Here is a 120,036-nt window from a genome sequence, read left to right on the forward strand (position 1 = left end):
GGGCTGGCTGGGCCCGGGGCTGAGCTCCCCAGCTGCGGCAGCAGGCAATCGTGGCTGCAAATTGGGATCAGATGTGGGCAACCTCCCTCTCTAAATGCAGCACTCCGGGGCTGCCGGGCTGGTTTAGCTCTGCCTGGGGAGGAGGAGGAATAGGAGGGTGTTGGTGGGCTGTTTTGGGTGTTGGTGGGCTCTAGGGTGACTGCGGGGACCTCCAGAGTGTGGTGCTCCCTTGGGAGAGCTGTGTTTTCCTTGGGGAGTGTCCCTGCCAGCCCTGGGAGCTGCTTCCCTGCCTCTTTCTCTGCCTGTGCCAGGCTGGAGCGGGCTCTTCCCGGAGCAAGGGATGATGCAGGAGCTGGTGGCTGGTGTGGAGAGGATCAGGTTTGACTCGGAGGCTGACGTGGAGCAGCAGCGAGGAGCTCGGCCCCTGCCCTTCCCGGGGGTGGACAGTAAGCTGGGGACAGCGTTGCGGGGGCTTTTGGGGTTCTTCTCTTGCTGCCCTCGCACAACACCCGGGTGGTTTTTGTCCTGGCTCCGGGCGTTGTCCCCTCAGGGGTGCAGCCGGCGAAGCTGTCGGGGGGGCTGCCAGGGTCCCCCGTGTCCCCGTGGTGCCAGCAGCGGCGGTGGCAGCTCTCTGCCCCCCGGGGCTGTGGGTGCAGTGGGGACAGGCTGGCTGTGACAGGGCTGTCCCAGGCGTGCAGGGCCGCCCCCGGCACGGCGGGGCCAAGCCCGCGGTGTGCAAGCATTGGCTGCGAGGGCTCTGCAAGAGGGGCGACGGCTGCGACTTCCTGCACGACTACGACGCCACCAGGATGCCCGAGTGCTATTTCTACTCCAAGTTCGGTGGGTGCGGGGCTGGGCATCCCACGGAACCTCTTCCCACCCCTCCCCGAGCCTCTCCCGTCCCAGCGCTCGCGTCCCTCGGGCCTGGCCTCGAGCAAGCGGCTGATGCCACCTCCTGACTGCGGGAAGAAGTGCCACTGTCACGCAGCCAGGGTCACCGTCCCCCCCCCCCCCCAAACCAAACCCCTGTTCCCAGGGCACCCCAATTCCTTCCATGCAGCCCATCCTTGAACCATTCCCGCCGCGTTTGGCTCGAAGGAGCATTGTCCCAAATGTCCCACCCCTTCTCCCGCAGGTGAGTGCAGCAACCAGGACTGTCCCTTCCTGCACGCCGGTGCCACCGCCAGCGCCGTGGGCTGTCCCTGGTACGACCGTGGCTTTTGCAGGCACGGTGAGCTGGGCCAGGGCTGGGTGGGCAGGGGGTGCCCGGTGGGGATTTGGGCTCGGGGCTGCGGGGAAAGCGGAGCTCCCACAGCCCCGCTGCGAGGCCGTGTCCTTGTGAGTGTCCCCTCTGCCTGGCAGGTCCCCTGTGCAAGTACAAGCACACGAGGAGGGTGATGTGTGCCAACTACCTGGTGGGCTTCTGCCCGGAGGGACCCAAGTGCAAATTCGTGCAGTACGTACTGGGCAGGCTGGGAATGGGGCTGGGGGGGAAAATCCCCTCTCTGAGGCGGCTGTGGCCCTTGCAGGGTCAGGGACAAGGACCTGAAGGGTCTGAATTAAGCAACCCCCACACCCAAGCTGTGCTGGTGACCTCAGGGTCAGCGGTGGGTGGGCAGGGGACAGCGCTGGTCCCCATGGAGGTGCCTGTACCAGCTCCAGGATGTCCCTGAGGGGCTCAGGAGGATTTGGGGGCAGCACAGGGAGTAACTGCCCGTCCTCTGTGTCCCCTCCAGCCTCAAGGCCGGGCTGATGGTGAGCAGCACAGACCCATCCAAGGTGAAGCTGTTTTCCCTGTGCCCGTGGGGGTGATGCCCCAGCTGCTCCCAGCTCCTGTGGGGCAGCAGCTGCCAACTGCCCCTCCTGCCCCGTTTCCCCCAGGAAGCTGGATGTCCATGGGGGCTGGTACAGCGGGATCTGACTGCTGCAGAGGAGAGGGGAGGTGAGGACGTGCCACCCAAGGAGCCACCTCCACATGTCACCCAGCACCTGGCAGCTCATCTGTGGGACACCAGTGGGTGTCCCCCGAGCCCGCAGAACCTGCTGGAAGGAGGCACCTGCTCCAAGGTGAGAGATTTTTGGGAATGGGAGGGCTGGGAGCAGCGGTCTCACCTTGGAGGGAGGGTGAGGGGCAGCAGGTGCTGTGGGGATTCCCGCAGTGCTCCCAAAACAGCCTCCTGGACTGGAAATGTCCTTTCCCTGTGTTATTTGGCCATGTTCCCCCAGAGCTGGGGTGGGAACCAGCAGGGAAGGAGGGATGTTTTGGGACTGAAACAACCTGACTGCAGGGTTTGAGTGATAATAACCAACGGGAGAACCCTGGGAGCAACAAACCCCTCTGGGTCAGAGGTTTGGTGTGGTTGGAGATCTGGGGGTGCTGTTTCCATGATCCCACTCCACTGGAAATGGGATCAAAACGAACGTGTGGGAACGTGGCAGCGGCTGATGCAGCCCAAACCCATTCCCTGTGTCCCCAGAGAGGATCAGCCAGTCCGTGCCGGTGAGAGCGGGAGGACTCCGCTGGAAATGCTGCTGGGGAAGTGACTGCAGTGCTCCCACACGGACCAGGGAAGGAGGACACCACACAACATGACGGAGACGGCACCGGGGCAGCGGCTGGACTAGAGAAGCCAGCGGGGTTTGCCCAGCACCAGCTCACAGGCTGCACAGAAATCACTCCATACAATGGGAATCGGGACTTCCCACGGCTGGCTGCTGGCTGTGGGCAGGCTGGGACAGCAGCAGCAGCATTCCCAGGGTGTGAACAGGGGCAGGACTGGCTGGTGCCAGGATCCTGGGCACAGCGGTGAGGGTGTGCTCATCCCTTGGGAAGGGGGCACAAAGCACCACGTTTGAGATCACAACCCAAGCAGGAAAGGAAAACCCACACAGGTTTTTATTGCTGGTGAGAGAGTTTTTGGTGCAACACCTCTGTCACGGCACTACTGCACTCTGCAGAATAAAGAGCTCAGACTTTTAATTCTTGGCTTTTCTTCCATGCCTGCAACGTGACCAACCCTTTCCCAGACACGTCTGGGAATGGCAGGCTCCAACTAGCACTCCTGACTGTCCTGGTTTGTCTGCTGCAGACACGGGTTTGCCCCTTGGGCACAACAGCTCATCCCATGGATTTTTCTTCCCTGGAATTAGGGTGCTGTGGTCTGAGCTGCTGCTCCAGTGCCTTCATACAGGTCCTGGCCAGTCCCACCAGCACCAGGGGTGAGTACAAACTGGGCTGGGCCAGGCACAGCTCTGAATTTAAAGGGAATGGGTGTTGGGGTTGGAGTCCACCCTGCCACAACCCTCAGTGCCCACACTCAGCTACAGCAGAATGACCAAATACTCTCTAATGCCAGCTCAGGACAAGGCGCTGTCCCATGTCCCAGTCAAGGGATGTGGGACTCTGCAGCCTCCAGGAGCTCTGCTGCCCACACAGATCTCTCAGGGTGGCTCTAAGGCTTTCTTACCTCACTACTAAAAGCTGCCTGACCCACAGAGGAGTGAGCACAGGCTGGCCCTGTCACCTCTCTGCTACACGAGGGGACCTGCAAAGCGGCCCCTCCTCAGCTCCAGCCCCAACCAGGCCTCTGCTGCTGGGAATTCCTGCTGGGATACCGGTCCTGGGTGCTTCTGCTGCCTCCCAAGGAGCCGTGGCTGTTCCTTGGGTGCTGCTCCAGCTCCTTCAGTGGTATTTTCGCCAGCGGTGCTGCTCTGAAAAAACAGGGAGAAAACCATTCCAGTGAAGCACAGGGATCTGTTTGAGGGCTCCAGCTGGGATGAGGAGCCCAACTGCAGCTTCTCTGTTTATGTGCTGCAAGGGGCAACCACCCAAACACCAGCAAATCCCTTGTCATTTGTCAGGGAATCCAGGGAACAGGAGCTCCTGTTGGAACATCTCCTCCCTCTGCTTTGAGCAGGCTTTTCAAAGGGCTCCTGACAATCCTGGAGCTCTCCAGGGAGGAGCTGTGAGTCAGCAGCTGTTATCAGCACTTTTATTAACCAAATTCCTCTGCCCACCTAGAGAATCCTGCTCTCTCAGCTCTGGGATTAGGCTTAAATGGGGGGAGTATTTAAATTATTCCAGAGCTTTAATTAACTAAAGCTAAATAGACTTTCCAAGTGCTGCAAAAGGAAGAACTCCTGAAACAGAAGACCCCAAGGAAGTCTTACTGAGGTGCTGATAGTTCCAGCCATAGCTGAGCAGGCAGTACCCAGCCAGGAGCATGGAGATCCCAGCGGGTCCCCCCCGCCTCACGTGGATGTATTTGGCACAGTAACTGCTCCAGGCTGTTGGGAGAGAAAGGAAAGGGAGAAATCATGGGCTGGTCTTGGGAATTCACTGTTTCCATGCAACTTTCCAAAGCTAAAATGTTGGGGATGTTTGTTTATTCCCAGTTCCAGAGGGCAGGGATGGATGGGATGTTGGGAAGGAATTGTTCCCTGGGAGGGTGGAGAGGGCCTGGCACAGGGTGCCCAGAGCAGCTGGGGCTGCCCCTGGATCCCTGGCAGTGCCCAAGGCCAGGCTGGACATTGGGGCTTGGAGCCCCCTGGGACAGGGGGAGGTGTGGGGGTGGCACTGGATCATCTTTATGGTCCCTCCCAACCCAAACCATTCCATCACTCCATGATTTGTGCCTCGTAAAGATCCGGGCTGGACACTTGGACCAATAAAGCACATCAGGGAAGTGGGATGAATCTGCCCCAAAAGCCAGGAATTCTCACCTTTCTGCACTGCTCCCAGCAGCCCCTGGGGAGAGAAGTTGCAGGTGCTGATCCAGGTGTGCAGCTCCCCCAGCCTCACCTCCATCAGGGGCCTCTCCGAGAGGGGACCTGCGGGGTGACAAGTGACAATGCTCACAGCGTGGTGTCCCTGCTCCCTGTCCCTGCTCCCTGTGCTGGGTGGGGAGCAGGGAGCTGGGATACGACGTGGAATTTGGGCTTGGAAAAGGAGAGGGAATCAGCTCTCCCACAAAGCCTGGGCTCCACCAGCCCAAACACGCAAGAGCCTGACTCCAGCCTCCATAAAAACATCAACCATTGGCTTTGCAGGCTGGAGGAGGCGCAGTTAAACCTCCTTGGATTCTCCTGGATCCTTTCCTGGGTGAGCCCAGCAGCTCAGCATTCCCTACCCCTCCTCTCCCATTCCCAGCTGCCATTCCAGCAAATCCCAGCACAGAGCCTTTTGTTTACCTTGTTGCCCCTGCGAGAAACCGCCCCTTGGTGTCTCCACTGTGATCCTCACATCTTCTTGGAAACGCTTCCCTGGAAAAATCCTCAGCCCTTCATAATCGGGATACAAGTCTGGAAACCACTCGAAGCCCCTGGCGCCGGCCCTGGTGCTCCTGCCAGAGGCCTGGCATGAACAGGTGGGCTGGATTTTGGGGGCGTGGAGCAGAGCCAGCCCCGGGTCTCTGCCCAGGCTCAGGATGGGCTCGGACACTCCGTCCATCTGCTCCCCGCTGTCCCGCGGCCCCGGCAGGCTGCTGAGCTCATTCTTGGATGTCCCCCGGCCGTGAGCTCCGAACGCCTCCGTCAGTGACAGATGGAGGTTCTTGGGGTGCAAAGCAGACACGGGGGCTTTATGTCCCACCCCAACTTCCAGGTGCACCTGCTCCTCCTCTCCTGCCGTGGGTTTGTCTCTCCCCTCCTGCCGGACGAGGTCACCGGGGCTATTTCTGCTTTCAGGGGGCTCTTGAAGTACCTTTGTTGCCTTTAAACGGCTTTTTTCTTCCTTAGAGCTCCCAGCCCCGTTCCCCACGGCTCCCTGGCTCCGAGTCTCCTTGCGCTTGGATTTTGGAGCAGTTTTGGGGCGCTGCGGGGGGGGAGCAGGACCGGGATCCGTCCCTTGTCCGGGCGCTCCGCGGCCTCCCGCTGCCCCTGCCCCGCTCCCGGGCTCCTTCTCCCGGAGCACCCTGGCACGGTGCTTCCGGATCACCACCTTCAGCCCCTTCTCCAGCTTCCCGGGAACATCCTCCACCTCCTCGGGGTGCAGATCCAGGCTCCTGGCCACGTCCTGCACCGCGGGCTCCGCGCTTCCCTCGCTCCCTCCCGCCGCCGCCGCCTCCCGGGGCTGCCCGGGGCCGGAGCCGCTCCCGGCGGCGGCAGCACCCGGACCTCGGGCGGTACCGGGGGACGGGCCGGGACCTGGCGCTGGTGTGGGCCCCGGCACGCAGCCGGCGGCGGGGGAGGGCTGGGGGCTCGCTGCCGGCGCCGATCCCGGTGCGCTGGCGGGGGCCGGGCGGGGGCTCGATCCCGGAGGCGGCGGCGATCCCGGTGGCGGCGGCGGGCGCGGCGCGGCCTTGCAGTGCGGGAGGTGGGCGCGGAGCCGCTTGAAGGGCCGGCGGCAGTGCGGGCACAGCTCCGGCCCCGCCGCCATCGCCGCGCGGGCCCCCCCGCCCCTCACGGGGCCGCGCGGTGACGTCACAACGGCGCGGCTCCCCCCGCCGCCGGCGCGCGCGGCGCGCTGTGACGTCACAATGGCGCAGCCCCGCCCGCGCGGGCGCACGCCGTGACGTCACGGGGGCGAGGCGGCCGCGGCGGAAGCGGCGGTCGGGGCCGGGCAGGGCCGCGCTGCCGCCCCTCACCGCGGCCTCCGCCCCTCACCGCGGCCTCCCGCGGCCTCCCCGCGGCCTCCCGCCCGCCCCGCCGCGCTCCGACCCGCCATGAGCTGCCGGCAGCCGCTGCCGAGCGAGCGGGGAGCGAGACAGAGGTGGGCGAGGGCAGCGCGGCCTGAGGGCGGGGGGGAAGGAGGGGCTGGGCTGAGGGGAGGGGGCTCGGCCGCTCGGAGCAGCCCCGGGGGCACCGCGCGGGGAGGGCGGGGGTTGGCTTGAGGGGGGTGCGGGGGTGGGGGGTGGGAAAGGGGAGAGCGGCCCCCGAGCGCTGGGAGGGATTAAATGGGGCTGCGGGGTGAAAGGTTTCGGGCGGGGAGGTGCGGTGCGTTCGGGAGGTCGAAGGGACGTCGAGGATGCAGAGGGTTCGGGGGGGATTCTCGGCCTGGTGGCGGAGGAACCAGAGGGATCATGGAGCGGGTGGGAGCTGGGCCGGAGCTGTGAGGCAGTGGGGGATCATGGAGTCAGGGAATGGGGTGGAAGGGACCTTAAAGCCCTTCCCGTTCCACCCCTGCCGTGGGCAGGGACACCTTCCGTAGCCCAGGGTGCTCCCAGCCCTGTCCGAGCTGGACTGGAGGTGTCGGGGTCACTGCAGGTGTTGAGGAAAGGAAGGATCCAGAGGCAAAGGCGGGGTGAGGGGGGAATGTCCCTTCCGCAGAGAGCGTTCCGGGCCCGGGGGCAGCCGGGGGACAGCGTTTGGTGCCTGTGCTCGCAGGGATGGCGAGCGGGGAGGCAGCGCTGGGCTGTAGGCGTGGGCCAAATCCTGGCAGCTGAGGCTGCTGCACAGCCTGGCTGTGAGAAAGGATCCAGTTATAAATACCTCCCTCGGTCTGTTTTGACTCATTCGAGCACGGATTAATTTTAGGCACCAAAACAGCTCCGTCCTGTGTTTTGGAGGCTGCTGAGATCCTGGCTGACTTGTCACATTTGTATGGTGGGGGAAAATCGTTTGATGTTGGTGTGGAAATTCTGTGGACAGGGATTCTGGGATGCTGCTGGGGATCAGCTGCTGTGTCGATGTCAAAGAATCGCTGAATGGTTTGGGTTGGAAGTGACCTTAAATCTCATCCAGTCCCACCCCCTGCCATGGGCAGGGACACTTCCCAGTATTCCAGGTTGCTCCAAGCCCTGTCCAACCTGGTCTTTGAGGTCTTCCCTCTGTCTCCTCTAATCTGGGAATATTAGCACCGCCCCCCTCCCATTATTCTCCTCCAAACTCCGCTTTGCCTTGATGTCTGCAAAGATTTGGATAAAAATTAGGTTAAAACTTGTACCTACCAGGCCAAACAGTACAAGATGTCACGAGAGGGTGGCAAATACATCAGAAACAGGGACGAGTTTGTTTTCCACGAGGTGTTTCCTGACAAAACCTTATTTCCACGTGGGAAATATGATTGTTTTGGAATGTGGCTTGACTCCAAACACTGTCAGAGTTTGGAGAGACTAAAGAAAGCCCTTGTGGGGTGGTGTGAGCAGGTGAATAATTGGGTGTTCATTGAAAATGTGGTCACTGCCACTTGTCCTGGTGCTGTCCCCGGCCTGTCAGGTGTCACTCCGAGCGCAGGGATTATTTTTAGATGTGCAAGGCTGACAATTGTTAAACGAGTTTATTTAGAAGGATGATTTTAATGTGAGTCCACGTCCCTTAAACTGACAGGAAACAGCTTGTGAGAAACAGGATCTTTTTCTCTGTGCCCTTAGGCAGCAGCTAAAAGGGGAATATGAGAGTCCACAGCACCTCGGGGGTCTGGATGCGTCCTGCATTAATTTATCAAGTGTTCCTGCTTTTTTGGGTGCCTTCAGAGAACAAACCAGAAGGTAGATCAGCGAGCTGATCATTTATTTTCCCCCTGAATTTCCTGTAGGAAGAGGAGAAGGAATGGCAATGAAGATGATGGTCACGTTCCCCAGACAAAGCGTAGCACCAGGAACACTGTCCTGCAGGACTCGTGGGACACTGAGGTGAGAGCCTTCCCAGGCAAATCCACTTGCCTTCCGTGCTGCATTTCCACAGCAGCTGGAATATCTTGTGCATTTTTAAAAATTTTTATTTCTTAGCTATGTGTTTGACGTGGTGAGGTTTGACTTGGTGACATCAGAGGCTGAAATCTGTAAAGGGCAGTTTGGAAATCAGCATTTCCAGTGAGCCTGGTTATCCCTGGTATGAATATTTCTGGGAAGAAATTCCAAATCCTGCTTTGCAACACCCAGGGAAATAATTCCCTGCCATGTCTGGTTTTGCTGTGTGGGATGAGCTGTGACCAGAGCTGAGGGGATGGTGAGGGTGGATGTGTCCCTGTGCTCGCTTTGCCTGACCATCAGCTCTGCCTGTACTTACAGTGAGGTGGTTATTTGTGGGAGAAAGACAAAACACATTCCAGGCAGGCCTTATCTGATGTGGAAAAAATGCTCTGATAGAGCTGCTCAGCTTAAGCAAGACTTGTTCACAGCCAGAACACTCAGACTCAAACGATTTGGTTTTGTCTCATATTTTCCACGATTTTTTTTTCTGGATGTGGGATAAACTCTGTTGTTTTCTTACCCCTCACCAGACAGGTGTTCTCTTGCTGCAGTTTGAGATTGCTTTTCTTAAAAAAAATTCGCTGATTTCCCAACTGCTGCCAGATTTCCTGAGATGTCACCTGTGTGAATCACCTGAAAGTTCACTGTGAGCAACGTCCTTGTGTTGCAAAACATTCGTGGAGAAGAGGGTGCAGAGCAGAGGCCCCCTCCTGGTCTGCATCCCTGGAAGTTAATGAAATTAATTTCTTTGAAGGTTTTGCAAATATCCTTGGTTTTTTAGAGCCTTTTCTCTTTGAAGGTGGACTGTAATGAGCAATTACAGTCTGAATTATTACAGAATTAACTGGGTTATTCAACTGTTAATTATACTCCGCAGAAAATATTTAATTGCTGTGTAACTTTGAGCTCTTTTATAATCTGGAAATGGTTTCAAATGTATATTAATACATTGCTGTTGTGAGGGAGACTCTTTTAACCTATACAGGTAGATTATGTGATAGGACACTGCTGGAAAATGCTTTAGGAGCTGCTGCCCATCATGAAGGAATTCTCCAGGATTAGAACTGCCCTGGTTGCTGTGTTGCTGTTTTTTCAGGAGGGAGACTTTGCATTTTGGGGTGTGATGGGGAGAAGCAGCCCTGGTTTGTTGCCATCTGACACTGAATCACTTGTCCAACAGGTCAAACCCCTCCGTGTGTGTAGAGTAGTTAAAGGCTAAAGCAGCTTTGTGGCGGGAGGAGGACGGATTTAGTGTGGAACGAGGGATTGAAGTAGGAGTAATGAAATTAAGGATATCAGGAAAACCCTCGATGGTGAGTGGCAGAAGCACCTTTGCTTGTCGTGTGAACACCTGGTGTTTGGGCAGAGCCACTAAAAGCAGGACTGGCAGTGGGTTTGTGGCCACACAGGAGGGGTGACCTTAACCCTGGCCTGGTTTCCTGGGTGCTGCGAGGGAACAGCTCGGGCATGGCTGACCCAGGGCAAGGTCACTGCTCAGCCTAACAGAGACTCTGCTTCTTGCATGCACTTGCCTGGTAGAAGTCTGGTTTTAACACATTAAACCCTGGTGGGAGGCAGGGAGGAGCTCTCACTGCTGAGGAATGTGGACACAGCTTCCCAAACACCACCGGCCCCGTTCTCTGGGGAACAGAATTCCCAGTGTTTTCTCCTGATGAATGGAGCTTTTTCTATCTTTTTTTTTTTTTTTTGGCTTGTTTTCTTGTCAGATCCCTGAACTGAGCATGCCCAAAAATTCAAGCCACGAGATTAAATCTGTATTATTCCAACATTTGGTTAAGGACTTCCTGTGCCAAAGGGAGAAATCCTTGTGCTCATTGTGCATGAGTGCTTCCGATTGGTGTCGCTTGGAAAGTCTCAGCCAGTTTGTAACACTTGTATTTAGTTTCCTGATACTTTGCTGCCTGCAAAGACACCTCTTGCTGGTTAAAAATCCCCACGGGTTTTGGGGTATTGACTGGGAAAGGGGGAGCGGGAGCAATTTGTGACTTCCGAGAGCACGTGAGAGTCGCTTTTCATCGCAGGGGGTTACACACCTGCTTTCTGTGGAACATTACCCAAAGTCCTGATTCCTGTGGCCTGTTTGAGTTCAAATTGACTGTTCCCTCTTTGAGAACAACACAACCTCAGGGTGGCAATCAGGCAGCTGCACTTTAAACAGGACTTGGCTTTTGGCAGGATCTCTTCCCTTTTTTTTTTTTCAGGATCTCTTACACATTTTGCTCTGCAGAATGAGGTGAAGGGAGGTTTTTCCTTAGTGGCAGTTCAAACCTGGGCTGTTTTGTGATGTTATCCCTCAGTCCCTCACTTTGAATCCCACTGCTCACCGAACCAGATCCGATTCCAAAGGATTTGGTGTTTTCCCCCACTGCATTATCCTTTCACCCAGGACAGGCAGCACCCCTGACTTCAGCTTTCACAGGATGGAAACAGATTCCCTTCAATCTCCATCAGTGCTGCTTTTTGGCCAGGTGCTGTAAGGATGTGCCATTCCTGCTGCTCCTGGAGAAGCCACTCCCAGGTTACAGCCACCCTGAGGGTGACAGAAACCTCAGCTCTGGGGTTCAGTCCGTGGACAGGCACAGACACGGGGCTGGAGCTGCAGCCAACGTTAAACATTAGCGAGGCAGAGCCTTGGCCACGGAATTTCACTTCCTGTTCAGCCTGTCCTCCCTTTTCCAGGAGCTCAGCTGTGTTGTTTGCCCTGCCCTGGGATTTGGGTAGAAATCCATTGCTTGCCCCCAAATCAAGCCAGGAGAAGTTGTAGTGGATCCTGCAAGGGGAATCGCACTCACAGGAATGCTGAGATTCCCAGTTGTGCTCTGCAGCCTGGGGAATCACCAAGGAAAACCCTTTGCTCTCATTTTCCCAGGGAAGGAAGCGAGTCCCGAGTGTTCTGGCTGACCCTTTCCTTCCTGAATAACTTCTGCAAACCCGAGTTTCTCGTAGTTCCTCTTTGTTCTGGCTGGTGCCAGGATTGAAGCACCGCCGGGTTCTTGGCAGAGAGCAAATCAAAGTTCTTGTCCCCCTCTCTTGCGGGAAGGGCTGGTCTTCAGTTCTAACTAAAACCAGATCGTGGCTCTGTTAAACTCACCTCGGGAGATGCTGAGAGCAGCGGGGGCTGAGTGGCTCTCTCCAGTTCCTGTCAGGAGGGATTGGCACAGATCTGCACATTTAACGGGACATTTGTTTGTTTTAAAACTTAAAGTGTGATGTTAAGGGTTAATGAGCCCAGTAAACCTTGAAGATGCCCTTTTGATTATTTTTAAATGTCACTGGGCTGCTTTGCTTTGCCCCTGTAAAGCTTTGTTGATGCCTGTCTTGCTGACTTGATGACTTCAAGGATTCTTTTCTTGTCTGATTGTAGTCCAAATGCGTTACAGAATGCGCACCACAGCCTGGGGACATGGTAGGTGCTCCATGTGATTTGGGCAATGACAAAGGGGTGCCAGTGCTAGTGAATCTTTGCACAGAGAACTGGAAATAAAGAGGGTCTGACCAACCACATCTGTCACCAGCCTGAGGTGTCAGAAGCACGTCCCAGGACACTCTGCCGGCTTTACAAACCTCCGAGATGCACAAAATAATCGCTACTAACAGCTGGAAAATGTTTGTTGAGACGTGAAACGCGAGCAGCAAGCGAGGCCAAGTTCTCATGCGCGTTTTTACCTTGATTTGCAGAAGGTGGCTGTAACGAAGCTCACTAAGGAGCGCAGACTAAAAGGAAACAAAGTGTCCTGTGCGGTGGGTTTCTCTCCAAGGCTGCCCTGACCCCTCCAGCATCGCGTGTGACTCTTTGTGCTGCTCTGCAACAGCAGCTGGGCTGCCCAGCACCACCCCCAGCTCCTCCCTGTCCTTCCGGGGCTCTCTCCCTCTCTAGATTTAGGAAGAGGAGCTGGTTGCTCCCGTGGTTCCATTGTGCTCCCTCGGGAATGACCCCGCTGTGTGCTTCTCTCTCCTCGCAGCCTGGGGCCCTTGGCTTGGCTTGCTGTGCTCCCTCAGAGCTGAAGCATTTTTGGTGCTCAGCAAAACAAAGGAATTTGTTAGGGTTGGATGGTCGGGATCGATGGCGGATCAGGGCCGGGGGGAGGGTTGTGTTCCACCCCAAAGAGCCACAGTGCCTCCCTGGACACACTGCTGGGTGCAGTTTGCACCATTCCTGAGTTACTCCGGGCACTGGAAGTGGTGCTGACTGGTAAATCCCTGAGGATTTCTCGAAATTTGTCCTCCTCTGCTGTGGCCACAAAGCTTTGACTTCTGTGGCTTAATGCTTAGAAAAATGTAGGTTTTTTTAGCTGCTGTCACTTACTCTGCTTTTATGAATCATTTATGGGACAGCAGAGTAGCCACTTGCTGATTGACTCACCCAAATATTTGCAGGTCCTGACCAGCAGATCACACAGAACTAAAATATTCCAGCTGGGACTAATGGAACCTTTCCTTAGCAGCCCTTAAAATGGTGTGAGCCAAGCAGTTTTATGTCTTTGAATCCCTTATGATGACGGCAAATGCTCTTCCAGCCATTCCCATGAAACGCGGTTATCCTAAATGCTGGCAGATGAGCCCTGGCCTCTTATTCCAGTCCAATGCTGAGTTCTTTTTGCTGCATGAGGACATCTTTGGTGCCTGTTGCTCTTTCACTGTCACGTCAAGTAAATTGGTATGGAATTGCTATGGAACACTTCCAGTTAGCACTGCCATGGAGTGCTTAACTGGGAGAGGAGTACTCGATGTCAGGGTGTTCAGAGACTTCGAATGGGTGTTGTGTGCGTTGGTTTCTAACAGCCTCTTGCTTTGGGTGCTTCAGGTGTCACTTTAGGATTGCCTCCTAGGAAAATGCTTGCATGGTGCTTCCCTCAAACCTCTGCTAGAGCAGGTGTGCCAAACCTGCCCTGCCTGCTGTACTGACACGTGCAGCTCCCTGGGAATGCTCTTTATTTTCCAATTCTCAGATGAATCCAGCAAACTTCACTAGTGCTAACGTGGGGCTGGGGGCAGAGCTGAGGGGTTTAACTGGGAAGGATTGAAATCCAACATCCCAGAGGTCACTGAACCCCGGGTGAAGGCTTGTCCCTTCAGCTCTGTGACACGGGTGTGGGCAACAACAGCCTCTCCATGCCAAGGTGGATTTATTCAGTCCATCAGGCTGGAAATGTGGAAGGGAGGGATTTCTCCTAAAGGTTTGCTTCCGTGGGGTGAGGAAGAAATGTCTGATGTTGCTGTTCACCCTCTGTGTGTCCCAGTCCTCCAGCAGTGACAGCGGGAGCAGCAGCAGCAGCAGCTGTAGCAGCAGCAGCATCAACAGCCCTGACAGAGCAGAGTCCAGCCTCAACCCCAGGATTGCAGGATCCAGCCCTGTCTCATCCCAGCCCTTCCACGAGCAGTCTGCACTAAGCCAAGGTCCTTACTTCCACATCAACCAGATCCTGAAGGAAGCCCACTTCCACAGCCTACAGAGCCGGGGACGCCTCCCTACATGATGACCCAGCAGCTCCCTGCCTTCTGTGAAGGGACAGCACTGTGTAGATTTGATATTTCAACTTCAAAGTTTGTTAAAATGGAATTGCACAAATTGCCTGTTGCCTTTTCAGTCTATATTTGAAATAACAGGTTAACAGGAGATTGTTTACTTGTGGTTTGCTGCACTATTGCAATGCAAAAGGGGCTTTGAAGCAATTTTTATAGGATTCTTTTTGGGGTGGTTCTAAAGTACGTGGCAAGAGGAGACTGAGGAGTCCACATGTGTGTTATAGGATTGCAAACTGTCCAATTCCAATCGACTGCCTAATCTGTTTGTTAGCAAGTTGTTGCTTTCTGTAAAGTTCTCTTAAGCGTTCCTCTTCAGTTTTATAAGTCCTTTTTTAATTTCAATAAACTAGTTAAAAAATGATTTGGCACCATAATTTTTTGAGCATTTAGAGCTAGTGAGAATAGGAGCAGTGAGTGCAGGTCCTTAGGCCTGTGAGCTGTGAGCTCCCACCCAGCTCAGGGTGATGAGGCTTCTCTCATGAGCTTCACTGCTGCAGGACTGGAAGGGAAATGTGAATTTAGACCCAGGACAGGTCGGGCAGGTGCTGCAGGGGCCACTCAGAGCAGGGTGGTGGTGCCTGAAGGGCATGGGAGTCCTACCCGGCTCCAGCATCCCTTTCCAGCTGTGAAATGTTTTGTTTTCTGTTAGTGTGTAGGTTGTTTTGGCATTTTTTTCTTTAATTTGACTTTACAATGTAAGGATAGGAGGTGAAAGAGCAGCTCCACCTCCGTTCCAGCAGCCAGGGGACAAGGACAATCCAAGCTGTGCCTGGTTCCCGTGACACGCCCTGCTCTGGCTGAGGATGGGAAGTACTGACAATCCCGGAGGTGTCACCGCTCCTGCCAAGGGGACACAGAGATCTCAGTGAAGACAAACACCCAGAGCAGTTTTATTGGTTGCTGCCTCACTTGGTCATGCCCGAGAGCCAGCCCAGCTTGAAGAGGGACGGTGCCACCGTGTCCTCGTCCTCGGTGACGAGCTGCCGGAACAGGGAGCCCGGGCGCGCCGCCTCATCCTCTCTGGGCAGCACGGGAGCTGCAGCCTGGCCCTTTGGAAAGACAAAAGTGACTCTGACTATCACAGCACCCCCCTGGCTCCCTCCATACCCTCATCAACAGGAGCTGCAAGGTGGAACCACGGCACAGCCGCTGTCCCCAGGCAGCCGGAGCCGCAGCCGGAGCGGCGTCACTGCTGGCGTTAGTGACAGACACACACGGGGCCACGGCACAGCACCTCACTGCTGTCAGCAACAGGCGCTTGGCAGATGTCACTCACTGCTCATGAAACCCCTGAACGCTCCTCAGAACCCTCTGGGCAGCAGGGTAGGGGCTGTTGCTCTCAGAGCAAGGGATCACAGCGTGGTAGAAGCAGAGCTGGTGCCCTTGCAGGAGCTGTTCTTGGAGAACTGCAGATTTTCACCTCTCCAGAAGGGTTTTAGCATTGAAGAAGGAGCAAGCATCTGTCAGGGATCCTGGGAAGTGTGGCTAGCACAGGACACAGGTGTGCTGAGCACAGCACAGCAGCTGAGGGGAGTGACAGAATGAGCCAGACATCGCTGCACACTTCTATGCTCTACTCCAACTGAGCTGTGAGAGGTAAGGAATACCTTCATTGGGAGGTTCTGGGCTTTTAAACACCCCTTCTGCTGGGTCTGATCCTTAATGGTTCTGAGTAATGGAGAAGGAGAGTTGCAAATTGAACATCATCTCAAATGACACTGGTAAAACCAGGCCTTTAACTCTTGTCTTGGCTCTTGTCAAGACTCAGCAACTTGTCCCACTTGCCAAGACCACCACAGATGGATTGGGCTGGTAGTAACCAAAGGAAACATTAATTGCTGCTTCCCACGGCAGTGAGGTATTCCTTGGCTCTCACCCAGCACACAGAGCTCCATCTAAGCAGATGTTTTAAACTGGGCGAGATGGAGCAACAGAAAGATTGGCTGCTACAGCTCAGCAGCAGGGGAGCAGCAGGACACTCCTCACACAGCTGGGGTACCTGGCCAGGCCTCCTCGGGGGTTACAGGGCAGCATCCCACTGGAAAGAAGTTAAAGCATTAGCTATTGTCCTTCGGTCTTTCTTGCAGCCCTATTTAATGAGTTGTCTTTGATGCATTGCCCTCATCCGTGTAAATCCCCACAGCCTCTGCAGGGTGGGTGTTGCCTGCTCTGCCACAGAGCAGTGGCCCCAAAACCACAGGGGCAAAGGGAGGGGGGGTTTGGAGGATCCTGGAGAAATCCAACCCATCTCCTGCTGTGCTGCCGTAATGATTCATTTTACTGAAAATAAAAATCAGGTGAAATAATGCTTGGCTACTTTCTTCTTTCCCCACAAGCTCGAGTGTTGGGGGGACAATGAATATCGGGAAAATATTCCTATTTTTACAGCTCAGTTCAAACACCAACCTGGACTCTTTCTGTGCTCCTGGCAGTGGACTTGCTCTTCCGGGAGCTTGACATGCTCAGTGGCAGAAGTCCAAACCTTAAGAGATGGAAGAAAGAAATGTAGGAAGCAGCGCTTCCAGAGCAGCTTCCCAGAGGCAGGAGAATGCCTGCAAGAGCTGGGTGCCTCACCTGATCTGGCTGGACGCTAAGGGCAGGATGTTGTGGAGCTCCTGTGAGCTCAGCGCGCTGCCCCTGCTCATGTACTGGTTCTCTGTCCCAGTCAGCAGGCCAAAGAGAACCTGGAAGGCACAAGGAGCCGCTTGGATTTGGGGAAGAGAAGCTGGAAGGCACCAGGATTTCGGGTTCCTGCAGAGCTGACCCCGCAGTACATGGTGAGTCCACGGGCACACCATCAGCGCCGAGTTTGAACATGAAGTGTCTCCCTTTCCCCTCTTAAGTCTTGTGTTTAATTATTCCCACAGCTGAGTCCCAGACCTGTTTCAGCACTACTTAACTCAATTAGTGTTGCACAGGCTCCAGTGAATCCTGTTAGATAAAGTTCAGCCAGCCCCACACACAGCCGGCTCAGCCAGCTCCTCTTATCTTCAGCTGGCACCGAACGCTCTCCCCTTGCCGCGGAAGTGCCAGTGTTTATCTCGAGCATGACGCAGTTCCAAGGCACCCCAGCTGCCCTGCTGAGGGCATTCTGCAGCCCTGCTCCCGCCCTGCTCCCTACCGAGGTTCTCTGCACCAGGCGGTTCAGGTTCCCGTTCAGGTGTGGGGTGAAGACATCCAGGTCGAAGGGATCGATGTGTCCCTCCAGGAAGTCAATGACCTTCTCAATCCTGCAAGCAGAGCAGAGGGCTCCTGTCAGGGCTGACAGCCTGGTGATGCCAGCTCTGAAGCAGCCAGGGATTTCCTGTCTGGGGTGACTGGGCAGAACAGGAATTACTCAGCAGAACGGCAGCTGACCCAAGGGTTCCCAGCTCTTACACAACCCCAGCAGCAGGAACCTGCTCCCGGTGGTACCCCCGCAGAGACGCCTCAGTGCGCAAGGCTGGAGCTTACACAAGCTTTAACTCTTGGCTGGAAGCTTAACTGCCCTCTCTGGGGCATCCTCTGAGGGTATCCCCATGGACACGAGGAGGGGGGTGCCCACTGCCTCAGCCCTTGGCCACAGAATCCCAGCCCTCCTCTGTTCTGAGGATGAGCTCAGTGTTTGTGCACTGTTTTAGGGCCCCCCAAAGCACTGCTGAAGGATGTGAGCCCCAGAATGCACCATACCCGGAGTCCTGCTTGATCCTGCTGGGTTTTGTGTCCTCACTCTTGGCTGTCAGGATGATGCTGAGGTACCTCAGGTCGTAGAGTAACTGCAGAGCCCTGCTCTGGGTCAGGGGGAAGCTGTCCGGCCTCTGCAAACAGGACAGGCAGGAATGGGGCTCCTCCCTGGCACAGGGGAGGCTGCCCAAGGGAGAATGCTTGAGAACACCAACCCCAAGGCACAACCAGAGTGTGAAATCTGGTGTCTGCTCCCCTTCTGCCTCAGTTTTGGGGGAGGCAGGGTGAGGGTAAGGGTGTCCCCTTTCCAACTGTCATGGACAGGCATTTTCTGTTCCAGGAGCTGGCTGTGTCCCTGCCTTCCCCGCCCTGCTCCCATCCCACACCCCGGTACCTTCTCCTGCTTCTGCTCCACCAGCTTCTCATAGGCAGCGAGCACCTCTGCCAGGCAGCTCCTCAGCAGCTCCTGCAGGGTGACCTTGGGCAGGGTGTGACCACCGACCCTGTTCACCTCCTGGCACAGGCTGAACAGGAGGCACTGCACGTGCCACGAGGGCTGGGGAGAACAGGGTTTATTTGCACGTGGTCTGTAAGCTCCATTCCCTTCCACGTGCCTTCACATGGGTGCTGGGGGTGTCCCACCTCCTCAGCAGCCACAAAGCTCTGCCCCACAGCTTGGCTCGGGCATCTCACAGGGTCTGATTTACTGACACCCCAGATTTTGGGTTACAGCAGCTTCTTAAGTCCCCAGAAGACTTTACCAGACACTGAGTGCAGTGAGAATTGCTTGTGCCTCTTCTGTCAGCCCAGACCCTGCTCTGCCCACCCACCCCCTGGGGCTGTTACTCCCTCCCTCATCTCCTGGGCCTCCCGGGTTCCCCCCCAGCTGCTTTTTCCCTCAGATCCTCACATTCCAGATAGAATTCTCTGGATAAGGTTCACTGCATTTCCCCATCCAGCCCCTCCCATGCTGTGCAAATACAGAACTCACTCCAGGCCTGACCCTCCTCGCCACTGCCACCTGCTCTGTCCCTGTGAGCTCCTTCCTGTGCCACCACCACACCCTTGGGAAGCCACACGCCTCAGTTCCCTGAGGATTCCACAGTCCCACCGCTGCAGCCCTGTCCTTCAGTGCATCCAACTTCCATGAAATCTCTCTCCTGGGACCTCTGTGTTTAAATCAGGCCTAAGTCCTCCTCTGGCTCAGTTGTACAGGATCTGGGCCAACCTTACTCATAAGCAGTGACAATGACCTATTTCCTTCCTCTGACCTTTGTCCTCACGAGGTGAGTGTCTCAAAGAGCACCAGAGAGTGTCTGGTCCTCTGCTTGTGACACCAAACAACCTCCCCAGCAGCTCAGCAAGTGGTTCTGGCACACAGTGCTGGGCTCCTCCCACAGGCTGCTCCTCATACCTGCACAGGCAGCCGGATCTTTGACGTCACGCTGCTCCCAGACTCGGTTTCCTCCTGGATTTCAATCTCATCCCAGTTGGTGGCCGTGGCCAGGACAGACCCAGCTGTGTCGAGCAGCAGCGTGTGGGTGAAGCCCTGAACCAGACTCTGGAGCAGGAAAATGAAAGCCCCGATCACAGGACAGCTCTGACAGGAGCAAGGCCAGCCAGCCCACCCTGCCTGTGACCTGCTGCATCCCTGCACCTCCCAAAGCGAATCCTATGGAGACCATTCCCCTGGAGCCACCCCCAGGGAGCTCTCGGCAGCCAGCGCTGCCCCAGTGAGGGAACCCCTTCCCAAAAAGCATCTCTGAGGAGGGAAACAGCTCCTTACTTTGGTGACAGCTGAGCTCCAGAGCTGATAAGCCAACAGGCTCTGCTGCAGGAGCTCTGCCTTCACCCCCTGCCACTTGGCCAGCTCGGGGGACACTTCCTGGGCTTTGCCCTTGCCCAGTTTCTTGGCAGAGCGCGGTTCCTTGGGTGCCAACTCTGCGCCGCCTGCCTGGCCCAGGACACAGCGCTGCAGGTGCGGGCACAGCTCGGGCAGGGCCTGGCACAGCCTCGCCATGAAGAGCACGGCGTTGAGCCTGGCATCCCCAGGGGGGCCCAGCTGGCTCTGGGCACTCTGGAGCTGCTCCCGGACGCAGCCCAGGAGGTGCTGGACGCAGGCGACGCAGTGGTCACGGAGCAGCGCCTGCACGGTGCCGGCGTCGGCGAAGCGGTCGAAGGCAGAGCGCGGCGGCCCCGCGGGCTCCTTGGGGACAGAGTCATCCGTGGGGAGGTAGGACAGGACATCCTCCAGCCTGGCCTTCAGCTTGGAGTCCAGCGTGGAGCAGAAGCTCTGCACGCACGGAGTGAGCGCCTGTGCCTTCATGGCCAGCCCGCTCCTGGCGAAGGGCCCGCGCTGCCCCACGCTGACCCACGCCGCGTCCCCGGGCAGGTCCCCGGGGCTCTCCGACCACAGGAACAGCGCCACGTTGTGTTCCAGCTGGATCTGCTTGCTCAGGGCACAGCTGCCGGCTTTCACTTCCAACTCCTGCAAGGCTAAAGCCAGCAGCTGCTTGGAGCTGCTTGAGATGGAGTCAAAGCCTTCTTTGGTCAGAGTCTGCAACACAACGAGGAGGAAAAAACCAATTCCAATGTGCCACTTCAACACACCCTCAGTGCAGCGTGGGCGGCGTGAGACAACAACTGGGGGCACAGCACAGGGCTCCCCACAGCACAGCACCCACCTGCAGCCTGTCCAGGAAGAGCTGCTGCAGCAGCTCCTCCCAGAAGGACACGGGCCTGTCCAGCAGGCGACGGCACACGGCCTCCCAGCTGTGGCTGCCGGACTCGCTGGACAGCAGCTCCCACACAGCGTCACGGATCCCTGCCAGCCCCTTCATGCTCTTCACGTACACCAGCAGGGTCCTGACCCCTGTCCTGATGTCATCGCTGCACCTGGAGGCAAAGTTTCACCTCTGTGAGGGGGGTGAGGCCCTGGCACAGGGTGCCTGGCTGCTGGATGCGCTGTGCTGCCTCTGGCTGCTTAACTGAGGGCGAAGGATGAGGAGGATGAGGGGATGAGGAGGAAGTCAGCCAGGCTGGCATTGCCCTGTCCCACTCACATGGTGATCCACTGCTGCAGGGTCTCCCTGAGGTACTCCTGGCTGATGGGGTGTGCCAGGGTCCGCAGGGTGGGCTGGAATTCCACCACGGACTCAGGCAGGTACTTGAACCAGCTGCTCAGCTTCAAATCCTCCTCCAGCACCCCTCCTCTCCCTGGAATCACAGTCAGGGATCAGCCCAGCACGGTGCACCCTCCTGCCTGCACACCTGGGCAGCTGCAGGGCTCACCTGCGGGGTTCTGGCCCGTGGTGCTCTCCAGGGTGGAGAAGAGCAACCCACAGGGCAGGGCTGGATCCGGGGCCATCCCCTCGGGCACGGTATAGAAGACAGCGTGGGCCTGGTACAGGGTGGTGGTGAGCAGCTCCATCAGGGAACACACCTGAGCTTTGATACCTGCACCTGCAGAGAGGTGACTCTGAGCCAAGGCAGCCCTTCAGCACAGGTCAGTGGCACCGTCTTCCAAGGCCTGCGGTCCCTTCCAGGTAAGGGCTGGAGGGCAAAGGACTCATCCTCGTGTCCCCCTGCTTCCCCATTACCGCTGGGCTTGGCCTAAGCCCCTGAGAACTGTTAATTTTTGTGGCAATCACCCATCCCTGCTCCGGGGGCAGGAGGAGAGGAAGGGAAAGCTCACCCCGACCTTCCCAAGGAGCGGCCCCGTGGCACTGACCGTGGTGTGGCTGGTTGAGCAGCTGCTGGATGGCCAGTTTCCTGGCCAGCAGGAAGTCGGCCAGGGCCTGGCGTGGGGAGCTGTCCTCCAGCAGCATGATGGCACACAGGGCTTCGGCCACCGCCTGGTCCGAGCCCGTCGGGCAGCGCAGCAGGGCCTTGCTCTCCTGCAGGATGGTGGATCTGCCATGGGAACCGGGAGTCACCGCCCGAGCCACGCGTTCAGGCGTGGCTGTGTGGGGACTACCAAGGCAAGGGGGTTGCTTTCCCCACACTGTCCCACTTGTAACTGGGTGTTACAGGACTGGTGAGATGGTTTCCGTCCCAAGCTCGTGGAACGGTTTGGATTGGAAAGGATCTCCCTAAATCCCTGTTAGTCCTGTCCCGTTACCTGACGGAGCCCCCTGGTCCCTGTCAGCTGCAGCCCCCAGGATATTCCCTCACATCCCTCTTTTCCCGCCTGCCGGCTTTCCAGGGGCATTCCTGGAGCACTGTGCTCCCACCTTTGACACCTGCCACAGCCCGGGCATCCTGCCAGGGGCTCTCCTGTGCCATCCAGGTGCAGCTGCCTCAGGCAGAGCCTCCTAGGACCTTGCTGCAGCTGATTTCTGTCCTGCCTTCCCTGGGCCGTGTCTGAGGTGAATCAGGGAATGGTTTGGGTTGGGAGGGAACTTAAGGATCACCCAGTTCCAAACCCCTTCCCCTAGACCAGGTTGCTCCAAGTCTCATCCAACTTCCAGGATGGGGCACTAGGACACTTCAGGGGATGGGACAGCCACAACTTCTCTGGGTAACCCGTGCCAGGGCCTCACCCCCTCCTCATCCAGCCCTTCCCGTGCCCCGGTCCCGGCACACCTGAGGTGGCTGGCGGCCGCCACTTGTCGCAGCAGGATGGGGAACCGGGCGAGGATGGGGCTGGAGCGGGCTCGGGGGGTGTCCAGCTGGAGCTGCCGGCGCAGGTGGGCCCCGAGCAGGTGGAGCCGGGCCGCGGGCAGGTACCGGCCCCCCTCCACCGCCCCCCAGAGCTGCTCGGGAACCTCCAGCAGCAGCTTCAGCTGCGCCACCGCCCCGTAGAAACTCTGGTGAGCCGGGGGGCGAGCCTGGAGAGGGGACACGGGTCAGAGGAGAAAGAGAGGATGAGGGGAAAAGAGAGGGGCATAAAAGAGGGGGCAAGGGGGGAAGAATAAGGGATGAGTGGAGAGAAGACGGGATGGGGAGGAGAAGAAGAAGGTGGGAAAGGGGGCGAGAGGACGAGAAAGGGGGGAAAGAGGGGCTGAGAGAGGGGAGAAGGGGCCAGGCAGGGAGATGGAGTGGGGGAAAAAGAATGGGTCGAAGGGGGAAAGAGGGCACGGGGGACTCGCTGGCCGCCCCCCGCCCCTCACCGTGCTGGCGGGGCCGGGCCGGGCCGCGCCGCCGCGCTGCAGCCCCCGCACGGCGCCCAGCAGGCGCTCGGCGCTCCGCCGCATCTCGGCGATGGTGTCGGCCGCCTCGATGAGGTCGCGGTAGCGCTCGCCCACCATCTGCCGCAGCTCCTCCCGCTTCTGCTCGATGCCGGCGCGCAGCCGCCGCTCCGCCGCCCGCAGCTCGGCCGTCGTGTGGGCCTCGAACAGCGCCTCGGCCTCGGCGCCGCGGGCCGCCATCACCGCCACGGCCCCGACACCGGCACCGGCACCGGCACCGACCCCGGCCCCTGCCCGCGCCGCCGGGGCCGCCGCCGCCGCCATCTTGGCCACGGGAAGGGGAGGGCACTTCCGGGCGTCTCCGCGGGGCGCCGCCGCCATCTTTGTGCCGGGCACAGCCGCACCGGAGCGCCGTTACCATGACAACGCCGCCATCTTTGTGCCGGGCACAGCCGCACCCGAGCGCAGTTACCATGACAACGCCGCCATCTTTGTGCCGGGCACAGCCGCACCCGAGCGCCGTTACCATGACAACGCCGCCATCTTTGTGCCGGGCACAGCCGCACCCGAGCGCCGTTACCATGACAACGTCGCCGCCATATTTGTGCCGGGCAGAGCCGCGTTGCCTTGGCGACGGGGCCTGAGGGAGAAAACGCCGCGTTACTTATTGTATTTAGTTTGTTTATTTATTTAATTGCAGGGTTTTTTTCCTTTGCCGTTTCCCGGGGAAACGGGTCGGGCTCCGCGGCCTGCGGGTGCCGCTGTCACTCCACACACCCCGGGAGGTCTCATCCTCGAGGTCCTTTGGGTTGGGGGGGGCTTGGCTCGGACAGGGCTGGGGGTGTTTCCCGATCCTCCCATTCCAACAGCACCGCTCTGAGCACCGGGATATTCCCCCAAAATCCATCCAGGATGGGGTGGAACAGGACTGAGCTTTAAGGTCCCTTCCAAGCCCGAAGGGAGAGGCAGATCTGCAGCCAGGCAGGATCCAGCTCCATGGGAGATGCTGGCGTAACCAGAGCGTGTGGGCTTGGGTGTGAGGTTGTTGTACTCAAATCCGATAACCGCCCGTTTGTGTTGGAAACTGAGACGGGAAGAAAAAGAATCACAGGTGTTTGGGAGTGATCTGGTTTATTTGCGTGGACAGTGTTGGTGTTGCTGGGCTGTGCAGCTGCTCAGAGCCAAACTCACAGTTCCTAGGAGTTGATAACTCTGCTTCGAGGGAACGAGGGGCAGGACGACACGAAACTGCCTCAGTTAGTGCCAGGGGAAGTTCAGGTTGGACATCAGGAGGAATTTCTTCATGGAAAGGGCTGTCAGGCATTGGAAGTGCCCAGGGCAGTGGCAGAGTCCCCATCCCTGCAGGCATTTAAAGCTGTGTGGATGTGGCACTTGGGGACATGGTCAGTGGTGGCCTTGGCAGTGCCAAGGGGGATGGTTGGACTCGGTGATCTTTGAGGGCTTTTCCAACCTGAACAATTCTGGGATGCTCTCCCAGGGAGGTGTCCAAACCTGGGTCATGTCCTGCTGCTTCTCCCAGCTCCAACACACACAAACAGCCAGAAACTGTAGGAAAACTCTTTTATTTCCCTCCCGCACCATCCACAGCCCCCTCCCCGTGGCACAGACCGTGGCAGTCAGGAGCCTTCGCTGCGGGAAGGCCCAGTCCCACACCAGGACACCGAGGAACGATTGCTGGGGAGGAAAACAGGTCTGGGAGCAGGGACACGCTCTCGGCATGTCCTGGTCACAACGGATCCACGGGCACTGACAGAGCACAGCTACGGACACGGGGGGGATGGACGGCGCTGCTGGGGGGCCCTGGAGCTCTGCAGGGAACAGAGACTAAACCTCAGCTCCCTGGTCCTGCAGAAGTCACCTGGCAGAGTGGCCGCAGCCTCCGTGGTCCCTCCCGGCTCCTGCACGGTGCCACCAATCCCCTGGCACACGGGGAGGGTGAGGGGGAGCCAAGGCCCCCCATGGGGCTGTGTCAGTTATCAGAAACCCCCCTGGGCACATCCAGTATATACAATTTACATATATTTACAACCAGCCGTCCCGTCCCTCCTCCCAGACACGGCGTGGGGTGGGATGCATGGATGGATGGATGCATGGATGGATGGATGCATGGATGGATGGACGGATGGATGGATGGAGTGGCCAGGCTTTGCATCCCTCAGTGTCTCCTGGTCAGGAAACAGCTGGAGGCAGGATGGCTCTCCTGTCCTGGCTTTTCACAGTCCAGGTCTTGCAGCAAGCAGGGAGTGGAGCTGAAATCCTTCACAGAGGTGCCAGGCTGGGCGTCAGAGGCTGGCAGGGCAGGGCAGAGGTGTCCTGGGGCTGGAAAGCAGCAGGTCCCATTCCAGGCTGGCAGCAGGAAGGCAGGTTTGGGATCTGCCGTGTCCTTTGCTTGTGCCTCGCTGGAGATTCCCCCTTGGAGCAGCCGCAGGGAGGGGATGGAGACTCTCCGTGAGCAGTTTGGAAACAGCTCGTTCACAAGGCTGGATCCGAACCTGGGAGCTCTCCTTGCTTGGGATGGAGCTGGATGGGGACCCTGGGCAGGTCTGGGAGGGAAGCGACCTCTCGGTGGAGTCTCCAACAAAGACGAGGCTCTTCCCATGGTGGCAGGGTCGGGAAGCCCTCTGGAGACACAGCAGCACAGTTCAGGAGATTATTTCAGTCCAAGGCAGCACTGGAGCCAACACGAGGAGCTGCAGAGATGCACCGGGAAGGCTCCAGGTCCAGCCCCAGCCTCTCTGGCCCATCCCAGCAGGATCTGGCTCTGGAGCACTGGGGGTCACTGGCCACCACAGCTCCCGGAGCCAGGCTGGGTGCGAGGGGGATACGGGTGGATGCCCAGCCCAGCCACAGCCCCGGCTCCGCACACGAGGGCTGAGGAAGGGCATAGCAGGGATGTCTCCATGCAGGTCGATCCTGTGGGATCGGGGAGCTGTGGAGCCGCCCCTCAGCCTCACTGGGGGAACCAGTGGTGAGGAGGAAAAGGGGAATTGGTTCCCACAGGCTTTGGAGAGGCCACACTGGGACTGGGAGGCTCGTGCAGAGGTGACCCAGCCCCTAGGGGACAGCCCCAGGTGAGGCAGCAGGGGAGCCTTTGGCACACCCCGACCCGTGCTTCCCATCACCTCAGATGTGGGATAACGCCGTTCCTGCCGCTCCAGGCGGGAGCTGTCACTCACCCCTCCTGCCCAGGGCCAGGCTGTGTGTGAAGCACTCGCAGGTTCAGTCTCTTGGCTCCGCAGTCACCGGCAGAGATTCCTCATCCCACTGCCAGCAGCCCTGCGAGGCTTTGCAGAGCAGATCCAATCTGAGGTCAAGTTCCCACTAAAATCAAGTGGCTGGGAGGGAAAACTTCGTTACTGGCAGCAGCAGCAGCAGCGGTGCTGATGTTTATTAGTCAGCAATGAACAGCAGAAGGTTTTGTTTTGCTGCATTTACAGCCAGCGCTGGGCCGTGGCTGCAGCTCCCTCCCGGCACTCCAAGGCAGCACATTTCACTTTCCTGCCCTTTTTCCTCAGTGAGCTGTGGGAAGGTGGCCACGGAGAGCTCTGGCAGCCCCTGCCCTGTTACATCCTGCCTTGGTGGCCTTTGGGATGTTGGTGGCAGCGCCCCACGCCCCTCATTGCTCACCTGCAGCCCCGTTATCCCCATCCCAGCAGAGCCCCTGGGTGCGAAAGGGGGACACATTTCAGATCCCAGCCCTGAGCAGCCAGAAGTGTCACTGCCTGGGGGGTTGCCAGGACAAAGCTGACCTGGGCGTGGGTCCTTCCCAGGCCTAGGAATTCCCAGGATTTCCATATTTCCATATCAAACCAGCGCAGAGAGGGGGTGATCCCAGCTGCAGGCTCCTGCTGGGGACTCCTGCAGGGGTGCAGCTGGGAACAGGTGTCCCCCCCTCCATCCATCGGGATTTTGGTGGCCGGGCTTGCACAGACACGGCTGGGATGGAGTCAGACACCGGCAAATCCGGGTTTGGCCTGGCTGCAGGTGAGTGCTGGGGGCTCCACACACCCCCGTCCCCATTCCACGCCCGCTTTCCACGCAGACACCTCCTCCACGGAGTGCCCACGGCTGCACTGACGCATCACTGCGGCTGTGACACGGAGCCTCATCCCGTCGCTGCTCCCAGCCCTCCCCAGCAGCGCTTCCCCGAGCCGTGACCTGCTGCCGGTGCTTCAATTCCTGCAGAGTCAGCAGGGAACCGCTCTGCCCCGGAGCCCGGGGTCAGCCTCACTCCCCACGCCACAGCCGGGCTGTGCCCGGTGCCCAGCGAGGGGACAGGGAGGTGCCACACGGTGCCCACGAGCACCTGAACGCTGTCGCTGTTCCTCGGAGGAACAGGAAAGAGTTAAAAGCAAACAATTGCTGACAATGCTTTGCTTTGTCTTGCAGAAAATGCCTGAGCCGTGCCCTGCACAGCCAGGAGCAGGTACCCAGCCTGGCACTGAGCCCTGTTGGGGGCTGGCAGGGGTGGCACAGCAGGATGGAATGCCCCAGGCTGGGATTTGCTGCAGGAGCTGGGCAGAGCCATGGGAAAACTTCTGCCAGGGCTGGTGCTCTCGGCTGGAGCATCGCCTGGGGGTGCATGGCGGAGCAAGTGGAACCCCAAAGCGGGTGGCACCTCGTGGGCAATGCTCAGCCTCACCTCCCTCACTGTTTGTAGTGCCAGGTGACGGCTCCGTGTCTGCTGGCGACGGGGACACCAGGCTGGGCTGGGAAAGGGGAGGGTGTCCGAGCCCCGGCTGTTTCCCCCACCGAACCCCCCACGTTCCCACGGCTCGGGTCTGCAGCAGGAGCCTGTGAACAGATCCGGCCTCTGGCACTGCAGCTGCTCCGGGTGCTCCGGCAGGAAGCCGGCACTTCTCCCTCTCCCCTGGGCTTTCCCTCGAGCTCCCGCTGCGCCGGCCAAGGAGGGGCTTTGCTGGGGGTTCAGGGCTCCAGAGCCGCGGTCTGTGCTGAGCTGGGAGGGCAGGCAGGGACAGGGACAGGGCCGAGCGCTCCAGGACAGTCTTGAGAAGCCAAATACGGCGGATGTGGGGCCAGCCCCGCCACCCCTCACGCTGTGCAGGACCCAGGGGGATGGATTCGTGCTGCCCTGCTCTTCATCCCCAGCTGCTGGGAGCCCTGTGGTCTGCTCTGCCCGGTGCCTTCGGCTCGGACGAGGGCGGGGGCCGAGTCCCCAGCACCCCCCTTCCCGTCCCCATCCTCTCCGTCAGCCCTGCCTCCAGCGTGACTTGCCTGGAAGGAGCGGGGAGGTGCCACCCCAGAGATCCTCGGAGCCGCGGCCGGACAATCCCCGATCTCAGCCGGGTGCAGTGGGAAGTGCCCGTGCCAGGCTTCTCCAATGCGTCCCCGCTGCTTAAATACTTCCAAGGAGTTCCCAGCAGGGAGCGGAGCCGGGCGCCCGTGCCGCGGGTGCTCGAGCAGCGATCGCGGCTGCCGGCGCAGCGTGGGACCGGCCGCCGGCAGATGCGGGCGGTGGGAGGGGCAGCGGCTACTGGGGAGGGAGAAGGGGGAAATTCTCCATCCGAGGAGAAAATCTGCGGGCAGGTGACGCCACGGCAGGGGCCGGGAAAGGGCTCTCCAGCAGCGGGACCTGGCAGGGCTGGAGGAGGCGGGGTGGGATCAGAGGGGCTGCTGCGGGGCTAGAGCTGCTTCCCGTGGGGAGGTCACCTCGGTCGTGGCGTGTCCCCTCCGGGCAGGGCGGCCGCTGCAGTCACACAGCACGGGGAGGCTGCAGGGCGTGCGCCGGAGTAACGAACAGCCCCGGGAAAATGCAATCCCGAACATCCTGGTGTCCTGGGAGAGAGACTCGCCGGGAGCTCCCCGCAGCTCGGTGCGTCCCCGTGTTGTCACACACCCGTGCCCTCGGCTCCTCCTGAGGTCCCCCTGTGTGTCCAGGTGCACCCACCCGTCGTGGGGCAGAGCCCCAAAGGCAGCCGGCCCCGAGGGTGGCACGGGGGACCCAGCAGAGCCGCCCCGGCCGTACCTGTGCCCGCGGTGGCACTTTGGTGCCGAAATGCGCCGCGTCGCCGTGAGTTGTCTTTGTTTTCCTGGCGAGGCAGCTCCTCCTGATGCATCTCCTTCCCAGCGCTCGAAAGCCAACCCAGCAGAGAGGAGCCCAGCAGAGAACCCTCGCGCCCATCGGGTGCTCACAGCCGTCCCCTCAGGTGGCATTCCTGCCTCGACACCGTAGTGCCACCCCTCTGCTGCAGCCGGGAGCCAGCGGGGAGAGGAGGGCGCAGGAGGGACGAGCCCCGCTGTCCCCTCAGATGCTCGTCTGCAGGTCACCATTGAGCAGGGTCCTCTGGGTTTCCGTGGTCTCGTTGAGCCGGGATTTGTCCTGCTTGCTGTCGCTGCGGTCGGCCTCGTCCATGCCACTGACCTTCACCAGGCACAGCACGTTCTGAAAGCTCTTCTTGAAGTTGTCGGACAGGAAGGCGTAGAGGATGGGGTTGGCACAGCTGTTGGCATAGCTGAGGACCACCACGAAGTCGAACATGCCCTTGAGGACGGGCGTGGGCACGATCATGACGGACACGGAGGAGACGTTGAAGATGTAGAAGGGGAGCCAGCAGAAGATGAAGACAGCGACCACGATGGACACCATCCTGGTGACTTTCTTCTCGGACTTTTTCCTCTTGGAGGAGCCCACCCTGATGCCCGAGGACTTGACTTTGATGATGATGAACAGGTAGCAAAGGCAGATAATGGTGAGAGGCACCAGGAAGCCCAGGATGAAGGCGTAGATGATGAATCCCGTGTACCAGGCACCCGACTCTCCCGGCCAGATGATGGTGCAGCTACTCCTGCCGTGGTTGTGCTGCACCCCAGCATAAATCATGATGGGCATGATCACCAGCAGGGAGACGCCCCAAACGGCCATGTTGATCATTTTGGCTGTCCTGGGCCGCCTCCACTTGGCAGATTTGATGGGATGGACGACAGCCAGGTACCGGTCAACACTCATAACCGTCAGGCAGAAGATACTGGTGAACTGGTTGATGCCATCCACCGTCATGACAATCCTGCAGAGGGCTTTGCCAAAGGGCCAGTGCACCAGGGCCACCTGCATGGCCAGGAAGGGCAGCCCGAGCATGAAGAGCTCGTCTGCGATGGCCAGGTTGAGGATGTAGATGTTGGTGATGGTTTTCATCTTGGCATAGCGGAGGATGACGTAGATGACCAGCGTGTTGCCGCACAGCCCGATGATGCAGACCACGAAGTAGATGAAGGTGAGGATGGCGTTGCTGGTCAGGTCGAAGTGCTGGCCCGTGGCGTTCTGGGAGGTGTTGGTGGGCGCCTCCAGGGAGAAGTTGTCGAAGGGGGACGCCGCGGAGAACCAGAAGGCGGTGGCATTGGGCAGCTCGTACTCCAGCTCCATGGCTCTGCCGCTCCCTGGGCACTGCTGCCTCACAGGAGCCGAGATGTCATCTTCCCTGGCTCTGGGGAGAGAGGAGAAGATTCTAGAAATCAGGGAGTAAATAGAAATGAAGGGATTCCTGGGGAGGATCTGTCCATCCTGCTGCCGAGCTCAGCGGGAGAGAGGCTCTCTGGAGGGGGGGTCCCCACCCCACCTCCCCATGTCCCCTCCCGGAGCAGCCTGCCCGGCCACGCCGCAGCTCCTCCTGGCTCTGGCGATCCCGGAGCCTTTACGACTCCGCAAATCCAACCGGTGCATCCCAGTGGGTGCTACTGATGGCCCGGGAGCACCGAGCGCCGGGGGAAAACCTCCTCCTCTCCCGGCCGCTCGGCGGGTGCAGCCCCTTCCCTCCGAGCCGGCACCAGCACCCCGAGCCCGGGCGGCTCCGGTGGGCGACGAACTCGCGGCGGGGAGCGCCCCACCCCCGGCCCCGTCCCTCCGCTGCGGAGGGCACCGGGCGGTGCTGCCCCGCCGCTCACCTGCTCCCGCCGCCGCCGCCCGCCCTGGCCCGGCCCGGCCCGGCCCGGCGGGCACCGGGGAGGCGCCGGCAGCGCCCGTGCCCCGCTCGGCTCCGCTCGGCTCCGCACCGCTCGGCTCCGCACCGCTCCGCGCACCCGCTCCCGGCGCGGCTCCGCCGCTGGACCAGCGCACCGGCTGCGCCCCGCCCCGCGCGGGGCGGCTCTGCGGGGCCGGGGCGGGGACAGCCCGCAGCGCCCTGCGCTGCCCATCCTGCCGTGCCCACCTTCCCCGCACTGCCCGTCCTGCTCTGCCCGTGCTGCCCACCCCGCCTGTGTTCCCTCTCCAGCCGTGCCCACCCTGCCTCCAGCCCTGCCACCCCGCTGCCCAGAAACATTTTGGTTCCAGCCATGGGCTCGGCTTCTCCAGGGCCACCAGGAGATGGACAGGGAGGTGACAGCAGCGTGATGGCCACGCTGTGACCCCAATGGAGGGTGTCCCAAGAGGTGTCTGAGAGTCCCAAAGTTTCCCTGGAACGCTGGGAATGCCTTGGCCCCAGGAGTTTGCACCTTGCCTCCAAAGGCAAGCCAAAGCAGGTCCTTGCTGGTCCTCCCCTCTGGAAGCGGTCTCAAGGTTATGCCAAAATATTTGGGGTCTCTGGGGACTTGTGCAATACAGGCGGCTCCTGCCACGGCCTCTCGCTGGAGGAGAAAGACCAAAAAGGAGAGGTTTGGGGCAGATAACGTCTGCTCTGGTTTGTTTGGAGTCTTGAGAGCAATTAAATCATCTCCATTCCTGCCGCTCTTTCCATCACTTGTCCAGGAGACAATGGAAAGCAGGAAATTAGGAGTGACTGTGAACAAAGAGCCCCGTGCCGAGGCTGCTGAGTGCGCCGGGAGCCTCTCGTTTGCACTTCGCGATCCACTTCCCAAGGCGGATCTAAAGACATCAGGTCCTGGAGCACCGGCAGAGTCGTTATCAGCCTCATTAATCTTTAGGAGGCAGGAAAAAGCTGCTTCTGCTGAGGATGATGTGGAAATTAATGTCCCAGGAATAGTGGGAGAGGAGGGAGGCTGGGACGGAGGTGTTCGGCTGATGTGAGCGGGGGATCGGATCTCTGGGGTGCTGCCGTCGGGGTGTCCCGAGGGATGGCTGTCCCTGGCTGGCTGCACCGGCCCCCCGGTCCTGTCACCGTGCAGGGGAGGAGGGAGCACGGCCCAGGAGAGGGGGCTGGTGCCTTGCGACCTTTTGAGAGCTGTTTTATCCTCTCCTGGCTGGTTCCCGTGGCCAGGAGCAATGTCCTGAGCGTGCCCTTCCCTCGGAGCAGCCTTGCTGTGTGCATTCCCAGCGCTGCACCCTCCAATCTCTCCCCAGAACAGGTGCCGCTGCCACGCCCCTGCCCTGGGTTCCTCGGTCACCAAGCCCTGGCACCGAGACCACCCCCAGCCCGGGCTGGCACGGGCTTCTCGCAGCTGGAGAGAATCCGGGGGCGGGAGCAGCAGGGCAGGGGAGCCCAGGGATCCCGGGGTGCTTCCAGCTGGCTGGGGCTGCCTGAGGAGCATCAGGGCTCCAGCCTCTCCCCGCCTTTCACTTCCACCTCGCTGGGAATCTGGGGCCGGGGAGCTGGGGGAATCCAGCCAGTTCAGCCTGGCTGAACCCAGATCTGATCTTCATTAAAAACCCCATAAAATTAATGAAATGATGGCCCGGTGGGCATTGAGGAGCTGATCGGAGCTGATCTCCATCCAGGAGGAGGGCAGCAGCAGCTGGCTGAGTCAGGAAGCCATCCTTGAGCCTTTTGAAGGGATTTTTTTTTTTTCATTCTGCTTAGATTTGGGGTTGAATTAAAGCCTAGTGCAGAGCGTGCTCTGCGTCCCTGGGTGGTCCCTGGTTCGGAGGGACGCTGTGCCCAGCAGCTGGTTTGGTGCTGGCAGATAAACTCCTCTTTGTCCTTTTGCCTGGGAAGCATCCACTGTGCTGAAAAGCAATTTACTGGCAGGGCTGGAGAGAGGAGGAACACACAGCCCCTTCCCACACGGCCAAAATAACCCCTGGGAGAGGGGCACGGGGGTTATGTGACCACAGAGAGCCTTTAAAAGCCCTTCCAAGATTTCAGCCATCCATTCCCAGCTGTTCCGCAAGAGTCCCTGTGGAAAACAGCGCGTTCGACCCCTGTCCTGGAAATGAGTGTTGTAAGGAGCTGGGGCCGGGATGCCAACGGAGGGGTAGGGTGAGCTGGCCTTTCTCCTGGATCCATGGAGCAGGGGTGAAGGAGGCTGTGTTGGGCTGGACTGGGCTGTGAGGGGGTGCAGGGGCAGCTGCTGTTCCCCAGGTGTCAGGAGGGGAAGGATTTGCTCCCGTGTGCAGCCAGCCCGGGGATCCCTGAGGATCCCTTGGAGATGATGATCTCTCTTTGGAGAGCCGGCCCTGAGCAGCGCTGTGTCCGTGCTGGAGCAGCCGTGCCCCAGCCCCCTCCTCGCCAGCACTGCCCTCAGAGGGACCCCGCTGTCCTCCGTGGCCGTGGGGACAAGGCCAGCAGGGATGACCGTGGTGTTTCTCCCCCAGGGACACTTCGGCTGGCACTGCTCTTTCCCTGCCTTTCCCCTTCCCGGCTCCAGCCCAGCAGCCCCGGGCGGCTTCGGTGGCTCTGCTGATTGCTGCCCGGAGGCGGCCTGGCCGCGTTTCAGGGATGGTCGGGCTGAGGGGAGGCTTTGCTTTCTGCTAATTAGCCAGACAAACAGTCTGGGTCATGTCCTTGCACCCCGAGGCGCGGCAGGACCCGGCTGGTGGCTGCCAGATCTAATCGGGAGCGTCTGCAGCGCTGATGGATGGCGAGGAAGAGGCGCTGGCGCCTTCACCTGCGCCCGGGGCAGCATCCCGACCTGCCGGGATCCAGGGCAGCATCCCGACCTGCCGGGATCCAGGCAGCATCCCGACCTGCCGGGATCCAGGGCAGCACCCACACCCCGCGGGATCCAGCGCTCTCCGCACCCCGCGGGGGTCTCCCCTCCACCCCCCGCTCCGGCTCCTGCTGCTTCCAGACCTCCCCACAGCCGGTTCCTTCCTCCCTCTCCCGCCCTCCCCTTCTCGCCCTGCCGTTATTTGCCTCCGTAATTGGTTTATTGATCTCTGGAGGGGCCGGGGCAGGGCTCGGCCAGAGCGGCCGCTCGCGTTCCCGGTGAATCATATCCCGGAGCCCCCGACACTAATGAGCCTTTGGCAGCCACGGCCCGAAATCCCGGCTCCTGCCTGCGCCTCTCCCCGCTGTGCCTGGCTCATTGGAGGGTCCTGCGCATTAAATCGGGGCTGAACAGCCTGGCTTTGGCAGCCGGGCTTTGTTCCAGCTGGAAATGTCAGGGCTGGTGACAGCGCGCTGCCTCCTGCTCGGAGCAGCTGCTGGAACTCCGCGGTCCCCCAGCCTTGCAGAGGGTCCCTCGCGTCCCCCACGGCGAGCCCAAAGCCAGAGCAGAAGGACAAAACCGGTCCTTTGTGCCCTGTGACAAAGAGGTGACCTCAGCTCGTGGGATGGGACAGTGACCCCGCCTGGCCCTGCCTGCGCTGCCCGGCTGCTCGCCGGCCCCGTCCTTGGGGACGGCCCTGGATGTCCTCATTCCCTCGTCTCACCATCCAGGCTGGCTCCAGCCGCCGCCCCAGCCTGACACAGATGGATTTGGGTTGGGAAAGAGCCCGGCCGTGAGCCCAGCCGGCACGGAGGGGACACAGGGACACGCTCGCCGTTCCCAGGGGTACCTCCAGCCCCGCCTCAGCCGGCGGTGCCTGGTGCCATCCGTGTGCAGGATGTGCCTCTCTGCCCCAGACAGCACTGGGGCAGTTCTATGGCAAAAAATCCCAAGGGATTTGGGTCCTGGCTGCCCCAGGGCTCCCTGGAGCTGCCCCTTGTGACATCTCGTTCACCTTGATGAGAGATGGTGCCAGATTTGTGCCCCTTTTGTTGTTTAAAATGCATTTTTGGGGCTCTGGGTCTCCCCCTTCCCTGCTGGAACAGGCAGGGCCCGGGTGGGAGCTCCCAGCCCTCCTGCCCAGGGCTGTGACATTGAGGGGACAGCCAGGGCCGTGACACTGGCAGGGACAGGCAGGGCTGTGACATGGAAGTGTCCCTGCACACAGAAATGACACCGGGGAACGGGGCTGTGAGTTGATTTTGCTGATGCTTCTGCACAGAGCCACCACGACTGTCCCCATTGCCACCCACAGGTCCCCATCGCTGCCAGCCGCCCCCAGCCCATGGCAGCGTGTCAGCCGTGTCCCCAGGGCCAGCCCTGCCGGGTCACCAGCTGTCCCCAGCCCCGCCAGCGCTGCCGTCACAGCCGGCCGGGGATCCCGGGGGTGGTGGGGGAGCTCTGTGTGTCTGTCCCCGTGTCCCTCCAGCTGGCACCTCGCCCTGCATCTGCCTGGCCTTGGGCGCTAATGAGGGATGCAGCAATTACAGGGCGAGATTGATTAAATCCTAAATCAGGGAGGTTTTGGGTGGCCCTGACCTTTCCGAGCTGGGGCAGCGGGGGCCGATCTGAGGCTGTTTGAGATAAACTCACGAGGATGTGTCCTTCTGCCACCTCCTGCTCCTCTGGCGTGGCACAGGAGGGGACACCGGGGCTGGCCTGGCTCTGTGGCTGTCACTGAGAGCCCCTGTCCCTTGTGCCAGCACGGGGAGGAAGCGGTGACAGAGCTGCCTCTGCCCCCAGCCCACCTGTGCCCTGTGGCGACACTTTTGGGGACATCCAGGTCGGACATCAGGAAAAGGAAAGGGTTGTGAAACACTGGCAGGGGCTGCCCAGGGAGGTTTGGAGCCGCCATCCCTGGATGCGGCACTCAGTGCTCTGCGCTGGGGACAAGGCGGGCATCGGGCACAGCCTGGGCTCGGTGACCTCGGAAGCCTTTTCCAGCCTCCATAATCCTGGGATTCTGTGACATCCGTGGGTGGGCTCGGACGAGTGGCTCTGGCTGCACCTTCCGAGTGACAGGGACGGCTGCCAGCCACGGAGCGGGGTCCGCTGGCCCCCGTGAGCTGCCCCGGGCTGCCACGTGCTGCTCATTAAGGAGCCACCTCTGGCTGTTAATTAGCGGCGCTGATTGCGGGCGGCAGCAGCGCGAGGGTGGCACCGAGGGGGGCTCTCGGGACACTCGGGTGGCAGCAGCAGCAGCAGCAGCAGGAGCTGCCCTTAGGCTGCCAGGGGAAGCGGTGCCCGGGGGTCTCTTTGCAGCGGGGGGCGGCGACAGCGACACGACAGCACCAAGGACAGCTTGTCGCGCCCGCCCGCGCCGCCCGCCCGCCTCGCTTTGTGGCCGTTGCGCCCGCGCGAACCGCAGAGCCGCGGGCGGCCCGCCCCCGCCGCGCTGCCATTGGCTGGGACGGGCGGGGGGCGGGGCCATCCCCAGACACGTGTGCGGCACCCGGAAGCGGCGCCGGGACCGGCCCGGGTTCGGGGCTGCAGGTGCGGGGCGAGCGCGGGCCCCGACTCGCCCGGGGCTTCCGGCTTTGGGGCGTGAGGTGTTCTGGGACCGACCGGGGGCTCCAGGTTGGAGGGAGGCCTGAGGTCGGCCGGGAGCTCCGGGTTTGGGGGGGGTTCGGAGATCCTGGGGCTGGCCGCGGTATCCGGGGGCTCCGCGTTTGGGGGGTTTGGGGGTCCTGGGATGGGCCTGGGGCTCCAGGTTTGGGGGGTTTAGAGGTCCTGGGATGGGTCAGGGTCTCAGGGGTGTCCAGGTTTGCGGGGTCCGGAGGTCCTGGGTCTGGCCGGGGGGTTCTAGATTTGGAGGGCTCGGGGTCCGGCGGCCTCAGTTTTGGGGGTTTGGGGGCTCTGGGACCGGCCGAGGGATCCAGGTTTGGAGGATTCGGGGGTCCTGGGACCGGCCCCGCGGCTGGCGGGCCCGGGGGTGCGGGGTAATAGGGGGGAGTGCCCGGTGTAGGGTTGGGGGGTGATTTGGGGGGTGTTTGGGGCCTCCTGGATGGGCTGTAGGGACCCCCTGTAGAAAGGGGGGCGCTTCCTGGGGACCTGGGGGGAGTCTGAGCCGGGAAACCAGCGGGGCCTGAGCTGGGCACGCACCTGCGGGGCTTGGGAAGAGCCTTGGGGCAAGGCTGGGGGCTGGGAGAGCCTTTGAAGCTGGCACTGGTGTGTGTATTTCTTAGATATTTGCATTTAAATCCATCAAGCCCGGTGTATTTGATTATTCACGTGTGAACGTATCCGTGCCTGCGTGTGTTAGGGATTTGTGCAGCCGTGTTTCCACACCTGTGTGCATTCCCATTCCCAGTGCTCCCTCCCCATCCCTGCGCTTGGTTCCCCTTCTCCCCCCTTCCCAAGGTGCGGGAAGCCGGGTGCTGTGAGGGTGTTGGCCTTCCACACCGGGAACACCGGCCTTGGGGCACACAGAGGGGGCACCACGGAGCGGGACGTGGCCTGGGCGAGGTCTGAGCGCCGTTTGTGCCAGGCTGAGCCCCAAATCCCGGCGGTTGTGCTCCAGGTGGGATGTGCTGTATCCCATCCCCGCTGCTCCACCGAGCTCGGCTTAAGTTGCAAAGCCTCACCTAAGGGGAGAGAGGAGCTCAGGGGAGGGTGGTCGAGCTGAGCTGGCTCTGATTCCTTTGGTGGAGGGGTTTGGGTGGGCTTTGGGGGTTGTTCTCTGGCTGTGAACACCTGGCTCTGTTCCTGAGGCTGCTCCTCTCTCCTAGGCCAGCATGATCCTGGGATCTGGGCCGGTGGTGCAGGCGCTGCTGGGGACGTTCCTCACCTGGGGGCTGACGGCAGCGGGCTCGGCGCTGGTGTTTGTGTTCTCCAGTGGGCAGGTGAGTGCTGGGATCAGCTTCTCGTCCCTGGGATCCCAGCAGGATCCGCATCCGAGGCCTGTGCCCTGCTCCTGGCTGGGTTGGGCTGCCTGCTCCCAGCTTTGAGGGGCTCAGCGTCACTCCTGGGGCAAGAGGAGGAAAAATCCAGCTCCTTTCTCAACACACCAGAGGGGAGGGAAATGAAATTGCTGAGCCTGGGCTGTGGAATGTGCTCCTGGGGCTCAGGAGCCGCAAGCAGAGCTCTGTGTTGGCAACAGCAGCTTCCCTGCCTCTAACCTGGTTTTGCTGCCACGTTTCCAGGGCAGGATTTGGGTCAGTCCGTGCTCAGATGGAGCAAAACGCTGAGCTTCAAGTCACCCTGGATCCAAAATTAGAGCCCCCCTCACCAGGGTGTTCCAAATTGCCCAGATGGATTTATTATTCATGCCTTGGTCTTGTGATGGTTTATTCAGGAGGTGGCTGCAAAGTGAGGCTCCCTTTGGAGGAGCACTTTGGTTTTCTTCCTTGGGGAGGGAGGGACAAAACCTGCCCTGGGAGTGAAAGGGGCAGGATTTGTCCCCCTGGGATAGGGCAGAGCAATGGATTTGTTTGGAGCTGCCTGGTACTGGAGGGATGAAAGCCTTCAAGGAGGGAGGGAAATGCAGGGCAGCTCATGCAGAGGGGCAGGAGAGCCTCTGGTTTAACTTTGCACAGGCTTTGGCCTGGGCTCTGGATGGGCAGGGAGGGAGCCAGGAGGCTCTGTGGGATCGTGGGGATGCTGCCCCCACAGAATCCCAGAATGGTTTGGGTGGGAAGGGACCTTAAAGCCCATCCAGTGCCACCCCTGCCATGGGCAGGGACACCTCCCACTGTCCCAGGCTGCTCCAAGCCCCATCCAACCTGGCCTGGGACGCTTCCAGGGATCCAGGGGCAGCCACAGCTTCTCTGGGAATTCCATCCCAGCCCCTCCCCACCCTCACAGGGAACAATTCCTTCCCAAAATCCCCTCTGTCCCTGCCCTCTGGCAGTGGGAAGCCATTCCCTCTTGTCCAAAGCCCCTCTGCAGCCTGGCGAGCCCTTCCCCATCTCCCCAGCACTGTGGGCAGTGCTTTCACCAGGAGTTAAAGGCGTTTTGTGTTTGGTTTTTTCCAGAGGCGGATCCTCGATGGGAGCTTGGGCTTCGCCGCAGGGGTGAGTGCAGCATCCTCCTCCTCCTCCTCCTCCTCCCCTGTGTTCTCTGCAGCCCGGTTTGGTGCCCACTCGAGTTACAATCCCTGGGCTGATCCCCCGAGGGCAGGGCAGGGCTCGGCTCAGTCCCATCCTGGCCCGGTTCCTCCTGGCTGGCTGCCCACGCCAGGCTTGGCTCTCTGGAGCTCAACTCTCCTCGTTTCCCTGGGATTCTGAGTCGCTCCCGGAGCACTGGAGCGATGGAGATGGGCAGGAGAGTTGTGCTGGGGGCTGCTGTGCCTGGCTGGCTTTGTGCTTCTCCATGGGTGCTTTAAACCCTCGGGAGGAGAGGGAAGAGAGAGCTGCAGCTCTCCCTGGAAGCTGCACGTGGAATGTGGGGCTCAGGGCGGCTTTTCCTGAAGGAAAACGTGGCTTGAAATTGTGTAGGGGGCTTGGGAATGTGGAGCTGCCGCTGCCCACGTGCTGGGGGCAGGTGGGGCCTCACTCAGACTCGTTAAATCACCTTTGTTTCCCCGTTAAAGGTCGAGTCCAGCGCTACTCCCCACACTGCAGGTGCTGGAGCGCCCCTGGGATGTGCTCTGCGGGGAGGGGCCCCTTGCCACGTGTGTGCTGGGGCCACCTGGGCTCTGCCAGGTCCCCCTCGCTGTGTCCCGGCTGGGCAGGTGGCACCTGGGTGCCGTGGTGGGTGACAGGAGCTGGGTTTGCGCCCTGGAGGGTGAGGATCATTCACCTTGGTGGTTGCAGGCATTCCTCCATGAATCCCATCGGGATCAGGAGTTGCTGTCCCAGTGCTGTCCTTGCCGTGGCCACCACGTCACCCTGCCAGCAGCTCTGAGTCCCCCCTGCCTGGCCCGGGTGTGGCTCAGGAAGCAGAACTCCTGCAAACATTTGCTTTTGCCTCAGGTCTTCCAGCTGGCAGCGCTCAGAGCAGGGAGGGGGAGCTGGTTTTGGGGTGCTGCAGTGCCTGGAGGGGACAGGCTGTGAGGGAGCCCCTGGTGACAGCAGGGTCCCCCTGAATTTCAATTCTCCCAGCGGGGCAGCGTTGCCACTGCTTGACCAACAGCTGGCTCTCCATCTTTTCGTTGCCTGACAGGGTTGAACAACACAAGGAACATTTCCCTCCCCCTTCTCCTGGTTCTTGTGCTTGGGGGCTTTGCAAAGGATCCACGGAGGAGCTGGAGGAGCAATCACCTCCTGTCCCAGCCCTCAGGCAAGCGGGATTGTGGAAACTGCCCTCACCTGTGCCATGCTGGAGCTGGGCAGGTTCTCCACCCTCCTGGTAAACACTTCCCTGCTGGCCTCCTGGGAGCTGCCAAGCCAAATAAATCCAGGATTAATTCCAAATGTCTCTGCCACCGCTGAGGCAGGAGGAGGATGTGGGACAGGGACGTGCAGGTGACCTCAGGGAGGGTGCCTGGGGTGCAGAGGGTTGTTTTGGGATGCAGGAAGCCGTGGCTGGGCGCTGCCTTCCCTGCCGATGCTCCAGCTCATCTGGGGGTGCTGGGGTGAGCCTGGGCGTGTGGTTAAATTGAACTGGGGTGTACTGGGAGAGCCCTGGGTGTACTGGGAGCATCCTGCTGGCTCAAGCTGCCCCTGTCTGATGGCACAGGTGTCAGCTGGGGTGGAGGGCCCTGTGCAGCTCGGTCCTTGCAGTGGTGTGGGGGGGCTCAGCTCCTTCCAGCCCTGGCTTTGCCTTTTCCCTGCCTCAGTTCCCTGCCTGGAACTCTGGATAATCCAGGGTTTTGCATGCAGGAGCCTGTGAGGTGATGTGTTTCCATAGAGACAAAGCTTTGCTTGCTGGGGCATCTGATGTGGAATTCTGCTGCCTTTTCCCTTAAATCTTGATATCTTTAAATGAGATTTTTTTTTTCCTTTTTTTTTCTCTGCGGTGCTGCAGGGCTGGGCTCAGACACGAGCAACAAACACCTGCAGCCCCCCTTCCCTGCAGCCTGGCACAGCTTTCCCCCTGCTGGGCTGGAGCTGGGTGTCCTCTGTCCCGGGTGGAGCAGGAGATCATCCAGCCACGCTCCTCAACCCTCCCCAGGCACACTGGGATCGAGTATTCCCTTAAAACAGCATCAGGAATTCACACGGCTGTGCTGAGGCTGCTCCTCGTTGTTGGAGCCTTCGTGAAGGAAAAGTTTGGCAGGGGAAGTGTCCTGCCAGAGTCTCCTCTTCCTCCTGACTTTCCCATCCTGCCACGGAGATCTCCTTTTCCCGGATTTCCTGCTCCTGTGTTTCCCTCGGTGTTCCTGTTCTCACCCCGGGGATCCCACAGGAGCGTGGCCAGGCCTGCCTGCTTTACTGAGGGATTTAATTCTGCCCCAGCAGGGTGGGTGGGCTGAACCCAGCCCTGGGTGTGAAGGTCATGGCTCTGTTTATCCTGGATTTGCAGGAAAACGCTCCCGTGCGGCTCCACAGCCATGGGGCTGAGCTGGGGCAGCGCTGGACCCGTGGGTTTGGGGGGTGAGGAGAGTTTGGAGAATTTTGGGGAGTGCTGCACTGAATCCCTGTGGAAGGAGATGCCCAGCCCTGGGAGAGGTGTTTGGGCTTAAATCCTGCTGTGTTTTGGGGGATTCCCACCAGTGCGAGGGCACAGATCTGGATTCGTTCTCTGTAGTTGGTTCTGGAGTCTGGATTTGTCTCCTGTTCCACTGCTGGGCCCCAGGGAAGGGTCTGGGCTCCTCCATCCCGGTGATGCTTCGGATCCCACAGCTGCCTCCTGCCTGCTTCTCCTCCCCCACTGACCCTGCCGTGTTTTCCCGAGAAATGGTGGATTTGTGGCATTGCTGCATCTTGGCTTTGGAGCGCAGAGGAGTGCAAGTGCCCAAATCCAGCTTGGCAGGAGCGGGGTGTCCCTGTGCCAGCAGCTGCTCCCCGGCTCAGGGGCTGGAGTGAGGGGAAGGTGTGGAAAATCCGAGTGGCTCTGGGTTCATTGATCCCACGAGAGCCCAGGGGGGTTTTCCTCTTTCATTCCTGCCTTTGCCACCAGCCGGCTCGGTGCCATCGGGGTTCGGGGCCTGGCCCTGGCTGGGCGGTGCAGAGCTTTGAGATCGGGGGGAATTTGTCACTTAAATGGGGCTGTTGGCAGGAATCCTCCCCCTTCTGTCAGCTGGAAAGAGCTGCAGCTGAACCCGAGCTCTGACACTGACCTGGGTGGGCAGGAGCTGGGCTGCTCCAGGCAATCCCATGTCCCTAAATCCCCCCTTGAGCTCCGGGACGGGCTGAGGGGAAGCTGCTGAAGGACTCCCTGTGGGTCCCTTGCAGCTCAGAATGTTCTGGGATTCCGGGACAGTGACTTCCAGCCCCTGGGGCGAAGGCTTTGATCTGCATAATGCAGCAGGAAATCACTTTTCCTTCACCTTGGGCTGGCTCAGAGCTCTGTGGTCGCCTTCCCCCCGAGCTGGTGGGATCCTCGGAGCTGCCTTGGGTGCTGCCAGGCTCTGGAGGCTGAGCCCTGTCAGGGCTGTGTTTGCCGTGGGGAAATGCTATCTTAACACAAGCTGACAACATAATTCTCCGGAGCCTTTCCCTGCTGCCTGTGTTTTCACGTTGGGGTGTGTGGTTGTTTTTTAAAGGAGGTGGCATTTGAAATATGAGGTTTGACAGCCGTGCTTAAGCCTGACATGACAACGCTCGTTCTTCTTACTCACAGCGAGCTCAGATTTACACAATCCCCCAGGGACTGGTGTCTGCAAGAGGCAGCTCCTTCCTTCCTTGGGAGACATTGAGGATGGGAGAGTTTGCTCCGAGTCCTCGTGCTGGGAGAGCTGGGCAGCAGCTCCTCTTCAGAGGCTTTCAGCTGGAAGAGAGGAGGTTTGGGTTGGGAATTGGGAAGGAATTCTCCCCTGTGAGGGTGGGGAGGCCCTCAGGGTGCCCAGGGAAGCTGTGGCTGTCCCTGGATCCCTGGAAGTGCCCAAGGCCAGCTTGGACAGGGCTTGGAGCAGCCTGGGATAATGGGAGGTGTCCCTGCCCATGGCAGGGGTGGAATGGGATGGGATTTAAAGTCTTTTCCAACCCCAACCATTCTGGGATTCTGAGCATCCTGCAAAGGGGACTTCCTGGGGTGCTGGGGGTTGCTGGACAGAGAGTTGGGGTCACTTTTCCCTCAGCATCTTCCTGCTGCTGTGTCTGTGATCCCTTTGCTCCTTCCCACTGCAGGATCCTGGCCCCGCAGCCATTTCTCCACTGGAATTTCAGCTTCCCTTTTGTCCCATGGGATCTCACCACTCCCCTTCTGTCCCCAGGTCATGCTGGCTGCATCCTACTGGTCCCTGCTGGCCCCAGCCATCGAGATGGCCGAGGAATCCGGCACCTTTGGAGCCTTCTCCTTCTTCCCAGTGGCCGCAGGCTTCGCTCTGGGAGCAGCGTTCGTGTACGGGGCCGACCTGCTCATCCCAGTGCTGGTGAGTGGGAATTCCGGGGCTGGGGGCTCATCCCAGTGCTGGTGAGTGGGAATTCCGGGGCTGGGGGCTCATCCCAGTGCTGGTGAGTGGGAATTCCCGGGCTGGGGGCTCATCCCAGTGCTGGTGAGTGGGAATTCCGGGGCTGGGGGCTCATCCCAGTGCTGGTGAGTGGGAATTCCGGGGCTGGGGGCTCATCCCAGTGCTGGTGAGTGGGAATTCCCTGTCTGGGGGCTCATCCCAGTGCTGGTGAGTGGGAATTCCCTGTCTGGGGGCTCATCCCAGTGCTGGTGAGTGGGAATTCCCTGTCTGGGGGCTCATCCCAGTGCTGGTGAGTGGGAATTCCGGGGCTGGGGGCTCATCCCAGTGCTGGTGAGTGGGAATTCCGGGGCTGGGGGCTCATCCCAGTGCTAGTGAGTGGGAATTCCGGGGCTGGGGGCTCATCCCAGTGCTGGTGAGTGGGAATTCCCTGTCTGGGGGCTCCTCCCAGTGCTGGTGAGTGGGAATTCCAGGGTTGGGGGGGCTCCTGCCCTTCCTCCAGCTGCAAGGAAGAGCATCTGGAAGCTGGACACGGATGGATTTCTCTCCCAGATTTAATGAATCCGTGATTTCCCTGAGCCCTGGCTGGCTCTGGCAGTGCTGGATGCACCTTTAGGCTGGCTGAGCTCTGGTTTTTTTTAATCTTTCTGGTTTTTTTTCTCCCTTCACACCTCTGCTTTTGTTCTTTTTGCTGGCAGCGCTCCTCAGGCAGCTCAGGTGTGACCTCGTGTCCCAGCCCAGGGGTTTCATTTGCAGAGCTGCCAGCCCTGGGAGTGCTGCACAATCCAGGGAAGCAGCCTGAGGCTGCTGTGAAAGGAAGGAAGACAGAAATGGGGAGCTGGTGGGTTTTTGCAGCTGAAAACACGAGAATGTGAAGAGATTTCCAAACATTTCCACAGAGGTTTTTAGATTTTCATCTTTAGTTCAGTGGAGTTTTATTTGTTCTGTGCTTATGAGGAAGGAGGGGGAGGTTCTCAGGAGTCTGCAGGTGCAACCTTCCCCCCTCCCTGGCTTTTGGAGCCTCTCCTGACAGGACCACAGGTGCAGGTGCATCCTCAGCTGGGAGGAGAATGGCTCCCAATTGCATCCAATTGGATGTTGTGGGGTCACTCCCAGTGCCAGTGAACACCCAGGGAATGAAGTGCCAGTGGTGAGAATCTGCTGCCTCTCCTCGCCCTCTGCCTGCCTTGTCCTGGCTTTTTGGGGCTTTTTGGGGCTCCCAAACCCTCTGCAGGATTCAGTGGGTGGCCAGGAGCTGCTGTTGGATCCCTTGGAAGCCGTTTGGCTCCAAACTCTGCCTTTTCCTGCTGCTGGATGGGGCTGGGATGGGCTGGATCCGCTGCCTCGAGCTGGTGTTTCCCAGCAGGGTGGAGAAACAGCTGGGGCACAAACCCCACTTGTTCCTGGTGGTCGGAGTTTTCCGTGGGGCGTTGAAACAGTGGAGAGGGAAGAGTTTGGGGAAGTGAAATCCTTGCGTTGGGAAGAGCGGGGTGGAGTGACAGGGACGGGCAGGGAGGGTGGTGGCCTTGCAGGAAGCAGTGCAGTGGAGGTATAAAACCATCCCCTATATCCTTAAATCCAGGTTAAACGCTGCTGGGAGCAGAGCTGCTGTCTCCTGGCTCGGTTGCTCCGTGTGGGACGCACCTGCCCCCACACGCTCATCCCATGGGAATTCTGCTGGTGGTGATTTACACCCCGTGGCTCACGTGGAGCTGGGGGAGGGTTTAGATCCCCAAACAGTGCTGCTGCTGGTGTGTTTCCTCCTGGAAAAGGGGGTGTCCCTGTGCTGGGGCCTCTCCACATGGATAACGGGCACGAGCCAACTTGTCAGGGTCTGCTTGATCCAAAGTGCTGATTTTCCTCCCCCTGGATACCTTGGGAAGGGCCAGGAGAGCTGGCAGAGGGTGAGGGGGCTCTGTGTCCCTGCCCAGAGCAGCGGGATCGGCTCCTGGAGCTGGGCAATGGGTCCAGGATGGCACCTTTGGGATGCTTTGGGAAGGGAACAGAGAGCTGGCGAGGTTGTGGGGATGCTGTGCAGGGAGCAGGGGGAGAGGTTAGAGCCGAGTGTGTCGAAAGGAAAAACAAGTTTGGTGAGGCTTGAGCCATCCCTGGGCCGGGAATGTGGCTCCAGAGCCATCTCCCTTCCTCTGGAGCCCAGACTGCTCCCTGGAGAGCCGCTGCTGCTCCGACAAGGGTTGAGCCACGGCATTCCCGAGGAGGGTTTGGAAATGGGCTCCATCTCAGGCTGTTCCTGCCCTGGCAGGGTGCTGGGGGTGCCGGTGGGGCTGGGGCAGCCTGGCCGTGCCAGGGCAGCAGGAGGGAGCTGCTTGGGGAGCATTCCCTGCCTGGCACAGCTCCAGGCTGGGTAACAACAGCCTCTCAAAGCTTTTATCGGCTCCTTTTGAGCCCAGCCCCGCTCTCCTGGCAGCGAGAAGGGTTTTGCTCGTGCTGGAGCTGGGGCATCCCAGTGTTCGCTCATGGCAGAGGGAGGGTTGAGCCTCCCAGCCCCGGTGGTAACGATGATCCCGAGCAGCTGGAGCAGTTCTGTTCCTCACAAAAGGCAGATCTAAGCTGTTACATCTTTATCTCTGCCTTTTCCCTGGGTGAAGCCTTTAAGGTGTTTGTTCATCCTCCAGCTGAGGAGGAGATGCTGGTGGGGCTGGTGAAGGTTGGTACAAACCACACCAGGAGATCTGGGGCTGCTTGGAGGGCGAGACCACGGCAAAAACAGATCCCCGGGGGTTTTAAAAAATGGGCTGGCCTTCATTTTGCCAAAATTTCCTCACACAGAGCCGCTGGTTTAACCTGTTTTTTTTAAGCAAGGCTGTCAGCTGGTGTTTGAGGAGGTTTTGGATGCAGAGGGGCAGCTGGCGGGGCTGTGTGAGCCATTTCCTAAAAAGGGTCGGGGCTTGGTGTCGTCGATGCCAAGAGCCAAAGCCTCTGAGGGAAAGTTTACTTAAAAATTCAGTGCAGCAGGTCCCTGATGGCTCAGGAGCTATTTTGGGTCTGCTGCAAGGCATAAGAATGCTGGAATTAAGTGTTATTATTCTCATCCTTCAAAGCTGTCGTGCAGCTCTGCTGACTTGGCTGGGTTTTGTTCGGAGTTTGGTGCTTTATTGGGTTTTCGTGATGTGCTTCTCGCTCCGGCCTCCCTCTTCCTGGGGGAATCCCACAGGAGTCCAGGGGATGCCTCCAGCCCTGGCTCTGCTTTTCAGGCAGTCCCCAGCTGCTTTTGCTCCAGGGTTTTCACATGAAAAGGTGAAATTTGGAAGCACTGGAAGCAGCAGGAAGTGCCCCAGCTGGCAGGGCAGGGCTTTGAAGCTGTGTGGATGTGGCACCTGGGGACGTGGTCATGGTGGCCTTGGCAGTGCCGGGGTGGTTGGACTCGGTGCTCTCACAGGGCCTTTCCGCCCAGAGTGGTTTTGTGACTCTCTGTGAGCGCCTTTGTCTTGGAGCTGCCAAAGCCCCGGGAGGTGTTGGGTGTTCCTGTGGAATTCTGAGGGTGTTCCCAAGCCCACACGGGTGGGCTTTGGGGGGGCTTTGGGTGCAGTGGAGCACCTGTGGCTTCCAGGAGCTCCCTGGCTCCTGCCTTTTCTGGATCACAGCCCTTCACCTCTGAGGAAGCAGGAATTCCCTGCTGGGACAGGGGCAGGGAGAGGGAGGAATCCAGCTGGTCCTGGTGGGAGCTGAAACCCCCAGGGGCTGCCCCAGCCCCACCTGCAGCTCCTGTTCTTTCCACTCCTCTGCCTGACTCTGCTCCCATCATTACTAATTAGGATAATGAGGCTTAATCAGCTTCATCTCCTCTCCCCCCAGGCTTCATTTTCCTCGGGAACATCTGCACAGGGAGGCAGCTCCATCCCTCCCGCTGCGGGATCCGATGGGCGCTGGGGTCTGGGGGTCTCCCTTGGGAGCTGCTCCTTCCCAGGCCAGGGAAGGGAGGGCAGATGCTGCAGGAGCAGCAGGAGTTAATGAATAATCCAGGGAAGAGCTGCTGGGCCATTACTCAGCTCTAACCAGGGCCCTGCCAATACCTGGGGTGTAAAAGATGGTCAGGGAGGGAGCATGGGGAGCCAGGGCTGTAATTCCAGCCTGGGAATACCATCTCCATTGGATTTTATTTTTTTCCCTTGTCTGCTGGGTAGAGGTTTGGTGGGTTTTTTTGATCCTGAGTACAGAGGAAATCAATAAAGCCTCATGTGATGGGCAGAGCATTCCTTGGATTTAAACAAGCAGCGACTGAAGTGCCCTTTAAAAGCCTTTGTGGGGTTGGGGTTTGTTCCATAGGTGCCGCTGCCCTCATCCCACAGAACCAGCACAGCCCAGATCCCTCTCTGGGCTCCAGGGCTTGTGTTTCACACACAAATATTCTTGGGAATATTTGGGGCTCTGCTTTGCAGCAGCTCCAAGGTTTCCCTGAGCAGGGTGAGGATCTGCAGTGGGATGGGCCAGAGGGAATCGGGAGTGAGGATGCTGCTGGTGGGAGCTGAATCCCCTTGACCCCTTCCAAACAGAACTTCTTGGTGCTCCTGCCCTTTTCTGGGTGTGCAAATCATGGCTTGAAAGCTTTTTGGGAATGTAGTTTGGGACTGGATGTTTTGCACAGTGAGTTTTGGGCTATTTTGGGTGAGAACCCCTGGGAAGACTTTGAGAGCTTGATAAACAGCCCTGAGGATCCTCTCCTGTCCTGCGATGGTGGCTGGCTCAGAATGGGCCTTCAGGATGAATATTTTGCCTTCTAAATCCATGCAAGTCACTTTTTGGGAGGAAAATCTGGGAAGAGTGCATGGATGAGGCTACAGGAGGAGAAGGAGGAGGAAGGACCATGCAGGTGTAGCTGCACGCTGTTTAAAATGGCAATTTTTTTCTCAGGGCTATACCACAGCTGGGTTAGACCATGGGGAGCATCTTTTTTGGGAAGGAGGGGCTCTAGGAAGTGATTCCTGGCACAAACCTACATTTCAGGAGGAATTTCTTCCTGGGAAAAGTGTCAGGCATTGGAAGGGGTTGGAGTTCCCATCCCTGGAGGTGTCCAAGGAAGGCCTGGACATGGCACTCAGTGCTCTGGGCTGGGGATGAGGTGGGGGTCGGTCACAGGTTGGACTCTGGGATCTTGGAGGGCTTTTTCAGCCTCAATAATTCTGGGATTTGGGATTCTCTACCTGGTGGGACAAGGCAGGGCAGTCTCTGCTGCCATGGGTGCAGTAGGAGGATGCCCAGGATCCTCCCGTCTGTGCTCCCACCTGGCAAAGCCGGGAAGCTGCTCCTGCTTCTCCCCCTCCTGCTTTGCAGGGAGCTGGATTTGATGGGTTCATTATTCCAGGAGGCAGGGAAAACATGGAAAACATGGAAAACGTGCCGGGTCCTGTGGCTGGTGTTAATTTATCATCGGAATGAAGATTCCTCTGATGCAATTTGCCGGCTCCTGCGGGACGTGCCCGGCACACGTTCCCATTTTAATGCGCTCTTTCCTGTTCAGCTGTGACTCCTCAGAAGTTAATTAGCTGCACATCCTCATTGCCGGGCTAGGTGGAGGATTTGCAACCCAGAGGTTGTGGATTTTCTGCTTTATTAAGTTTTGGAGTGTGGCACTGGAGTGGTGCTGCAGGAACGGAGCCTTTCCCTCCTGGAGAGGGAGGATGGAGCTGGGGGCTCCTGCCCGAGCCCCAGCCTGGCTCCTGCGTTCCTGCTTCGCTCGGGTTTCCTTTGCCCAGGGCACAACAAACAGCAGCCCTTGTGTTTGTTTGGCTTTGTGGAGCCCTGGACCTTCTCCACAGGCTCTGGGAGGAAGGAGGGATCTGGCTCTGATAATGAAGGAAGGGAAAGTTTGTTTTTTGGGAATGTAGCAAAGCCTTCCATGGGGAAACATCCTTCCCTTGCAGCTCTAAATAAACCAACTTGGGCATGGGTTTCATTAATTTATCAATTAACTCCAACCCAGAGGTTATAGATCCGTGTGGGATTGATCCCTGTCTCCTGTCCTGGATTTCAGCCATGGAAATCCCTGGTGCTGACCACCAAGCCCACCCATGGGATCCTCTGGAAGATTCAGAAACCCCAGAGGTTTCTTTTCAATCTGTTTATCCATAGGATCCATGGAACACCTGGCTGCTTCCCACCCCTGCCCTGCCCCTGTGCAGTGGTTTAGTGCTTGAAATCCAGTGGTGGCTGGATAGGTTGGAATTATTTACCACCTCCCCCCCAAAATCATAATTATCCCAATTTTTACCAAAGCATTTCATTTTATTAATGGAGGCAGAGCCTTATTTACTGCCACAGTGCAATTTGTCAGCTGCTCTTAATTAGAATTCTCTCTCATTATGCATCAAGCATTTCATAAAAACATTACTTGGGAAGCCCCAAAGCTGGAGCTGCAGAGCTCTTTGATTCCAAGTTGGGATTAAATTCCCTCCTGCCCTGGTCAGGTTTATGGGATGGTTCCTCACTGCTGACAGCAGATGGGATCTGGGGTGGGGTGAAAAAAATCCCTCTGGAAAAAAGCAGGGACTGGGAAAACCTGGCTTAATTCTTCATCCCATGAGCTCCTGCTCTGGATACCCCTCTCTCCATCATTCCCTTCTCCATCCTGCGCCTCTTTCCCCCTGGAGCAGGAATTGCTGGGAAAGCTGCTGATATTCCACAGCCTTTTCCCTCCTCCTCCCTCAGCCTTTGCCAACTGAATTTCAATTTCTGTTTGGGCCTGGCTCAGAATTGTAAGAGAGGAGAAGTTTCCCAAAAGGAAGAGCACAAAAGGATCTCCTCCATCTCCTCCTGCGCCCATCCCTGTTGATCCGGGGCTGTGGATGCTCCGGATGCTTCCCCAGCTGTTCTTTGATCTCAAGATGTGCCTTTGAATTTGCTCAAAGCATAACCCCAAATTAATTCCTCCACGGTGAAAGGCAAACCTGCCATTAACGTGTCAGGGAAAGCAGTGAGAGAGGTTCTGTCATTGGCGGGGGGAATGGCAGGGAGAGGGAAGCTGCTGCCGTGGGATCTCGGGAAGCATCCCTGCAGGTCTGGAGCTGCAGGGTAAACTCTGACTCAGCCCCATGCCAGAGCTGTCTGCTCCCGGGGAGCTGCGGGAGCCAGCTCTGTGCCTGCTGTGCCCCAGGGAGGACATTCCCAAGGGAGGGCATTCCCGGTGGGTGGATGGTGAGCGGCTGCTGTGGAATGCTCTGCTCGGTGGCCCCTCAGCTCATGGCTGCTGGTGAGGGATGCAAACCAGGTTTGCTCTTAATCCAGTGGGTTTTTTTTTTCCCTTTGTGCCTTTTCATGGGCCGAGGAGCTGCTGGAGAGTGGAAAACACTGCGGGAAATTGGGGAAAAAATCTCCTCTCTGCTCAGCCTGGATGAGGCTCCTCTGCCAGTGTCGGGACCCCGGGGGTGCCTCTGCCTTTGTCCCACAGGGGATGTGTGGCTGGGGGTGGCCTCTGTGTCCTCTGGGGGTGGGACAATCTCTGTGCTGCGTGTTCCTGTCGCCCCCATCCTGCTCTGGTTGTCACCAGGGTGGTGGCAGTGGTGGGACTTGGATCTGCTGGCCCCAGGCTTTGGAGCTGACGGGGCTGAAACACCGACTGGGTGAGTCTCCTCTTGGCCTCTCAGGGGATCTGCAGGCTCGGAAAGGCTCCCAAAGGAGAGGAATTTATCCCTGGAAGTGTCCAAGGCCAGGCTGGATGGGGCTTGGATGAACCTGGTCCAGTGGAAGGTGTCCCTGCCCATGCAATGGGATGAGCTTTGAGGTCCTTCCACCCCAAACCATTCCATGATCCCATGAGAAGTTGTTTGGCTTCTCCTTGCTGGTGATCAGGAAGTGCCTTGTCCCTCATCACGCCTCTCTGCTGTAATGAATTAAGGCATTAATTGCTCTCACTGAGGAGAAGGAAGGGCCTCTCCTGTGGGGCTGTTGTGGAAGGTGTCGGAGGCTCCCCTGGCTCTGCCAGCCCAGCACAGGAGCCGGCGTCTCTTTGGGATTTTGGTGCTGTTTGGGTAATTATGGGGCTGTGCAGGGCGTGGAGAGGGGCTGAATCCCAGAAAACCCATCCTTGGGCTGGTCCTGCAGGCTGGGATGTGGGAGAAGGGGCTGGTGCCGCTCCCTGCGTGCGCCGGGGCCTCGCGCACGTCCGCAGGGATAACGGAGGGTCCAGAGGAAGCCGTGTGTTAAAATAATGGAATTAGGCACTGCTGGCATGGGCTGGCTCTTCATTTGAGGGCTGATGGATCGCTGGCTGAGCCCTCTGCATCCTGCCAGCTCTCCCTGTTCCCTTCCAGAGCTCCCACACCCCAAAGCTCGCCCTTGCCCATCAATTCCCTCTGCAGCGACAGCAAATCCTTACTGAAGGGAATACTGGGCAGGAACGAGCTGGTAATTGAAGGTTTGTTTGTTTTTTCTCTCACCCTGGCAAAAAGCCTGTGAAAATCCATGTGGGAAGGGAGCAGGGAGTGGGAAAAGGGGTGGAACCGGTCCGGGTCAGGGTTTAATCAACATGTGCAGGAACAGCTCCTGTTAAACCCATCTGGGTTACTGCAAACAATTCAAATCTCACCTTGTGGGGCTGCCCCCGTGGCACAAACCTCTGCCACGTCCTGCTGGGGATGTGGGGAAAACACCCCTGAGGAAAACACCCCTCAAGACCTGGCTATGGCTGGAGCAAGCAAATCTCCTCCCAGCAAACAACTGGGAGTGGATCTCCATCCTAACTGGTTTTGCTGGGCTCCAATACTCCACTTGGAGCAATTATTCCCTTGAAAAATGAATTTCCTGGTTGTGGTTGAGGTTTTTCCAGGGTTCCTGGCGGGAAGGAGGTTGGTGACAGGAAACTCCCGACGTTGCAGGGATGGGGGTTGTTTGCTGAAGAAGTTGTTTGGGGTTTTTTTTGGCAAAAGCAGGGAAAACATTCCAGTGCTTTTGCTTTTGTCGTGGCAGAGGTTATGAAAGCCAGCCCTCCCTTGTGCCACGTCAGGCATCTCCTCTGGGAAGAAACATCCCAGGTTTCCTGAGGAGCCTGGGAATCGCTGGGGTGTCCCCTCCTCCTGCCCCCCCAGCATTCCCACTGTGCTCCCCTCCCTGCTGGGAAGGGAGAAGCCCCAGATGTGCCAGTGGGAAAATCCCCGTGCACGTTTTCAGTAGGAATGTTGTGGGACCCAAGGATGGATCGGGCTCCCCTCGTGGGGCTGGTGCCAGTGGGATGGTCCCTGTCCCAGTTTGGGGATCCAGCTGTGCTGGGCTGGCTGGGACAGGCCCCACCATCCCTGGACTGGAAGGGCTGTGGCATTCTTCCCTCCCACTCCGGATTTTTCAGGGTTTGGGGGCCATTTTTGGTAGCTTTGCCTCCCTCCTGCTGTGCCAGGCTGGGGGTTCTGGCGCTGCCAGCTCAGGACACTGCTGCGCATTTTGGCACTGCCGAGGGACCCCCAAAGCTGGGACAGCTCCAGGGGCACCCCAGGGCTGTCGCCACGCTCGGGGTGACACAGAGGGAGGTGAGTTACTCCCCCTGCCTGCCAGGCTGCTGCTGAAAGCTGCTGCCTGCAGTTCCCAGGAATGATGAGCGCTCCGAGGCGCTGAGAATTAGCAGGGAGCCAAACGTCCTCGCCCTGATGTGCCATTAGCTGCGGATAAACCGAGATCAGCCTTCCCTGATCCCCAGTTAACTTCCCTGGTGCAGTTATTAGGGAAGACTCTGGCTGCTGCTGGGATGAGGGAGGGCTCAGCCAGGTGGGAGCTGCTCCTGGAGCAGATCTGCTGGAAAACGCCGGGGTTTTTGTCTGTGGGTGCACCTTTCCTTCCCAATCCCCACAGCAGCGCTGCCACAGCTCCAGGGCTCCTTCCTGCTGCTCGTGGGGCTGGAGATGCTCCACGTGGGAAGGGGGAATCGCTGCCCTGGGCTCTGTCCGGGCGTGCAGGAGCAGCCCTGAGCCACCCTCTCCTCTTCCCTTCCTGCTGCTGGTCCCTGCTCTGTTATCTCTGTGCGTTATCAGGTATCCAGTGTGAAACAGGAGCCTCTGGGCCCCATCCCACCGAGGCTCCTTATCATCCCTTATCTCTGTGTCTGCTCCTGGACAAGTTGGGAATATTGTTTTTATATTGATTTTAAAGAAAGCAGTGAAATGGATTCTGTTCTTTCTCCACGATTGGTGTTTCGGGGTTAGAATCTTGCACAGGAGGAGCAGCGTCCCTGACTTTCCTGGAAAAGCAGCTTTGGGACTGAGTGATCTCCCCAGATCTCTCCCAGTCCATCACTATTTCTTTGTGAGTTTGTTCCCCTCCCTTGGCCAGGAGGACAAGAGCAGATTATTTCTCAGAGGTGTTGCTCACTCTTCAATTCTTTTTCAAATTGGCTTCGGATCCATTAAAATCTTGGCCATGAGGCTGCTGGGCAGGGGGGTGGGATCCCAAATCCCTGCTTTGCCTAAAAGGATACATTTTTGTTTTTAATCTAAAAGAATACCCTTTTTTTTATCAAAAAGGATCCCTTTTTTCCCACGTAAAGGGCACCTTTTTCCCTATATAAAGGATATTTTTTCCCTCATTTTCTCTTCCACACAGGACCAGGCCAACCCCACAACTTCTCCCCTGTCACTCCAGGAGCAGAGAAGTGCAGTGGGAACTCCCACATCCCAGAATAGTTTTCCTCCAAGTTCTTCCTGTCCAAATCTCTCCCTGCCTCTTGCTTTTTGCAATAATCAACCCCTGTGGTTATTTCAGCTGACGCTAATTACTGCCATGAACTAATTAACGCCAGTTGCCTTTCCTCTTCCCTTTGCAACGTTTTTTAACCCACTGACGCGTTCCAATTAAGGGCCTCCTGCCGGCACCGGGCTGGGATGACTCAGAGCAGCCTCAGCTGGGATCGGTTGTGCTTTCCTGAAGGTCACCAACATTGTCACAAACTGTCCCCGGCAGCAGGGAGGGGACCTGGCCTTCCCAAATCCAGCTGAAGTTGCCTCTGTCTCAGCGCAGGTTTGTGGGGATCGCTTTGGGTTTGGTGTTTCGGGATGCTGCTCCCTTTCCAGAGGTGAAAATCAGTCTGGGTTTAGCAGGAGAAGACCGGACAAGGATGGAGAGGGAGAGAGGCTTTGGACAAGGGATGGAGGGACAGGACACAGGGAATGGCTTCCCACTGCCAGAGGGCAGGGATGGATGGGATACTGGGAGAAAATCCTTCCCTGTGAGGGTAGGGAGGGGCTGGGGTGGAATTCCCAGAGAAGCTGTGGCTGCCCCTGGATCCCTGGAAGTGTCCAAGGCCAGGTTGGGCACTGGGGCTTGGAGCAGCCTGGGCCAGTGGAAGGTGTCGGGGTGGAATGAGATCCTTCCCACCCAAACCATTCCGGGATTCTGTGATACGATTCCATGACTCTCTCCTTGTTTAGGGAGACCACCCTGCAGCAGGAGGAGCCCCTGAGCTCCCATTCCCAGTCCCTTCTAGTCATTCCCTAGCCCTGCCTAGCCTTGCCTGTGTTACAATGAGCCCAAAGGTCATTGCCACCCGCCCAAAGGTCATTGCCACCCACCCAAAGGTCATTGCCATCCGCCCAAAAGTCACTGACATCCGCGTTGTGCTTGCACAGTGGTGGTTGTGGGCAGGGGTCTCTGGGATGCAGTAAGAGTTTTCCTCATGCTGAACTGTTCACCTTGCTTCCCTGCGCGTGCTCTTTATGTCTCTGGCCCAAGTCCAAGTTTCAAGGCTGATTTAAGTTAGTTTTAGGTTAAAACCAGGATCTTTGATCAAGATTCCTTCCCTTTATCAATAGTCTCCTATCTTCTCATCCTGCTTTGGTGGGCACAGTAAGTGTTGGGCAAGCTGTAAGCGTTGCTTCTAACAAACGGCTTCTTAGCAAATCATTTCACCTCAGCTTCCCCCTCCTCCCCCTGATTCACCTTCATTCTTATCCAAGTGGGGTTCCCCTCTTCCTTTCCTGTGTCTCCTCATCCAGGTTTTGCTGGGGAACTCCTCTGTGCTCTCCCAGCTGCTGCAGGTGATCCTGGCACGGAGCTGCAGCTGTGGTGGGAGGGGAGGGGAGGGTCTCCCACCTTCTAGAGGGATTCAATCCCAGCTCCTCAGGCTGGAGGTGCTGGGTTAGGAGAGGTGAGAGCTCCCTGGCTGAGCTGCAGATCTGTGATCAGTATTAATAGCCCTGCTCAGGCTCATTATGCAAATGAGGGAGAGGAGACAATTGAGTTATTCATCTTTAACCTTTATTTTGGTTTTTTGACCCGCACCGGGAGGCTCCTGTTACCGGCCTGGCTCAGGGGTGCTGGTCTGTTCTGCTGCCATCAACCCAACAGCTGCACCCCTGTTCCTGGGGGTGATTCCAGGTGATCCCAGCCTGGACATTCCTCCTTGTGAGTGCTCCTGGGGGCGGATTCCCAGCCCTGCAGGGAGAAGGGGACTGGGGGTCCTGCTCCCTGGGCAGAGCTGGGGACACCAGGTCACAAATCACGGCCCTGGGACACCTTCCCTTCTCCCAGCTGTGCTCTTGTGCCTCTAATCCCGTGGTTCCTCCTGGTTTTGTAGCTCCAGGTGGGTTTGAGGAACCTGAGGACATCCAGAAACACCAGCCTGGACTCCTTTTTATCAGGAGCTGCAGTGATGGGACACAGGGGAGGAATTCCTGTCTGCGAGGGTGGGCAGGCCCTGGCACAGGGTGCCCAGAGCAGCTGGGGCTGCCCCTGGATCCCTGGCAGTGTCCAAGGCCAGGCTGGACACTGGGGCTTGGAGCAGCCTGGGACAGTGAAGGTGTCCCTGCCCATGGCAGGGGTGGCACTGGATGGGCTTTAGGGTCCCTTTCAAGCGCGAATGACACATCTTGGAGCAGTGGTGAGAAGCTGCTGTGGCACATCCCAACCAATCCCAATCAATCCCAAGCCCCCTGATGCCAGAGAATGGGGCTGGGAGGAGGCTGAGGGGCAGCTCTGGGATGTCCTGATGTGTCTGTGTTGCCTTGCAGGGGTTCACTGGCCCTTCCCACGCCGCCCTGGCCCTGAGCTGTGACCAGCGAGCCGTGAAGGAAAAGCAGGAGCAGGCGCCTGGCTGGGACGTCGGGAGCGAGCTGTCCATCCGGATAGGTAGAGCTGGGCTCCACCCAGGCAAGCATCCTGTCATATACCACCCACAGAGTGCCCCTGTTCCACTGGCACCAGGGCTGCCACGGATGGGATTGAAATTCCAGGGGTTTTCCCACGCCCATGCCAAGGGCTCCTTCCTGTCCCTCTCCGGGTCTGTCCCTCTGCTGCCTCTTATCCCGAAAATCATTCCTTCGGTTTCTCCTCCAGCTCTCAAAGCCATTTGCACTGTCTGGGCCGTGAATTATTGATCAGGAGCTCTCTGCTGTGCTGGGGGAATGAAATCCTCGGCTCTACTCACATTGTTCCCAGCGTGGGCTCCGCTGACCCTGCCCCCTTCTGTCTCTGCCCCTCGTGGCCTCCTCAGTCCGAGCTGGGCCTGGCTGTCCCTCCTCATTCCGGAGGTGAATCCAATTGTAGCAGCCAGAGGTGGAACACAAGGTCCTGCTGGCAGCTCTTTCCTCCTTTAACAGATTTTAAAGAAGGAATTTTGGGCATCTCTTTGGGGTTCCCCAGCCTCAGGGCGCGTCTGGGGTGGGTGGTGGGGACACGTCCCCTGAGACAGCACAATTGGCTCTTCCTCCTCTCAACAGCCTTCCAGGAGACAAAGCAAATGTAATTTAGTAAATTAATTTTATTTCTCCTCTGATTATTTGGTTGCAATAGTGGTTTAGAGCATCACGAGTGCAGTTGGGAGCAGATTGATTTGAAGGAATGCTCCTTCCCTTTGCAAGGAGTAGCAGTGCTCCCCTCTCAAATCAGCCTCTTTTGTTGAACCACATTGCTTAATTACACGTTTCCTAAAGTGCTGCAAATCCTCAGGATCTGAAACACCAGCCTGGGCTTTTCCAGAGGAATAGGAGGATGTTTTGTGCTCAGTGCAATGAGCTTCGCATTCTCCGAGTCCTTCGGAGGCAGCTGCAGGGGGCTCGATGTTTTTGTCAGGTGGAAATGTCCCGTCTCAGGTGCGGTTTCATTTCATCCTTCAAGGGAAGGCAGGAGTGCTCAGCGCTGCAGTTCTCAGCAGCTCGAGCTGCCGAGGTTTTTATGTTTTCGTCTCCTTTTAGCTGCAGACAATAACAGTGCAAATGGTTTTGGGAATAGAAAATTTCCATTAGGCTTTGTTGTTTATTCCTCTCTCTGGGGAAATGGTATTAAGAACCTACAATACATTAATTCTTCTATTTTCTTTTTTTTTTTCCTCCCCCTTTCTTTCTACTGAAATAAACTCGGGATTCTCACAAGATACCCCCCAGCCTTCCAAGAAAGCTGCTTTCCCCAGAGCTGGGTAGTGCCTGCCTGGGCTCTGGGGAATGCTCTGGGAGCATAATGGGTGTTTTCAAAGTCTAATGGGTACTAAGTGGAATATTTCAGGCTTAATCACTGTTGAATCATTGACCCTTCCTTCATATTTACATCTTTTTAAATCGCTAAAGCTGTGAAAACAAAGGAAAATCCCAAAGCAGCAGCTGCCTTGTTCTGCCGTTGTCTTTAGTGCCTGGGGATGGATGGGGGTGAGGAGCAGGGAGCTGAGATGAGGATGGCTGGAAAATGTGGAATCCTGCATGTCTCCAGGGCCCTTTCTGACTGTCTGAGGTCTCGTGTGGAGCTGGAAATGCATTTTTAGCCTGGCTGTGGGAGGGTTTGGAGTGTGCTCGCACTCAGAGCTGGGATCCTGGGAGCTGTCACCAAGCCGGGAGGTTTCCTTCAGACCTAGGGAGAGGGAGGTGGAGGAAAGGTGCGAGTTAGACCTGTCCCTCTTCTGCCCTGGGGGGAGAAAAAAGCCTCATTCTGCTTTTTTTTCCCTCTCAATCAGCAGCGTTTTGGAGCAGCCTGGGCTAGTGGAAGGCGTTTGGTGGCAGGGGATGGAACGGGATGAGCTTTAAGCTCCCTTCAACCCAAACCGATTGTTCTTCCCCTTCATCTCAAATCCTTTGGTTTTCCACACTTGTGTTTGCTGGGGCTCTGCTCCCTGGTGCTCCAGCCCCTCTCCAGCCTGTGCTGATTGAAATAAGACTTTTTGGGAGTTGCAAAAAGCTGCCTGTGCCTCGTGGGTGCCTGGAGCAAGGTGCACGTATCCCTGGGAAATGGATTCACCCTGAATTGCACTGAGGAGTCTGTCTAGACTCTGTTTGATGAGTGGGATAATCACCAGGCTTTAATTACTCCAAGGGAGAGAGAATCCAACCTTGTCTCTGCCAGCTCGGGGTAGGCAAGGGCTGTAATTTGTGTTTCTGTGCCTTGGAATGGATGAGGCTGAGGGGGGTTTGTGCCTTGCTGGGGGTGCTGGTGGAGCCCTCTGGGGTACCAGGAATGGTACCAGGAATGCCCTGGGCGGGCTGTGCCCTCCCTGCCCCGCTCCTAAGCCCCTCTGTGCAGCGCCAGGGCTCGGGACAGCCCATCCTGCTGGGTCCTCCAGGCTCAATCCAGAGGAAGCGCCCGGGGCAGGGTCAGCGTGGGGCTGAGGCCAGGCCTGACCCCGCCAGGGCAGCGCCGTGTTCTGGGGCAGTTCCCAGAAAGGATTTACAGGCAGCAGAGCACCTGGAAACCCGAGCTGTGGCTGAGGGCAGCTGGATATGGAGCAGCTGATGCCTCAGCCCAGCCTCCAGCCGCTGATTCAGCGGTGCCGTTCCGGAGCCGAGTGGGAGATGCTGTTCCCAGCAGCCTCCTCCGCTCCCTGGGAACATCCTCGCTGCTCCACTGCAGCTGGGAGAGCTCTGGGAAGGTGCTGGGGCAGAGCAGGGTGCAGCAGTGTGGGTGTGAAGCTGGATAAAAGCCCAGAGACCCCTTTGGTGCCCAGCCGGGAGCGGCCTCAGCGCCCGGCACAGCTCTGGCTCCAGGGAGGAAAGGGCAGCGGGAATTTCTGTGCTGGCTGCTGACCCAAAGTGCAAAGAAATGTTTGGGGAAGCAGCAGGAGAAGCAGCAACATCTCTGCTGCTCAGCATCCACCCCAGAGGCAGGGATGTGTGTCTGTCTCCCGGAGAGAGGTTTTACAGGAGCATGGAGTGACAGGACAGGGAGGAACGGCTTCAAACTGACAGGGAGTGGGTTTGCATTGGTATCAGGGAGAAATTCTTCCCTGTGAAGGCAAAATCCTTCCCTGCGAGGGTGGGGAGGGGCTGGGATGGAATTCCCAGAGGAGCTGTGGCTGCCCCTGGATCCCTGGCAGTGTCCAAGGCCAGGTTGGAGCAGTCTGGGATAGTGAAAGGTGTCTCTGCCCATGACTGGATCATCCTGAATTTCCCTTCCCACCCAGCCCATTCCCTGCTCCTGGTGTCTGTTGTGCCTCTGGCTGCAGGAGCGTGGAGTCGCTGATGTTATTGAAGGGAATCAGGGCTGGCTGTCGTGACTCAGTTGGCTTTTGCCAGGGTGTGATTTAGGAAATGGTGCCCTGGCAGCCCTGCCTGGCTGCTCAGGGAGTAAATCCAGATGGATTTATTGGCTGGAAGAAGAACCCCGCGTTTGCAACAGCGTCCGTGAGAAATGAAATTTTGTTAAACTTGTTACTGAGATGAGCCGGGAGCTCTGGGGGCACCACACGCAAACCTCATCGTGTAGAAATTGTATTTTTCCCCCTTAAATCAGAGCTGCTGCATCAAATCTGAGGCCCAGGTGGGGATTTGGCTGGGGAAGCCCTGGAGCAGGGGCTGGGGATGCCCCAGTGCCAGCCCTGCTGTGGGTCCCTCCTGTGCTGCCCCAGGACCCGCTGGGCCCCTTTCAGCAGCACCACCACCACTCTCCCAAGCTCATTTTTGCCAATTTTTGCCGTATTTTTCCCCTCCAAAGGATGATTCTGTGCACCAGGACTGCCAGAGGGGGCTGCACAGGAGAGGAAGCAGAAGCTGCTCATGTAGCATCTCTTTATCAGAGCACTGAAGTGTGATGGAAGGAGCTGGGGCGACAAGAGGAGGCAGAACCCCTTGGGAACCAGCACAAGGAGAGTGCAGGAGCTGAATTTTGGGCTGGGCGCTGATGTTTGAGGCAGCACATCAGTGTGGTTTGTCCTTAGAGCCAAAAAATTCCCCGTTTTCCCTGTTTCTTCTGGATGGACCACCTGGTTTGAGGACGTCCAGCCTTGTCCCAGCTTTTTGTCCTGATCTGTGCTGAGAGGAAAACCTGCCCAGCAGTGCCCAGCTCCCCTCTCAGGAGCATGGCCAGATTGCTGCTGCTCAGCCTGGGAATTTTCTCCTCATTCCCTCCCTCCCTGAGGAGAAGCAGCGGCCGTGAGGGAGAAGTGATGGATCCAAACCCTCGGGATTGATTGGGGTCACTCAGCCAGAGCCTCCTGTGTGCATCCAAAAGGTTCATTAAGCCTTTGTAACTTATATAACAGGAAACTCCTCCTTAAAAACGGGATTTTCCCCAGTTTTCCACCATCGCAGCTCTGCCTGCGATGACTTTGACACGTTCACACCGTGCTGCTTCCGGAAAACTGCTGCTTTCACAAGCCATCAATTCATTTGGAGGCTTCAGAGGCAGCCTGGGTGATAAATGCCTGTGGCAGTGTCTGTATTGATTAAAAAACATCCTAATGCCCCTTTCTGAAGCGTTTCAAATGGTTATTGACCATCCCTGTCAGCCTGGGTTCTGTGCTTGGCTTTTATAGTCCAGACTAAATGTGGATTTATGGACCCAGAGCTCCAAAGAAATAAATGAAATGGGGGCCCATAATTCCTCCTGAAGTGATGAAATGCCTGCTTCAGTCAGAGATCTGTACCCCCCTCGTTCCAGTCACTGCCTTGCTCCTGGGATCAGGAATTTTGGCTTTACAGGGCTAAAAGCCACCTGGTGTTTGCTGTCCTTTGCTTCTTGGATTTACCTGTAGAGGACCCAGCTCTGCAGTCCCAGCCTGCAGTAAATGAACCACCCCGAGCAGCTTATTCTGGATATGAGATTTAGGATTTCCAGCTGCAGCAGCCTGATCCCTCAGGAACTGCCAGCCTGTGGCCTTCCAGCAGAGAGCCTGGCCCTGGGTGAGCTCTGCTGTGTCCAGGGGCTCTGGAGGTGGGATCTGTGTGTCGTGTAGCCAGTCTTTAACTCCAGGGGGATTTGTTCAGCCAGGAGCCTGATTAAACTCTGCTGAGTGATGAGCTGGGGAGGCTCCGTGCTCTGGGAGCTGCAGGGAGGTTTTTTGTGGGGTTTGTGGCCATTCAGAGGAGCCTTTTCCCATTATCAAGGAGCTTTAATTTCCTGGCTGCACCTCAGAGACTGTTTAATTCTGGATAAAAGAAATTCCTGAGGAAATCCTCCCCATCCCTGGCAGCTCTGGTGGCTCCTGTGTGGTGCCCAGGGGTGACAGTGGGACAGGCAAGTGTGGCACCCACGTGTGACACTGCTGCTGTCACCAGCTCTCCAGAAACCCCTCCTAAATTAGGGCGTTCAGGGTGAGGAATCTCTCCAGGGATGTGTCTGCATCCAACGTGAACCTTCCCAGGGTGGTTTGGGAGCAGCTGGAGGGCTGAAATCCTGGCTCAGCCCCATTCCAGAGGCTGGGAGAGGGATTAGCACAAGAAAATCTTGAGAGAAACTTCACTCCAGTGCAGCTGCTCTGGGGAAGGCCTGAGATTTCAAGGTTTATTAAACCAAACCAACAATTGGTTTGCTGCAGCCCCTGGAGTGGAGCTTGGTTTGGCTCCATTCAGCCAGCACAGGAATTTATTTGTTTTCTGGAGATGCTTCCTCAGCTGGATGGGAATGGGAATAATTTGAAGTCACCCTAAGGAAGCTTTGGGGCAGTGGAACGAGAGCCGGGAGCTGCAGCAGCCACTGAGCATTAGGGCAGCAGGAGCTGGGAGCTGTGGGGAGAGCAGCGGCGCTGCTCTGAGGGGAAGGCAGGAAACTGCAGCCACAAAAAAGGGGCTGCAATCCCCCAGGTTCCCACTAAACACACGCTGTAAGGACAGGGAAGTGAAGAAAACGCCATTGCCCGGCTGTGCCAGCGCAGATGGGCGTGGGTGCAGGGTGTGAGGTGGGAAACGGGATGGGAGCAATCCCAAAATGGAGGCCTGAGGGCGCTGACGTGGCCCTGAGGCTCGGGGGTCTGTGTGGAGCAGTTTGACCCTGGCCTGGAGACAGAAACAGAACTATTTAAAGATACAGGGCTTGTCTGCCTGGTTGTGGCCCCCTTGCAGGTGCTTCCTTCCCTGCAGGATGCACTCAGGCCCGAAAAGCCCCTGTGCTGCTTTGGGATTTTGACTCTTCCCCCTGTGCCTGGTGCTGCTTTGGGTGCTGGGCCCACCCTGGCCCTGCTTCTGCTTCCTCAGCTCTGAGCACCCCCAAACCTCCTCAGCTGCTCTTGGGGGGCACCTTGGGCTGGGGTTTGATTCCCTAAAAGCATCTGGGGTCTTGGCAAGGCTGCACAAAGGGCTCCTGAGCTGCTGGGGGGTGACAGCACCCACCGGCACCCCTGGGCCCTCTGTGGAGCTGGAAAAATGGATGAATTTCCCTCTGCTCTGGGAAAATGAGTAAATTCCCATCTTGGCTGGGATTTGGGGCGAGGTCTCCCAGCTGGTTTTGCTCTCACACACCAGTTTGAACCAGAGCTGGGTGCCAGTGACTGGGGAGCTGCTGGGGCAGAGCTCACCCTCCCTGGGAGCTGGGATCCTTTTTCCTTTCCCTGAGTGCCTGGCCCTGGTGTGATTTTTGCTGTGATTTCCTTCCCGTCTGATTTCGATTTCCACACGTTTCCCTTGCAGCTCCCGGTGTCCTGAGAGCGTTGTTCATGTCCAGGCCTCTCTTTTATCCCCTTGTATGTGGTATATGGCACAGGATGATGGAATATGCCTTTTCCCGAAAAATCAATGGTTTAGTTCCTCCCCCCTCCCACCAGGAAGCTCTCCCAGATACAAGTATTGATTGTTGAGCTGAAAGCCATGTTTAGATCATAATTACCCTTTAAATCAGTGGGGCTGGGGGCTTTGCACCGTAATTGTTCTTTAATTCAGTGGGGCTGGTGGGTTTGGAGTCTTAATTGTTCTTTAATTCAGTGGGGCTCACGGATTTGTGCCCTAATTGCTCTTTAAATCAGTGGGGCTGGGGGATTTTCACTCTAATTATCCTTTAATTCAGTGGGGCTTGTGGATTTCTGCTCTGAAATGTTCCTTAATTCAGTGAGGCTGGGAGGTTTGTCCTGTAATTCCTCCTTAAACCTCTGTAGAGCTGGGGGGTGCCCTGGGATGGAGCTGCCCCTTGGATAAGGATATTTAGGGATGTGCCAAGGGCACATCCAAGCTCGGGGGATATTTTGGAGGAGTCCCGGAGGGAGTCTGGTGCAGAATGGGGATTTTAGGGCCATTCCAAATCATCGTTTTTGCTGGAAAAATCTCAGGCTGCTTTTCCCAGGCTGCTTTTCCCCCAGGTTTCCCCTGGCTCAAGGAAAGGTGATGCCCGCTGGGGTTGGCAGTCTGCACCCACCTGAGCTGTGCAGGGCCTCGTGGCCTCTTCCTGATCCAACCCACCCTGAAATTGCCCCCAGTGCCCCCCAGTCCTGGCTCTGGACACCACTGGGAGCCCCTGGAGCAGTGGGATCTGATCCATCTTCCCAGCCCTGGGCTGGCCACGGCTGCCAGCTGCTCCCTGGGGATCAGGGCTGGAGCAGGAGGTTCCACACGGTTCCAGGGGGATTTTTCCATTTTTCCATCCTGGAAGGCAGAAGCTCTGTGAGGGCTCTGCTCGGAGTCCCCGCTGCCAGAGAGCACCAAGGCTGTGACTGAGGCTTTGTTGGCCTCTTCAGTGGATTCAGGTCATTTCTTTTCTTTATGGATTCGTCTCCTCTGAAATTCCAGCCCCTCCAGCCGAGAAGGGAGCTCCTGCTGGTGCCGTTCCCGACGAGGGAGCCCTGGCTCAGATCATCCCCCCCTTCATCCTCCTTCCCTTTTGTAGCTCGGGAGCAGCTGCTCTGCCTCCCCTGCCTCCAGCCTGCCCGGTGCTGCATCCCAAATCCATCCGGGGATCCCGGGGGACATGGATCAAACGGGTTTTGTGCTGGGATATGGGAATGGGGGGGTGGAGGGAGCCCCTCTGCCGGGTTTGTGGCACATCCTGCATCCAATCCCAGGCCGTGCAGCCGCCAGGAGAGCTGTTGGATAAATAACCCCTGAAATGAGTTGTGCTGAGGCTGCGGGGTGGCTGAGCTGCTCAGACATCCTGCCCACCGCAGCTCATCCCTCTGGGGCCCTCAGGGAGGTTTTATTTCAGCCCAACACGGGGCAGGCACCACTCGGCCCAACTGGGTGGGATTTCCTGAGGCTCCTGGTTGTTTTCCCCTCGATTGAACGCTTGGAACGGGAATTGCACAGGGCCAGGCTGGGGCGGGATGAGCGAGGTGGGGCTGTCCCCCTTTGGGGGCGGGATGTGTGGGTTTGGATGAGGAGCAGCTGCAGCAGAGATCCCGAACTGTGCTGTTCCTGCCTCGTTTTTCAGCGGGCTGGGAAGGCAGGAGGGCTGCAGTGATGGGAGCGTGTGCGCTGAGTGTCCCCATCTCCTGGGCACGGCACCAGTGGCCTCTGGCTGCCTGCAGGGGCGAGGTGACAGCAGCGTCTGTGCTCAGCTCCTTGGGCCCTCCACAGAAAAACCTCTTTGATTTTTATGATTTTTATGATTTTTATGATTTTTATTATTTTTATTATTTTTATTATTTTATTAAAAATTTTTTTGTATTTTTATTTTTGGTTTGTTTTTATTTTTATTGTTTTTATTTTTATTTTAATTTTTATCATTTTTATTTTAATTTTTTATTTTAATTTTTTATTTTAATTTTTTATTTTAATTTTTTATTTTAATTTTTTATTTTAATTTTTTATTTTAATTTTTTATTTTTATTTTTAGATTTTCTATTTTTTATTTTAAATTTTTATTTTATTATTATTTTATTATTTGTTATTATTTGTTATTATTTGTTATTATTTGTTATTATTTGTTATTATTTGTTATTATTTGTTATTATTTGTTATTGTTATTATTTGTTATTATTTGTTATTATTTGTTATTATTTGTTATTATTTGTTATTATTTGTTATTATTTGTTATTATTTTCTATTTTTATTTTTATTATTTTTATTTTTATTTTCCAAAACCTGCTGGTTCCTCCTGTGTTTTGTCATCAGCTTCAAGCAAACCCCTTTATCTCTGACCCTGTGTTATCTGCAAGGCCCAGAGCTGAGCAGATCCCGGCCCCTCTGGGGCTCCTCCAGCAGCACCGAGCTCAGCCCGGGCCCCAATTTCCCCCTCCCGGGTGATGCTCAGCGATAAAACCCCAACCCCGGGGGCCTCTGGAGAGGGGAAGCAAAGCTGGGATTGCTTCCCTTCAAAGGCCTGGGATGGAGCTGCGGCAGCAGATGGTGTGAACTGCCTGGAAGTGGGGATGAGGCAGCGCTCAATTCCCAATTAAGTGTAATTAAAACGGGGCTCGTTTATTTATTTGGCTGCCAAGGGGCGTCGCTTCCCTTTGAACGAGGGGCTGGGCCCTGGTGCCTTCCCGGCTCCCAGGAGCTGGGAGGGAATTCAGGGCATCTACAGGAGATGCTGGGATTTAAAATCTATCAGGGAAATGTTTGCTGGGCTCTTCCCACGCCGGGATCCCTCTCCAGGGTGGGAATGGGGGCACTCCCCGGTGTTCCAGCCCGGGAAGAGAGAATTCCATGATTTTTGTTTGAAATGGGGCTCGGAGCAACCTGGGATAGGGAAAAATTCCCTGCCCGTGGCCGTGGGGTGGAACTGGATGAGCTTAAAGGTCTCTTCCAAGCCCAAATATTCCACGATTCCCTCCTTTTCCAGGTGGATCCTGGGGTGCAATGAGGTGGCTCAGGGGTATTGGCTGTGCCCAGGGAGGTGCCAAATCCCTGCAAAATATCCATCATTTCCTGCTCCCTGTCGGCGTTTTCCTGGTTTGGGTCTGGGATTCTCAGACACGTCCGTATCCCGTGGGCAGGGATCTGGGAGCAGGAGCAGCCTGGGATGCTGAGGGCTTTTCCATGGGAAGGCAGCTCAAGGCTGTTTTAAGGGATCCTTTATGGAAATACACCAGGCAAAGGGAAGGAGGAGGGTTTGTGTTCCATGTGTGCTTCCCAGCTGAATTCCCGGCCGCTCAGCGCCGTTCTGCCGGCTGAGTCATCCCTGCATTCCCACCTCGGCCTCAGGGACATCCATTTGCTTTGGATTCTGAGGAGAAGAATGAGCCCAGCTCCTTCTGCCATAAACACCGGGGTGCTTCCGATCCCAGTTTTTTATGGAATGGATTTTGGGGTGATGTTTGCTGCCCTCTCCCAGCTCCAGGGCTGTGCCTGGAGCAGCCCCTGGGATTTGGGATTGGGGTGAGGATGATGCTGAGCATGGTTTGTGTCCCCTCTGTGGGGACAGATGTTGTCCAGCCCCTGGGATGGTGGCGTGTCCTTCCCGCTGCTCCCTAACCCCCTGGAGCCATCCCGGATTTCTGGGCTGGAGCCACAGCCTGTTTCTCCTTCTGCCAGAGACAGGAGTTCTCCCTTTGGAGCCACTGACAGGAGTTCATCCCAGATCCATAAATCAGAGTTTATGGAAGGAGAAATCCCAGGCCCTGAGCCGGAGCCTCTTCCCGAATCCTCCCAGCCCCGGCCTTGCTTCGCTGCTTTTATCCCAAGGACAGCCTAAAATAGGACCATGAAATGTTGAACAGGGCTGGAGAGAGCTGCACTCGGAATAAAACCGGGATCCTGGCAGGAATGTGGGAAGTGTCTCCTGCTCAGCCAGCAGGGCTCTCTTCAGATCCATTTCCTTCCCTGTCGGTGTTTTCCTGCTGCAGGTTTTTCCTGCTCCTCTGAGGTGGGAGATGGGGAATCTCCTGCTCTCCTCCCCATGGGGTTGGTTGGGATCCAGCCCCGCTGTGGGGGATTCAGGGATGTGGCTGCTCAATATCCCATGGGAGGGATGAGGTGGGGTCCCACCACAGCTCCTCTCCAGGCTGTCCTGGTCTCTTCCCATCCCACAATTCCTTTGAAATCCAGTTTGTGTGCAAAAATCCTATTGTTCTGCTGGAATTCGTTTCTGGGGCTCGAGGGGGGTGTGGTACCACCAGGGTATCCCACTCCCAATCCCACCCATCTCTGTGGATGACGCGATTGTGCTCCTGGAAGCAGCCTGATGCTTTGGTTATTCCTGGAGAACGGGCAAAAATCCAATCTGCTTGTCCCTCCAGAGGGAGCTGGGATTGATTTTGCAAGTCCCAGAGCTGAGAACAAAGGAGCACTTCCTTTATTTTGCTCAGAAATCGATTCCTTGTTTTATTTTTCCGGCTCCGAAGGGGCCCCTTTTCCCAGGCGTGTGCCCGGCCCTGCCAGCCCCGGACTGGGGATGTTGGTGCCGTTTCCCTGTGCTGGGTGGGGGATGAGGATGGGAGCTCCAGATGTGTCTCTCCAGCTGTGGTTTTGTCCCAGAGCACTGGAAGCTGCTGAGCAGCAAATGCCACCTGGGAGTGGAGGAATTCCTTCTAGGAATTGGCTTGCAGAGAGCTGGGGAGAAGGAGTTTTAAACTGCCAGAGGGCAGGGTCGGATGGGATATTGGGAAGGAATTCCTGGCTGGGATGGAATTCCCAGAGCAGCTGTGGCTGCCCCTGGATCCCTGTCCAAGGCCAGGCTGGACACTGGGGCTGGGAGCAGCCTGGGCCAGTGGGAGGTGTCCCTGTGGAACTGGAGGTGCCTTCCCACCCAAACCATTCCATAATTATGGGCACCACTTCCATCTCCACCTAAACCCCCGGCATCTAATGCTTTTATTAATTTATTTTCATTTTTGGATTAATTTAATTAATGTGCAAAGAGAGTTTTTCCAGCTGAATCCACTGTATCCTTTCAGGATGAAAGGAGCAGCAGGTGCCTCTGGACAGTGGGAATGCCAGGGGGAAGGAATGGGAGGGATTATGGAGAACAAGAACTGAGCTGCTCGTCCTGTCCCTGGTTTGGTGTCTTGGAAGTGCTGTGAGGAAATGTGGGAATAACCACGCTTCTGTTCTGGGATTCCAACATCTGGGAAGGGGGGCTGTGTTTGTCCTGAGAGCTGCTCCTGGTGCCTGTGCCAGCCCGAATTCCTGCTCCATGGATTTCCATACTTTAGGAACATGGAGTTATTAAAAAAAGGACAGGCAGGAGGGAAGGGCCCGGGGAAGACGAGCCGGGACTAGCGTGGCAATAAATGGATTAATTCAGGGCTGTGGGGGCAGTGCCGGAGCCTGCCGGGGCAGGAGGCACGGCTGGGCTGTGCACGGGTGTTCCTGGGGGTGCTGGCACGGTGGCAGCATCCTGTGGGAATGGCAGGAGAAGGCTCTGCCAAGCTCAGGGGGAGCAGCACCAACCCCGTCCCCCCGGCTCCAGCGTTCCCATCCCAGCCTGCTGCTGCCTGGCTCCTTCGCAGCTCCTGATAAAATCCCACTTTTCATCTCAAGTGGGGAATGAGGCTGAATTTTTCCCGGGTTCCTTCAGAGGATTCTCCGTGTCTGATCCTGCTCCCATCAGAAGCTGTTCCCTGCCAAGGCTGGGAGACGCGAGCGTGGCTCAGCCCTCGGAAATGAAGTGATTAAATTAACTGGGCTGTGTAAAATTCCAGCCTCAAATCGTTCAGCCAAGCACTTCGTCTACTGGGAGCTCTTTGAGGAGCTCTTGGAAGGGAGCAGGAATTAGTTTGCTTAGAAGGACCTGGTGCATGTAATGACACTGAGCGTGGTGCCACCGCTCCTGCCCGAGGAATTAATCCTCAGACACGGAGCTGTGAGGTCAGGGAGGCTTTGGGAATTAGTCCGGTGTGCTGCCAGCCCGGGGCACCGCAGGGACCAGCAGCAGCTCGGCTGTGCCGTGCGTTGTCACCACGTGCTGTGCCACCTCTGGCACCTGCCTTTCGGTCCTGCCCTGGGAGCAGCCCTGGTGGCAGCGTCACCACGAGGTCCTGTGCCTTGGCTGAGGCGATTTCCCCCACCCACTGTGGAGCTCGGGGCAGTGCTGGAAGCTTCTGGGGCTCTTTTCAGGCTGGATTGTTCCTGGAGTGATGTTTGGGGTGGGATTCGGGTGTTGGTCTCTGGGTGATGTTTGGGCTGGAATTCAGGTGTCGGGCTCTGGGTGATGTTTGGGCTGGAATTCAGGTGTCCGGCCCTGGGTGATGTTTGGGGTGGGATTTGGGTGTCGGGCTCCGGATGATGTTTGGGGTGGGATTTGGGTGTTGTGCTCCGAGTGATTTTTTTGAGCTGGGATTTGGGTGTTGTGCTCCAAGTGCCATTCTGGAGGAATCTGGGTGTTGAGCTCCCTGTGTTCGGTGGTTACGGCCTGGTTTGGTGCAGGAGGGAGCTGCTGGTGCTGGCACAGTTCGGGCTGGTGCTCCAGCACCCTCCTGCCTCCAAGCTCCAGCCAGATCCCAGCACTAACCCAGTCCCTGGGAGCCCGTGGGAGTCGTTCCCGCTGGGTGGAGCAGCCTTTGCTGAGAGCCCCTGTCCACGCTGGGCTGGGTGAAGGCCCCTGACAGACCCCGAGCCCTGACTCTGTGTCCATCCTCCTCTGAAAGCCTCAGCACAGGCAGGCACCTCTTTGATCCAGCAGAAATGCTGGGAAATGGATTTGTTCCGTGGCTGCAGCCACACACCCTGCACTGGGGTGTCCTGGTGTCCCATTCCCACTGAATCCCCGGGCTCTGGAGCATGGGAAGCCCGTGCTCTCTGCTCAAGCACCCTGAGCCTTCCTAGCAGTAAATAAAAGCTATTTTTAAAAAGAAATCCTTATTTTGACCATAGTTGGGCAGCTCCACGGAGCCTCTTCTCCAGCATTTTTGTTCTCTGAGCGTAAGCTTCCCAAGAACTGGGGAACTTTCCCAGCTTTGGGGGCTCATTCCTTACAGGAGCAGCTTTTCCCTGGCAGTTTCCTTTCCAGGTCTGCTGGGATCTGTGCTGTCAGACCTGACAGAGGTGTGGATCCCAGGATTGCACCTGGCTGGGAGCCCGTGGGATGCAGCTTTCCCTGTACCTGTCTGCGAGGGGCTGGCAGTTATCCCCCAGGACCTGCTGTGCTTAATTACTGGCAGTAATTAAAACCTCTTCTGGAGGTGGGAGATAAGAGCAGCGCTTCCTGTGTGGCAGCAGATGCTCCCTAACACCCATCTGCTCCTCAGCATCCAGGCCCTTCTGTGCTCCCTGGAATTCCTGCTGCAGTGGGAAAAGGACGAGGAAAACAAGGATGTGGGGAAGCTTTTTGGTGGAGATGCCAGCGGGGAATGGCTTTGGTTCCTGAGGAGCACTGGGAGAGCAGTGGCACCGATGCCTTCAGCCCCAGTGCTGCCAGAAATCCTTGGAAAAAGCCTTTAAAACCAGGGAAAGCTGAGGGGAGGCATGGCTGGTGTCCTTGGGAAGCAGGGCGAGTGTGGAGCACTCCTGGGATCCTGTGGGGCTCCAATTCCCAAGGCTCTGGATTTTGATCCAGTTCCTCTTCTGGGGCTTCCTCGTGCTCCAAAAGGCAGGAAAAGGAGAGGCTGGGGAGAGGGGGGTGGTGCACACGGGGCTGTGTGTGGGGTGTGCCAGGGGATGGAGCTCCCGACCCTCCCCGGCCTCCCTCAGCCCTTGGATGTGGGAGAGATGCTCCTTCCCAGGCTGGTTCCCCTCGGATCCCTCATCCAGGCTCTCCATGGATCCATGGAGAAGCTTCCCCTCTCTGGTGCCAATCCCTCTGTGGCACAGCAGGAGCTGCAGCCCAGGTGGGTGAATCCTGAGGGCCCCATTTCCTCCATCTGCCCAAAGCTACCGGAGCATCCAGGGCTTGTGGAGAGGAGAAACGGGGCTGGGATTGTCTGGGGAGCCTCCAGGAACTGGAGAGAGATTTTCCAAGAGATTCTGATTTATCTCAGCCGTTAAGGGTGAGGATTTCACTGCCATTCCTTTGTGTTCCTGGGGAGGGGATGTTGGCATCTTCTTTAGGGAATTGTTCCTTCTCCCCTTCCCCATGCCCCGACCAGGGTCAGTCCAAGCTGTTCAGCTCTCCTGCTTTTCCTGGGACAGCAATAACCCGGATTTCCAGCTGCAGGTGCTGGGAATGAGGAGGGTGGGGGGTGTTGTGGGGGCTTGTGGAGGAATTTGGGAGCAGCTTTTGCGCTGCTCCGCTGCTCCCTCCAGGTGTTACCTGAGCTTGGAGCTCGGGCGCAGTTGGAATTGCACAGCAGGAGAACACTCGAGGCTTTTCTGCCTTTCCCATATTCATCAACACCAAATAATTGTCACCAACAGCCAGCAAGCAGCAGTTAATTATGGATTTTAATCAGTCTGCGGTGCATCCGTGCTTGGCACTGCCTCTCCTCCCCTTCTCCCACACCTCGGAGATGGGAGCCGACAAATCCAAACAGGGAGCCAGCTCAGCCCTTGGAAGTTCAGCTGAAGGAAGAATCCCTGGAGCCCCTGGGCTTGGAGACCCCTCCCCTGACCGTGGGCAGCTTCCTGGTGAGGCAGAGCCTTGCTGGAAGGATTGGATGGGGAAATCGATGGGGGAGAGGTGGAGGAGGGGTTTGGAGGAGCTGGGAATGGTTTTCCTTCCAGCATCTCCAGCCAAGGGAAGCTCCAGATTGTCCTCAGTGAGTTTGTTCCAGCATGGCAAGAGGAGATGCAGGGATGCTGCCTGGAGGACGAGCCTGTGCCACAGGGGACCAGCCCCTCCTGCCCCCCGGGCTGTCTGCAGGGGCTTTGCAGCTAAACCGGGACTAAAACCGCTCTTAAACCACCTCAGAGGGGCTGCAGAGCTTTGCCAGGGGGAATTTGAGCAGCCGGAGCACTCTGAACTCCAGGGCTTAGGAGAGGTTAAAGCCAGACCTAAGTGGGGAGGAGGAGAAGGGCTCTGGAGCAGGTGTGGTGAAAATCTGGAGAGCTCCAGGGGCTGTGGTTTGGATTTGGGAGCTGAGGGAGTGCAGGAGGAGGGGTTTGGAGCGCAGAGTCAACAGCGCCTCGGTCTGTTTGTGCACCAGAGCTGAGCTCACGGCTAATGCAAACAGTTTTCATTAAGAAATAATCAGAAATAAAAAGCCATTTCACATGCTGATAAGGAGCCAGTCGGTTTTTTCACTTCAGCAGCAGTTTAAGCCACGCTCAGAGCCATTTATCTTTTCTCCAGCGCTGGCTGCAGAGGATATGAAAAACGCACACATGTAATTAAACTTTTGGCAGAATCTTTGCCCTGCAGCTTTACAAAGAAATTCAATAATGATAAATGGAGTGGGATATCTAAAGGACTTTTTGTGAACAGGATTTAAAACAACGTCTGTGGCACAGAGAGTTGTTTGCCACCTAATTGTCTTGGCACGGATCTGGGAGCAGCCTGTCTGTGGTGTCAGCTCTTCTTTACAGCCCAGCCCTTGTTCTGCTCTTATCTCCACTCCAATTTGCCATTGAGGCTTTCCTGATTCCCAGCCAAGCCCGTGCTTATCCCTAATGACTGTTTTGTTCCCCCAGCCCGGCGTTTCCAGCTGGGAATGCTCCTGGGTGTGTGCTGGCAGTGGTGGCATCGCTGCACTGTCATTATCCTTTCCTTTTTATCATCTCCTCCAGCAGCAGGTGGGAGTGAAGCCCATCCCCTGACCAGGCTCCGTGTGACACTCCTGGGAAAACGATGCCGGGGTTGTGTCCCTGCTCCGGCTGTCGCTGCCTTTATCCCCGGTGTTTGCTGGTGGTTCAGGCAGGACCCACAAATCAGTAATAATGTGGCAAAACCAAGCAGCCAAAAGATGGGAATCAGATATTCCAGCAGCAGAAGGTTCTCCTCAAGTGGTGGAGCTATGGTCAGACAGCATTTCAGCTCTTTCCAGAACCTTTTAATCCGATTGCAGATTCTGCAGACGTAGCAAATACAGTTAGAAGAATTGAGGGGTCAGTTTCAAAGGATGTTAGCAATGACAGTTTGTATCGTTATCTTACGTGCCTCTATTCAATTGTACAAAACAGAAAAAGTCAGTATTTTGTTTCTCATATCAGAGCATGTTCTTCTCTTCCAGGGATCCTTTATAGGAGAGGCGATTTTGTGGTGAGATTGTCCCTCCCAACCCCACCCTCAGCACTTTCCCTAGAAAAGCTGCACCAATTCTTTTTCATTCCCACAGGTTTTCCCTGTTTTCCTCACCCCTGTGGCATCCCCCCATCCTTTGTCACCACTGGCCTTGGAGGGGCTTCAGATATCCTTGGAAAAGGCAAATTTTCATAATTTTTCCCCCAGTAGGAGCAAGCAGACTAATTATAAATGATACATAAGATATAAAATAATAATTAACAAGGTTAATCTGATAGAAGTGAGCTGGGACTGAGCACCTGAGGAGGTGGCAGTGAAGGAACGGGGCTGGGCCAGGCTTTTGGTTTTGTTGATTGGCTTCAGACTGAACGAGAGGAGGATTAGATGGGATTTTGGGATGGAATTCCTGGCTGGGAGGGTGGGGAGGGGCTGGGATGGAATTCCCAGAGCAGCTGTGGCTGCCCCTGGATCCCTGGCAGTGTCCAAGGCCAGGCTGGAGCAGCCTGGGGCAGTGGGAGGTGGGCAGGGGTGGCACTGGTTGATCTTCGAGGTCCCTTCCCACCCAAACCATTCCAGGATTCTATGATTCCATGAGAATCTGCCCTGGCTGTTGTGGTGTTCTGTGGATCACTGGGTGCTTCCTCCAAAGGGAGAAGCGCTGGGGTTTGGTCACTTGAAGGTAACTTCTTGTCTCTGACTGTCCCATAAATCCCTTTATCCTCTCCCTGGAAATCCTTTGGTGCCGGAGAGGGATTCCTGCCCCCTCTGCATCCCACACCAGCCTGGTTTCCACGCAGGCTGCGGCTCCACAGGGAGCCGGGGATTTGGGTGACCCCACATCCGTGCTCTGTCCAGTCTGTGGGTCAGTGCTGGGGCCTGGGCAGGGTGAGCTCAGGACAAGGCTGGTTGTGGGGACAGGGACCTGTGCCAAGCGATTAAATTAACGCAGAGGTCTGGTGCGAGAAGGGAATTTCATCCCTACGTGGCCGCAGCTGTGGCCGCCCCTCTGCCAGGGGTCTCGGTGCCAGCATTCCCACAGTGCCGTGGCCAGGCTGCTCCACGGGATCTGTTTGTCCTCGTCTTGCTTCCAACAAAACATTTATCCTTGTCCCCGCGGGCTGGAGCGGAGCTGAGGCTCTGCCACCAAATGTCACTGCTGGGCTGGCGTTTGGGGCCAGCGAGTGGCTGGCTCCGTATGGCCGGTGACAAGGACAATATTTGTCTGGGCAGCCTCTGGCTGTGTTTGCACAGTGACGCTGACAGCGGCTCTCTGCTGGGGCCAGCCCGGGCTGCTGCTGTCCCAGGGGAGGGGACACGAGGGAAGCCACCCGCGCCCGCTGCTGCCCAGGGGAGCTTTTGTCTTTCACCCGCTTCGTGGTACCAAAACTCGAGGGGATGTGGCCTCAGCTGTGCCTGGGGAGGTGCAGGCTGGAATTCCCTCATGGAAAAGCGTTGGAAGGGGCTGCTCAGGGAGGTGTCACCGTCCCTGGAGGTGTCCAAGGAACGACTCAGTGCCCTGGGGACAAGGGGGGGGATCGGTCACGGGTTGGACTCGATGAGCTTGGAGGTCTTTTCCCACCTGGATGATTGTGTGAAAACACCTGAAATTCCTGGTTTTATTCCCTGTGCTGCCGAGGACTGTTTTGGGAAGCCTTCAGGTGCCTGGTTCTGCGTTTCAGCTGGCACGATGTGGAGTGTTGGTAACACCTCTGCCTTCCCAAGGTGACACCCCTCGATTTGCATGAGCCCCGTGGTGCTCGGGTGCTTAATTGGCTCTGGCAGCACAGCCTGGGTGATGTGTGATGTGCCAGCCAGCACCATCCTGCTTCCAAACGCCACGGCAGCACTGGCATCCCAGCAAAATGATTTCAGCTCCTTGCACTGTCCAGACAAAAAACCTTGGAGCTGGGGGGTCAAGGAGCGGGAGGGGGAATGATCTAAATCCAGAGGGGGAGAATTACGGTGTCTGAGGGTCAAACCTTTGACTGGAAGCCGTGGCTGGGGAAGGCTGAGGAATCTGAGCTCCTCATTTCTCGCCCTGGTCCTGCTGAAGGCAATGGGGGGACTTTGCCTGGATCCTTCCACCCCCTCCCAACCCGGATTTGGGCACAGGTTTTTGGAGTGTGTTTCCAAAGAACTGATTGGAAGAGAGCTGAGAGCACCAGTCCTGCTGGGAGCAGAGGTTTGGGAGAGCCTGGAGCTACCCAGAGATGCAAAGGGCAAATGTTTTGGGTAGCGGAAGAAATAATGGTTAAAAACAGCTCAGTGCCCCTGTTTTGGGAAGGGGTGAAATCCAAAGGAAGTGTTGGGGGGTTTTCCTTCATCAGCAAAGGCAATGGAACTGCAGCCCTGACAGGTTTGGGATGGGGGGAAAGGTCTCAGCAGCTCTGTCTCCATCACCCTCCTCACCCTCATCCTCCTCACCAGCCCCAGAGCTTGGCCCAGCCAGGCTGGAGCTTTGCTGGCTGTGAGCTGGGCTGGACCAGGAGCAGGTCCTGGGAGGAGGAGGAGGAGGCAGAGGAGGAACTTGGCTCTGCCTCGGGGTCTCCCTGGGCTCTGCAGCGTGGGGACCCCCTGCTCTGGTCGGTGGTGTTCCTTTTCCTTGCTGTTTCCTTCTGGGAAGGGAGGCAGGAGCTGCCCAGCTGTGTCCAGCTGTGCCCCCCTTGGCTGACCCCGGTGTTTTCTGTCCCCAGACAAGGCTGAGAACGGGGAGCCCTACCAGAGGAGGAGGGGAGCGGGGCCCCCCCTGCCCGAGGGCCCCCCGGCATTCCCGGCGCCCCGGGACGGAGCCCCCGCGGCCGGGAGCAGCAGCTGGAGGAGGATTATGCTGATGATCCTGGCTATAACCATCCACAACATCCCAGGTGAGCCCCGCGGGTCACCCCTGCGGCCCCGGCCCGCGCGCATCGCACGGATCCCCTCCTCTGTCCCCCTGGCAGATGGCACTCGCTGAGTGGGCGCCTTTGGAAGGGATCCTGTTCCAGATCCTGTGGGGCTGAGCCACGTGAGGCCTTGGCAGCAGAGCCCCCGTGGGGAGGGGGCTCGGGGAGCCTGGAACAGCTGCAGCCTGGCTCGTGCCAACCCGGCGTGGGTGGGAATTGTGATTCCCGAGGGGATATTGGGAAAGGTGACGCTGGGAAGGCAACAAATTGTGCTCCCTCTGAGCCTCTCTCGTGTCTGTGAACAGCAAGAGGTGCGTTTCAGAGCGCCGAGTCTCTGCTGGAGAATGGGAAATCGGGGTTTATTTCAAGGCAGGGATTTGGACAAAGGGTGGAAAATTTCAGAGCCCGGGGTTCCTGGAGGGCTGAGTCCTGCCAGGCTGGGCTTTGTGGTGCTGAAAGAGGTGATCAGAAGATGATGAGATCACTTTGGGACAGCTCAGGACGTTTGGCTGCTTTGCAGTTCTTGGGGGTGTTGGAAATAAAATAAGGCAACATTTTCCAGGGCTCCTTTCCTGGTTTCTCCCCCCTCCCTCCTCCTGCCCTTCTCCTTCCCTGGCCTTTGCCTTCTCCCTTCTCTGCCCTGTGCCTGGCTCAGGTTGGAGGCTGGACTGGGATGGGGAGAGGCTTCTCTGCATAACTTGGATCTGTAAATCTGGGAAGAAGCAATGAGTGCTTTGGGAAGAGCCGCGTTTTCCCTGGATACTGGCAGCGAGGAGCTGCTGGGCTCGGGGCTCGCCTGGACCCTCGCACGTCACCTTGTGCTTGGTGACTCTGAGAGTGGCTTTTGTCCAGTGCCAGGACACCCATCCCAAATTCTATCAGGGACAGCCTTCCCGGGTGAGAAGGCTCCGGGGTTGGTGTCGAATCCCAGCTCCTGCGTTTCCCTGGGACTGACAAAATCCAAGGGAACACGTGGAGAGCTCCTGGCTGTTCCCTCCTCTGCCCCTTCCAGCCTCCTGCTGCCCCTGGGGTGGGAATTGCCTCCCTCCAGCGGTTGTGGGCACCTCTGGGTGCTCCTGGTGCCACCCTTGGGCGGGCAGCTGGCTGGGTTTGGTTATCCTGGTAGGAAGCTGAGAGTTAATGATTTGCTGCCCCTCCGTGCATCAGCAGCACGAGCTGTTCCTGGGCATTAACCTGCTCCAGTTGGTCAGCAGCAGCAAAACATTTCTCCCTCCTCATCCCTCTTCTTCTAATTAATTACGGGTGGATAATTCGGGTGCTGTAGTTCAGCTCCGGGTGGTGCTGGGGGAGGCAGAGGCCTGGCAGACGAGGCAAGGAAGGAGCTTTAAATGAGCCACACGCTCCAAAAATGAAGGGGAAATATCTGCACTGAGTGAAGTGTGATTGGATTTCATCCCTCAAACGAGGTGGCAGGGAGTGAAGGTGGCACCTCCTGCCTGGCATGGGGACTCCTGTCTGTCACCAGCCGAAGGAGAAAGTTCTGCAGAGGGGTGACCAAAGTGTCACCCGTGGCAGGAGGTCAGAGCTGACACGGCCCTGAGGTGCTGAGCTGCCCTTTCGCTGCTCCTCCAGCAGCACAAAGCCACCTCTGCGTGGTGCCAGAGGTTGGAAATGCTCTCTTGCATCTTAAAGGTCACCATGTTCAAGCTTCGTCCCCAGAGAGGTGTGAGAGTGAGGGCCCAGCCCCAGCCTGGAGGCTCGGCTCAGTGCTGGCTCTGTCCCTGCTGAGCTTTAACCCCCAAATCCCCCTCCTGCCCTTTCCTGGTGGCTTTTCAGCAGCCTCACAGTGCTGCTGGTGACACTGGGGCCGCTCAGCAATGACAAAGCCCTGACCAACACCCTCCTTTCCGTGGGGATTTGTACAAAGTCACCCCCGAGGTTCCAAATTCCAGAGGCAGAGCCCCGCAGGGCACAGGGTGCCAGCACTGCTTGTGCCCTAATAAATAATTCAGGCTGTGGATAAATAATTCAGGCTGTGATTAAATCAGGTGAGCAGCAATTTGGGGCTCTGAATTCCTTCTGCTTTCCCAGCACAAGCACTGCCGCTGCCGCTTCCTGTTGTAGGCAGGGTTTGGAAACACGGGAATCTCTGCCTCAATTACAGCCCCGTCCATAATTAGCACAGCCTCCTGCAGGGTGAGGACTCCTCGCGCTGGGGAGGGCGGGAGGTGCCGGGCTGGGAGATGCTGGGGATGCTCCGAGCCTGGGAAAATCGCTCCGTGCTCCTCAGGGAGTCATGGGATTGTTTGGGTGGGAAAGGACCTTAAAGCTCATCCCATTCCAGCCCTGCCGTGGGCAGGGACACCTTCCACTGTCCCCAGGCTGCTCCAAGCTGGCCTTGGACACTTCCAGGGATGGGGCAACCACAGCTTCTCTGGGAATTCTATTCCAGGGCCTCCCCACCCTCACAGGGAGCAATTGATTCCTAACATTTTATCGAAGTCTTCCCTCTTCCCCTTTCAAACCGTTCCCCCTTGTTCCTATCATGAGCTGCCTGTGTAAAAAGCCACTCTCCATCTTTTTTCCAAGCTCTTCTAAGGAATATCATCTTCTGGAAGTGCTTAAAAAGCACTGAAAGGGCTCCATGGGCTCTCTCCAGAGCTTTCTGTTCTCCAGCTTCCTCTGGCAGCAGCTCCTGGCTCTGGTGCCGTGTCTGCTGCTCCCTCTACTTCCTGCGAGCCCTCTGCCCTCCTACAGAGGCATCCAGGTCGTTCCCAAGGGTTTTCCATCCTTCCAGTGCCTTTGTAACACTTCACACAGCTCCACATCCCTGGGAGGGGCCGGGATGCAGGAGGGAGCTCCACTCTCACCTTGTTGGGTCTCCGAGCTGCCCGAGTGCCTCTGATGGGCTGGAGCTGCTCTGAATCCTCACTCCAACCCCAAACTCTTCCTAAATTCCCTTTCTCTGGTGGTTAAACTGCTCCCAGGCGCCATCCCTGCTCTCCTCCCGTGCCGGCGGGGGATGAGCTCCCCTTTTATCACCAGCAGGGAATTGTTTTATGGACTTTGAGCCCTTTTTAGTGCTCAGCTGGTTTGGTCCTGGCAATGCCTTTGGCTTTGTTTCCAGGCTGGGAGCAGCTTCTTGTGGAGGGGGGAGAACGGAACCCCCAGCCCAGCCTCCCACAGCCACTCTGTGGTTGTGGGGGAAAGGTTGGATAATTTGCTCCAAAGCCAGGAATGCCAATGGAAAGGATAAATTGATAATGACAGGAGATGCCAAACTGCAGACTCTTCCTGCTAATTAATATTCATTTATGCCGGGTTTAGTGGAACATTAATTATGGATTTAATCAAGCCCTGTTTATTCTGGTTTAGCTTTGTACCTTGGGTGGCTGTTATGCTGAAGACTTCAGATTAATTAAAATGTTACTGGTGTATCACAAATAACAATTAGCGAGGTGTGAGCTGCGCAGCCTTTCCCTTTGTGCTGCCGTGGCAGGGGGAGGAGAGCCTGGCAGGGCCGTGGGACCAGGGCCGAGTCCTGGGAAGCTCCCGGGATGCTCCCAGAGGGCTCTGCCCTGCGCTGAGCTCAGGGTGCGTGTGCAGGCGGGGATGGCTCTGCTGCCTGATTTCGGGGGCTCCCCCAGAGTAGAGATGCTGCAGGAGCCCCTCGTGCTCGAGGAGAGGACCAAGGCCGTGTTCTGCTCATCTTTCTGCCCTGGGGCTCTCCCTGGAGTCTCAGAATTCCAGAGCCATTGAGGTTGGAAAAGCCTCCCAAGATCGAGTCCAAGCCGTGGCCGATGCCCACCTTGTCCCCAGCCCAGAGCCCTGAGCGCCTGGACACTTCCAGGGATGGGGACTCCTCCAGCCCATTCCAACAGTTGACCTCCCTTTCCATGAGGAAATTCCTGCTGCTGTCCACCCTGCCCCTCCCCTGGCCCAGCCTGAGGCCGTTCCCTCTCCTCCTGTCCCTGTTCCCTGGCAGCAGAGCCCGACCCCCCCGGCTGCCCCCTCCTGTCAGGGACTTGTGCAGAGCCACAAGGTCCCCCCTGAGCCTCCTTTGCTCCAGGCTCAGCCCCTTCCCAGCTCCCTGAGCCACCCCTCAGAGGGCTCACAGGGATCTTGTGGGGACTTTTGGTGACTCCAGCAGACCTGAGTCCCTTCCCAGTGTGTGGCAGTGAGGCGGGGAGGAGTTGCAGGCATTTGTGGTGATGATTCCCTGCCTTGCTTCCCCCTGGCTGTTGGGAAATGTCTGTCCCCCACCCCCAAAATCTGCTCAGGTGACAGCAGGGACCTGGCTGGAGCTGCCCCATCCCTGGGAGCATCCCTGCCTTGGAGCATCCTCCAGGAAAGGCAGCGGGGCTGCTCCCAGGCAGGCACGAGGTGCTGCTTCCAACCCCCAGAACGTTGCCACGGAAACCTGAAATTCCCTTTCTCCTCAGTGCTGGGCTGGGCAGAGCCGGGTGTGCCCAGACGGGGCACAAGCCTGGGCCCATCCCAGCATCATCCCTTTGCTCCAGCCTTCGCTCCCTGCAGGGAAAGGCCTCACTTCTCTGCATCCAGCCCAACCCCTCCGCGTTCGCTCTCAGGTTCTGCCTCCACTGCTGAGCAGAGGGGTCTGGGAAGGAGCAAGGGGACGTGGCAGAGCCACCAGGTCACAGAGTGAGGTGACACTGACGTCCCCTGTTCACCCCCAAACCTCACAGGGCTCCACCTGAGGCTTGCTCTCCAGTTCCCAGTGCCAGAAATGCATCAACGAGCTGGGATTGATTTATTTTTAATGAGCAGGAGCGGCGGGAGGAGCAGGGCAGAGCGAGGGAGCCCAACACGGAACAAACCCGGCCGGGGACGTGGAGCTGCCGCGGGAGGAGGGAGGGTGGGAGGTGGCACCGTGGCCAGCAGGGACAGGAGGGGAGAAGGAGACACTTTGAGGTGGTGACAGCTCTGGGAAGGGTCACTGAGACTCCCAGGAAGCTGTGCTGGGCTGGGGGGAAGATTCCTGCACGCCCAGGTGACAGCATCCGAGTTCTTTCCCCTTGGGATTGCGCTTGGAGGTGGCAGCAAGAGGCTGTGCCCCGGTTTGGCACTGCCTTGGTGGCATTTTGGGGTCTTCTTTCTCTGCTGGCCCAGGAGGGAGAGATTTACCCCAAAAGCTGTAGGGTGGGGTCTGATCAGTGCTTGGAATGAGGGGCAGAAGGGACAACTGGGGTAACTGGTGTGGAGGAGAGGGTGCAGGATTTGCAGTGCTGTCCCCTGCTTGTGTTCCTGGCACCGGGCTGGCACCAAGGCACAGCTGAACCCGTAACTGGCAGTGGCAGTTCCTGGTGTGGGTGACACATTTACAGCAGGCACCCCCTGCCCGTCCCCGTGACGCCTCTCCGGTGACACCTCCCTCCTTCTGGAAGGTGCTGCTGCCGCTTTGTGTGATCCCAGGGAAGGGGGATGGAGGGAAGGCTGCCCCAAGGGCCGGGAAGTGTCACCCTGCTTTCAGCCACGCTCGTTGGCAGCTCTGCCCGGGGCCCTGGGGCTGGGTAGCGTGAGAGCCGCTGCCCTCCGTGTGGTGGCATCTGGCTGGGCACAGCCCCAGGAGGGACAGCTGCTGCCTGGGCCTGGGAGCTGCCTGGACGCTGCTGGTTTTTATGGCTTCTCCCAGCTTCAGCCAGTTCGTGTCCTTGCTGTGCCTCCTGCTCTGCAGCTGGCGGGGGAGCAGCACAGGGAGCTGTGCCTGTGCTGGGGGCTTTCCTCAGGCAGCTCAGTCCCTGAGTGGGGTGGGGGCACCTGGTGGGGACCCAGCATTGTCACCCCTTGGCCCAGTGCCCTGTTGTGGCCATGTCCTGGGGTGGACAGTGAGTGAATCCCATCCTTGGCTGTGCCAAACGCAGCTCCTGGCATTGAGGGATGCAGGGGTGGGATGCAGGTGAGGGATGCAGGTGTCACTGTTGTCAGGGTCCAAAACAGAAGGAATCTTCCCACCAGCGAGGAGGGAGCTCCCCAGGGAGCTGGTACCCCGATCCATGGGGTTTGACACCTCCCAGCTGAGCTCCCTCAGCGCTGGTGTCCCTGTGGTTGAGTCCCTGCGGTTCCCAGGTGGGATCCTGGATGCTGCAGCTCTCTACACCTCAGCCCAGCCCCACAGGGACAGGCAGAGCTCATCCCCTGCACCAGGAGCTGCTCCTTCCCGAGCTGGAGCCCATCCTGGGATGATGGTGGATTTGAGGACGGAGTGCCAGGGGGAAGAGAGGGGGCTGTGGATGGCAGAGGTTCCGTGCTGTGCTGGCAGATTGGAGTTCCTGGGATGGGAGGTGATTTCCAGGCTGGCTGCTTTGTCATTAGCAAAAATTGATTGGATTCATCCTCCTGGGACAGGCGCTCCCGAGCACTTGGCCTCCCGAGGGACGGGCAATGAGTGCCAGATCGCATCTCAATTATGAAGAGTGGTGATTATTGATATGAATATTCTCCCAGATCCATTCCAGGCTGGCAACATTCATTTGGAATGATGATGTTTTTTTCATGGAGCTGTTGAAATTGAGGCTGTTTTCCAATCGTTGACTTTAATGAGGATTTGGGAACCCACTGGGGCTCAGCAGAGCGTGAGAGCGGGAGCCATCAGCTGCACCCATTCATCTGCGCCTCGTCTGGGCGATGCCTCTTCCTGGAATTCCAACATTCCTCCTGCCCCTGCCGCTCGAGCTGCTGCCCTGGCTATTCCTGGCTACTCCTGGGCACTCGGAGCGCCCTCCACTCCCGCTGGAAGGGGTTATTTGTAGTAAGGAAAAGGAGGAAAAGGCTTCCCTGCAGCTTTGTGTTCCAAGGAAGATGCAGGTAAGGGAAGGTGCTGGTGGGTGCAGGGAGCACATGGGGCAGCAATTCCATGGAATTTCAGGGAAGTGGAGCAGAGTGCTGGCCCTGGAATGGGCTCAGAGGGATGGAAAGATGCACGTTGGAACAGCCATGAATTTTTCACAGCGTTTCTGCTCCGGAGAGAAAATCCAGCTGGGACGTGGCTCCCGAGGCCACTGCCCATCTCCGGGATAATTCCAGAGGGACCCTGTGGATGCGTCAGGGATGAGCAGGGACTGTTGGCCATGGAGCTGTGATGTGATGGCCCCCGAGCAGCCGGGGGAGGAGAGAGGTCGGAGGGGATGCAGCCCACGGAGACAGAGCCGGGAGCTCGGCTCCCTCCGGAACGTTCCGGCGGCAGTGACTCATCGGGATCAGGAGGAGGCGGCCGCTCTGGGAAAGGTCCCCCTGACCTTTCGTTAAAGCTCCCGTTAATTGTCACCTCGCCATCACACACTGGGACATTTTCATCCGCCCAGCACCTCGGTGGAGGGAAACACTCGCTCCGAGTCCTCGGGGTTCCGTGCAGGGAGGTGGGAAATGCAGGAAGAGGCACCGGGTGAGGGACATGGGTGACATCCCCAGGTGTGGGTGATGGTCTGAGGTGAAGGACACAGGTGACATTCTCAGGGCCCAGGTGACATCCCCAGCCATGGCTGCTGCCCTCAGGCTGCTTTTAGCTCCGTGGCCCCCGGCTCAGCTCCCTCAGGATCCCCTGCCCCTCCCATGTGGATGGAGGCTGAGCCTCTGGAATGGGAGCAGGAGCAGCCCCATGGGAAGGTAACTCCGTGCCTTCCAGGGTGGGAAGTTTTCCTCCCAGCCTCGCACTGTGAAGGGGGGACAGGGGGGTCTCTGGTGTCCCCCTGCCAGCAGCTCATCTGTCAGAAACTCATTTGGAGGCAGCCAGCGACAGGCACCGATAACACAGCGCTGTTTTGTCAGCAGGAAAGCCACCAAGGTGACAAAAGCCAATTAAATCCAGGATTTTCAGCAGCTGGAATGAAATATTCCGCTGAAATATGCATGTGGGAGCTGCTTGCCTGCCTTGTCCCCATCAGATCTCGGGTCTGTCACATTAAACCTCGCTGAGCAGTGGCCTGAGAAAGCATTTATGTGCTGGAAATGAAACTTTAAATATCTCTGATGGATTCAGGTGCTGCGGGGTCAGGAGAGTCCATTTCCAGCAGGCTCAGTCCCTGCCTTTAACTGAGCTCTGCTTTGTTAATTTGGGAAAGAGTTTTCTGCTTCCAGAGAAGCATTTCCAGGATGGAGGAGCTTTGGGATGTTGGACAGTTGCTTTAATTCCTTAAAATCAGGTGGAGGTGGAGTTGTCAGCTCCTGGTCAGCTGCTGGAGCTCCGTGGATTGGAATGAGGATTTTTTCCATGTTGTGGGAGGAGGAGGAAAGAGGAACAGGGTGGGATGAGGATGGGCTGGCTGCTGTGGGGTTAAACCAGGATTAGGAATTAGCAGGATTGCCTCCTGCCTCCCAAATTCCACCTGAATGCCCACAAACCCTCAGGCAACACCATGGGCTTCTCGTGGGCTGGTTTTTCCCTGGATCTGGTTTTTCCCTGGATCTGCTGCCTGGAGTTGCCCAGAGCCACCTGTGTCACATCCCCCTGGATTTGCCCCCCCTGGTCCAAACCCTTGGGCTGGGCTGGGTTTATCAGGCTGAGCACCCAGGTCTGGAAGTTTTTTCCAGGAAAAGCTCCTTGGAATTGCCTGGGAACTTTAAATCCCCTTTTTAATGTCACTTTAACCACACACAGCCACATTTAGGGACAGGGTTTGGTGGGTTAGTGTTGGACTCGATGATCCCAGAAGGATGTTCCCAAGTGAATTCTTTTATTCCCAAATAATTTGGGTTTTCTCCGTGTCCATTCTGCTGCCAAGCTCTGGAGAGCTGGGAATTGCAGGTGGTTGCTTTTCCAGGTGTTGGCTGCCCCTGGCATCACCTCCCTGCTTTTCATCACTTCTTGCACAACCCTGCCAGGACCCAATCCCTGGAAAACTCAGAGGCAAAGCTGCACCATCAGTTCTTACCTTGGACTGAGCCATCTGGGCACATCAGGGACCTTTGAGGTGTTTCAGCTTCATGTTTGCACATCCCAGACCTCAGGCACAGCTGGGTCAGTGCTTCAGTAACACCTTTAATGGATAAATTCCCATTTTTGGATGGGAGAGCCATTCCTGGAGCAGCTCTGTGCTGGATTCCTGCAACTCCCTTCCCGAAAATCCAATTCCTCCCTGTTTTCCCCCTGCCTGGCTGGGCTGTGCTTTCCTCCCGTGCCATCCCCACAATCCTTGATGGGATTTTGTCCCCAAAACCTCTTTTCCTCATGATCTTGGAATTACTGGAGTGCTTCCCATCGTTGCAGTGCCCAGCCGTGCTCACACCTTTTATTTGTGTGCTCCCTCAGGGCATTTTGGTGTAAAATAGCCCCAAAGTGGGTTTATTTTCCCTCTTGCCAGTGTTTTGGAGGCTGTGAGAGCTCTGGCTGTGCTTTCCTCCCTCCCTGTCCCACCATGTGCTCCTCCAGCAAATCCTGGAGGAAGAGAAGGGAGGAGTGAGGAATTCCGAGTGCAAATAATCGTGGGTGGGGCTGGAAAATGCAGATGGATCATTGGGATGTTGTGTTTGTGGCTGGTGGAAGGGCTTTGGGTTCGGGGCATCCTTAGCAGGGGTCTGGCCTCGTTTTTGGGCTGCTGCTGCTGCTGCAGGGAAGGCACAAACCAAGCTGGGATCCAGAATCCTGCCTGGCCAGTGGAGCTGTGTCCCGGCTGGTGTTGGGATGTCCATGGAGAGCTTCAGATCCAGCCTGGAGAAGACTCCAGAGAGAGCTCAAAGCTCCTTCCAGGGCCTAAAGGGGCTCCAGGAGAGCTGGACTTGGGACAAGGGATGGAGGGACAGGACACAGGGAATGGCTTCCCATTGCCAGAGAATGGAATTAGATGGGATACTGGGAAAGAATTCCTCCCTGTGAGGGTGAGGAGGCCCTGGAATGGATTTCCCAGAGAAGCTGTGGCTGCCCCCTCCCTGGAATTGTTCAAAGCCAGGCTGGACAAACCTGGGACAGCAGGAGGTGTCCCTGCCCACAGCAGGGGCTGGAATTTGGGGGATCTTTAAGGTCCCTCCCAACCCAAACCGTTTCCATAGCACGAAGAAAAAGCCTCTTGAAGGTGACTTTCACCTCCTCCTTCTGCTGCTGCAGTGGTGGGGACCTAAAAAGTGGAAAATCCCTGGAATCTGCTGATCCCAGAGCAGCAAATGGCAAAACGATGTTTCCTAGAGGGACCTGGCAAGGTCTGGAGGGAAAAAGCTCTGAGTGGCTGTGCTTAAACTCTCCGAGAAATCCAAACCTCATTACGGCAAGATTAATTTCCCGCTAGGAACTTAACAGCTCTTCCAGGAGCGGGATGAATTATGGATGAGACGTTGGCAGCTGGAGAACCCTCCTGGAGGAAGCCTCTTCCTCTGCTGAGCTCCAGAAATCCCTGTGGGAGGGGACAGTGCCACTGCCAGCCCTGGCCAGGGGTGGGCAGCGCTGTGGGATGTGCGGATGCTGCGGGCTTTGGCATCGCCGAGCGGGATTTGGCAAGTGCTGGTGCTTTGCTTCATGACAGGGATGCATTTTTTGGGATGAACTCCCTGTGTCCATGCTGGTAGCCACAGTCCTGCTCATGCAAAGGGGTTTCTCAGCATCCCAAACTCTCCTTTCCTCACCAAAAAAAGGCGTTTCCTGCTGTTAAATCCCTAATTCCTGCTGCTAAATCCATAATTCCTGCTGCTAAATCCATAATTCCTGCTATTTTCCCCCAAATTCTGCAGGCACTGACCTCTGCTGAGCCGTGCTCCCCTCACCTGCCCTGAAATCCTTTGCAGGCAGAAGCTTTTGACAAATCCTGCGTTTCCTTTCATTTCTGCCTTCCCTCCAAACCTGAGATTTTTGTGGGATTTGTGAGTCGCTTCTCGTTTTCCCATTTCCACGGATCCTCCTTTTCCTCCTCCTCCTCCTTCTTCCCTGCCACGCTGCATCCCCACAGGAGTTTCCTGCAAGGGTATTTTTACGGAAAAATTCCTGCAAATGTGGTTTTTTAGGCAAATTTCCTGCAAGGATGCTTTAAAGGAAAAATTCCCATGAGGTTGTTTCTTAGGAAAAAATCCTACAAAAGGGTGTTTTTCAGGCAAGGTTCCTGTAATTATATATTTTTTTAGGCAAGATTCCTGCAAGGATAGTTTTTTTTAGGAAAAATTCCTGCAAAGATATTTTTTAGGCAAAAAAAAAAAAAAAAAAAATCGGTGTATTTTGTAGATTATCCTCATCCAGGTCTTTGGTGTCGGGGCTGGTTTGGATCTGGCAGCACAGGGAAGCATCCAGGTGTCCCAGGATCATCCCAAATTTCCCCTCTAGCACAGTTATCCTTTCCAGACTGAGGGTTTGAAGCCTTTTTTTTTTTTTGAAGGAGCAGGGAGGAAAACGCCTTTGTAAGGATCCCTGAGTGAGCACGGGATTAGGCTGATCCCTGGTAATGCCTCACCGGGATAAAGTGCCTGGGACTGTAAAGCCAAGGAAGCCCAGGAGAGGCAAAATCCCTTTGTTTGGGTTAAATGGAAACGTTTCCCTGGCGGGGGCTGAGATTGGTCATTTCTGACTCTTTGTTCTGCCAAGAGGAGCCGAATGAACTCATCCGGCGCCTTCTCCATGCGAGTTCTCCAGATAAGCGGGATGAGTGGAGCCTGTCCCGCTCGGGCAGCAGCGGCAGGAGGAGCTGACAGCTGCTGCAGAGGCTGAAACCCTTGGGAAAGCCCTCTCTGATGTGGGAAGTGGGATAGGGATGCTTTCCTTTCACTCTCTCATCCCAGGCTTGAGGGGCTTTTGTCCCGCAGTGCCTGTGGGAAGTTCTTCACTGGCTCAGGATTTAGATGGGATTTTGGGAAGGAATTCTTGGCTGTGAGGGTGGGGAGGGGCTGGGATGGATTTGCCAGAGCAGCTGGGGCTGCCCCTGGATCCCTGGCAGTGTCCAAGGCCAGGCTGGACATTGGGGCTGGGAGCAGCCTGGGACAGTGGGAGGGGTCCCTGCCATGGCAGGGTTGGCACTGGATGGGCTCTGAGGTCCCTTCCCACCCAAACCATTCCATGTCCTGTGTCCTGTCCGTGTCATCTCCGTGTCCTGTCCGGGGACGTGGGGACCTGGCCAAGGCCCGAGGCTGCCGTGTCCCCTCCTCCTCCTCCTCCTCCTCCCCCTGAGCTGATTCCCCCCACGCTGCAGCTTCTCCCCGAGCAGCTCAGCCCTTCCCCACGCACCATCTGCTGGCTTTCATTTCCCAGGATTTGTGATCCGTGCTCCCATCAATTGTGAGTTTCCCGCTCCGCAGCAGGGCCTCGGCGTGGCCTTGCCCCTCTGTGAGAACTATTTCTGTTCCTCACACGAACCATTTAGAACGGGAATCATTAAAAAGGAGCTTTTTCCCTTTGAATTCTGCTCCCTGGGCGAGTCACTCTTCCAAAGGGATCTTTGGGAAGAGCGGTGCCAGGGCTGATTTTGTGGAGCTCCATGGCTGGAAATGCCTTTTCCAGAGCTGTGCCTCAGCTCTGCTGAGCCCTCAGAACATCCCCAGGGCCACCCCAGCCCTGCAGGGCTCGGCCCCTGCCCTGGGTGCTCCCTCATGTCCCAGCCGGGTGATCTGGGGACAGTGGGAGCTGTTCCCAAGGAACAGGTTTGGGTCCATAGTGGGAATTCCCCGGGCAGTGCTGGATTGAATTCACGTGGATCCAAAGGAGCAGGATCCTCCTGGGCTGGGGTCCTGCTGCCTGCCCACCCCAGTGCTGCCACCCATGGAGCACAGCAGGAGGGATGGGCTCAGGGCTGGACCTTACTGGTTTTTCCTTGCTGTTCCAGAGGGCCTGGCAGTGGGAGTTGGATTCGGGGCCATTGGAAAATCCGCGTCCGCCACATTCCAAAGTGCCAGGTAAGGCCAAGTCCTGCTTTTTGTGTACGCCTTTGCCCCTGGAGCTTGGCTGTCCCACCGTGTCCCGTGCCAGGGGCGTTGGAGATCCATGGATCCATGACGAAACTTGCCTGGAAGCACGAGGCTGGCAAAGGGAGCGGCAGGAATTCCCGGTGCTGCTGCATTTGCCTCGTGCTGCGCTCCTCGGACGAGAGAAAAGCTTTCTGTTGTTGCTGGTTCTGCAGTGGTTCCGTGGTTTTGCCTCTCTGGGATCACTGGAGCTGGGCAGGAGGCAGCTGAGCGTCCCAGGGTGCTGCTGGAGGCACACACAAGGATTTTGGGGAGTTTCTCTCTCTCCCTTCTCCCCGTTAAACGTCGCTGGGGATGCTCGGCTCAGCACCGGCTGCGCTGGGGGAGCTTTGCCTGTGGGGAGCTGCAGAGGGAGGGCAGGAAAAGGGGATCAGGCTGGAAGTGGAGATGTGTAAATCAGGTGGAGGCAGAGGGAAATCTCAGCCGGGTAAATCCCTTTCCTTGGAGCTGGCAACAGGAATGGTGGAGTCTCCACCCTCCTCTTCCCAGGGCCCCTGCCCGGTGTCTCCGTGGCTCCCTGCAGGATTCCTTCATCTCCTCCTCCTCCTGTCCCACTGAGCTGGGAGCAGCCCTGGTTCTGCTCCTCATGGAGCAGGCAGGATCCCTGGCACAGGGAAATGCTGAGATTTTCCCTAAAAGCAGCATCCCCAACGGGTGGGAGCAGCTGCTGGAGCTGCTGGGAAGCATCTGGTGGCTTTGTTTCCCATTCCTGCCAAGCAGGGCTGCAGGATTCTGGAACTGGTGGCAGTGAAGGCTCTCGGTCCCCTTGGCATCCCAGGATCCCCGATTCCTGGCATTCCTGCTCCAGTCCTGGCAGTGCTCCCAGGAAAACCCTTCTGTGCTGCTCTCCGGGACTGCTGTGAACTCGGGGGGATCATCCAGCTCCTCCAAACTCTGGGATTTGGGACATTCAGGATGTCTCCTGCTCCTCCAAGCAGGAGCACAGCCCAGGTGATGACAGCACCCACGGCCCCCGGCAGAGCTGGAACTGGGGTGGAGAAATGGGAGAAAGGGATAAATCTGGAGTGGAGCTGGAGGAGCTGCCGAGGCTTTGGAAGAGCTGCTGGCACCTCTTGGTGGCCGCCTTGCAAACGGCACCTTCCGAGCTTTTCTCCTCCTCCTTGGAATTCACACCTGCTGCCATGGCTCAGTCACCTCGTTCCTAAGGAGAACAGGATTAGATGGGATTTTAGGGAGAAATTCCTGGCTGTGAGGGTGGGCGGGCCCTGGCACAGGGTGCCCAGAGCAGCTGTGGCTGCCCCTGGATCCCTGGCAATGTCCCAGGCCAGGTTGGAGCAGCCTGGGGTAGTGGACGGTGTTCCTGCCCATGGCAGGGTTGGTCTTTGAGGTCCCTTCCAACCCAAACTATTCCACAATTCCTTCCGAAGGATCTGCGGGGTCCCAGGGCTGGTTTTAGATCCATCCAGGCTGATTCTGCACCTCTCCAGGCTGTCCAGCCCCTTCTGTGGCCAGGCACAAGCTGTGCCCCACAGAGACCCATCCCAACGCTTCCATTCCCAATTCCCTGCCACATCCCTGCCTGAGGGGACCCTGGGCTGGCCCAGGCACTTGGATTGCCACAGATCCCAGTGGGAAAAGCAGGATACGCTCCAGCTTTACCCACCGCATTTCCCTAACCTTCGGAAATAAAAGGCTCTTCATGAACCCAGGAGATGCCGGAACAAAAGGAGTTTTTTCCCCCTCAGCTGCTCCCTGGAAGCTGAGGAGGCAGAAGCAGCTGGTGCTTTCTCCGGATTTCCAAGGGCATTAATCATGGGAGATGAAAGGTGGCATCTGCACCAGGAAAATACCAATGCAAATGCAGCCAGCTGCAGCAGGGGACAGAGTCACTCCAGTGCCACCAGCGTGTCTGTCACTGCCAGCTCGGGGGGACTGGGAAATCATTCGGGAAGCTCCAGGAGGCTTCGAGGGGGTTCCTTGGTGTTCTGGAGGTTTTAAAAAGAGCTGGAATTGTATTTAATGTGAGAGATTGTGCTGGCTCTGGACACATCCAAAGGGAAAGCTGCTCCCAGGCCATGGCTCTGAGGGGACACTGAGGACACAGCTCTGAGGGGACACAGCTCTGAGGGGACGTGGCTCAGAGGGGTCACGGCTCTGAGGGGACACTGGGGACACGGCTCTGAGGGGCCACGGCTCTGAGGGGTCACTGAGTCAGGATCCCCCTCCCATCCATTCCTTTGGAACAGCATTTTAATGGAGCAGCTCCGGGACTCAGTTTCCCTCCTCCATTCCCCTTTTCCCTCCCCCTGGGTGTGACTGAAGCCTGCCAGCACCGGGCTGAGCCTCGGGGGAAGGCTCACTCCTGCAGCCCTGGGCCTCCCCACCCTCACGGGGAAGAATTCCTTCTCAGTACCTTGTTTGGATGAGGGTAACGCCCTGTTCCCGACGCTTTGCGGGGATCCCGAAGGGATTTTCCAGGGCTGAGGACTTTTCCCTGTGCTGGTGGGCTCCAAGAGAGGGTTTTGCACAGGGGTGTGAGCAGAGCAGTGCAGCCCCTCAGCTGAGGGTCCCAGTCAGGAGCACATCCCGGGATTTGCTCAAAACCCAGAAAATGACAATTAGGAAAGGGAATGTCACCTTTTAACACAGCTGGAGCTTCGATGTGCTGGATCGGCGCTGCAGGGATTCGCCATCCTGCCCATCTCCCGGCTCATCCCGGCGCTGCTCCCGGCCCTTCCCGCTCTCCTGCGCGTTTCTTTGCTGCCACCGGGTGTGCAGGCTCTGTTCCTGCGGGCTGGCTGCTCCGGGATCCTCTGGGAGCTGCAGCTGGATCCGAGCCCCTGGCCCGGCCAGGAGAGAACCCACCTGGAGCCTGAGAGGCTATGCCAGGGCACAGGGAATGGCTCCCCACTGCCAGAGGGCCGGGCTGGATGGGATATTGGGCAGCAATTGTTCCCTGTAAGGGGCTGGGATGGAATTCCCAGAGAAGCTGTGGCTGTCCCTGGATCCCTGGAAGTGGCCAAGGCCAGCTTGGACGGGGCTTGGAGCAGCCTGGGATGGTGGAAGGTGCCCCTTTTGGGGTGTTTTCCACGGGGGCTGAGCTGTTCCTCGTCCCCAGGCAGGAGCATCCCTCACTGCTGTGGGGCTGTGCCGCTCCTGCCCCGCTCCGTGCAGGGATGGGAACATTGGGAAGTTCCACGGGCTGGAAACAGCAGCTCGGGACAAAGGGCTGCGGTGACAGGAGAGGAGCCAGAGCCAGGGCAGGGCCAGGGCAGGGCCAGGGCAGGGCGAGTGTGCCCAGGACGGGAAGGTTCCCTCCAGATGGGAGCGGGGAAGGCAGGAGCTGCTCCTGGCCGCCTTCCAGGCAGGAAGGTAAAGAGAAGGGCAGCCACGGCTTAAAAAAGCTGCGCTCCCTCCCCCTGTTCTCCCTCTGACCCGCGGGGGAGGGGTCGCTCCCCTGCCCTCCTCGTGCGGCTGCTTTAACAGGAACCAGATGGGGCTGGAGCTGCTGGGAGCAGCACGGGCGGAGTTTGTGCGTCCCTGGGCTGCTCTGGGGGCACAGTGGGCAGGGGACGGGCAGGGGGACAGGCTGGGGACAGCCGGGGCTGTCTGACCCTGCTCCGCTTTGCCAGCGGCTTTCCCAAGGCTGGATGGAGCACAGGAGAGGCGCCGGGCCAGGTCCCTGCTGCTGCCTCTCTCTCGTGTCTCCCTTTCCCCAAGTCCCTCCCGTGTCTGTTCGAGGGTGGAAGCACCACCAGGGATGCCTGGGGTGATCCTGAGCCCCTCATCCCATGGGCTGGGACGCTGGGAAGCTGTGGGATGATATCCAGGGCTGGCAGGGAGGGGATCCCACCCAGGCACCCAGGAGCCTGCAGCATCTCCCCTCCCGCATCCCGTGTGGAGCTCAGGGCTGGAAGCCCGGGATTAGAGGGGGAATGGGGTCCTTGGTCTCTCTTTCCCTCTCCTTTTCCCATCGCAAGCTCTTCCTTCAAGGATCCGCACAAGGGGATGAATATCCCCCTTCCCATCCCACCCTGCATTGTGGGAGCAGGGTGTGATCCTGAGGGATAACTGGGATGCAGGAACCTCCCAAATCCTAAATCTGCACCTCCCGAATCCCACAGGAGCTGTTTGCTGTCTGCAGGAGCTCATCCCTGTGCTGGAGGCGAGCACACAAAAGCCAAATCCATTTCCTTATGGAGCGTTGCTGCTTCCTGAGGATTTTTTTCCTGTCGAGGAGAAATCCGCCATAAAATGAATTTCCTTGGGTGGGATTGCAGGAGCTCGGGAGCGTGCCTGTGTTATGCTGCAGAGGCAACAGAAAACTGCTGGAAAAAACCTGTGCCAGGGAATTTGCTTTTAACAGGAGAAAGATTTGGAATGTGTTTGAGACACCCCCTGCCCTGAGGAGGAGGATGAGGGGGATGGGACAGTGCTGGACCTTGGCTGGCTGATTTGGGCAGGAAAAGGGAATGTGGTGCTCAGTTAACTTGGAACCAGCTGGAATTCTCTGCCAATCCCTGTCTGGGTGATCTCCTCATCCATAAGGAATCGCAGCTCCGTGTTTCCAGCAGGTGGGATAGATATTCCCTGCACCCCTGGCTGATTCTCTGGCTGCCAGCCGTGGTTTTGCTCTGGCTGAGCTGTTTTCGAGCTGGGATGTGAAGGCTGCGCTCCAGGGATGCTCTTCCAGTGGGAATATCTCTGTGGGTGCAGCTCCCAGGGCCCCATCCCGCAGCCTGTGTGTGATTTTGGTATCACTTGAGGGTATAATTGGAAATATTTGATCAAAGGTTGTTGTTAAGGCTGGAAAATCCAGCCTGGAGCTGCTGGGGAATGCCCAAACCAGGATTTTCCATGCCTTTTTTGCTTGGATCTTGGGAAGCTCACGTGGCAATGGTGCTCCAAGGTCCTGGGGGCACCTTCCCTGTGCTCCTGGCACGGCCAGGGCACAGCTGCTTCTCCACTTCCATCCAAAATAAAGCTGGATCAGCACAGCGTAGGCCTGGCTGTTCCAGGGAATAACTTGGCAAAAAAATCCCTGCAAGTCTGACTTGGACCGAAAGATCGGGATAAAACAGGGATGGATTTTCTGCACTCTGCCTGCCCAAAAGCACATGGAATTTTTATTTTCCAGGCCATCCCTGTTCCAGGGCAGGAAGCTCCTGTCCCTGAGGGTGGAATGTGTCTGGGATGAGAATTCCCATCCCAGGGTGCTGCTCTCTCCCAGCTGACACCGGGTGGGAACATCCATGTTCCCATCCCACTCCTCTCCCCAAATTTGGGATTTGTGCCTGGTCTCACAGGGCAAACCCTGGAGCCAACAGCATTCCCAGATGTGCCTTTTTCCCTGGAAAAACCCCTGCCAGGGGGCTGCTCTTCCCGGGGCCAAGGGAGGTTCAAAGAGGTGAGGCCAATATGGAGTTAAATGCCATAAATTCCTCAGAGCAGACGAGATATCAAGGCTGGAAGTTTGGGAAGCAAAGTGAGGTGTTTGGTTAAGCCACGGGTGAGCTGGGCACCGGCTCCTCCTTGGATTCCTGGATGCAGAGAATTTGGGGAGCTTAAAAGTGCTGGAGGCAAATTTTTGGCAGAGCTCTGCCTTAGGATGGAGCCGAGTGGGGATTTTTTTGGGGTGTGGGGTGTTGGTTGTTGCCTGGTTACAGCGGAGGGGTTTGGGGGGCTTTGTCCGTGGGGTTCACATGGGGGACCCCCCTCAGCTCCCTCTTGCCCTGCTGGGCTGGGATCTTCCCAGAAAAGGTGGATCTGGTGCGTTTTCCTCCCCTAAAGCCCGAGCTCCTCGGGGCAGGGATGGATCCCTTCTCCCCTCCCAGGACTTTGTTGTGCCCCTCTCTGCCAGCTGCAGCTCGGGTTTGCTCCAGGTCTGGTCCTGGCTCGCTGTGGGTGCGGGGAAGGGGGAAATTGAGTTTCATGGAGCAGAGTTTAACTTGGGTTTGCCCAGCTCAGCCTGCTTTGGGTGCCCGTGAACCGTCCCACCCTCATCCACCCTAACCTCAATCTCCTCGGTGAAATCTCCTCTTGGGACAGCGAGGAAGGAGCAGGAATGAGTAGGGAAGTGCTGGAAACAGAAAACTTTTTCCCCCCCTGGATGATGCTGGGGATGTTTCCTCCAGCACAGCACAATGGATCCCATTCATCCGCCCTTTTGCTGGGAATGCCGGCCTTGTTTGGATCTGTTGTGCCCACGGATTGTTTCCTGTCCAGCTCTGGTGAAACAGACAGCAGAGAGGCTTCGGGCTGACAGGCAGACTTTGAGGATGGCTTGGAAAATATTATTCCATGGGACAGCCTGTGCCTCCCACGCTGTGGCTCTCAGGCTGGGAAAAGGGGAAAAAAAAAGGGTTTGATTAATGTAGGGAGATTGAAACCAGGCAAAAATTTTATCCTGTGTTTCCTTGGGATGAATGGAAGTCATTGTGGTCTGGGAGCCGGCACAAGACACTCTGGGATTTTCTGTCTCACACTCGTGGGATGTGGGGAAGGGATCCACAGCGGAGCTCAGAGAGAGGAAGGATCCGAATGGGGGCTGGGATCCCGACGTTTTTATGGGATCACAGGAACACCTCATGGAAAAACCCACCCAGAGCTGAGGGGGATTTCCACCTTCCCCGGGATCCTGGAGAAACGGGAGCAGAACAAAGGCCGGCCCTGCCCCGGTTACAAAACAGAGGGAGCACGGTGCTCATTAAGCACCTTTTAATGAGCCTGGCCTGGAGGGAGGTGTTCACTGGGGAGCTGGGGAGGTTCCTGCAGGGCTTTTCTTTGGGAAGGGTGGGGATGGCCTCGGGGGTGTTGCCAGCAGGGCTCTGGAGGAGGATGTGCTCCGGGAGGTTTGGAGAGCCCCAAGCCAGGACTGAGGCTCCTCAGCTGCTGCATTTCCCTCGACCGAGCCCCAGCAGCGATGGATGAAGGGGTGGCCCCAATTCCCGTAGGGTGGAGTTCTCCACGACCTCACCACGAAGGTCTCTCCTTGCTTTGCTCTCCAAAAGTGCTCCTTTTGCTTCCTGAGCACCTTCACACAAGAGGGCGAGGGCAGGGAGAAAAGCAGGGCAAGGCCAAGCCTTTATCCCTGATTTTCTTACCCAGGTGATGCCAAACAAAAGCCACTTGGAACACGGAGTCCGGGGTTTAAAAATAACCCTTTGGAGAAGGGAAACAATTGGAATGGAGACCCTGTGACAGGGCCCGGGGCCATAATGGGCCCTTCTGGAGCTGCAGCTGCCAGGAAATTGTTCAGTTCCAGGTCTGCAGGCAGCACAGAGGAGCTGCTCTCCTTTAACCGGACAGGGTGTGAGCAGGAATCATTCCACTTTTGCTCTTGGCTGGTGATTCCCAGCAGGATGCAGATGTGGGCACCTGGAATGGGGTGGGAGCCCCTGGGTGCCCCCCTGGCACAGCAGCCCTGCCTTGGGGTGCTGGGCTCCAGCACTGCTGGGCACCTGGGAGAAGGTGAGGGAAAACCATCCCTGCTTTTGTCACACATCCCTGCTTTTGTCACACATCCCTGCTTTTATCACATACCCGTATTTTTGTCATACATCCCAGTTTTTATCACACATCCCTATTTTTATCCCTGCATCCAGCTGCGCTTTGATTCCCTGTGGGTTCTTTCCATCCTTTACCAGGAAGGAAAATCAGGTTTATTAACCTCACTCACCCTCCCTCCCTTACTTTTATTTCTGTAAGGAATGGGGGCCGTGTGATCCAGGCAATAAATCCCTACAAACCACCCCTAAAACCATTCCCACACCCCAGCACGTCCTTAACACTGAGATTTCATGGCACCAAATGTGCTCCCAGTTTGAAGATTCAGACAAAAAGGAGAGAATTGGCGTTTTTTGCACGGAGCCATAAACATGAATTGGGAATTTTTACCTGTGGACCAGAATCCCAGCCCTGCTATTAGACCACCCAGCTTCTGTGGGCATCTAATTTTTATTTTTTTAAAATATTTTAATAACCTTTATAAGGTTCTGTATCTCCCTGCAGCCCCAGCCCCACCCTAGATCAATGCAGCCACCTCGTTAAATCCCACTTTATTTAGGGCTGGGGTGCTATGAGTATGTAAAAATTGAAATTATTTGCAGGCTGATGCTGTTTAAAATAGAATTAACAAGGTCTCATGTGAGGGGTGTCTTAAAGTATTTGAAAATAGGGGTGTAAGGGCTTAGCTGAAACCTCCTGCTGCTGGTTGGAGCTGAGAGGTGCTGCCAGGGAAGGATGTCCTTGGTTTCTGCTGGAAAACGGAGGAATTCCTGTCAGGAATCAGCTCTGGCCAGCTGGGAGCTCTCAGCATCCCCACAGACTCTGCTTTCTGGGCTTGTTGCAGTTCTCTTGGAGCAGTTTGGGGGGGGTTCCTTGGAGCTGGGGCTCTGCAGGGCTTGGGGTGGCCCCTGCTGAGGCTGAACCTGCTTCTGGAAAAGGGAAGGTCTTGGGGCTGCCCAAGGGGGTGGTGCCAGAGCTGGGAATATTTGGGATAGCTCGTGTTGATCCCTTTCCTTGGGCAGGATTTTAGCCCAGTAGCCAGGATAGGGGAGGGGGGTGACACTGAGAAGGGGCAGTTCTGGTGTTTTATCTATTTGTGATGTGTCCCAGGCTGGGCTAGACAGGATTTGGAGCAGCCTGGGACAGTGGGAGGTGTCCCTGCCCATGGCAGGGTGGCACTGGATGAGCTTTAAGGTCCTTCCCAACCATTCCAGGATTTTACGGTTTACAAGCATCTGTGAACTTTGTATCTCGGTAAACCAGAATTTGTCTGTGCACTGGATCTTCTCCTGCGTGCTGTGGGAGCAGGACCAGGGCAATTCCACCTCCTGCAAAGCAGATTTTCCCAGAAGCAGCTCCAGGGCTTCATCTCCTGCTCATTTTGCAGCCCTGGAGAGCTGGAGCCTGGCAAGGCTCGGCCGATCCTGGCCCAATCCTGAGCTCCCAGGCCAAGTTCCTGCTCTTGGAGAAGGTGCTGAGGCTTCCCTGAGCTCCTCCTGCTGCTCTGCGAGGTCAAAGCACGGCAAAAGGAGCTCCTGAAATGTGGCTTTGTGCTTCCCACACCGGGGGAGAGCTGAACCTTCACCCCGTGCCTGAGGCTGACTCATAAATCAAACAGTTCCCGAAATAACCAGGCCGATAAGGAGCAAGATTGGAAAACTCCAGAGGAATAAACAGTCCCCTAAACAATGGGATCCATCCATGGGATCTGGCGGTGGATTCCCTGCCCGAACAGGGAGGGAGCTCCAGTTTCTGTCTCCTGTTGCCCACCCCGGCCAACACTGAGGTTGTGAACTGGAGAAAGGAAGGGAGTGCCTGGGCCGTGTCCTCTCCGGGGCTGGGTTGGGCTCTTCTCCCCAGTGACAAGTGACAGGACAGGAGGAAACGGCCTCAAGTTGCGCCAGGGGAGGTTTAGGCTGGATACTGGGAAAATTTCTTCATGGAAAGGGTGGCCAAGGCCTGGCACAGCTGCCCAGGGCAGTGGTGGAGTCCCCACCCCTGAGGGGGTTTAACTGATGTGTGGATGTGGCACTTGGGGACATTAGTGCTGAGGGAACGGCTGGATTTGGTGACCTGAAGGGTCTTTTCCTTAAAACAATTCCATGATTCTGTGTCCCTGGGATGGCTTTCTCCCCAAAATCCGTGTCTGGGGAAGGTGAGGAATGAAGGCACACGGGATGGATTTTCCATGGGAAGTGATGGTGGAGGAGCAGGTGAAGGACGTGGTGATGGCCAGGGCAGCACCTGAATCCCCCTGGGGCTGGAGGAGGCTTCTGATCTTGGCATCCAGGCTGGGAACAAGGAGCTGAGGTTTGCTGGAGAGGGCCCCGGGCTGGCCCAGCACTGGGGGGATTTGTGTGGGGAAAAGTGGAGAATTCCGTGCTCTCCAGCTGAGTTCAGTGCTGTGCTCGGAGGGGGGAGAGCGGCTTTCATGGCTTTGAACCGAGCTCCCGTGCCTTGGGGATAAATTAAGGGTAAAATTCCCGAAAATCGTCAAGGTTTGCAGTGTGGGGGAGCGGGGCTGGCACAGGGCCAGGCCACAGGTGGGACACAGAGCTCCCAGTGCCTGGGATGGGCTGGGAACTGGGAGGGAAGGGTGGGAAGAGGGATGGAAGTGGCTCCCGAGGAGCAGTGCTGGAAGGGAGAGCGTCAGCAGGGCACGTGGTGTTCTGTGGGGTGTGCCAGCCACACTCGGCTCCAGCAGAGACCCAGTGGAGCTTCTCAGGGCAGAAATTCTTCCCTGTGAGGAAAACGTTCTTCCCTGTGAGGGTGGGGATGCCCTGGGATGGAATTCCCAGAGAAGCTGTGGTTTGCCCCTTGGATCCCTGGAAGTGCCCAAGGCCAGGCTGGACGGGGCTTGGAGCAACCTGGGATGGTGGAAGGTGTCCCTGCCCATGGCAGGGGGTGGAATGGGATGGGATTTAATTCCCCTTCCAACCCAAGGCATTCCATTCCCTGCCTGGATTGGTATTCCTGCTCCATCCCCTGCCCAGCACATGCTGTTCCATGCATTTCTGTGTCCCTGTGGTACTGGGACTGCTGTCTGCACTCCAGACAAGGAGGCACTGCAGGTTTATATCCCATTTTCCCCCGTTTTTTGAACAGTTTGAAATGTTGGAGATGAAAAATCTGCAGGAATAACATCCTCCCTCCTCCTTTGGGGATTTGCCTTTCAAACCTTGAATGCCAGGGGGTCAGCAGGTGCCCACGGAGGGGTCAGGATGCTGCTGGGGGTGGGCTGGGGGACATCTGGGGGACATCGGGGGCCGGTCCCTCCCGCTCTCCCGGCGTGGGAGGGTCTGGAGCAGCGGGAAGGAGCAGCTGTGTGGAACAGGGTTTAACAGGTAGGGCAGGTCTGGGGAAAGGGCCCCGTGAGCTCCTTCCCACCTGCGAGCCCTGATCAAACACCTCGGCGGGCGGCCCGGGGGCAGCCGTGATGTAATCGCGGCAACCCCAAACAATCGGGCCTTTCACGGCGGCCCGATAACAATCCCAACAGTATGGAAGGGCTGCCATGCAAGAATACACATGCACATTCTCCACTGCGGGGAACTGAAAGCCCGAGTGAAAAGGGGCTTGTTAAGAATATGTAGCTGCTTTCATAATCACTTCGTCAAAGAATAGGCCCTTGAAAACAAGGCTTTAGGCTTATAGAGGGCTTTCTGTGCCTTGACCTTGCAAATATGCAGAGATGCCAACTTTTTTTTTTTTGCAAGTGAACTTGGAGTCTCCCAGCGTGGTGCCGGAGCAGTTGGCAGGCGAGGGGGGCAGGAGGTCCGGCCCCGGGACGTTCCCGGGGGACACGGAGCCTTTCCCTGGGGGAGCTCCGCCAGGAGGGCACGGATTTACCTTTTCGTCCTGGGAACTGCTGCACGAGAGGATCGGCCAAGGGCAGGGCAGAGCCATCCCCTTCTGCAGAGAGCTCACGTGCGGGTGCCATGTGGCCTGGCAGTTCTGTGCCCGCCTGGCGACAGTTCTGGAGGACAGGGCTGTCCCACGGCTGTCACCACCCCCGTTTCACAGCTGGGGAAGGTAACGCATCCAGCGTGTGTTGGCTCTTTGATGCTTCCAAGGACACTGAGTCCGTTGTAGCCACGTGGAGGAGTCACCCGAGTGACATTCCCGTGCTGGTGACAGAGCCACTAACAGGACACGCATCCCCAGGCAGAGCCCGCTGTGGTTTTCCCTGGATGTGCTTCCTGTGAACCAGCTCGCGTTTGTAGGTTGGGGATGAGCTCCAGGTTGTCCAGCTGGACACAAGTGTTGCATCCACAGCATCCCAGGATCACCGAGGCTGGGAAAGACCTCCAAGATCACCGAGTCCAACCTGTGCCCGATCCCCACCTTGTTACGTGAGTGCCACATCCTTGGTCACCTCCAGGGGTGGGGACTCCACCAGAAAATCCGACCAGATGGGATCTGATTCCACCACCTCTCTACCGCTTACCCCACCTTTCTTCTCCTCTCTTTAGAGACCCCAAATCCATCACCCCAGGGATCTTCCCTCTGGCTCATCCCCGTTTCCCTGTCCCCCGTGTCCCTGTGCCACCCGAGGCCGGGCTCCCGTGGGCCAGGCCGTGTCTCCGTGCCTGTGTTTTACAGCGTATTCCCTCGCAGTCGGGGGAAGCCTTCCAAGAATCCCCACCTATTTCCGTCAAAAGGCGCCTTTGTTCCCCTCGGACACAATGCGGCTTTGATTCCCTGCTTCTCACCCGGTTGCTGCGGGGAAGGTGTGAGCTGTGCACGGCCCGGCAGCCAGGAGGGACGGCGGTATCCCCTGGGATGGGTTTATTCGGAGCGCTGGAGGTGAATCCCCTTTCCCAAGGGCCACCTCCCGGCACGCTGGGGCGAGCAGGGCTGGCCCCCGAGGCGCCCTTGGGGGCGGTGACCCGAGCAGGGCACATGGGAACACTGGGCTGGGGTGCTCCTGGCCTGCACGCTGGCACGGAGCTGTCCCCATCCTGGTGGGATTGGTGTCCCTGGGAAAGGCTCAGCAGGCCCCACCGGCCAGGAGATGTTCACGGTGGGAGGGAGGGAGGAATGAGTGCTCCTCGGGGAGGGCAGTCTGTGAGCAGATCTTTGTGGGAACATGGAGGGACTGGAGGCCACGGGGATGTTCTGAGCCTGGTGCTGAGCCCAGAAGGTCCTTTCTGCCCCAAGGAACAAGAAACTCCACGTGCAGGGACAGCGGTGGCCTCATGCTGGTCCCTGGTGGCCTCTGCTCTGGCCCTGTCCCACACTGGCTAGCACCATGGGAACACCCACATTTCTTGGGAAAACGGATAAAATCCTGCCCTGGGATGGGGCATTCATTGCAGCCCCAGCTGCAGGGCTGGGGCTGGTCCTGGTTTTGGGGAGCCCGGATGGATTGCCCTGGGGCTGGTTCCTGGTTTTGGGAAGCCTGGATGTGTTGTCCTGGGGCTGGTCCCTGGTTTTGGGGAGCCCGATGGATTTGCCCTGGGGCTGGTTCCTGGTTTTGGGAAACCCAGATGGATTGTCCTGGGGCTGGTCCCTGGTTTTGGGGAGCCCGGATGGATTGTCCTGGGGCTGGTCCCTGGTTTTGGGAAACCCAGATGGATTGTCCTGGGGCTGGTCCCTGGTTTTGGGAAACCCAGATGGATTGCCCTGGGGCTGGTTCCTGGTTTTGGGGAGCCCGGATGGATTGTCCTGGGGCTGGTCCCTGGTTTTGGGAAGCCCGGATGGATTGTCCTGGGGCTGGTCCTGGTTTTGGGAAGCCCAGGTGAATTGTCCTGGGGCTGGTCCCTGGTTTTGGGAAGCCCAGGTGAATTGTCCTGGGGCTGGTTCCTGGTTTTGGGAAGCCCAGGTGAATTGTCCTGGGGCTGGCCCCTGGTTTTGGGAAGCCCGGATGGATTGTCCTGGGGCTGGTTCCTGGTTTTGGGCAGCCTGGATGTGTTATCCTGGGGGATGTGTGGGAAGGAGAGGAGGAAGGGAGCAGGGACAAACCCCCCGATGGGCTTTCTCCTGGATCTCCCCTGGTTCCATCCCTTCCTCCTGCCCCCTCGGGGGTCAGCGTGGGGGTCCCTATTCCCGGTGGGATCGGGATGGGGGGGCTCCCCACCCTTCCCACACAGACCCCTCCATTCACAGCTGCCACCCCGTTAATTTGTCGTGGCCAGGAGCAGCAATAGCTGCTTTGTGCCGAGCGAGGGAAGGAGGAAAAAAAAAACCCCGGCCCAGACAGCGGCTCCAGTGTTTTCCAGCAGGGATGGTTTTTCCCCCTCCGTCCTCCCTCTCTCTGCCTGGAATAATGTTTGTGATTGTAATGGCCTGTCCTGCTCAGGGAAACCCGGAGCCTCTCCCCCTTCCCCTCCCCTCCTCTGTAAACCCTGGGAGAAGTTTAAACAACCCGGAGAGGTTTTTTCTCACCGGGCTTATTTTACTCATAGGAAACGAGGGGGTGAAAAGAGGGAGCTGGGAGCTGTTGGCAGAGGAGGAACTGAGCTTGGGAGAGGCTCTGGGATCCCTCTGGAGATCCCTCAGAGCCCGACCCCTCCCTGCTGGAGCCCCGACCCCAGGATGGTCCCGCTCTTGGTGTCCCCCAGTGCCACCAACACCCCCCAGCAAAGCCACCATGGAGAAACACTCCGAGCGTGGAACAAGGGGTATTTGTGGAGCCCAGGGAGCCCAAACACGAGCCCTGTTTGGTGCCTGAAACATTCCCCAAAACTCCCGAGGCCCTGCGCAGCTGGAAGGGCAGGAGATGGATGTGCCAGCCCTGCACAGCTCCAGCAGGAACCCAACAGGAGCTGCTCAGGGAAGGAATCCTTCCCTGGCAGGACAAAATCCTTCCCTGGGAGGGTGGGCAGGCCCTGGCACAGATTGTCCATGGAAGCTGTGGCTGCCCCTGGATCCCTGGCAGTGCCCAAGGCCAGGCTGGATGGGGCTGGGAGCAGCCTGGGACAGTGGGAGGGGTCCCTGCCCGTGGCAGGGGTGAGATGAGCTTTAAGGTCCCTTCCCACCCCCAACCATTCCATGATTCCGTGACCGATGCACGGCCCCCCCTCTCCCCTCCGCTGATTTTGACTCCGGAAGTCCAAGTGTTCCCTTTCCATGGGATGCAGGAGGGGGAAAGAGAGAAAGCAAAATCCTGTGGCTGTTGGGGCCCCTCTGGCAAAGCCCCCCAGGAGGGAGGAACCTCAACCCTCCCTCAATGCCGGGCTGCCCCAGCTGCCGAGGGCTGGGAATGCTGCTGCTCCCGGGAATCCTCGGGCTGGAATCACCTCAGGGGCCCTCCCAGGACAAGTCTCTTGTCCTCCATCTGGTCCCTGTCGCTCCATGGGCTGGTGCTGGAGCTGCTGGAAGCTGTGGAGCTGCTGGAGGATGGAATTTGCTGGGATCCTGTTCAATCTGAGCACGAGCAGCCCTGGGGCCGGGAATGCTTCCATTGAATCCTTAATCATGTCCCTCTTCCCTGCTCCCAGCAGCCTGTCCCGGGCTGAGCTTTGCCCCTAACACAAAAATATCTGTATTTGTGCTTTTTTCAGGAACTTAGCCATTGGGATTGGGATCCAGAACTTCCCGGAGGGCCTGGCTGTCAGCCTGCCCCTGCGTGGGGCTGGATTTTCCACATGGAAAGCCTTCTGGTGAGCTCTTCCCTCTTCTCCCAGGGACACGGGCCCTCCGCAGCACCTCCTGTGCTGGTTCCCTCCCATATCCGTGTGTCGCTCCATCACGGAGCTGCCCTGGGGATGGGCTGGCCCTGGATGTGCTGGGCTCCCTCTGGAATTGCAGGGAGCTGCTGCTGGGAGTGCTGCTGCTGCCCAGCACTGTCCTGCTCCTTCCCCACCCTCCAAGCTCAGATCCAAGCCCCTGAATCTCAGGGGATGCATCCCTGGTCCCCACAGGTCACCGCATTCCGGTTCAGTGCCTGTGCTGAGCTCCCAGATCCCGCACTGCCATTATTATTATTATTATTATTATTATTATTATTATTATTTAATTTTTACGTCACTTCATTTTTCTCTCCCTTCACTCCAAGCTGGAATTTAACCCCACTTCCATTTTTTTGTCCCTTTTCCCTGAGGTGCCAAAGCCAAGGGCACAAACCCTGGGAGCGGGAGCTGGGCTCCTGCCCGTGCTCCGGGTGCTGGGCGGGGAGGGCAGGGGGAGGCTCCCAAACTGCTCCAAAGCTTTCCTTTTCCTTTTCCTTTTCCTTTTCCTTTTCCTTTTCCTTTTCCTTTTCCTTTTCCTTTTCCTTTTCCTTTTCCTTTTCCCTTCCTTCCCCCTTCCTCTCCTCTCCTCTCCTCTCCTCTCCTCTCCTCTCCTCTCCTCTCCTCTCCTCTCCTCTCTCCTCTCCTCTCCTCTCCTCTCCTCTCCTCTCCTCTCCTCTCCTCTCCTCTCCTCTCCTCTCCTCTCCTCTCCTCTCCCTCTCCTCTCCTCTCCTCTCCTCTCCTCTCCTCTCCTCTCCTCTCCTCTCCTCTCCTCTCCTCTCCTCTCCTCTCCTCTCCTCTCCTCTCCTCTCCTCTCCTCTCCTCTCCTCTCCTCTCCTCTCCTCTCCTCTCCTCTCCTCTCCTCTCCTCTCCTCTCCTCTCCTCTCCTCCTCCTCTCCTCTCCTCTCTCTCCTCTCCTCTCCTCTCCTCTCCTCTCCTCTCCTCTCCTCTCCTCTCCTCTCCTCTCCTCTCCTCTCCTCTCCTCTCCTCTCCTCTCCTCTCCTCTCCTCTCTCCTCTCCTCCCCCTCCCCTTCCCTCCCACCTCCGTAACTGCTGGCACTTGCACCAGGATTGCTGCTGCTGGGAAGGGACTTCCCATGGCCCCAGAGGGTTGGGACAATCCTAGAGGGAAGGAAAAGGAGTGGGAAGAACATGGCTTTATTTAGTTTGAGGTTGTGGCCAGGTGTCCTCTTTGGGATTGAGCTGGAAGTGTTTTCCTCTGGAGGTGTTTCCTCTGCCCGGGGGCTGGATCCCCAAATCCCACAGAGCTGTTGGGGGAAGGAGTTAGATCCTGCCCTGCAAAACTCAGCTGGGTTAGGTCCAATAATTTTGAGTGTTGAAATGATCCTGGTGCCTTGGCCGGTGCCCGACCTCCTCCTGGGCACCGGGAATGTGGGGATGGTGGGGATTGGGGCGGTGCGAGCCCCGTTATCCCTTCGGGATGGCTGCTCCAGGTCTCCAGGGATTTTTGGGCTGGCTGTCCGGCAGGTACGGGCAGCTGAGCGGGATGGTGGAAGCCCCTGGCCGGCATCTTCGGCGCCTTCGCCGTGGTGCTGGCGGAGCCGCTCCTGCCCTACGCGCTGGGATTCGCCGCCGGAGCCATGGTCTAACGTGGTGATGGACGACATCATTCCCGAGGCACAGACCAGGTGAGAGCCCGGGAACGTCCCTTCCCGGCCTGGCTGGGACACGAGCGGCGCTTCCCTCTTCCCAAACATTCCCCTCTCCCCTCTCTCCCTGCAGCGGCAACGGGAAGTTGGCATCCTGGACCTCCATCCTGGGATTTGTGGTGATGATGTCCCTGGATGTGGGGCTGGGATAAGGGCACTGCTGCACTCCCAGGAGAAGACTTCAGAGCCCCGTGTGCTCCCGCGGGACTGGGAGCCGGACACGCGTTATCCCGGGACTGGATCTGTACATAGATGTTTTGGGATCTGGTTTGGTGTTGATTCCCTCTAATTTTATATCTCCCCCTCCCCTCCGAGTTCCTGGCGATGGTTTCCAAGCACAAAGATGGGTGGATCCTTCCAGATCCTGCCTTGGTTTTTCCTCTTGGAAGGGGCGCTGGATGACGCTGGGCTGGTTTCCCCAAGGAAAGGGCCCTCGGGATTTGGATCCTCTCCGTTCTGTCGGAGGTCAGGAATTCCCTGTCCCGTGTGGAGGCTGGTCTGGGGTTAATCCTGAGGCATTGCAATGGAGTACACTCCTTACGGAGTCTGGAATTCCACCCTTTTTTTGGGAAGGCAGGTGGAAAGCATTAAGACTGATAAACTGGGGGCTCAGAGGTCTCCCAGAGCCTGCTGCTCCTCGGGAATGCTGCAGGGAATCGGTTCGGATGGATGCAGACAGTCCAGGCAAATAAAGATGAATTTTCTTGGGATCTCTGCAAGAGGGAAATGTCATTTTTTTTCCTAAACGTCTCTCAGAGGGGGCACTGTTTCCCATGTGCTGTGTCCAATGTTCCGGGGTTTTCTATGGGAAAAGCACCAGGAAAGGAGGATTTGAGTGCTTCCTGTGGCAGGCAAGGTGTGGGCTCCACACTGTCCCTGCCTGGTGCTGTCCAGCGGGACGCGATTCCATGTGCAGCTGCTCGGCCTTCCCAAGGGATTGCTGGATTTCAGCTGCTGCTCCCAGTGATCCGTAACTCCTGGAAGAGCCAAGCCAGGCTCCTGGTCACCCTTCACCTGCAGGAGGAGCAGGAGCCGAGCCAGCACCGGAGCATTCCGGGAGCCCTCGTTGGGATGAATGAATGAATCCCTCAGGATGAGTTCATTATCCCACCTGGAGAGCCACAAACGTGCACGGAGGTTTCCTGCCTCTTCTCCTGATGCTTTCCAAGCATTTCCTGTGGAACAGCTCTTCCTGAGCACTGAGGATTGATCCCTTCCAGGCTCAGGAGTGAACCCGGCCCATCCCTGTTCCCGGGGCGCGCTCCAGAGAGGAGGGAATGGCCAAGGCTGGAAGGATGCTGCAAATCCCAGTCCCTCCCACTCCAATCTCCAGCACAAAGGGCTTCCCTAACCCCTCCAGCGGGAATAACTGGATCACCTGGCTGCCTCCTGCCGCTCAGTCCCTCTGGAAGTGGGGCTGGGACGTCCCGGGTCCCCCTCTGGTCCTGCTGGAGCCAAAGGGAACGGGTTGGAATAAACTAAACCGCAGCTGTCCCTTTTGGTTCTATCCTTGTTTTTTTGGTTGGGTTTCCTCTGTGTGTCCCTCTGGATGATCCAAAGCTCCTGTTTGCCGATGGATTTGACCTTTTAACTGTGACTGCTTTCAATAAATGGGAAATGGAGTTTGCACGGCGTTGTTTCCATGCCATAAATCCGTGGATTTGCTCCTCCTCCCTCTGCTCTGCCGCGTTTCCTTTCTCCAGCTTCATTCTCCCTGGCCTTCCAAGGTCCTGCCTCTTCTTGCCTGGGAAGGCAGCGTCCTTGGGGATGGGAAAGGAGGGGGAAAAGCCAAGGAAAGGCAGTTTCATGCAGACATTCCTGGCTGTGCATCCCTGGGACCTGCGGGGCTGTGCAGGTGAGCCGGGTCCCTCCAGGCTCGGGGGAAATTTGGGAATTTAGCCTTTAGCAGGATAAGCAGGCGGTGTCAGGCCCTTCTTTTTCAAAGGTGGGAGCTGTCCCTGCATCCCGGGGCAGGAGAGGGGAGGGATCTGTCTCAGCTGGGAATCAGAGCCCCTTTCCACTGTCCCATTCCCAGGGCCGGGCTGGAGCATCTCCCACTGCTCTTCCCATATTTCCACCCACACTGAAGGGGCTGGAAAGCTTTGAGCCTTCTGTTCCCAGCCTTAAACACCTGAAAATCCTCAGGGATATCCATGGCTTGGGATTCTCCAGCCTGTCAGGGATGTTTCCTACTTTAATTCCTGGCGCGAGGTGCCAGATGGGACAAAAATAAAAACATTAGAGAGTTAAATGCAGCCCTGTAATCTGATTTCTGGGAGATAATTCCACATAAAGCATTTAATCCTGCTTGGATGCAGCCAGTCCAGACGAGGATGGAGTCCTAGGGAAGGAGTGGGGAGGGAGGGATGCAGGAATCATGGAGGAAAATCCCTATTTTCTGTTTATCCCCTGGAGGGGAGTGAAATTCTCTCCCTGCTCCTTTGTATGAGGGAAAAGCTGGCGGGGGCCAGGCCTGGAATCACCCCTGGGAGCAAGAAATGTCCATGGAAAGGGGGAGTTTGGGAGCAGAGGGAATATAAACACCCAGCCAAGGCCTGGAACGTGGGGATGGGCTCTGCTCCGTGGCTGGAGGAGCCGGGAATCCTCCAGGGAGCAAGCGGGAGGGAAAAGGGAAAAGTTATCCCATGGCTGGAGAAGGGGTTTGGGATCCTGGCGGGTCAGGATGCAGCCAAGGGATTGCTGTGGTCCCTCCCCATCCCAGGGAATGGCCCCGCAGCTGCCCCCATCCTGTGTCCCTGCCTCCGGAAAACGGGGAGGAACCCCTGGCTCACAGCAGCCACGCTCACGGTGAGCGCAGAGGGGAGGGTTTCCCTCTTTTTCCATCATTTTCATGGGAAAGCTCAGCCTTTGGACGGGCACAGGGTGCCTGGAGTGGTTCGAAATGTCCTGGGAGCTGCTTGCCAGCAAAACCCCCACATTTTAGCTGGGCATTTCTCCCCACCCCCACTAATTGTTCAGTAAAACCTTTAGATTCTTGAGCTTGGCCTTGAAATGATGATAAATTTTAGCGCTGCTCGGAGGGAAACTTAAACTGTGACCCCTCTGCAGTTAAAACTTCAACCCCCCCCCAGTAAATGGGCTTCTCCTGTGATGGGGTTTTAAAAACACCCCAACCCCCCAGCCTGGATTTGTGGCTGCTTTTGTGGATGTTTTGGGGTTTTCCAAGCCCTGCTGCTGAAGGGGGTGACCCGAGAATGGGAAAATGATGGGAAAATCCCCCAATTCCTCCCAGCCCCGGAGGTGCCTGTCCTTGGCACTGAGGTGCTTTGGTGCTGCCCGTGCACGAGCTGCTGCTCCCAGGGCTTGGCCAAGCACCGTGCCTGTGGAAAAGCCCAGGAATGCAGGGCTGGGTGGATTTTCCTGCTTTTATTGTGGGTGGTTTTTTGGTGTTTCAGAGGCTGAACCGTGGAGGTGCTGCTGGAGGGGACCAGGACCAGCGGTGGCTGGTGAGGAGATCCTGGAGGAGTCCCCAGGGAAACTCCTCTGGAGCCAGGAGGGATGAGCTGGGGTTGTCCTGAAATCATAAGCGGAGAGCTGGGAGCAGGGCACTGTCCGGGTGTTTATCCAGGGATTAGGGCTCTGGAGAGGGAATTAATGGGGTGTGGAATGCCCAGCTCTGGGATTCTCCTTCCTTGATTCAGCTCACGGCCTTAAGGTGCAGGAGAGCAGGCTTAGATGGGATATTGGGAAGGAGTTCCTGGCTGGGAGGGTGGGGAAGCCCTGGAGTAGAATTCCCAGAGGAGCTGTGGGCTGCCCCTGGATCCCTGGCAGTGCCCAAGGCCAGGCTGGACATTGGGGCTGGGAGCAGCCTGGCACAGTGGAAGTGTTCCTGCCCAGGGCCGTGCAACCAGGGCAGGGGAATTTCCTTCGGAAGGGCAAGAACTGCTCCCTGTGACCAGGGACAGGGCCTGGGGAATGCTGGAGCTGTGTCAGGGGGATTGGGATGGATTTTAGGAACAGGTTCTTCCCCCAGAGGCTGCTGGGCACTGCCCAGGCTCCCCCAGGGAATGGGCATGGCCCCGAGGCTGCCAGAGCTCCAGGAGCGTTCGGACAGCGCTGCCAGGGATGCCCAGGGTGGGAGTGTTGGGGGGTCTGGGCAGGGAGTGGGACTGAGTGACCCCTGTGGGACTGAGTGACCCCCGCGGGACTGGGTGACCCCTGCGGGACTGGGTGACCCCCGCGGGACTGGGTGACCCCCGCGGGACTGCGTGACCCCTGCGAGTCCCTCCCAGCTGATTCCACGATGCCGGTGATCCCTGTCGGTGACTCAGGCGGCAGGAATGGCTCTCGGGGATGCCAGGAACGAACGGGCTCTCTGTCGGCCCGTGCCGGGGGCTGGGAAGGCGCGGGCGGCTGCGGTTTGCAGGGCGGGGCGGGGACACCAACCCCAAGCGAGGCTTTGCACGCAAAGGAACAATAATCCCATTATGGGCCCCGCGGCGAGCGCGGCTGGAGCCGCTCGCGGTGCGAGATGCGCGCCCGGGGCGGATCGCGGCACCTGAGTCACCGCCTGGGAAGGGATGGATTTCAGGATTTCAGGATTTCACCTCCCGCCCCTCCCCTCGGGACAGGAACGATCCAGACAGAATGACTTCTATTCTTCGTGCCGGGCTTTGTTGGGCTTGGCAGCCGCGCTGCAATTAAAGCCGGGCCGCTCGTGCTCGCGGGCTCCCGAGGCTCCCCCGCCCCCTCCCAGCCCTCCCAGTCCCACCCTGGATGTGCCGCGGTCCCTGTTCCGGTCCCAGCGTGGACACCCCCCCTCAGGGCCCAGCCTGGGGCTGGGGCAGTGCAGGGAACACGAGGAATTTCGCCTCGGGGTCGGCTTTTCCCAGGGCCGATGTTGTGGGGTTCTCGGGTTTGGAGAGGGGATTGCAGAGAATCCCGGAACGGTTTGGGGTGGGAGGGACCTCAAAGCCCATCCAGTGCCACCCTCCCATGGGCAGGGGCACCTCCCACTGTCCGAGGCTGCTCCAAGCCCCAATGTCCAGCCTGGCCTTGGGCACTGCCAGGGATCCAGGGGCAGCCACAGCTTCCCTGGGAATTCCAGCCCAGCCAGGAATTCCTTCCCAATATCCCATCCATCCCTGCCCTCTATCCCTTCTCTGTGTCCTGTCCCTCCATGCCTTGTCCCCAGTCCCTCTCCAGCTCTCCTGGAGCCCCTTTCAGTCCTGGAAGGGGCTCCGAGCTCTCCCTGGAGCCTTCCCTTCTCCAGGCTGAGCAATCCCAACTTTTAATTTAATTCCAGTTATTTTTCAGGTATTTGTTGGCTCTCTCACTAGGTTTGTTTAGTCTCGCATGGTCAACCAGCCCTTGAGCAGCTCCGTGCTCGTGTCCGTGCTGGATTCCTGGGATTGCAGCTCATGGATGAGCTCCTGTTTCCCTTTTTCCTGGTTGTTTTACCTAAAATCCTTCATTTTCACTGCTCAGCAGCTGGGGAAGGTTCCTCTATGCCGCCTCAGGGGAATGTTCTCCATGTGCTTCCTTAGGAGTTGTGTGAGGTGGGAAAGGTGAAATCCCATCGACCCAAGAAGGGCTCCAATTCCAGTTCTTCAACCCAGAGGGTTGTTCCTAATGGGAAAAGAGGGAAAAGAGGGAAAAGAGGGAAAAGAGGGACAGTCCCCCCCGTGGGATCCTCAGCTTGCCAGGTCCCGTTTTAGTGCCTCGTTTCTTGTTTCAAGGCTTTTCCAGCATGCAGAGTTCGTGTGAGAACAGGGGGAAAACAAAATCCCAACAGCCTCAGCTGGGATTTCTGGGAAGTGTTTTTTGTGCCTCACAATCCTGCGAGGGGGATCTCAGGAGCAGGAAAGGGAGCCTGAAGGTTTATTTCAATATACTCTTACAAAACACTGATGGTAACTGAAGAGCGTTCGCGTCCAGGGCTGGCTCCTGCGGGGAATCGTTTCAACCTCTGGCTGGGGCCTCTTGTGTTCCTACAGGAACAAGGAAAAGATTCCCAACCAGAGCTCCCAGCTCGTCCCACACGATCCCTGTGCCTGGAGCAGAAACCAACCCGAGTGGAAGCAGGGGGGAAGAGAACCCTGGACCTGCTTTCCTTTGGCTGCACAATCATTTCCCTGCCATAAACTCGGCACGGCGGGAGCCAAGGGAAGATGAGGTCATAGGGAAAAATGCCGGTTGGGAAACAATGGAGGGAGGTGCTGGTAATGGCTGGGGTGGGGATGTCCCACAGCCTGGGGCGTCCCGGGGACCCCCAGCTCCTCCAGGGACCCCCAACCTCCATCAGGACCCCCATCTTCATCTCTCCCAGAATCCCAGCTTCACTGGGACCCCCACTTCCTCCAGGACCTTCACCTCCTCCAGGATCCCACCTCCATGAGGACACCCATCTCCTCCAGGATCCCAGCTCCACTGGGACCTCACCTCCCCTGGGCCCCCCATCTCCTCCAGGACCCCAATTCCACTGGACCCCTCCCCCCATCCTGCCACCCCCAATCCCCAGCGCTGCTCCCCCAGCTCTGTGCAGGACAAACCATCAGCATCAGCATTCCCAACCCTTTTTATTCCCCTTTTTCCCCCAAACTCCAGCGAGGGCTGGAGCATCCCAGTTTCTCCCAGCCCAGGATTCCAGCAGCAGGGCCAGGGGTGAGGTTGGATTTCAAACACAAATCACGTCTCACAACGTATTTTGCTTTTCCCTTTCCTTTTCCAGGCCGTAATTTATCCCAGCTCCTCTCTGCCGGTGGAGGGACAAACCTCCAGGAGGATCTGCAGGTCCTTTCCCTGAATCCAGCAGCGCTGGTGTGTCCCTGGCAGTCAGAGAGCCCCAGGAATTGGGGGGAGGATTTCACCAAATCCCTCCAGTTCTGGGTGGAGAGAAAACCCCATTGGAGAGCAGGGAAATGAACGCTGACACCAGGGACCCCCGGGGCCTCCAGAGTCATTAAAACAATTAAATCTCAGCAGGAGGAGGCCCCGGTGGTTGGGTGTGAAACCCCCGGGGGCGCGGTAATTGCTCTGCAAAGGCGGCTCTGTGGGTGGAAGAGACAAAGGGATTTGGGGGGATTTGGGGGAATTTCGGGGGATTTTTCCTCCCCTGGCAGCAGCTCCAGCCCCGTTTGGATTCACGGAGCGCTCGGAGATTTGGCTGTGTTGGAGCAGAGCCTGGGATGGGATGAGCTGCCTGCGGGGATGCTCTGGCCCAGAGAGCTCCCAGTGCTCCCCAGTGGGCTCCAGTTCCTTAATGGACTCCGGCTCCCCATCCGTGGCCTGGGACACCGCTCCAGGCTCCAAAGGAATAGTTCATCTTTCCTTCTGGAGATGTTTTTCCCTCGGAGAAGCTGAGCAGAGCCACCTCACCCCCCAAACACCTGCGTGGGTATCCCGAGCTCCCGTGGCTCCGGAGGGAATTCCTGCAGCCCCAAGGAAAGGCGCGAAATTCCCGAACTCCCATCTCCAAGGTTATCTGTGCTCAAGCAGGATATATCAGACAGCTGATAAGGAGAAGCATCGGGGTCTCCGTGGATCTGCGGGAGCCTCCGCGGGCACGGGAATCCTCAGCTCCAGCTTTCCCAAGCTCCCTGTGCCCGGCAGTTCTGCCTGGGATATTCCTTAGGGATACCGAGCCTTCGGGGTTAAAGCCTTTTAATTATCAGTTGATCAGCGCCTCTCAGATCAGGGTATCTGATAATCCCAGAGGAAAACATCCCTGCTGCCGGAATGCTGCCAGCCGGGAGGGGACAGTGCCCGTTCCAGAGTCAAACTGAATGGAAATGAGTTAATTTTATTATTTAATACAGCCAGGACCAGCTCCACGGAGCTGCTTAACGCAGCCAGGCTGCAGCGAGGGATCCCATCGGGAAAGGGATGCAGAGACCCCCGAGGGGGCTCTGCGGGGTGAGCGCAGCGAGGTGGGGAACGCCCGAGGAGCGGCTGAGATTCCTTCTCCAGTGGAGGTGGATTCCCTCTGGTCTTTTTCCCTTTCCCTCCCCCTCTCCCTGAAGCCGTCCCAAACAAGCGCTGGGTTCTGGCGCAGCCTTTCCCAGCCGCACAAAGGCTGCCTTGTGCCGAGCTCCAGATGTTCCACATCCCACAAAAACTGCAGCACAAGGTACCTGTTCCCCTGGAGCACCGGCTGCCCTGGATGGGAGGGAGCTGCCTCCCAGCCTCTTCCAGAGGCAGATCCCGGCCCTCGGGAGAGCAGAGGGCACTCGGGGCAGTGTGGGGGACTTGGGGTCCCTGCTGGTGCTCGCAGGGATGGGGGTCACCCATGGAGCAGCTCCCGGGAGCAGAGTTGGAAAGGGTCACAGCAGGGGCTGTGAATCACGGATTTGGAATGGTTTGGGTTGGGAGGGACCTTAAAGCCCATCCAGTGCCACCCACCCCTGCCACGGCCAGGGACACCTCCCACTGTCCCAGCTGGCTCCAGCCTGGCCTTGGGCACTGCCAGGGATCCAGGGGCAGCCGCAGCTGCTCTGGGCACCCTGTGCCAGGGGCTCGCCACCCTCCCAGGGAATAATTCCTTCCCAATATCCCATCCATCCCTACCCTCGGGCAGTGGGAAGCCATTCCCTGTGTCCTGTCAAGCCTTGGTGGCCCTGGGGACAGGGATCTGCGGGTCCGGGTTGTTCCCCGGGCTCTGGCACAGCCCTGGGTGAGGGATTCCTCCAGGACCCCGCAGTCAGCCCAGGATGGATTCCCCAAAGCCCTGAGGGTCGTGGTCCTTCGGGAGCAGTGTCCTGGCTCTGCTCCATCCCCACCCCATCCCCCTGACTGCAATCCCGGATTTGTTTCCCACGACAAAAGGCAGGGAGATCATTCCAGCCCCCCGACTCCCCTTAGCTCGGGGCAAACAGAAATCACTGGATTCATCCTGGCAGTGGCCGGGAATCCTCAGGAATGTTCGGAGCAGCTCGGGAGGACAGGCAGGGCTGAGCTACAGCCCCTGGTCCCAGCAAGGTTCAGCTTTTCATCCCAGCTCTCGTGGTGGCTCTCCCTGAGGGTCTCAGGGAGGTGTCAGGAATTCCCTCTCCCGCGGGCCCAGGGCTGGGCAGGGAGGTGACTCCCACCTCGGAGAGGGTCCGGGGTCACAGGCTGAGGACAGGCTGGATCCCACCCTTGCCATGGAGCTGCCCGGCAGGTGAGCCCAGGAGCTCCACAAATCCAGGTGGGGGCCAGGCTCTTGTCCCAGGTAACAAGGGATGGGAGAAGGGGAAACGGCCTCAGGTTGCACCAGTGGAGATTTAGGTTGGATATCGGGAAAAACTTCATGGGAAGGGTTGTCCAGCCCTGGCACAGGTGGTAGAGTCCCTATTCCTGGATGTGGCACTTGGGGACAGGGACTGGCAGTGTGGACTGGATGATCTTGGAGGGCTTTTCCAACCTATTCTGTAATTCCTGGGATGGCTTTCTCCCCAAAATCCGTGTCTGGGGAAGGTGAGGAATGAAGGCACACAGGGGATGGATTTTCCATGGAAGGGGGTGGTGGAGGAGCAGGTGATGGTCAGGGAGCAGCTGGATCCCACCTGGGGCAGCACCCGATCCCTTACTGGGCTGGAGGAGGCTTCTGATCTTGGGATCCAGGCTGGGAATCCAGGGAGCAGCTCCATCCTCTCCTGCCGGGACAGGTCACCGCAGGGCTCTCCTGGCCTGGGGAGCGGAGTGACCCCTGGGAAACGCCCCCAGCCGCGGCAGCCCCTCATCCCCATGGAAAACGCTCCGGGGGCAGGGAACAGGGAATGGCTCCGCGCAGGGAAGGGCACAGAAACCCCTCTCTGCCGAGCGCAGGCGCCTCCCTGTCCCCTCTCTTTCTCCCCTTCCCTTCAATAATCGTCCCCTTTTGTCCCCACGCACTTCCCTCGGTTCCTTTGCCCGCCCTACTCCCGCAGCCCATCCCAGCCCCGGAGCTGCTCCCGGGACCACCTGTTTTTCCCCCGTCCTTTTCCAGGACACCTGATGTATTTATTTTCATTGCCGGTTTGTTTTCTTTCTTTTTTTTTTTTTTTTTAGGGTCTGTGAAGCCGATTCCTCCTTCCCGTGCCCCGGGAGCCGCGGTTAATGAGTAACCACAGCGAGCTCCGGGGCAGCTGCCTCACACAGAGCGCCGGAGACTTTTTTGGAGCTGCATAAGGGAACGTTTGTTCTGCAGCCTCTCAATGGATCCTTGTGCGGCAGGCGAGGAGTGTGGGGAGAGCAGGAGAGACACTAAATCACTGCCCGAGAGCTCGCCCCGAGTGGGTGTTTGTGCCTCTTCCCCAGGGATGGGGGCTGAGTCACCTCAGCCGCCTCAGAGAATGGATTTATCTCCCCAGCTGAGCACACAGGGGACTTTTGGGGCTTCAAGGCTGCCTTTAAGTGATTTAAGGATCGAGCACTCAGCCCATCCAGACCTTGGTGTGGCAGGAATTGGGATTTTCTGTCCCTGTCCCACTGAGGAGCAGGTTTGGCTCTTGGCATTCATCATTTTACCCGTCCCCTTCCTGTGCTTTGGGTTCATGGCGATTTTGGGGGGCTTATCAGCTATTTAAGGGGTTGGAGGCTGTTTTGCCTCCCCTGGCTGGTGGGGCAGGGCCTGGGAGCTCCGTGCTGTGTCCCAGCTGTCCCGGGTGACCTTGGCCGTGGCATTTAAACCTCTCTGCCCTGCTCTGCCCGCGTCACTGAGCAAACAGGTGACGCTGTGCCGCTGCTCAGCCCTGCCTTTGTCCTCCCCAGGGTGCTCGGAGGCTCCTGGGGGCTGGGTGGCATCTTGGGAGCAGAGAATTCCAGGCCCAGGTACCAAACCACCCTGCTTGGAATGTCTCTCCCCATCTCCGTGGCTCCATAATAAGGCTGGAAAAGAACTCCAGGGCCACCAAGTCCAAGCTCTGACCGAACACTCCCCTGTCAACCAGAGCTGATGGAGAAGAGCCACCTCTGCTCCTTTTTGAGGGGTGGGGACTCCCCCCGTGCCCTGGGCAGCCCCTTCGATGCCCGACCACTCCTGCAGGGGAGGAATTTCCCTTCACACTCGCCCTGACCCTCACTGGCACAACTCGAGGCCGGTTCCCCTTGTCCCATCCCCTGTTCCCGGCAGCAGAGGCTGATCCCTCCTCGCCCCCTCTCTGTTCGGGCATTGGAGGGGCTCAGAGCCCAGGACTGGTGATGGCAGCGGATCCTTCCCGTGTTCCTGCTCTGCCCCTGCCTGGGACGATCCCGAGCCGTGAGCGCTCCGTGTCCCTTTGTGCGCAGCGGGGAGGGGACAGGAGTGTCCCCACGGCTTTCCCATCCCTGCTCCAGCTGCCTCCAAGGAGCTCTCGCAGTGCTCCTGCAGCTGGAGCAGCCCTTCCTTCCCAGGCCTGTGGGCCAGGCTGGGATCCAGCACCAGGCAAACACAGAACCACATTTTCTTCCTCTTTTACAAACCTCAGCTTTGGGGCTTGGTTTGAGTTTCATTTTTATTGGTTTATTATTTTTTTTTTAGATTTGGGGATTGGCTGAAGTTTTGGGGAAGGATTGGGGTTGTTTGTGTTTTACCTGCCACAGCTCCCTGGAGCTGCTGCTCTTTATTGGCTCCCGCAGCACTTGGCACTCTCAGCGCTGGAAAGAAAAAGCTTTTTGTTCCCATATTTCCATATATTTATATGGATTTAACCGGGCTGGGGAGGGTATTTGAAGGTCAGAGGACTTCCAGAGGTGACTGTGCTGGCCAGGCCTGGGAACAGGGAGCAGCCATCCTGTAGGAACTCATTCCCAGCTCACCCTTCCCTGTTTCTTTATTTTCCCAGTGCTGCCCATCACTAAACAGTTTATTTCGTTGTTTTTCTGGGAAAAACCACCAGCGTGGATTTTTGGATGTGCCATTCTCAGGCTGGGGTGGGAAAAGCAGCATGGCCTGGGGCTGTGACCCCAAACTGCTGCACGGGGTGTTGGTACCAACGCAGCTTCCACAGGAATAAAGAGTTTTCCCGGCTCCCCCTTCCCAGGGCAGGGCTCCCAGTGCTTCCCAGAGCTTTCCCAGTTTGCATGGAGAAGTCAACAACCCAGTCCTTCCTCCTTGGCAATTCCTGGCCATTGGGAGTTCCGGATCTCAGGAATATTCTTCTGGAGAAGAGCCAGTCCATCCTCCTGCTGGTGCTCTTGGGAGCCCCAAAGCCGTGCCTGGAGTGAGGAACAGGACTTCCCTTCCCAGCAAAACCCTCTTCCCTTCCCATTGCTGTTGCACCGAGGATTTCCTCCCTTAAAAAAGCTCCCACAGAGCTCAGATCCAGTGGCCACATTCCCATGCTGGATTTGATATTTGCGGAGTGGACTCGATGGATCTTGGAGGTCTTTCCCAGCCTGAACGATCCTGGGAATTCTGTGCTCCGCACGCCGCCGGGGAGCTGCGGATCCCTGTGGGATAAAGGACGCTTCCAGCTGCTCCGAGCGCAGCTGTGGGGAAACCACGGATTTTGCACCCTGGGGAGCATCTGGCTGACATCCTCCCACCCCTGGGTGCTGCATTCCCTGCTCCACGTGCGCTTTATCCTGCTCCACGGGCAATCCTGCTCCTTCCTTGCCCAGCCTGCCCACCCCAGCATTCCAGGGCTTTTCCCTGTGGCTCAGGAACGCGGGGCAGGAATGCTGTGCTCTCCAAGGAGCCGGGAAGGGGCACGGCTGGCACTTCCCAACAATGTCCGAGTGTTTGCAGGGCTGGGCTGCTGCCTCTCCTGGAGCTGGATCCCATTCCGGCGTCTCCCAGCGCCTTCCACCGTCGCGGCAGCCTCTGGCAGAGCCTGGGCTGGGAGCATCCCACAAATGGGCGTCGGGCTCCTCTGGGAATGAGTGCTGCAGCTTGCCATGGGAATTCCTTCTCTTCTGGGGTCTCTGGGCAGCACGGAGGGGCCTGAGCAGCGCCCAGGGGCTGTCGTGGTCCTTCACTCCCAGCAGAGGGTGACACAAAAGCTGTGGCAGAGCCTTGGAGAGCCCCAGGTTTGTTTGGGAGCCTGACAGCTCCGTGTCCTGTGGGCTCGCGGCTCTGAAGGAAATGCCGCTGGAAAAGGGAGAAAAACCCCGGAATTAAACCATAAAAGCGGCAATTTGCCTTCGGAAATCCCGGACATCCAATGCCACGGCTCTGTGAGCCCACGGGAGCCTTTGGACGCCCAGCTCAGGTGGTGCTGGATCAGCAGGAGCCTTCCCATGGGCTCCAGGGAGCTCTGCTGCTTTTGGTGCTGATGTTGTTACGGTTTGGGTGGGGAGGGACCTTAAATCTCATCCAGTCCCATCCCTTGCCACGGGCAGGGACACCTTCCACTGTCCCAGGCTGCTCCAAGCCCCGTCCAGCCTGGCCTTGGACACTTCCAGGGATCCAGGGGCAGGGTGAGCTCCATCATTTGGAGCCTTTTCCCAGCTCTTTCCTCGCTGTGAGCCCCGTTCTGCCTCTTGCCAAACAGGTTTGAATTTCCAGGCCGTGGCTGTGAAAACGCAGCACAGCCCCCTCCTGCACAGCGCTAAAATATGGCTTTTTCCCCTTTTTAATATCCCCTAAACGATGACCTTTTCCCTCCTTCAGCAGGCAGCCAACACAAGCAGCACGATGTGATTTGTGCTGCGTTTCAGCTGCGGTTTCTTCAAGAAATTCATCTGCTCTCGAAGCAATTAAGGGCAGGGAAGCATTTCCACTCCGGCTTCGGGCCCTGAAAAGCTGCCAGGAGGGATTTTTTCCCTTCCCTCTTGCTCCCTCAGCCCCCCTTGTCCTAAAAAACTTCTGTGGTTTCCCTTCAGCAGCAATTCCGGGGCTGTGGGATGGTAAATCCCAGCCCGGTGCAGGTGGGAAGGGGCTGGGTCCCTGTCCCACGGTGCCACCCCCTCCCCGTGCCCGCGGTGCCCTTCAGGATGTTCCCCAAGGCACGTGGGGTTCAGAGGGCAGAGGGAACGTGTGGGACACGGCTCCATCCCACTGGGTGACTCTGCCAGGACCGAGGGCTCGGGAGAACGGGCCGTACATCAGCCCCTAAGTCAACAGCACGGTTAATTGCCCGTTCATTCCGCGGGTGGGTTAATAATTAAGTTAAATTAATAATTGGGACAATAATTAAACGGAAACAATAACCAATACCCGGCGCGATTGCAGCGCTCGCTGTTCGTGCCGGGGTTTTGGGGTTACTCATTCACTTTAGGGCCGCTGTGGCGTCGGGCTGGCTGTGCCAGGGATGCGACTCCCGGAATGCCGTGGAAAACC

The 120,036-nt window shown here is 57.7% G+C and overlaps 6 protein-coding genes across 12 annotated transcripts; 3 read left to right on the forward strand and 3 right to left on the reverse strand.

Moving 5' to 3' along the window:
- Positions 1-200: 200 nt before the first annotated feature.
- On the forward strand, positions 201-2,980 carry CPSF4L (cleavage and polyadenylation specific factor 4 like). Its single transcript, XM_048323421.1, has 7 exons — positions 201-446; positions 691-840; positions 1,136-1,231; positions 1,363-1,456; positions 1,737-1,779; positions 1,882-2,067; positions 2,478-2,980. The coding sequence occupies exons 1-7, from the start codon at positions 341-343 to the stop codon at positions 2,502-2,504; spliced, it is 702 nt and encodes a 233-aa protein (XP_048179378.1). The 5' UTR covers positions 201-340; the 3' UTR covers positions 2,505-2,980.
- C19H17orf80 (chromosome 19 C17orf80 homolog) lies at positions 2,871-6,400 on the reverse strand. Of its 2 annotated transcripts, XM_048323419.1 has the most exons (4): positions 5,191-6,400; positions 4,723-4,830; positions 4,171-4,287; positions 2,871-3,711 (listed from the first exon to the last, which is right to left on the reverse strand). In XM_048323419.1, exons 1-4 carry the CDS (start codon positions 6,374-6,376, stop codon positions 3,683-3,685), a joined length of 1,440 nt encoding a protein of 479 aa, XP_048179376.1. In that variant the 5' UTR covers positions 6,377-6,400; the 3' UTR covers positions 2,871-3,682. The 2 variants fall into 2 exon arrangements, with proteins under 2 accessions (XP_048179376.1, XP_048179377.1); XM_048323420.1 differs by lacking the exon at positions 4,171-4,287.
- A 190-nt stretch (positions 6,401-6,590) lies between these two features.
- Positions 6,591-14,538, forward strand: FAM104A (family with sequence similarity 104 member A). 3 transcript variants are annotated; one of them, XM_048323423.1, is made up of 4 exons: positions 6,591-6,709; positions 8,474-8,570; positions 12,016-12,057; positions 13,892-14,538. In XM_048323423.1, the coding sequence occupies exons 1-4, from the start codon at positions 6,663-6,665 to the stop codon at positions 14,126-14,128; spliced, it is 423 nt and encodes a 140-aa protein (XP_048179380.1). In that variant the 5' UTR covers positions 6,591-6,662; the 3' UTR covers positions 14,129-14,538. The 3 variants fall into 3 exon arrangements, with proteins under 3 accessions (XP_048179380.1, XP_048179379.1, XP_048179381.1); XM_048323422.1 differs by lacking the exon at positions 12,016-12,057 and adding an exon at positions 12,330-12,392; XM_048323424.1 differs by lacking the exon at positions 12,016-12,057 and having other exon boundaries at positions 6,595-6,709.
- A 505-nt stretch (positions 14,539-15,043) lies between these two features.
- COG1 (component of oligomeric golgi complex 1) lies at positions 15,044-23,264 on the reverse strand. 3 transcript variants are annotated; one of them, XM_048323418.1, is made up of 15 exons: positions 22,952-23,263; positions 22,425-22,669; positions 21,571-21,752; positions 21,132-21,302; positions 20,903-21,056; positions 20,525-20,735; positions 19,627-20,397; positions 19,255-19,401; positions 18,235-18,396; positions 17,847-17,974; positions 17,299-17,407; positions 16,752-16,861; positions 16,584-16,659; positions 16,177-16,215; positions 15,044-15,226 (listed from the first exon to the last, which is right to left on the reverse strand). In XM_048323418.1, the coding sequence occupies exons 1-14, from the start codon at positions 23,207-23,209 to the stop codon at positions 16,198-16,200; spliced, it is 2,742 nt and encodes a 913-aa protein (XP_048179375.1). In that variant the 5' UTR covers positions 23,210-23,263; the 3' UTR covers positions 15,044-15,226; positions 16,177-16,197. The 3 variants fall into 3 exon arrangements, with proteins under 3 accessions (XP_048179375.1, XP_048179374.1, XP_048179373.1); XM_048323417.1 differs by lacking the exon at positions 16,177-16,215 and having other exon boundaries at positions 21,132-21,296; positions 22,952-23,264; XM_048323416.1 differs by lacking the exon at positions 16,177-16,215.
- Positions 23,265-24,536: 1,272 nt separating this feature from the next.
- On the reverse strand, positions 24,537-30,950 carry SSTR2 (somatostatin receptor 2). 2 transcript variants are annotated; one of them, XR_007207587.1, is made up of 3 exons: positions 30,890-30,950; positions 26,167-30,432; positions 24,537-25,611 (listed from the first exon to the last, which is right to left on the reverse strand). XR_007207587.1 is itself a non-coding variant. In XM_048323934.1 (2 exons), exon 2 carries the CDS (start codon positions 30,369-30,371, stop codon positions 29,256-29,258), a length of 1,116 nt encoding a protein of 371 aa, XP_048179891.1. In that variant the 5' UTR covers positions 30,372-30,432; positions 30,890-30,950; the 3' UTR covers positions 24,537-29,255. The 2 variants fall into 2 exon arrangements, 1 of the variants encoding a protein (XP_048179891.1); XM_048323934.1 differs by having other exon boundaries at positions 24,537-30,432.
- Positions 30,951-36,252: 5,302 nt separating this feature from the next.
- On the forward strand, positions 36,253-107,486 carry SLC39A11 (solute carrier family 39 member 11). Its single transcript, XM_048323782.1, is given in 12 exon segments — positions 36,253-36,319; positions 37,555-37,668; positions 38,800-38,838; positions 43,083-43,241; positions 56,222-56,339; positions 76,016-76,186; positions 88,912-88,981; positions 104,023-104,121; positions 105,676-105,703; positions 105,705-105,794; positions 105,796-105,836; positions 105,931-107,486. Coding segments are annotated over 11 exon segments (1,002 nt in total). The 5' UTR covers positions 36,253-36,319; positions 37,555-37,560; the 3' UTR covers positions 106,010-107,486.
- Positions 107,487-120,036: the final 12,550 nt, after the last annotated feature.

The sequence above is a fragment of the Corvus hawaiiensis genome, chromosome 19 (genome assembly GCF_020740725.1).
Source record: "Corvus hawaiiensis isolate bCorHaw1 chromosome 19, bCorHaw1.pri.cur, whole genome shotgun sequence".
NCBI classification, from domain to species: domain Eukaryota; kingdom Metazoa; phylum Chordata; class Aves; order Passeriformes; family Corvidae; genus Corvus; species Corvus hawaiiensis.

Coding starts and splice junctions, on each gene's coding strand:
- FAM104A (XM_048323422.1), top strand. CDS start 6,663: ATGAGCTGCCGGCAGCCGCTGCCGAGCGAGCGGGGAGCGAGACAGAG. Junction 6,710..8,473: donor GAGCGGGGAGCGAGACAGAG/GTGGGCGAGGGC, acceptor AATTTCCTGTAG/GAAGAGGAGAAGGAATGGCA. Junction 12,393..13,891: donor GAAACAAAGTGTCCTGTGCG/GTGGGTTTCTCT, acceptor TGTGTGTCCCAG/TCCTCCAGCAGTGACAGCGG.
- COG1 (XM_048323416.1), bottom strand. CDS start 23,209: ATGGCGGCCCGCGGCGCCGAGGCCGAGGCGCTGTTCGAGGCCCACACG. Junction 21,753..22,424: donor GCGGCCGCCAGCCACCTCAG/GTGTGCCGGGAC, acceptor TTCCCATGGCAG/ATCCACCATCCTGCAGGAGA. Junction 15,227..16,583: donor GGAGCACAGAAAGAGTCCAG/GTTGGTGTTTGA, acceptor GTCTTTCCAAAG/GGCCAGGCTGCAGCTCCCGT.
- CPSF4L (XM_048323421.1), top strand. CDS start 341: ATGATGCAGGAGCTGGTGGCTGGTGTGGAGAGGATCAGGTTTGACTCG. Junction 1,232..1,362: donor CCGTGGCTTTTGCAGGCACG/GTGAGCTGGGCC, acceptor TCTGCCTGGCAG/GTCCCCTGTGCAAGTACAAG. Junction 1,457..1,736: donor CCCAAGTGCAAATTCGTGCA/GTACGTACTGGG, acceptor TGTCCCCTCCAG/CCTCAAGGCCGGGCTGATGG.
- C19H17orf80 (XM_048323419.1), bottom strand. CDS start 6,376: ATGGCGGCGGGGCCGGAGCTGTGCCCGCACTGCCGCCGGCCCTTCAAG. Junction 4,831..5,190: donor TTTCTCGCAGGGGCAACAAG/GTAAACAAAAGG, acceptor GTCACCCCGCAG/GTCCCCTCTCGGAGAGGCCC. Junction 4,288..4,722: donor GCTGGGAGCAGTGCAGAAAG/GTGAGAATTCCT, acceptor CTCTCCCAACAG/CCTGGAGCAGTTACTGTGCC.
- SSTR2 (XM_048323934.1), bottom strand. CDS start 30,371: ATGGAGCTGGAGTACGAGCTGCCCAATGCCACCGCCTTCTGGTTCTCC.